General features: G+C 43.1%; 4 protein-coding genes and 1 pseudogene across 13 annotated transcripts; 3 read left to right on the forward strand and 2 right to left on the reverse strand.

Moving 5' to 3' along the window:
• The first annotated feature begins 15603 nt into the window (after positions 1–15603).
• LOC125417842 (small ribosomal subunit protein eS24 pseudogene) lies at positions 15604–16004 on the forward strand (annotated as a pseudogene).
• A 35121-nt stretch (positions 16005–51125) lies between these two features.
• Positions 51126–62481, forward strand: Araf (A-Raf proto-oncogene, serine/threonine kinase). Of its 6 annotated transcripts, none has more exons than XM_048461282.3 (17): positions 51126–51295; positions 52271–52421; positions 52553–52705; positions 52875–52978; positions 53887–53989; positions 54080–54234; positions 54341–54448; positions 55769–55925; positions 56027–56054; positions 56147–56286; positions 56383–56585; positions 59555–59731; positions 59822–59868; positions 60351–60469; positions 60680–60811; positions 61647–61781; positions 61952–62481. In XM_048461282.3, the coding sequence occupies exons 3-17, from the start codon at positions 52610–52612 to the stop codon at positions 62084–62086; spliced, it is 1839 nt and encodes a 612-aa protein (XP_048317239.1). In that variant the 5' UTR covers positions 51126–51295; positions 52271–52421; positions 52553–52609; the 3' UTR covers positions 62087–62481. The 6 variants fall into 6 exon arrangements, with proteins under 6 accessions (XP_048317239.1, XP_048317242.1, XP_048317240.1 ...); XM_048461285.3 differs by having other exon boundaries at positions 52332–52421; XM_085684502.2 differs by having other exon boundaries at positions 51129–51295; positions 52332–52421; positions 55784–55925.
• Positions 62473–105844, reverse strand: Syn1 (synapsin I). 2 transcript variants are annotated; one of them, XM_048461281.3, is made up of 13 exons: positions 105335–105844; positions 93983–94040; positions 93803–93894; positions 92615–92771; positions 91770–91859; positions 68325–68387; positions 67407–67549; positions 67251–67325; positions 67057–67159; positions 65784–65930; positions 65418–65505; positions 64728–65319; positions 62473–63531 (listed from the first exon to the last, which is right to left on the reverse strand). In XM_048461281.3, exons 1-13 carry the CDS (start codon positions 105709–105711, stop codon positions 63504–63506), a joined length of 2013 nt encoding a protein of 670 aa, XP_048317238.2. In that variant the 5' UTR covers positions 105712–105844; the 3' UTR covers positions 62473–63503. The 2 variants fall into 2 exon arrangements, with proteins under 2 accessions (XP_048317238.2, XP_048317237.2); XM_048461280.2 differs by having other exon boundaries at positions 62473–63569.
• Positions 72435–77734, forward strand: Timp1 (TIMP metallopeptidase inhibitor 1). The gene is made up of 6 exons (XM_048461289.3): positions 72435–72596; positions 73468–73596; positions 75996–76075; positions 76260–76386; positions 76633–76757; positions 77469–77734. The coding sequence occupies exons 2-6, from the start codon at positions 73476–73478 to the stop codon at positions 77628–77630; spliced, it is 615 nt and encodes a 204-aa protein (XP_048317246.1). The 5' UTR covers positions 72435–72596; positions 73468–73475; the 3' UTR covers positions 77631–77734.
• A 4366-nt stretch (positions 105845–110210) lies between the features above and the next one.
• Cfp (complement factor properdin) lies at positions 110211–115750 on the reverse strand. Of its 4 annotated transcripts, none has more exons than XM_048461464.2 (9): positions 115593–115750; positions 115363–115505; positions 113880–114055; positions 113303–113473; positions 112991–113182; positions 112600–112773; positions 112186–112377; positions 111934–112045; positions 110211–110437 (listed from the first exon to the last, which is right to left on the reverse strand). In XM_048461464.2, exons 2-9 carry the CDS (start codon positions 115473–115475, stop codon positions 110272–110274), a joined length of 1296 nt encoding a protein of 431 aa, XP_048317421.1. In that variant the 5' UTR covers positions 115476–115505; positions 115593–115750; the 3' UTR covers positions 110211–110271. The 4 variants fall into 4 exon arrangements, with proteins under 4 accessions (XP_048317421.1, XP_048317420.1, XP_048317418.1 ...); XM_048461463.2 differs by having other exon boundaries at positions 115355–115505; XM_048461461.2 differs by having other exon boundaries at positions 113880–114097; positions 115355–115505.
• Positions 115751–122374: the final 6624 nt, after the last annotated feature.

The raw sequence follows: 122374 nt of genomic DNA on the forward strand, positions 1-122374 counted from the left end.
GGGAAGGGAGCTGTTGTAGAGAGAATCCCAGATTACATGCCAGGAATGCAGACAAACAGCAGACGGTGAGAGAAGCAGGGAAGGGGATTGGGGAGGGGAGTGGGAGCACAGCATCCAGAAACCAAGGGCATATGGGAGGTTTGTTTATTAGTTTTTACGCTGGCAAAATTTTTAGACACCAAGATTTACGAAGTCAGATAGTCCAATTTAAAAAGATTTTGTAAAAGGCAGCCCAAGGGCATTTGGGAATCAGGCTCAAATTGTAGGTACTCATTTTGCAAGTCTATGCTAGGACCCATAGCCTAGCACAATGCACCCATTGTGGTAGACTTTGGATCAATAAAACAGAGTGGTATGAGAAATACCTAGAACAGGACGTCTCCTGAAAAAGGAATCCCACAGGGACAAGGCAGGCCCTTGATCTGGTCAGGTCAGGTGACTGGCGTGGCCACATTTTCTGCAGTGTAAAGTGTAGTGTCTGCACTATGGAATGGTACGCAAGCCAGAAACTAGGCTAGAGATTTAAAAATATACACGTGTGCACATGCATAGACAGAGACATGGGACACGAGTCATCCTTGAAACAAGAATGCCAACTTTATTGTGCTCCAGGGAAGCTTATATAGGAATCCTTAACTGATAGCCACACCCCAGCTCTTGGGGTTTTCATCTGTAAAACCCACCAGAAATCATTTCCCTGCTTTCAGGAACCCACGAAGGTCTTGTGCTCAGAGCAGCTGCAGGCACAGGAAAACAAGTTGTTTTGCTCAGTTCAGTTCAGCAGGCAAAGGGTCTGAGGCAGGCAAAGAAAGTCAAGGGGCCAGGAGTCTGCAGCCCCCAACACTGCAGGACAACCTGAAAAAAATCACAGGAGGCCCTGGGCCTCTAAGGCAATGACTTGGAACTCGAAACTTACCGTGAAGCAGATCTCAGCCTGGCGGAGAGCAAGTGTGAGGGAGGGTGTTTTCCAACATGTGGCCCTGGGCTGGTGAAAAAAACAGCCCCCTTGATGGGACCTCCAGATTAAAAGTTTCAGTGCCCCAATAAGACTCTCAGCTGATAGAATAATCCAAATCAGACAAAATCAAACCAAATTTTAAAAAAAGCCCAGGTTTAATGGTTATCAATGCTCCTGGGTGGCCTTCCAGCCCCCCAAGAGAGACAGGGAAGGAAGACCAGAAAACCACGTGCTTGTTATCTGGGGGGGGGGCAGTTTAAATACCCTGTGGGAGTGGTCTTGAGCATCTCTGGGAGGGGGTCATCATTTGGTGGGCTTTCTCGATGGTGGAGTCTGGATTGAGGCAACTCCCAGGGAAGGGGGCTTGGGATGAAAAGTTACCCAAATAGCTGGCTTTACAGAATAGCAAAGATTACTTGGTATTAACACATCCATTCACAGCCTTCTGAATGAAAAACAGGTATTGATTACTTCTGTTGGAGAAAAAAGCTTGTATGTTTAGCAATTCTGGTTTTTCAAGTGCTTTTATCTAAACTCATTAACTCTACAGTTGTATAGTGAGACTGTCTCAAAAACAAAGAAAACATTTCAAGTTTGCATTGCTTTCTTCTCCAGTTGGAAGGAAAACAGAAAAACCAATTTCCCTTACTAGAGCAAGGCTTGTGGTAAAGCAGAGGCTTAAAGGGTTAAAGAAAAAAAAAGCCAGGTGTAATGGTAAACATCTGTATTCTTTTAATCAGGCAAGAGGAATGCAAGTTTGAGACTGGTCTAAAATACAAAATGAGTACCAGACCTGCCTGGGCAATTTAGCAAGAGCCTATCTGGAAACAAGCAAACAGACAATAGACACCTAAGTCTCAGTAGTTTACCCTAAGGTAATATCTGATTCTAAGAAAGACCTCAAACTGAGACCACCCAGGCATCATCCAGAAACAGACCATCTAAAGGAAATTTCTAACATTCCAACCATTGTAGATAGGATCACCTGCCAGCACACACCCATCGCTTTTCACCAGGACACCCTAGACAAATGTAAGTTAACCAAGAGTCCTGAACCTTAGAAATCCCTCACCCCAACCTCTGCTATTATAAAAGCTCCACCCCAACTGAGCTCGGGGTTCTCTGATTGTGCCAATATGATGGACACTTGGAGAGTCAGAGTTTGCAAACTTGTGTAAGAATTAAGGATCTTGGGGCTGGAGAGATGGCTCAGAGGTTAAGAGCATTGCCTGCTCTTCCAAAGGTCCTGAGTTCAATTCCCAGCAACCACATGGTGGCTCACAACCATCTGTAATGGGGTCTGGTGCCCTCTTCTGGCCTGCAGGCATACACACGAACAGAATATTGTATACATAATAAATAAATATTTAAAAAAAAGAATTAAGGATCTTTGCTTTTATGTATAGGACTCGGTATCCTAGTTGTTTTTGGGGGGACTCTGTGACCTGGGCATAACAGTACCTACTCCCCATGGGACTCTTCTTGGAGATATCTCATCACTGTTGACTTGTGTTCTGTTTATAGATTAGTTACAGTTCATACTAAGGGACTAGTAGCCTCTCAACCCCTCTTTCCTGTGATGCACACATTCCTAAGGTGTGGTTATCAACAACAAGGGGTTGTATTGTACTTTTTAGGTTTCTCCCTGGGCAAATGATCAGGACAAAATGAATGAGAAATTTAAAAAAGCTATTGTAAAAAGAATCCAGGACTCATTCTGATCAATTCCTGTCTTGTTGGGTTCAGGGGGGGGTCGCACAGAGATGAGAACACCACCAAGTCTAATAAACCAGAAGCAAACTTTATTTCAGAAACCAGATCCTAGGAAAACCAGAAGCAAACTTAAAAATAAAAAATAAAAATAAAACACCGCGGGGCACAGAAGCTTATCAGCTAGCTGAGACCACAGCCAGAAATGGTGTTTGTTAGGCTGTGGCAAAAGGCCGGTTCTTGACCCCACCTTTTATAGTTAGGACACCAAGCATTAGGTCTGGGTAAAGGAATTTTTACAACCTTGCCCTGACCCTTGGGTTGGTCAGCGGAGACCCTAGGGAGGGGAGTGAGTGCTAATGTCTAGGAGGAATTTGGAATTAACTGGTTTCTGGGCTGAGAATTTAGGAGGAAAAACCTTTTACATTGTTTTCAGGTAAATCTTCAGATACTGACTGTCATACTTTATAATCTCCATTATCAGAGTTCATTAATTAAACCTTTTTTATTTATCCACTGTCTCCTGGTACCTCCGGGTGTAAACTGAGGTTATGCCTCTCCTCTGGTGGTGCCAGTTTCCCATAACAGAGACGGTCTCTGACCCAGAGGTCACATATCTCTGTCTCCTAAAGGTTAAACTCAGTTCACATCTACTGTTTATTAAGGATGGTCAGGACACTGCTCTTAATTTGTAGAGAGACACTCTGGCCTTGTAAATAAAACAGCCAGTTGTAAAATGACCTACGCTTTCCAAGCATCTGAGAAAATTGCTCATTGTGAATGAATGATCCTTGATCTACTGAGAAAGCTGCTGATAGTCTGTTCTTATTTTCCTAGACTTATAACTTTATATTTCTTTACTTTTACATTTTTATTTTCTTATGCCTGGACTCTTCAGTCTTACCATTAAATTGCCTAATGTTGTTTTCCTAGGAAAATATGTCTTGCCTCCTTGCATTCACCCTTTCAGGCCCATCTACTGTAAAAGTAAAATGATTGGGAAAGTGAGTGAAAGTGAGTGAGACTCACTGCTTTTGTAAGAATGGAATAAAAAGAGAAGTTCTGAGAGGCTTTGTTAGTATTCAGGCACATTTTGGCCCTGCCCCTTGGGAACCTGGCACAACCTGGCAAGTATTTCCCTGACTGTGTGCAGGTGCAAAGGCCCCTTTACAAGACAAGCCCTGCCTGTTCCTGCTTCCTATTCCCGCTGCTCTTCTGAAGAGGCAAGCAGGTCTTTCCCTCTCTCTTTCCTTTTTTTCTCTCTGTTTCTCTCTCTCTCTTTCCTCTCCTTTACCCTTCTATCAATTTACTCTGTACTCAGGCTCTGTTTCAACAGAAGTTCGAATGGCCAAAGGACATTTAAGGTCATTCTCAACCTCCTTAGTGATCAGGGAAATACAAATCAAAACAACTTTGAGAAACCATCTTACACCTGTCAGAATAACTAAAATCAAAAACACCAATGATAGCCTATGTGGAGTGAGGGGAACACTCATCCATTGTTGGCAGGAATGCAAACTTGTGCAGCTACTTTGGAAATCAGTGTGGCAGTTTCTCAGGAAACTGGGAGTCAACCTACCTCAGGACCCAGCAATTCCACTCTTGGTAATATACCCAAGAGATGCCATATCTTACTACAAAAGCATTTGTTCAACTATGTTCATAGCAGCACATCAAACCCCACACTCTAATAGTGGGTGATTTCAATACTCCTCTCTCACCAATGGACAGGTCAACCAGACAGAAACTTAATAGAGAAATAAGAGAACTAACAGATGTAATGAATCAAATGGACCTAACAGATATCTATAGAACATTCCACCCACACAGAAAAGAATATACCTTCTTCTCAGCATCTCATGGAACCTTCTCAAAAATTGATAACATAATTGGTAACAAAATAAACATCCATAGATATAAAGAAATTGAAATAATCACCTGTGTACTATCAGATCACCATGTAATAAAGTTAGAATTCAACAATTCTAACCCCAGAAAGCCTACAAACTCATGGAAACTGAACAGTCAACTACTGAACCATCCCTGGGTCAAGGAAGAAATAAAGAGAAAAATTAAAGTCTTCCTTGAATTCAACGAAAATAAAGACACAACATACTCAAACCTATGGGACACTATGAAAGCAGTGCTAAGAGGAAAGTTCATAGCACTAAATGCCCACATAAAGGAAACGGAGAAAGCACACATTAGAGACTTAACAGCACACCTGAAAGCTCTAGAAAAAAAAGAAGCAGACTCACCCAGGAGGAGTAGAAGACTGGAAATAATCAAACTGAGGGCTGAAATCAACAAAATTGAAACACAGAAAACAATCCAAAGAATCAATGAAACAAAAAGCTGGTTCCTGGAGAAAATCAACAAGATTGACAAACCCCTATCCAAACTAATCAAACGGTGGAGAGAGAACACGCAAATTAACAAGATCAGAAATGAAAAGGGGAACAAAACCACAGACACAGAGGAAATTCAGAGAATCATTAGATCTTACTACAAAAGCCTGTATGTCACAAAATTGGAAAATGTGAAAGAAATGGACACTTTTTTAGATAAATACCATGTACCAAAATTAAGTCAAGACCAGATGAGCAGTTTAAATAGACCTGTAAGTCGCGAGGAAATAGAAGCTGTCATCAGAAACCTCCCTACCAAAAAAAGCCCTGGCCCAGATGGTTTCAATGCAGAATTCTATCAGAACTTCCAAGGGGAGCTAATACCTATCCTTAATGTGTTTCACAAAATAGAAACAGAAGAGTCATTGCCAAACTCTTTTTATGAAGCTACAGTCACCCTAATACCAAAACCACACAATGACTTAACCAAGAAAGAGAATTACAGACCAATCTCACTCATGAACATTGAGCCTATAATTAGTGATTCTAGAGAAGCTAAATAAGAGGGTGAACCCAAAGAAAATCATATAGTTATCCTCCTGGATATTGGAAGTAGACAAGATTGCCAGGCAAAACTTGGGTGCACGGGGGTGTGGGGGTGGATTAAGGGGAGATGGGTAGAGAGAAGGGAGAAGGGGAGGATTCAGGAGAACTTGGGGGAATGGGATGGGTGGGATGGAGGAAGGGTGGATATGGGAGCAGGGAAGTAAATATCTTAATTAAAGGAGTCATTTTAGGGTTGGCAAGAGACTTGGTTCTAGAGGGGTTCCCAGGTCCAAGGAGAGGTCCCCAGATTGTTCCTTGGGCAGCAGAGGAGAGGGTGCCTGAACTGGTCTTGTCCCATAGTCACACTGATGAATATCTTGCATATCACCATAGAACCTTCATCTGGTGATGGATGGAGGTAGAGACAGAGACCCACATTGGAGCACAGGACAGAGCTCCCAAGGTCCTAATGAGGAGCAGAAGGAGGAAGAACATGAGCAGGAAAGTCAGGACCACGAGGGTGCGTCCACCCACTGAGACGGTGGGACTGATCTAATGGGAGCTCACCAAGGCCAGCTGGACTGGGAGTGATGGAGCATGTGATCAAAATGGACACTCTGAATGTGACTGGCAATGAAGGCTGACTGAGAAGCCAAGGACAATGGCACTGGGTTTTTATTCTACTGCATGGACTGACTTTGTGGGAGCTCGGTTTGTTTGGATACTCACTCACCTTTATAGACCTGTACAGAGGTGGGAGGACCTTGGACTTCCCACGGGGCAGGGGACCCTGACTGCTCTTAAGACTAAAGAGGGAGGAGGAGGTGGGGAGGGGGAGGGAAAAGGGAGGCGGGGAGGAGGTGGAAATTTTTAATAAATAAATAAATAAATAAATAAAATCTAAAAAAAATTATCTAAATGCTATATTCCCCAGATCTCTGAGCAGATGAGGGCTGTTTATCAAGTAAAAGTACAGTATAGAATCTGCCTGGAGAGTTGCGTCTGAGCTTGACCATACTGGCTCTCAAGTTAACAGGTAAGATTTACACTCGTAAAAAGACAGAAAAAGAAACTGCTTGTAATAGAAGGTTAATGGCAGAACTGACAATTGTAGAGAACAGCTTAATATATTTTAAATGAGGGTTGGATTAAATATAAAGTGTTTTTGTAAGAGACTTAAAAAGTACATACCAGTTTAAAACATGAGACTTATTGTTTTTGTAGTCTGAAATGACATGTAATGAACAATTATAACATTAAGCATAGGTACATTTAAGGTACATGTATGATTGATTATACACAGAGAGAGTGAACAGGAATTGGGCAAAGTGGATGCTCTTGGTGGGCCCTACCAAAGGCATGCCACTGTGCAAAACACATGCAACAGAGTCAACAAGAGGAATTTAGTGAAAGAAAAAAACATAAATAAACCAGTGAATAAGGCAAGGTATACTTCAGTAAAGCTGGGAGAACTTGGTCACCTGACCTGTCTCTCAGCCAAGATGGCGGTAAGGTCACCCATTTAACAGACTTAACACTGGGGAATCAGGCAGGAAACACCTCAGTAAAGATGGCGGAACTTGGGGCTGGAGAGATGGCTCAGAGGTTAAGAGCATTGACTGCTCTTCCAAAGATCTGAGTTCAATTCCCGGCAACCATATGGTGGCTCATAAGCATCTGTAATGAGGTCTGGTGCTTTCTTCTGGCCTCCAGGCATTCACGCAGAAAGAATATTGTATACATAATAAATAAATAAATAAATAAATAAATAAATAAATAAATTTTTAAAAAGATGGCGGAACTTGGTCACCTGACCTGGCTCTCACCCAAGATGGCAGCAGCCACATGTTGTATGGAAAAACCCCTCAGTTAAGATAGCGGTGAAGTCACCTGACTTTAGTTAAAATGGTGGTAACGTCACATGACCTCAGTCAAAATGGCAGCAGTCACATGTTGTATGAAAAAGTCCCAATTTTTGAGCTGGAGGGGTTTTAAGCTCAATAAAAGATGGAAAAACCACAATTTTTGAGCTGCAGGGATTTTAAGCTTAATAATAAGAGAGACCTAGAGGCGTGATCCGCCCTGTCGCTGAGCCACCATGCCACAAGCCACGGTGGGGAGCAAAAGGCTGGAACTGGAAAAAACAGCCTCGTGTATCGACCAATCTTGTTGACAGCAGTAACTATGGCAGGGTCCATTTGACTGTGCGCTGACAGTAGTTAGAAAGCTCCAATAAAAGTGTAGCTGGCGGGACACCGGCAGAGTGAGGGTAAGAGCTAAGGCCAAAGGTTTTGGGAACTCTATAAATCTTCCACCTCAGGGCGGACAGACCTGGATGACTTGCTACCCACAGCTGAAATTGTGAAAACCCACAAAACGGCGACACCACAAGGCCTATAACAGGATGTCTCCTCTTATAGGCTGGGCGCAAATCAGCGTGAACACTGCAGGACCCGGGATACGGGTGTTCCCCGACCCCGGGTTGGGTGCTATGTCCTAGCTGGATCCAGATGGGGTGACTCAGAAGTCAGAGAGGCCAGAGGCTGCTCTGAGCAGCCTTTTAAGGAGAGGGAAAAAGAAAAGAAATGAAAAAAGAGAGAGAGAGAAAGAAGGATCTGAGGGACCCTGGATTGGCCCCAGGCCATTTTAAACACAATTTAAGCTGAGGGCAGCAACCATAACAGAATAGGGAGACTCACCAATGGAATCCCATGGTGGGAGTAGGAAAAAAAACCTGGTTCAGGATCGCAGTCTCTGGAGAGGAACTGGAATGAAAGAGCCTGTCCGAGTCACGCACCAAATGTTATGGAAAAATTAAAAATGCTGCAGGATCCCCGGTGGCAGTAAGCAGCAGAAATGCTGTAGGTCCCCAAGCAGTGGCAGCGGGCCATATGGTGGAAGGCAGCAGGCCCTGAGAGCAGTCAGTCCCAGGCAGAGACGGCTGCCCATCCCCGAGCTGTGGCTGGTCCCAGGCAGGGAGACACATGGCGGGTGGGCAAGAGACAGAGACATGGATAGGCACAACATGCAGAGTGAGGTTGGATAATTATTCAAGCAGTTATGGAGGGGGAAGGGAGAAGGGTAGAAGAGGAGAAAGAGAGGAGAGAGAGAGAAGAGAGAGACAAGCGGGGGGGGGGGGGAGAAGTGGGGAGAGAGGCAGAAGCTGCCTCTCTGAGAGGAAGGCGGAAAAAGAGAGTGAGCTTAGGCCTGAAGCTGAAGATCAGCCTGCCTCAACAGATGGGGAGGGAGTGGGCTTGGCTTGTCTCTTAAAGAGATGGAACAATCATTACACTATCACCTCTGGCAAACTTTCCATGAGTGATGCTTTCAGGTCTAGTGCCCTAGCACTGTTCTCATTGAGCAGCGCCTTTGCTTCTCGGACCTACAGGTCCTTTTGGGCTATGGCCCTACTAAAACTTTGTGCCTTTGACTTTGTGCCTTAGCCATGTGGCCCTAATTTGGCTTCATGCTTTCAGCTTGGTGCCTTTTCAGACTGAGTCCTTTGGGTTTTGTGCCCTCAGACCCTGTTATTTTGTTGACGAATGAATTAACGACCTGTGCTAGCATCTTTCTGCCTCACCCATTGGAAACAAGCAACAAAACCATATCCCAAATTTTTACAGGACTTTTCTATCTTTTGCCAGCAGATGGGTAAATGGGAGGAGTTACTACATGTGAGTAGGTGCCATCTTGGCTAAGGACAAGTCAGATGTCTTAACTACATCTTTGCTAAGGGTAGCCACATGACTACTGCCCCTGAGCCACTCAGCCCCAGGTGCCAACTGGGACAGAGAGGAGTCACAGACTCCTGAAGTTCTGCCCCTAGACAAACAGCACTGGCAGCAGGCTGCCAACACAGCCAGAGCAGTTACATGATACCTTTATGTTTTATCTCGTCTCATCTTTTACTTAATGTCTCTGCCTCAATTTCCTGTTATGCTGACTCTGATGCATGTGGCATGCTTGTACATGGCCATGCTTTTAGGCAGGACCCACCACAGCATCCACTTCATGCAGGGACCCCGCTGCTATAGTGGATCTGGTCTCTCCCACCTACAACAAATCTGTTTTCTCATTCACTAGTGGCTTTGATTCTCCAATTTCTTTCATTCTCTCTCTCTCTCTCTCTCTCTCTCTCTCTCTCTCTCTCTCTCTCTAAATGCCATGCCTGTTTGTTACAAATTGTGAGTCAAAGATGAAAAGCCAGCTTCTTTTCACTCAGTATGCATGTGACTTTTGATTTAACCCTATCTCTGTAAATACAAGCTAGCTTTAACTCTCTATGTGTATCTATATATGCAACTTAAATTCAACTGTGCATATATGTTCATATAATTATTGTTTAAAAATGTTTTAAACAGTATCAATAAACTCTGTTCATTGTATCTCCTATACAAGGAAAACAAGTTTCAAATATTTTCAATTGGTATATACTTTTAAATGATGATAAACAATATAAAGTTAGATCTATTACAACATACTGTCTATGTGATTTAACCCTGCTTTAAAATATATTTTACATAGTAATAAAAAGTTAAGGTTATAAAGATCTATTTCAGATTAGCAAAAGCTAACCTAGAGATTTACACTACCTAGCTGTAGCACCTACATTACAGGACAGTTAGAGAATTGGGCAAGGGGCTGATTGAAAAATACACAGAGACACGGGTCACTCTTGAAACAAGAATGCCAATTTTATTGTGTTCCAGGGCAGCTTATATAGGGCTCTCCTTAACTAATGGCCACGCCCCAACTCTTGGGATTTTCAGCTGCAAACCCACCAGAAATCACTCCCCTGCCATCAGGAACTCATGAGGGTCTCCTGCTCAGAGCAGCTGCAAGCACAGGAAAACAAGTTGTTTACTCCGGCAGGCAAAGGGCCATAGAAAGTTCAGGGTCTGAGGGTCTGCAGTTCCCAACACTGGGAAATTAGTGTAATTGGGGTGCATGATGTGAAATTTCCAAAGAATCAATAAAATAGCTATAAAAATATTAAAATAAAAAGTACAAATGTCAACACATGATCAAAAACTCACTATGCAAAAGAGTATACTGATGCAAGTTTGAATCCTAAGGTCTAGGAGTACAGTCCATGGGGAATGGGTTCTAGGAGCCTCAAATCTCTTGTTATACAGAAAGTTATAATACTTGCTGTGGCCTACATGCATCCTATCACACACTTTAAATCATTTTTGCATTGTATGTGATACCTGATACAAGTACTGTCCAGTAACATGGAATGATAAGGGGGCAAAACTTGTACATATTCAGTGCAGACATTACATTTTTTTTGCTGGGCTAGGTGGAGCATGCCTGTATCTGAGCACTCAGGAGGCAGAGGCAGCCAGATTGCTGTGAGTTCAAGGCCAGCTTGGTGTACAGAGAAAGTTCTATAACAGCAGGAGCTACACAGTGAAACCCTATCTCATAAAACAGAAACAAAAAAAATTCACCCCATAGTTGGTTGAATCATGGATATGGAATCCATGGATGTGAAGGATCATGTTAAAAATGATAAAGAAACAGAGTGGGGAGGGTACAACAATGAAGATGCTAGATTCCGTCAATTAAATATATGGGTCTCAAATTGCTGTTTCTACGTTAACTTTGCTGATTAGAAAAATGTCATATGTTCTTGGTACATATGACCAAGTACTAAAGTACATATTTCTCATTCTAATGGATTCTGAATGAAATTCTAATAAACAGCATGGGTGAAATGAGAGAGAAATCATTCTGGATACTAGGGCAATGGGGCTGAGTGTCAGCATGACCTAGGACATACAGCAAAAATAGCAGCCACAGATAGTTTCAGGAAGTGGGGAAATGACAAATGTTAGTTCTTGGTTCCCTTGATGCCTCTTTCTAGACTCGTATCCTGTAGCTTGGGATACAAACAGGAAGAAATGTAGACTGGTCCACCCACTCCCTTCCATGACTGAGTCGCTTGCAGCTCCTGACTCATCCCTCCAGTGAGGCAAGTCATAGTGACAAGTTGGAAGAGAAAAGACATGCCCAGTGCAGAAAACAATAGAGGTCAGTGCTTTTCTAAGAAGAAGAGGGACAGGAATGAATCAGGGTGGCTACACTTCCTATTTCTACTTCTCCAGCATCTTGCTGACAGGTCCCCTCTGTCCCCAGGCCAACCAGGGTGGTAAGGATGGAGATAAGGACTAATTAATTCAGCAGCTTCAACAGACTTAGACCTCAGCCCAGCTGAAACCAGAGCTGTGTTTCAATTTCCTTGCACAGAGAGATCATTCCTCCTATAACCCATTCAGGTGAAAGGACCAAGACATAGTGCTCCTCCAGATTTGGATGAAAGATGCTTCTTCCACATGGTGTTGTCTGCTGAGGTTCTCCTTTCACACCTTTGTGGGGAGTGTCTGAAAGCAGATTCCTCCCTTGGTCCTATCCCCTCCCCATATAAAGCCAAGGGAAAAATTACCTTGACAGACTAACTTGGGGGATGCCTAAAAGTTATTGATGCTTACTTGGTTGGGAAGGGAGTGTTACATGTGCACATGTGTGAGATATGATCTCACAGTGTATCCCAGACTGGCCCTACTAACGCATCTTCCTGAGTAGTGAGTAGCCGGGACTCAGAGAGTGCCTCCACTTTTGTCTCAATGCCATTTTAACATCAATTGTTTCCACGATTATGTATTGAACACCAAATTGTACCTGGCACATATCAAATGTGTCTCTTCCATTTATCACGTGGAAGTCTCACTGCACAGGTGCTCTGAAGCTCTCCATTAGGAACCATGGCCTTCTCTGAGTACCATCAGCCAGGGGAAGAGTACTGGGGATCAGAAAGCTGTTTCATCTGTTTGATACATTCATGTGCTCCATGTGTGGGGAAAATTGAGAAATTCTTAACCATTTTCAGCAGAGAAATGTTAATAGGAGAGCAAGAGGCCTAGGACTTTCAGGTTTTCTGTGGGGGCTGAGAGGTGGGCATTGTTGGTTAAAAAGAAGGAATGCTTAGGTAGAAGCAAAACAGATGTGTTTTCCTGACAGCTGAGGTTTAATGAGAAAGCCTCATGCCCTCCTCAAGCCCTGCCCCACCACAACCTAATACACAGTTTGCATCTTTTTATTTGTAAACAAAGGGAGGTTCATACTTCATTTGAGTGTGGCTGTATCCACACTCTACCAATTTCAAAGAAATGGAAAAGTACTTTAGCACCTACAAAGCATCATTCATATCTGGGGAAAGTATGTTTTTGTCTTCCCTTTTTATTACTGTTTGATTTTTGAAACAGGGTCTCTGTAGCCCAGGTCAGCCTAGATCTCACTATATAGCCCAGGTTGGCCAGGAATTTGTGATCCTCCTGCCTTAGTCTCCCTAGGTAGAGGATTATAGGAGTGTGAAACTATATTAAGCTTGCCATCACTTTTCTTTGTGTAGATGACATTTTTATAAGGAGATCTGTGTGTACCCTGCATTCCCCCACTCTCTTTGGGGGCTGGGTTTCAAGACAAGGTTTCTCTGTGAAGTTGACCTCAGACCTTGAACTCCAGAGATTCGCTTGCCTCTGTCTCCTGAGTGCTAGAATTAAAGGGGTGTGCCACCACCACCCGACATTTTTTCCTGCTTTTATACTTTAATAGAATTTTAAAATAATCTTCCTGTGTTGTTACAAAGTGTTCGTAATATTTTTAATGGTTTCATAGCATTCTAGAGAGACTATGGGTTTCCTTAATTTCTTAGCCCAAATTTTTTCCACTCGATGCTTGAAATTCAAGTCTCCTCTTTTACAAATACAAGTATTTTTAAATACCTTTCAATTATCTATCACCAATTAAGATCTATCATCTATCTACCTATATTAATCAAGAATGGAAAATTAGGTGGAGAAGGTGTTAAGAGATGGGAAAGGGAACAGGTTACTCCGAGTAGCAAACGCAGATCCTGGTTGTGGTGCTTAGGCAGGCACAATTGTCGCCGCCACTGCAGGGCGAGTTGGGGAGGAAGCCCCTCCCTGGGACTGCAGACTGCTTGACCACGCCCTCGCCGCTGCGGAGTTTGGCCTCGGCCTAAAGCGGTCTCTGTCGCCCCCTGCCGTTCACGCCGCAACCTCAGTTTCTGGTCCCCCTCTCTCCGCCCCCTCCTCCATTTTGCGTCTCCGGAGCTTTCTCCTGTCCATTCCCCACCCTGACCCTTCGAGCCCTCTCGCGTGTTACTTTCAAAGTCCTCTCCCGTGGACATTTTTGCGGAACTAGGTGGTGTCACTAGGCCCAGAGGGAATGGACAGACCAAGAGAAGCCCGGAATGGCTGGCCCGCTGAGCCAAGGTTCCAGGCCCCTCTGGGTACTTCAGCAGTGGGAGAATCTGGAGCTGTCGCCTGGAAACCTCCGGACAGAAACCTCTGGGCTGAAGCAGCTTTCTCTACATTCTGGTTCTTAAAGGAGGTGCCAAGAAGAACCGAACATTTGGGGGTTTGATGATTGTGGCACTTGCAGGGTCATTGACTCCATTTCCCTATATGCGGGCAGAGGAATTGGGACTTGAGGGAAGGTCAAAACTCTCAGGTCTCTGAGCGCTGCGACTTGCCACTACTTGGTTCAGGTCCCATAAATGCCTAAATGGCATCTCAAGATGAGAAGATTCAGGAGCCAGCAGTGGGGGTTGTTGGTGCTAGGAAGCAGTCTCCTTCTCAAGTCCTTTTCACCAGTTAATACCCCTCCCTATTCCTTTTGCATCCGCTTTCTCCTTTTTCGCAAATCCAAGCTGATCTAGTCCCAGGGTCTACTTCACACGCACACACGCTCACACACTGCCACCAGTGCTGCACAAATCCGGTAGGAAATCACCCCAAGTGGGAACCAATTAGCTTTCCATCTCACCTAGAGTCGTCCTTCCCCATGCCTCTATTTGCTTGGACCAGACTATCTCTGTTGCCACCACAGGAATGGTTTTCAGGCAGAAGACATGAGCCTCAGCAGACAAATGTGAAGACTGGTGCCAGAAAGCACCACGCAGCTGCTCTAGAGACCCTGCAGACCTACAAAGTAGGGCCAGGTCACCTGTAGGGCTGCCTGGAGAGAAGGGAACCTACTAACACTGAGGCTATGGGTTCCAGCCAAGACACTTGATTCAGTGCTACTGGGGAAATTGGGGTTCCATTTGGATGCTTAGCCTCCTAAATAAAAGAATTTTAAAAGACTGAGAAGGAAGCTCAATGGCCATTTTATTAGAATTTAGAAGAAACACAAGGCAGGTGAGCGGCAATTTTGACAGCTACCAAGTGAAGGAAGAGTCAGGGTTCCAGAAAGTTGGCATGCTCATTGATGAAAGTTTGCATGGCAGATAAAAGGAATTTCAGAGAGCAAGCAAGAAAACCCAGTGTCAGTGAAAGATGCTTAGACTTTTGGCTAGTATCCAAAAAAGAACTAGAGAGGAGGGAAAATTATGCTTTTAAGCAAGGCAGGCTTAGTGGTGCATAGGAGAAGCTCTGTGAACAGCTACACCGGAGGACGGGCTTCTGGAAAATGTATGTACATTACTTCATTAAAGGAATAATTGTTCTTTCCATCTCCTTAACATGCCCTTTGGTAAATCAGCTTTCTTGAGGCATGGTCTCCTGGCCAGGTGATTGACAGGCTCAGGTGGATTAACTCTTAAGGGAGGAGACAATAATAGCATATAATATTATAATATTCTTATCTTTGGAGCAAACCAAAGTGTCTTGTCTCTGGGTCTCAGGATCAGAGGTAGAACTCAGATTCCATTCCTCTGACTAGGAGAAAATAACTTTCCCTAAATGAGCCTCAGTAAAACCCTGACACTCCCAACTTTTCATATGGTATTTTAAATCCTAAAGGGAAATTATGAAGCTTCCCTTTCTAGTGTTACCAGGGAAACAGGAAGTGTGACCAAAGCAGATCATAAGGGAGCAATTCATCTTCAGTAGCCTCCGAATCTAATTCTTATAACACCCACCCACACCAAGAATTGAGGTTCCTTGGCAGTTTTTAGCCCCCCCCCCACACCATCAAGAATGACACAGTGAGGATACGGACCAAGAAGTTCATGACTATCTAGTTCAGAGGCAACAAATGATCCCGGATGTCCACTATCCTGGGGAGGCAACAGTACCAAAGATAAGATAGAATTTTAGAAAAAGCTAGCCAAAGTGTACAAATCCACACCAGATGTCATCTTTGCATTTGGATTCAGAAATAATTTTGTCTTTGGCATGATTGGAGATCCTTTGGATTAGGCAAAAAAAAATGAGCTTAAACACAGACTTGCATGACATGACTTTTATGAGAGGAAAAAGGCCTCAGGAAAATAGTGGAAGTAACATGGGAACAGAATGAAGAAGGCCAGGAGGACTGCAAAGGCCAATGTTGGTGTTGGTAGAAAACAAAAGAAATATTCTGCTGTGACTTCATTAGCTGTAGTGGTGCAAATTTCTAAGCAGACAAACTAAAATTTTCAAGTGAAAAATTTTAAAAAGTTGAGGCTCTAAAATAACTTAGGAGATGAACTGAAACTGGGACATAGAAAGGTTTAGGGTCTCTACTCTTGTTAGCTGTCAGGCTTTCAAAGTGGAATCAAAGGGACCCATACAGATAGAGTAAGGATGCAGCAGATTGACTATAAACAAGAGGAGATAGCATTAAGACAGTAGTTAACAAAGTCCCAAGATTAATAGTGTCACTTCTAATATTATAATGTATGTAAGCTGTTTCTGAAAATCCAGAGATCAAATTCCAAAGTTGTTCACCAAAAAGGATGGTGACATCATCAAGTACAGCTTCCAGGCAACTATGCAAAAGAGGACACATAAGGAGAAACCATACCAGAAGCCAGAGCCCCCAAATACATTTGGAATGTCTGGCCTCTGCCCAGGACAGAACCAAGGCCTTGGCTTCTGGTCAAGGACAAAGACAAGAATGTTTGCCAAGACAGCCTAAAACTGCCCAACCAGTTTTTATCTCCTGTACTCATCAATGGCAGTCTTCAAATTCAAAGCCCAAAGTTCTCAGCAAAGTTCTCTTCTTCTCAAGGTCAGATTTGTATTTCATTCAACTGTATTTCAGGCAAACCGGTACTGATTCATCACAATACAGTCACGTTTAAAACATCGTTTTAAAAGTCTTCTTTTGAAACAAGTTGAACAAAGTAGGGTTTGCAAGAAGGGCAATAGGTAATGGGGTTTGTTGCCAAGCCTAGCAGTCTGAGTTCAAACCCCAAGACTCAAATGATAGAAGAAGTAAACTGACTCTCCAAAATTATCTTCTCATCCCCACATGCCTACCCCAACACATGTAATAATTAATTGAATGTAATTAAAAAAAAACTTTGTATTGATTTTTTTGTGGATTGTACGCCATGCATCCAGATCGCACTCATCTCCCCGTTCCCTTGCTTCTGCCCTCTGCCTTTGCAACCTGTCCCCCAAAACAAAATTTAAAAGTAAAGTCAAAAAACAAAACAAACCAACAATAACAACAAATTTCGGCATGGAAGCTTAGTGTGGTCCAATGAGTCACACAGTGTACCTTTTAGTTTTTACATCTTTATTTAAAAGTATTCATTACAATGAATCATTGGTCTGGTTCGAGGCCTCTGGATTTTGCTTACTGGGCCATCACTGGGACTACTCTTGGATATCCTAATGTTGCCCTGTGTCATGGAGATCCTGCACCTTTGGACTGTAGGTCTGGTCCCTCCATAGGCTCTACCAGTTCATAGATGAGGTAGACCTAGGCCTGTAGAAACTGCAGTGTCTGGTGTTTCTGTGCTATCTGATCAAGAGCCATCAGCTTCTCCCTGACTGTTTACGTAGGTTGCCTGGCTACCTGATTCTATGCATACTGGGAGAAAAAAAGTGACACGCTGATTTAAACAACCTGTGCCCTATTCATAATTTTACTGAAAGTAAACCCTTTAACCTTTTATCTACCTAAAAATGTAGCATAGCACACTAACCTTCCCATCTAGAATTCCCTGGTAATTTAATTAAGGAGTTCAGCCATTCCCACGAATCTCTCTCTTTCTTTCTCTCTCTCTCTCTCTCTCTCTCTCTCTCTCTCTCTCTCTCTCTCTGTGTGTGTGTGTGTGTGTGTGTGTGTGTGTGTGTGTGTGTGTGTGTGTGTGTGTGAAACCCTTATCTGATTGTCTGATTGTCTATGGAGCAAAAGAATTCTGGCCTGAAACCTGCTAGGGCTCAGGAATTGCTTATTTTAAGGGTATATATGGTTGGGAATGTTTGTAATGGGTAGAATGATGTAGAACTGAGAACAATGAATAACAAGGGAGAATAAAAAGGAACAATGAGAAATGATGGATTGAAGAGAGAAGAATAAAGAAACATGGATAGACAGAACCTGTTGTGAGTAGATTTCTTACCCCTCAGATCTTCACTCTCAGGTTTTTAGCCCACCTTTAGCTATTCATGACATCCTTAATTGAACCCTATTAGGTGGTTCCTCATAGTTCTGGTCCTGGCCCTGGGTGGTAGCTGGCTTGGTCAGCCTGCCAGCTTTCCCACATTGTCACCACCCAGGTGAGCTCTCCAGCACTGCCCTGGCAAGCCCACCCAATGGAGCAGACAGCAAGGAGCAGGGCCAGTTCTCTTGCTCTCACACACTTGGTCCAGCTCATCTGCACTCACAGCACCAGGGCCAGCTCTACTGTTTCGCTCAGGTGAGGTGCAGGGCCTGCTCTTTGGATTGCAGCACTTGCTGAGGAGAAGCTCTTCTGTTCTCATGTTCCTCAAGTCAGCTCTCCCACCTGTTGCAGGGGGCAAGGAGTTGGGGGGGGGAGGGCATATTTCCCTTATCCTTGCCATCCCATGACATAAGGGGAGGAGGCTGGGGCAGCTCTCCTGCTCTCATGCCTACAGGCCTTGCTCACCTGTGCCCCCACCAACAGGGTCAGCTCTAGTGTGCTGCTCAGGCAGTGTCAATGCCCACTCTCCCATGTACTGCAGCTGGTGAGGGGCAGGATTAATTCTCACACTCTCATGGCCCTGGGGTCAGCTCTCTTACCTGCCACGGGTGGCAAAGGGTGAGGTGAGGGAGAATATTTTTTCCTCACCCATGCCATCACATGGCAGACAAGTTGGGGGCAGGGTCAGTTGTTCCGCTATCATGTCCTCTGGGCCTACTCACTTGCACCCCTGTCAGCAGGGTCAACTCTATTGTGCTGCCCAAGAGAGGTGCAGGGCCTTTTCTCCTGAGTGCTGCTGCTGGTGGGGGAAAGTGCCAGTTCTCTAACTCCCAGGGCCAGCTCTCACACCCACCAAAGGCAGTAAACAGCGGGGGAGAGAGGAAGTCATCTCTCTCTTACCCGCTCCACCATATGACAGATGAAGGGTAGGGAGAGATCTCCCATGTACAGTCACTGCACTGGATCATCTGTACCTCTAATCACCTGCACCTCTGCCAATGGAGTCAGCTCTACTATGCTGCCCAGGCTAGGTGCAAAGCCGACTTTCCTGAGTGCTGCAGTCAGTGAGGGACAGGATCAGCTTTTTGACTCTCTTGACCCTGGGACCAGTTTTTCTGGCCTACAGAAGGTGGTGAGGGGCAAGGAGCAAGGGGGTATCTCTGCCTCATCCATGCCATCACATGACAGACCGTGGGACCAGCTCTCCCATTCTTATGTATTCAGGTCCAGCACACCCCCACCCCTGCCAGCAGGGACAGCTCTACTGTGCTGCCCTGGAGAGGTCCAGGGCCTGCTCTACAGACTGGTGCAATTGATGAGGGGACAAGGTCAGTTATCCCTAATGATGCCAGCAGTGAGGAGCAGAACATCACCGCTTTTGCTGCTGGTAACAGTAGCCATGGACATCAACACAGACTGTGGCTGTGGTGGGGTCAGGGACCCAGACATGGGCCCTGGCAGCAGCCCAGGCCAGGATGACACCATGGCCCTGGGTGGCAGCGTGGGCTATTCAGATCTGCATGGCTCTGGCAGAGGCTCAAACTTGAGCACTAACCTGGCCCTAGGTGGCAGCCCAGGCCCCTGATGTCCATGGTGCTAAGGATGTGGGCCATGAATATCACTATAGACACCAGTTGTGTTGGACCATGGACCCAGACATGGTCCTTGGCAGCAGCCTGAGTTCAGATTTCAGCATGGTCCCGGTTGGCAATGCAGGTAACTTAAGTTGGCATGAACCCAAGGGCAGTGTGATCCTTAAACCCCCACATGACCCTGGGTCTGGGCCCAGATCCCGGGCATCTGCAATGCCTTTGATGGTGACAGAAGTCTTGACCATTAGCACAGGTCCTGTTTGCAGCAGGGCCACAGCCCCAGAGTTGGTCCTGGCTACAGCTCAGGCCTATACAATGCCCTGGCCCTGAGTGGCAGCACATGTTACTCAGGTCTATATGAGCCTGGCAGCAGCACAACCCTTAGGCACCAAGATGGCCACAGGTGAAGGCGCAGATCCTGGGCATCACTGTGGCCTTTGGTGGCAATATGAGCCATAGTCATCATCAGTACAGACTCAGGCTGTGATAGTACCACAGACCCAGACACGGTTCTTGGCAACCCTTGGGATCAGTTGTCACCATGACCCTTGTTGGCACTGCAGATTGCCCAAATCAGCATGGCCCAAGTGGTGGCATGGCCTCTAAATGCCAATCAGATATCCCCTCAGCTTTTGATGGTAACAAGGTCCAGTCCACAGTCATTGACACAGACCCTGCCTGCAGTAGGGTCACAGACTCAGACAAGATTTACAGGCACAGTTCAGAACCAGATGACACCATGGCCTCGAGTGGCAGCATGGGCCACCCAGGCTTGTAAGGCCTTGGTGGCAGCTTGACCTTCTAAGACCAACATGATCTCAGGTGTTGGCCTGGTACAGATCTCTGCATAGCCCTCAATGGCAACAGGAGCCATGAATGTCAACTCAGAGCCCAGCTACAGAAGGGTTACAGACCCAGACCTGACCCCTGGCAGCAGTCTGGGCTGGATGTCACCATGGTACTGGTGGCAGCATAGGAATCCTGGATTGGCATAGCCCTGTAGGGTCTCATCCCTTAGACATCAACTTGGTCACAGGTAGTGACCCAGACTGCAGGTGTCCACAAGGTCCTCGGTAGTAACAGGAGCTACTGACATCAACACAGATCCCCACAGACGCACCAGAGTCATGAACCAAGTCATGGCCCTTGTCAGTAGTCCAAGCCCAGACATTACCGTGGCCTTGGGTGGCAAGCAGGGCATCTATGATCTCAACTTGTTACTTACCTCCCTTGTCTTTCAGATCAGCCTCTCTCTCCAGCACATGAATCATGCTGCCTTCTCTCTCTCTCTCTCTCTCTCTCTCTCTCTCTCTCCCATTTTGCCACCCTGTACTCACTCACTATAATGGTACCTGACTGCCCAGTGGGGCTGCCTCATGGGTAAAATTTCCTAGATCTGGGGCAGAGCTGTGCTTATCCTCTGGAGTCCACCAGGCCTAGCTTTTTTTTTAAGATTTATTTATTTATTATGTATACAACATTCTCTCCATGTATGCTTGTATGCCAGAAGAGGGCACCAGATCTCATTAGAGATGGCTGTGAGCCACCATATGGTTGCTGGGAATTGAACTCAGGACCTCTGGAAGAGTAGTCAGTGCTCTTAACCTCTGAGCCATCTCTCCAGCCCTCCAGGCCTAGCTTGAATGTAATTTTTGGAAACATTTAAAATAACAAACTAGTGGTTATGAAGGAGCCCAGAGCCCTCAAGGGTAAAGGAAATCAATGAAGCATGTCAGAACTTAACTCTTCACCTGACAACTGGTCTTTTAGTAGTAAAGCTTTTTATTGACCAAGAACAGAAATGATTAAACCTTTATTACACACCTTTGAGACACTTGGAGTTAGCACCTATGCCTAAAGACACTCAAACGTGTAAGAGATCTACCAATTTGTAGGTGTCAGAGACATCCTGTCTGTAGCAGGAGAGGTTTTTGAAACCTACTTGGCCATATTTTAGTTATGTGCCAACCACCAAATTGACACAGCAGGCACAATGAGATGCAGGATGGTGAGGAAATACAGGCTTCCAAACCAAACCAAAGTCCTAAAAGAAATGAAGAGAGGAAGAAAGGAAATGTGAGCCAGCAGTCTTGATGAGAAAGTACTGCATTTGTAAGGATGAGGGAGAGAGAGAGGGAGGGAGAAAGGAAAGAAGGAAAAAGAGAATTGGGTTTGTCTGAAAATGAACAACGTACTCATCACACCACCAGGCTGTGTATGTGCTAAGGAATCTAGAAACGAATCCATGCTACTAGATTTGGATGGGTTTCCCTCACTTGTTTCCACCATGGCTTCCAAACCAGTGATGACATTTGTCCTGCAGCACAGATGAGACTGGAAATTACTCTCTGCAGTGATGGTGGAATGGGATGTTCTGGGCCTGGTTGTCCCAGGCCTGGGTGTACAGGGTCTGAGTGTTCCAGGAATGGCCATTGCAAATCTGACTGATGCTAGTTAAGTTGTTTTGAAACTGGGTATTCTACATGGGAAGGTTTTCAGATGTGTTTGCCAAATTCTCAGGGGATAGTAATGCCAGACCTGGGGATTCTGGAGTTGCTGAGCTCCCAAGTCACCTGGCCACTTGCTTTCTTGCCATTTTTTTCATTTCCTTCTATGGTCTTGGGACCAGATCTTAACCTGTGTGTAGCAGAGGTTCAGAATCTTGGCAAGCTCTTGCGTCTGTTGGTGTCTGAGGTTCTTGCATCTCTGAACTCTACCACTGAGTGCATACGACTGTATCTGAGAGAGCACACTCTGCATCTTCTGCTTCTTGGCCTGGACCTTAGCAACCAGCCATCTTCACTGTGCTCACTAGGTGCAGGACTGGGACATTTGATTTTGGGACTGGTGAGAGAATCCAGGCTCTCTGGAAAAAACATTTCTGTGGAGAATGGAGAGGAGGATGCTCCTGTCTTGGCCTCTTGGCAGATGGAATTTGTAAGGATGAATAATATTTTCAGGACTGTCACTCACAGACGTTGGTGAGCAGTCCCTAAGATTAGCTAGTTCTAAATCAAGCAGACAAGCTGGAGTCACACACAAGTTTTTCTAAAGGAAGAGGAGTAGAAAAGGGCAAAAACTGCAAAAAAAAAATCTTTAAATTAAAGCTAATACCTTAAATTTTAAACGTGGAGGTTGAAGACTGTAACTTGAAGGCCTGCTAGTTGGGATTTTTGTCCTGCCCAGTTCCCACAGTCATTAGGTCCCAAAGAAAATCACACAGAGGGTCTACATTAATCGTAAACTGATTGGCCCATTAGCTGAGGCTTCTTATTAACTTTTATAACTTATATTAACCCATTATTCTTGTCTATGTTAGTCACATGGCTCACTTCCTTTCTCAACAAGGCAGGTCACATCCTGCTTCTTTGGTGTCTGGACAGGAATGCTGGAAGAGCTTCCTTCTCCCCAGAATACTCCTGTTCTCATTGTCTTGCCTATACTTTCTGTCTGGTTGTCCCGCCTATACTTCCTTCCTGGCTACTGGCCAATCAGCATTTATTTAAAACATAATTGACAGAATACAGAATTGTCTTACACCAGAAGACCTTAGAGAAAAATAAATGCTTTCATGGGTATAAATATCAAGAAGCCAGATTGGTCTTTTTCTCCTTGGTTACTCAATGAACATCACCATCATGAATGACATAGTTAACCACTGTCTGGACCAAGAAGTTCATGACCAGTCATCTACTTCAGAGGGAAAAGATGGTCACTGATGTCCTTCACCCTGGGAAGACAACAGTACAAAAGACAGAAATCTGGGAAAACTAGGCAAAATGTGCACGACCACACCAGATAGTTTGTGGGATATTTGTATGCTGTGAGAAGATGTGTTACTGTGATTGGCTTAATAATAAAGAGGTGAATTAGCTAGGCAGGAGAGATAGGCAGGATTTCCAGGGGAGAGAGGAAGAGGAATAATCTAGGCACGTGTATTACACCAGGGAGATGCCAGGAGGCTCTGAAGAAGTCAGACATATAGAACAGATAACAGGTAACCAAACCATGTGGCAGAATTTAGATTAATATAGACAGGCTAATTTAAGTAATAAGAGCTAGTGGAACAAGCCTAAGCTAATAGCCAAGCTTTCATAATTAATAAGTCTCTGTGTTATTATTTGTAAGCCAGCAGTCTTGATGAGAAAGTACTGCTACACCAAATGTCAGCTTTGTAGTTGGGAATCAGAACCCATTTTGTTGGTGGCAAGACAACTGACTTCAGGATCATTTATGACTCCTTGGATTATGTACAGATAATTAAGCCCAAACATGGACTTAAGAGAGACATGAACTGCAGAAGAATAAAAAAGGACAGCAAAAAGAATAAGAAAACAGCAAAAGGAAATACAAGAACAGAACAATGGAGGTCGGAGGATTAGCAAAGGCTGTAGTGCTGGCAAAAAGTGAGCTGGGGACTGGATAACAGGAAAAGAAGGAAAGATTCTGCAGTGACCTCATCTGCCATGATGGTACCAATTTCTGAAGAAAGGATCAATAAACTGCAAAAGCTTTCTTTAAAAGAATCGAGGCCGAACTACATTCCCTCCTTAGGAGGAAGCTATTGGATCAGTCAGACCAACCAGACTAATCTCCCATTGTCACCTGCCATGTTTGTGTGCTCCAGTTTCTGTGCATCCAGTATTGTCACTGTTCTTCATTTTAGATCTTCTAGCAGGAGTTTTAGCTTATTGTGACTGTTGTTTATATTTCCTTAATGTCAAATGACATTAACCATCTTTTTCATGTGCTTCTTTGCCATTTGAAGGTCCTGTTTGGCAAATGTCCTTTAATATCTTCTATGCTTCCTTTTGTCCACTATTTTCTGCAACTGTCTCTTTATCATTAATTTTGTTTGTTTGGCTTACTTTTATCAAATAGTTGCTATGTAGCCCAGGTTGGTTTGGAATTTACAGCTCCCCTGTCTCAACTACAAATGTGCACCACGACACTCAACTACTGCTATGTTTTGAGAACTCTTACTCTTTTAGACAGCTTTTGCTAATGTGTGGTTACAAACCCCCAGCCTATCTATAGCACTTCCTTTCATTCTGTTAGCAGCCTTTCATAAAGTAAGGGTTTCTAATTATCAAATTTTTAAGCTGTGTTTTAGGCATCCAGTCTAAATTCTCTATCCAGCTGTGTTCACAAGTCTTTCACAATTGCGACAAAATAACTTTTGGCTCCTGTTTCTAGAGTTTCCACAGTCACTTGTTCTTCTTACTTTGGTCCTATGACAATGCAATACATTATGGCAGGAGGGCTTGGTGGAGGAAGACTATTCACCAAACGGTTGCTGAGAAACAGAGAGAGAGGAAGCAGATAGTGAGGAAGGGACTGGAGTCTCAATATCCCTTTCAGGGCTACACTCTTTGGTGGCTTAGCTTCTTACCAGTAGGCTTCACCTTTTAAATGTGGCATCATTTCTCAATAGCAACACAGGCTGTCATCAGTTCATACCCCAACTTTTGGAAGATACTTATCCTACCACAGAAATGTTCCTAATTTCCAAGGTAGCTTCCTAAGTTCTTCTCTTTCCTGAAAAATTATTGTTTTATGCTTTACAATAAAGTCCACAGTACCTTTCAGTCAATTTTTGAATAAAGTGCTCATAGGGTCTATCTTTTCTATTTTGCTTTGTTTTCTTTGCTGATGGAATGTCCACCATAATTCTGTGAAAAAAAACTATTCTTCCATTGAATTGCTTTTGCACATTTGTCAAAAATCAGTTAGTCATGTTTGTATGGGGCAATTTCTGTGTTCTCGAGTCTTTTCCATTCATCTGTGTCCCTTTTTTCTCTGGTACACACTGTTTTGAAGCCTTGGGGACAGAAATTCTTTCTGTTTTTAGAGATTGTTTTAGTTATTCTAGAAATTAAAACTTTTGTATAATTTATATTTTGGGGTAGGGAGGGTTTGCTTTTCTAGACTATGTACTCACTATGTAGTCCAAGCTGATCTTGAGCTCACAGTAAACTTCTTGCCTCTCAGCCTTATGCGTTCTGGGATTACAGACATTCAAAGTCTTGTCAAGCTCTGTATATATTTTAGGATGGTATTATATACACAAAAATTGTCACTGATATTTTGCTAAGAGTTTCAATATGTAGAAGAACAGGATTGGAGATATCAGGTTAGTAGTTAAGAACACTTGCTACACTTGCAGAGGATTTGGGTCCAGTTCCCAGCATCCACGTGGAAGTTTACAACTGTCAGAACATGATGCATGGTGAACAATGCCTTGGAGTATCTAGTAAAAACTGCAGAGGGCCTTTTACCTCAAGTGCATCTTGTTCCCTGGATTGTTCTTGGACATGATTTCATGCCTCTGGAGACAAACATTTACATTCAATTCATAAGACATGTTTATTTTTACTGGATTTTGGAACACAGCTATAGAACGCAATCTAGTGAAATAATATGCTGAGTGCTCTCCTAAGGGTGTTCTGAATCAGGATATGGCCTTCTTCCTTGCTTTTGTGTTTTCCCAGATATAACCTATAGTATGTGCCAGATAATTGTATTTAAATTGGTCTGTCCTGAGAAAATTCTGGAAAAGGACAGCTCTGTTAATATTAACTACATGCTTACTGGCTTTTTCTTTTAGGTCACCAACCAGCTCCCAAATCATGACACAGATACTTAATATTAGTTTTGAATGCTCAGTCTAGCTTAGGTCTTTTCTAGATAACTCTCTTAACTTAAATTAGCCTTACCAGTTTAGAACTTTGGATGCTAAAATAGCATGCATTAAGATGCCATATTGTTGTGCCTTTTCTTTATTCAAGTAATGTCCTGAGACAGGTCTATTTTTGGTAATAATTAGGTCAATTGCTTGTTTTATAGTCTTTTGGGGGTCACCTTTCTACTTATAGAACAGAATCATTCTAAGAGTTTTGAAGATTTTCTTCCATTAAAAATTGTCACTAAGGTTGAAGACACATAGCTTAGTGGTAGAATTCTAGCTTGTCTAGAATTTCTGAGAGCCAAGGTTTCATTCCTCAGCATTTAGGCATGAAAACACTTTCCTACTATTTTCTTCCTTTGTTCTTCCCCTGAGAAATTCAAATAGCTTCCAAATGTTTCTAGGCTACTCTAGTAGTCGCTTGAAAAGAAAAAAAACAGGAAAATGTGTGTTATGTATCTTATTCATCCTCACACCAAAATAAAATTCCACAAGGATAAAAGCTTTAAATGAAAAACAAAACACAGAATGTGAAGAAAAATGCAACTTGGGTGTATGGAATTAAATTGAAAACAAGGGCAGAGCTGTTTATGGTGATGTAAATCTGTTCAACTTGCGTATGAAATATTTCTCAATGTATGTTCACCAAGCATTTATACATCGGTATCTTTTCAATATGTTTTTTTCTAAGAATTTTTTTATCTCTGTATCTTTTAGATTCAGGCTCTAAGATAATTTTTGAATGAAAATGAGATCAGTAAGTACTTATTGTTCTGCATGTTATTTTATTCACTTGGAAATAACACAACAGCATCTTTCCAAGTTAATGCATTTCTTTTAATGAATGTGTTTAATGAGCATATGGAAGTCAACACAGTTAAAAAGAGTAATAATTAAGGAATCACTGTGTTGGATCACACTAATAACAGATGTAAGGAGTGAAGAATCAGCCTTACACTGACACTAATAATATCTAAATATCTGTATCAAAGGGATTCAGACTCATAATCCAATTATTTCTATGACATCCTGGATCAAACTATGGCTGGAAACAAGGGGCTCTGAGAAGAAAACTATCAGGACATGTTATACACTACCCAAGTAGATTTGAAGTCTGATATTTAAAAAAACAAAAGAAAGCAAAACTATAAATGTTCGGAGTAGGAGATAGCTCAGTGGGTAAAGGTGCCTGATACCAAGCCTGATCACCTAGTGGAAGGGAACAGCTGATTCCATGGGGTTGTCCTCTGACCTCCACATATGCCCAATGGTGTGCATGTACACACACACACACACACACACACACACACACACACACTAAATAAATGAATAAATTTATTAAGCATCAAAATACATATGTTGTAACATGAGGGGGCCGGCTTGTTGGGGTTTCCGTCCCTCCCGGTACCCCACAGCTGGCAAGCCACAAAGAGAAATCACACACAGGACTCCATAAGGTTATAAACTGATTGGTGTATTAGGTCAGGCTTCTTGTTAACTCTTATAACTTATGTTACCCCATTATCCTTATCTACATTAGCACATGGCTCCGTACCTTTCTCAGCTGGGCAAGTTACATGCTGTCTCTTCAGTGGTCTGCGCAGGAGTGAAGGAATGGCTTCCTGCTTTCCAGAATACTCCTGTTCTCATTGCATCACCTCTACTTCCTGTCTGGTTTTCCCACCTATACTGCCTGCCTGGCCAATCAGCGTTTTATTAAAATATGATTGACAGAATACAGACAATTCTCCCGCATCATTTCCCTCTTTTTTTTTTTAAACAGAGGAAAGTACCCATAGTCCATTTGTTGGGAATGTGGGCGTAGTATTTCAGGCTACTTCCTGCTGGTTGGGGGTGCTGATGATCTTATGAGGACCTAAAGAAAATTTAGAGTTATAATCAAGTCCTGACTGGAGTATCTTGTGAGACCTGATCATCTCAGGCAGTGCCTTGAATCCGTTCTGTATGTAAAACTCAGACATCTGGGCCATCTGTTCCTACCGAAGATTGCTCAGGTGGTCTCCCTTGGCCAAAGATGATTTTTCTTAACTCTGAATAAATCCAGAGCCTCTCATTTTCTGTGGAAACACAAGCAAAATCTCTTCTCCAAAGTAACAAACCTTTTGACTTCAGTTTTGAAGCCAAGGTATTTTCAAAATACCTATCTCGGGTTAGTTCAGCAGTATTTATAAACAACAGTCCTTTAGCAGCTGTTGCTCCTTCCTCAGCATTCAAACAATTCAAAGAGAGCATAATAGCATACAGTATCAAGATTCTCTGTTTATTTTCCATCTTTATTTTAACCTCTATTTCTTTTATTTTTACTTTTACTTTTTGAGACAGGTTCTCTGTATATCTTTGTCCTGGAATAACTCTGTAGACCAGGCTGTCCTTGAACTCACAGAGATCTGCCTGCCTCTACCTCCCCAGTGCTGGGATTAAAGGTGTTTGCTACCACACCTTGAACTCACAGAGATCCACGTGTCTCTGCTTCCCCAGTGCTAGGATTAAAGGTGTGTGCTACCACACCTTGAACTCAGAGATCTATCTGTCTCTGCCTCCCAGGCATTGGGATTAAAGGTGTGTGCTACCACACCTTGAAGTCACAGAGGTCAACTACCTCTGCCCCTTAAAGTCCCAGAGGTCAATGTACCTCTGCCTCCCAGGCATTGGGATTAAAGGTGTGTACCACCACACCCTACATCTCCTTTTCTTTCTTTTTTATTTTTAATGACTTTAACCTTTTAGCCTGCATATATTTTTAACACATAGTAAACCATTTAGAGGTTTTCTTCCTATTTGAATCTCTCTTTACTGTAGATCTCTCTTTTTCTGACCACATGAATCTTTAAGGAGAGGACTAAAACTGTGGCTTTTACGGCTGGAATTAGCCCATTCCTTAGCTTTCCAACCTCGTGGCTGAGGTACCAGCCAGAGCTGTGTTCACTGCCACAACTCTATGGCATTTCAAGGTCCTTGCCAGCAAGCTGCAGCATTCTGCTCACAGACCACACTCAGTCGAACTGCCTGCCTGACAGAGTCAGAGTTTGCTCTGGCAGGACAGCCGGCATTTTACAACAGCACAGCTTTTTTCCTGCTACGGCTGAAAACCCGAAAAGCATGCGTTCAGCTTTTTACCAACACCGTTTAAGTGTTTCGTGGCAGGACCTCTTAAAGAGCTGCAAGGTTTTGCAGCTAAAGCTGAGTCAGGAAGCCTCTCTTAGATGGGAGTGTTTGCTTGCCTCTAGCAAGCAGAGCAGACCCGAGAAATTGCTGCTACCAACAAAACATGCTTTACTCTATTTCCCAAGCTTTCTCAAGCTTTCTGTGGATTCAGTTATCCACATCTGGGCACCATATGTAGCCCCACGTTGGGCGCCATTTGTAACATGGGGGGGCCGGCTTGTTGGGGTTTCCGTCCCGCCCGGTACCCCACAGCTGGCAAGCCACAAAGAGAAATCACACACAGGACTCCATAAGGTTATAACCATAAGGTTATAAGCATTAGGTCAGGCTTCCTGTTAACTCTTATAACTTATGTTACCCCATTATCCTTATCTACATTAGCACATGGCTCCGTACCTTTCTCAGCTGGGCAAGTTACATGCTGCCTCTTCAGTGGTCTGCGCAGGAGTGAAGGAATGGCTTCCTGCTTTCCAGAATACTCCTGTTCTCATTGCATCACCTCTACTTCCTGTCTGGTTTTCCCACCTATACTGCCTGCCTGGCCAATCAGCGTTTTATTAAAATATGATTGACAGAATACAGACAATTCTCCCGCATCATATGTTCATTGATATTCCGAAGATAAAAAAGTTAAGTGTGTTAAAAATCACCATTTTACTTTTCAGAATGATGTTTTTAATCACCATTTTAGTCATTTATTTTAAAAGACAAACTTACATTTAATACAACTAATGTGTTACTAACACAAAAGAGGAAGAGATTGAACTTTCTAATTTGATTATCCAAATAAATCTAAGCTGTTTCCAACTGGCATACAGATTCAGATAAATACTTGGTTCTTTTTCTTTGGCTCTGAGGAGCCCTTCACTATGGCTTATTTCTGTCCAGAAAATTCCCTAGAGAGAATTGTGTGCATAGCCCAGCAGAGGGCCCCATTTTCATTTTCTGAGTGACATCCCACATACACAAAAGTCACTGCAGACAACAATCAGCAAATCAGCAGTGAGGACTGCTGTCCTACCACATTCCACCCACAGGGCTGAGGCTGCTGGCTTCCATTTCCAGCTGCTGAGCTTGGGACAGATGGTGTCTGCACTTCCTTTCAGTCATGGAGGCAGAGATGGTGTGGTTTCTAAGAATAACTAGTGGCTTGGGAAGAGGAGTCCTATTATATTGAAAGCATGCAAGTCATTTTTGTTGCAGCTTTTATTCCTATTCTCATTTTAAAATATACTGAGAAGATATAGAGATACTGAAATGCTTAGAAAAACATATTTAAAAGATACAATGTATAAATGCTTAGTGAATGTACAATGAGAAACTCTTCATAAGTACATTGAATAGATTATAAACTAAGTTCACCACAGTTTGCTTTTATTTTTGTTTTGTTTTGTCTTGTTTTGAGATAAGGTCTCATTATGTATATCCCAGGCTGGCTTAGAACTCATGACCTTCTGCCTCAGTTTTCCAAGTACTGGGATAATAGGCATGTACCATCAACCCAGCTTAAGACTTTCCTCTCCTTAAGGCTCAGAAATGGGGGTGGGGGTGTGTATGCTCGCTCATTTGTGCATGTTTTTCAGTAATAGAAAACTGACTAATGCATAGCTGGAGCAGGAAGGACTCAGCCAGGTTTGTCCAGATTTTTTTTGTGTTCTCTCTCTATTTACTTAGTATTTCTTCTTTCCAGGTGTAGGACATCTCAGGAATGAGGGCCCATGAGCTATTAGACAAGGTAGATCCTTGAATTTATGGCCAGCTCCCATATAGAAAGACAGGAGAAAGTTAGGGTAATATTTCCAGGTTTTGTGCCTTGCATTGAAGTAAAGGAATTACTAGTTTTTATGGCTTGCCTTAGGAAACTAGAGCAAGAGAAAGGGCAGGGAAGAAGGTCAGAAAGGTCTTGCTTCAACTGAGAGTACAGAATACATCAACTCACCATATTTTGTGGCACTGTATTTGGAGCCTGGATCACTAAGGAATTTCTTTTTCAACAAAACCCAGCAGTACAAACATTAAATAAGAGATGACTCTAGTAGTGGCATGAACCTGTAATCTCTAAACTGAAAGGTGAAGCCAAGAAAATTGTGAGTTCTAAGCCAGTCAAGGCTGTACAGAGAGAGGGATTTTGTGTTTGCTTGTCTCAAAAGAAAAACGGGGTGGTTTATTTTACTATATTGATATTCTTCATTAAATTATACTGCCATTAGGATCAAGAGACAAAGCACAAAATTAAAGAAAATAAAAATTAAATAAAAATCCTCTTATTTACAGTGTAAAGTTGCAAACCAGTATATAAACAAGGAACTCAACAAGAAAGGGGCAACATAGACAACCCATAACTGAAGACATTTCAAAAATGACATATTGTTGTCATTTAGATGAAGTTTGTGTGTATCTCCCAAGGCTTCAAGTATTGAATTTTAATTTTCATCAAGAGAGTGAAAATTTAATCTAATGGCATTATTTAGAGTGAAGACTTTATTTTATTATTGAAAATAGATCTTATTTTCATTTATTATATCCTGTTTAATAAGATAAGACAAAAACCATCACATTGATGCTGGACCAGGTAACCCAACAGAAAGAAAAATGTCCAAAGATCAGGCATAAGAATCAGAGATCCACTCATTCACACACTTAGTAGTCCCATAAAAATAATTAACTAAAAGCTACAATATGTATGCAGAGGACCTGGTACAGACCCTTGTAGGCCCTGTGCTTGCTGCTTCAGTTTCTATGAGTTCATATGAACCTTGCTCAGTTTATTTTGAGAGCTTTGTTTTGATATCTTCCATTCTCTCTGATTTTTACACTCCTGCTTCCTCTTCAGAGGTGTTTCCTGAGCTCTGAGGGGAGGGATTTGATGTCTTTATAGGCATCTCTTTCTTTAGGTTAGAAAACGTCTATGATTTTGGTGAAAATATTTTCTGGACATTTGAACTGGGATTCTTCTCCTTCCTCCATCCTTATTTTTCTTAGGTTTGGTCTTTTCATGGTGCCCCAGATTTCCTGGATGTTTTGTGTCAGGAATTTTTTGACTTAACATTTTCTTTGACCGTTGATCCATTTCTTCTATCGTATCTTCAATACCTGAGACTCTCTCTTCCATCTTGTCTGTTCTGTTGGTGAAGCTTGCCTCTGCACTTTGTATTCAAATTCCTAAATTTTTCATTTCAAGAATTGCCTCAGGGGCTGGAGAGATGGCTCAGAGGGTAAGAACACTGATTGTTCTTCCAGAAGTCCTGAGTTCAATTCCCAGCAACCACATGGTGGCTCACAACCAGCTCTCTTCTGGCCTGCAGGCACACATGCAGACAGAACACTGTAAACTAAATAAATAAATACATCTTCTAAAAAAAAAAAAGAATTGCCTCAGTTTGGGTTTTCTTTGTTGATTCTATTTCCACTTTCAGGTCTTGAATAGTTTTATTCATTTCCTCCCACTGTATTTTCCTACATTTCTTTATTTCCTCATAAGTGTTTGTCTCTGTTTTCCTGAATTTCTTCATTTCCTCTTTAAGGACCTTTATTATCTTCATATTGTCAGTTTTAAGGTCTTTTTCTTGTGCTTCAGCTATGTTGGACCATTCAGGACCTGTTGTGGTCGGATAGCTGGGCTTTGGTTCAGACATTTCACCCTGGCTGCTATTGATTGTGTTTTTTCACTATTATCTAAGCATCTGAATTTTGGATGGTTATAGGTCTAGGTGCTGATTTGTGGGTTTGTCTTTGTTGGGTGAGTATTTTGTTCCCTGGTTTCTATTTATTTCTGAATTTTCAGAGAGTGTGATAGTTGTGAATTATCTGGTAGGAAATCCTCTTTGAACTTGAGAGCTGTGATCACTGGGGGTTACAGACAAAATGTGTTTCTGGATATTGGGAGCTGACACTTAGGAATGGGGATAGACTAGGGGTTTGAAGGGATTCACAGGAGGGAGGAGAGCAGGGTGTTCCACCTTGATCTGCTTATTTTGTGTCATTATAATGGAGGGTGACAATGAAGAGAGGTCAGCCCAGAAGATCTGCTGTATTGCTGGGGATGAGGTTGGGGGGGTTGGATCTAGAGGAACAGCAGGAGAGGGGACGATCTACAGACAGCCTACCCGCTTCCCTGGCAGGAGGTATCTGTGGGCTAGCAGAGAGTGCCTGTTGGAGTTGAGGGCTGGGACAAAGCAACAATTGGGAAGATGGGGGCAGTAAGGAGGGGAAGGTCTGTGCCACCCACAGGAGATGGGAACAGGGGGCAGGGAAGGCTGCCACAGGTGTTCTGCTTCAGAGTTTGGGATGGTCCTGGGGGGTTGGATCTGTGGAAACAGAGAGAGAAGATCTGCAAGCAGCCTAACTTGATTTGTAACAGGCATGGCCTGTGTGTAGCACGGGGTGCCAGCTGGAGTTGAGGCCTGGGATAAAGCAACAAGTGGGTGAAGGGAGGCCAGAAGGGGAAGATCCATGAGATCCACAGGAGATAGGAACAGGGCAGACAGGAAAGGTTGCAACTGATGTTCTGTTGCTGAGATAGGGATGAGACTGGGAAATGGACTTGGAGGGGAAGGGGGAGTGATGAAGGTTTTCAGTTGACTTACCTGTTTCCCTAGCCTGCTCAGCTGCTGTGTCTCCAGGGAATGCCTGCTGATGTTGGAGGCTGGGATGATGAGATGAGTTGGGGAAAGGAAAGTTAGGAGAGAAGATCCCTGTGACTCCTTGGGGATAGGGTCACAGAGGAAAGGGAGACCACAGCAGATTTTCTGACACAGCGTTGGAAATGAGACTGGGGGGTTTAGATCTAGAGGAACAGATGAAGAGGAAAAGATCTGAGCAGTAAAGATTTTAGAAGGTGATTAGAATTAAGATGTTAGGGTGGAGTCACTGTGACTGACTCCTGGTGACCTTGTAAAATACAGGAATATAGGCTAATGAGATGGCACAGCATGTCTGACAATCTGAGTTTGATCCCTGAAACCCACATTGGAAGAAGAGTACCAACTCCTGAAAGGTATCTTCTGTTCTCCACTCAAGTGCATATACCACACACACACACACACACACACACACACACACACACACACACGTGTACACACACTTAATTTAAAAAAAATAGGGAGGGGTTTGGAAAGATGATTCAGTGGTTAAGAGCGTTCACTGCTCTTTCAGAAAAAAAAATGGGTTTAATTACAAGTAACCCACATGACAACCATTTTTAATTCCAGTTCCAGGGGATCTGAGGCCATCTTTTCTGACCTTCATGGGAACCAGGTATCCACATGGCACACTCACATACATGCAGGCAAAACAGTCATACACATTAAATAAATAAATAAAGCAATCTTTTTAAAAAAAAACATGGAATGAGATGAGAAGACACACTTGCACATGTACATACATACACTGTGCATACACATTCTGACACTCACTTATTTACCAGTAAGTAAGCCATCATTATACTGGACCATTGGCTTGGGGTCAGAACTCTCTCTCTCTCTCTCTCTCTCCATCCATCTACCTACCTACCTATTTATATAATCTATCTTCTTTTCTTTTTTCTTTCCTGCTTTGTTTCTTCTCTATCTTCTTTCATTTCTCTTTTTCTTCCACCCTCTGTCTCTTTCATCCTTTCTTTCTGTTGTAAGAGGTGTGGTGGGCTGCATTCCTGGCACCGGGCTAGTTTACACCCGAAATAATTACACTGAAACTGTATTCATTTAAACACTACCTGGCCCATTATATCTAGCCTCTTATTGGCTAACTCTCACATATTAGTTTAACCCATCTCCATTAATGTGTATCACCACTTTACTGTGGCTTACCGGCATGAGTCTAACTAGCGTCGGTCTCGGAGAGGAGAGCCATGGCGTCTGCCTGACTCTGCTTTCTTCCCAGCATCCTGTCCTGTCTACTCTGCCTACCTAATTTTCTGCCCTATCAAAAGACCATGACATTGGTTTTATTCAACCAATGAAAGTAACACATAGAAAGAAGACCCTCCTACACCATTTTTTTGTTTTAGATTTTGAGATACAGTGGCCAACGGTGGCTTTAATCTAGCTATGTAATCCAGGTGGACCTCAAACTTGTGATCTTTCTGCTTCTGCTTCCCAAGTACTGAGAAAATCACATATCTCTTTTTGAAAATAAAGACACCCAGACAGTGATGTTCTGTGGTCAACAGTAAAAAGATTAATATATGTATAAATGAATATATGAAAAAATATCTGTCCAAATATGATAAAAATTCAAATTAAAGGAACAATGAAATATTACCAGACACTGAACAGACTGGCCAACCTTTAAGTCTGATGTAACTGGAAACAGGTGCACTATCACTCAAAATATCTTGCCATTGCACAAAAACTTTAAAAACAGGCCATCTCCATGAGGCAAGATGCAAATATGTGTGCACCTAAGCTCAAGGACCATCCATAAAGGCTAATGAAGGACTTCTCCAAATATTTCAGATGGTATCCATATTTGAACTTCAGTGGGAGCCACTTTCTAACATTCATGAGCAGATAACAAATAATAACTTTGTAAATGAAAAAAAATACTGAAAATACTCATATAAATTAGCAAAGCCTCTAAGTATTTGCTGATCAGAGAAAATGACAGATGAATAACCCAATAGCCTTTCAGAGTGAGGCTGTCTAAATGTGGTGGTTTGAAAGAAAATGAAAATTAAAAAAAAGATAAAAAAAAAGAAAACCCCATAGGCTTATAGAGAATCACACTATTAGGAGGTGTGGTCTTGTTGGAGGAAGTGTGTCACTAAGGGTGGGCTTTGAGGTTTCAGATGCTCAAGCCAGGCTCAGTGTCACTCTCTTCTTGAAGATCCAGACATAAAACTCCCAGCTACCTCTCCAGCACCATATCTGTCTGTGTGTCATCATGCTTCCTGCCATGCTGATAATGAACTAAGTCTCTGAGCTGTAAGACAGTCCTAGTTAAATGTTTTCCTTTATAACAGTTGCTGTGGTCATAGTGTCTCTTCACACCAACTAAAAGCCTAACTATGATACTAATCAAATGCTATGCCCCTGCTCATAGGGTGGGATCCTTTCTACTCATGTGTCAATTCAACTAACAAACACTCTAACCTGCTGCCAAGAGTCCCAAATTCAAGCTAGGACATGTTGCCCCAAACACTGTGAGTGATGTGAAGTTGCCTCAGTGACAAGCCTATCTGCTCAAGGGTATAACTTTTCTAGGGCATCAACATTCATTAGCAGATCAGTGAGAGTCTCATCTTTTTCCAAGCTCAGGAAATACATGATAGATAGGTCTAGCTAGCTCCAGAGCTTTCCTCTGGGATCAGGAAAAATTGATGTAGGGACCACACACACATAACACGTCAACTGGATTTTCTGCCCTACCCTACCCTCACCTCTCCATATGCATTGCTAGCAAAACAATAACCTAATAAAGTCTGCATGTTAAATGACGCTGCACAGCCTGCTGCTTACAGAAATCAACCTGCAATGCCAACTTTCAACCTTGCTGCTGAGGCTATCAGGCTTTGATGCAATAACAAGTCAGCCATTGCCATGCTTGCAGTCCCAGCACTCAGGAGCCTATGTCAGGAAGATTGTGAGTTCAAGGCCATTCTTCTGTACTTGCCTTCACATGGTCTTTTCTCTGTGTGCACTCTCTGTTGGCCATTCTTTTTCTTCTTTTCCTCCTTCCCTCCCTCATTTCCTTCCTTCTTTGAGACAGGGTCTCATTATGTAATTCTGGATGGCCTGAAATTTGTTATGTAGATTAGGCTGGCCTCAAACATACACAGATCTACCTGCCTCTGCCATCCTTTTTTCTTAAAAGGATTCTACCCAAGCCAGACATGTTGGTACATTCCTTTAATCCCAGCACTTGGGAGGCAGTGGCAGGTAGATCTCTGTGAGTTTGAGGCCAGCCTGGTCTACAGAGTGAGTTCCAGGATGGCTAGTTCTAGAGAAACCCCGTCTCAAAAAACACTAAAATAAATAAACAAATAAAAATAAAAAAATAAAATGGACACCACCCATATTGGATGAAGGACCCACTCTTGCGATCTCACTTAACTTTTGAAGGTTCTATCTCTTAGACTGGGAATAAAGATCAGTTGATACATGGTTTCCCTAGCATGTGTGTGGTGCGGGAGAATTATCTGTATCTGTCAATCATATTTTAATAAAACGCTGATTGGCCAGGCAGGAAGTATAGGCGGGTCAACCAGACAGGTAGTAGAGGCGGAGTAATGAGAATAGTATAAGGCTAGGGAGGAGAAAGGTTCCTCAGCCATTCCTACACAGATCACCGAGGAGGCAGCATGTAACCGGCCCTGCTGAACAAGGTACTGAGCCCGTGTGGCTAACATAGATCAGAATAATGGGTTAAGATAAGTCATAAGAACTAATAAGTAGCCTGACCTAATGGGCCAATCAGTTTATAACCTTATGGAGTCCTGTGTGTAATTTCTCTTTGGGATTTGCCGGCTGTTGGGGTACCGGGCGGGACGGAAACCCCAACAAGCCGGCCCTCATACTACAGATGGCGCCAACGTGGATAAATGAATTCACAGAAAGCCTGAGAAAGTTTGGGAAAGAATAGAATAAAGTATGTTTTCTTGGTAGCAGCAATTTTTCGGTTCTGCTCTGCTTGCTAGAGGCAAGCAAATGCTCTCATCTAAGAGAGGCTTCTTGACTCAGCCTTAGCCGCAAAACCTTGCAGCTCATTAAGAGGTCCTGCCACGAAACACTTAAATGCTGTTGGTGAAAAGCTGAACGCATGCTTTTCGGTTTTCAGTCGTAGCAGGAAAAAGCTATGCTGTTTTAAAATGCCGGCTTTCTGGGCTGTCCTGCCAGGACAAACTCTGACTCTTGCAGGCAGGCAGTCCGACTGATTGTGGTCTGTGAGCAGAATGATGCAGCTTGCTTGCTAGCAAGGACCTTGAAACACGACAGAGTTATGGCAATGAACACAGCTGTGGCTGGTATCTCAGCTATGAGTCTGGAAAGCTAAGGAATGAGCTGGATCTAGCTGTCAAAGCCACGGCTTTCCATATTGCTTTGTAAATTAAAGGCTCTTATGGTCAAAAAAGAGAGAGAGATACAATAAAGAGAGGTTCAAAGATGAAAAAAACCTCTAAAGAGTTTACAATGTGTTAAAAATATATGCAGGCTAAAGGTTAAAGTCATTAAAAATAAAAAAAAGGGAGAAATAGAGTGTGGTGGTACACACCTTTAATCCCAATGCCTGGGAGGCAGAGGCATATTGACCTCTGTGACTTCAAGGGGTAGAGGCAGATTGACCTCTGTGACCTCAAGGTGTGGTAGTACACGCCTTTAATCCCAATGCCTGGGAGGCAGAGACAGATCTCTGAGTTCAAGGTGTGGTAGCAAACACCTTTGAGCCCAGTACTGGGGAGGCAGAGACAGAAGAATCTTTGTGAGTTCAAGGACAGCCTGATCTACAGAGTTATTCCAGGACGAAGATATAAAGAGAACCTGTCTCAAAAAGTAAAAGTAAAAATATAAGAAATAGAGGTTAAAGTAAAGCCACATAAAGATGGAAAATACACAGAGAATCTTGATTCTGTATGCTATTATGCTCTCTTTAAATTGTTTGATTGCTGAGGAAGGAGCAACAACTGCTAAAAGACTTTTGTTTATAAATGCTGCTGAACTAACCCAAGATAGGAATTTTGAAAATACCTTGGCTTCAAAACTGAAGTCAAAAGGTATGTTACTTTGGAGAAGAGATTTTGCTTTTGTTTCCACAGAAAACAAGAGACTCTGGATTTATTCAGAGTTAAGAATAATCACCTTTGACCAAGGGAGGCCACCTGAAAAATCTCCGATAGGAACAGATGGCCCAGATGACAGAGGTCTACATCCAGAACTGATCCAAGACTGCTGCCTGAGATGATCGAGACTCACAGGATACTCCAGTCATGACTTGATTATAACTCTAAATTTTCTTTAGGTCCCCTTAAGACTATCAGCGCCCCCAACCAGCAGGAAGTAGCCTGAAATACTACGCCCACATTCCCAACAAATGGATTATGGGTATTTTCCTTTGTTTAAAAAAAAAAAAGAGAGGGAAATGGTGCGGGAGAATTATCTGTATCTGTCAATCATATTTTAATAAAACGCTGATTGGCCAGGCAGGAAGTATAGGCGGGTCAACCAGACAGGTAGTAGAGGCGGAGTAATGAGAATAGTATAAGGCTAGGGAGGAGAAAGGTTCCTCAGCCATTCCTACACAGATCACCGAGGAGGCAGCATGTAACCGGCCCTGCTGAACAAGGTACTGAGCCCGTGTGGCTAACATAGATCAGAATAATGGGTTAAGATAAGTCATAAGAACTAATAAGTAGCCTGACCTAATGGGCCAATCAGTTTATAATCTTATGGAGTCTTGTGCGTGATTTTCTTTGGGGCCTGCCTGCTGTGGGGTACTGGGCAGGACAGATACCCCAACAAGCCAGCCCCACATACTACATGTGTGAAACCCTGGTTCACTCCTCAGAATTTTATAAACTGAGTGTGATTTTCTAAATCTGTAATCTCAGCACACTCAGGAGCGAGAGACAAGAGAATCAAAAGTTTAAGGTTATTCTCAGCTAATAGTAGTTTTTAGGCTAGCCTGGGTTATATGAGATACTCTTTTAAAATGAAGTAGGGGGCTGGATAGATGGCTCAGAGGTTAAGAGCACTTGCTGCTTTTCCAGAGGTCCTGAGTTCAATTCCTAACAACCACATGGTGGTTCACAACCATCTATAATGAGATCTGGTGCCCTCTTCTGGTGTGCAGTCATACATACATACAGAACACTGTATCCATAATAAACAAATATTTAAAAAAGAAAGTAGGAGTTGAAGAGATGTCTCTGAGTTTAAGATCACTTACTGATCTTGCAGAGGACTGGAGTTTTGTTCCCAGCACCTACATCAGGTGACACAGAAACATCTGTAAATCAAGTTCTAATGAATATTATGTCCTTTTTTCTGGTCTTTATGGACACCTCCATGTATATAGTGCACATGCAGACAAACAGGCACACACAAATACATAAAATTTAGAAAAAAAATCTTTAAAATAAATTTTTTTTCCTGGAGTGGTGGCACATGCTTTTAAAGCAAGCACTAAGGAGACAGAGGCAGGTGGATCCCTGAGTTTGAGGCCAGCCAGGTCTACATAGTGAGTTTCAGGACAGTCAAGACTACACAGAGAAACCCCGTCTCAAAGTAAAACAAAAAAAAAATTAAAACTATTTCATTCCATGCAAACCCAGGCATTGGGGATTAGGGCCTTGGTGCATGATTTTAGAGAGGCACAAGTCCATCCATTACCAACACTGCTAACAAATCCGGGCTAAGTTGGATGCCTGAAAGCCACCAGAATTGCTAATGACTGTCTGAAATGCAATTAACCTTCATTTGGAATTCTTGGAGGATATTTGTTTGTTTAGAGACAGGTCATTCTCTCTATATGTAACTACTCTGGCTCTGGAACTAGCTCTGTAGACCAGGCTGGCCTCGAACTCACAAAGATCTACCTGCCTCTGCCTCCCAAGTACTGAGATTGAAGGCGTTCACTACCACACTCAGCTCTTAGCGGATATTTAATCCCTTGTAATTCCATCAGTGTCCTTGAACAGCAAATTCTGAAAGGGACATAAAATTTTGCTTTCTTTTAGGATGGCAGATCTTCTCTTTGATACCTTAGTAAGATCAGTGAGAAGGCTGGGGGCATAGCTCAGCCATAGAGTGCTTGCCTAGCATGTGTACAATCCCTGGCACCAAAAAACTAAAAGAAAAGAAAAGTGCATAGGCTAATGCACATCCCTGCAGTGAACGATGAGAGGCAAGGTCACCTGCAGGTGAGATGACTGTCCCCAGAGTTCTTTAGTAGGAATCATATTAGTGGTGATGATAATGCCAACAGGAATAGCTAACAATTACTGTATCAAGCAAGTGTAAAACTTGCTATAGATTTTTCTAAGGTGGAAAAAGGGTCTTTCACTTCCTGTTCTTCATAAAGAGTTGTGACTGACACACCTGCAAAAGACAGATTAACAAGGGAAAAGCAGAACTCTCTTCTCCTGGTTACAGAGCTCCCTCTAGAATAAAGATACTATGAACTACCTTCTGGGAGGAAGGTCAGAGAGCTGGACATGGTGGGACACACCTGTAATCTCAACATATGAGAGTTGGAGGCCATAGGATCATGAGTTCAAAATCATCTTCCAGTATATATGGAACTCAAGGCCACCCTGGACTGAATGAGACCCTGTCTTAATAAATAAAACACAAATCAAAATGAAGGAAAAAGAATAGGAAGATCATAAATTTTCTTTATGTCCAAATCTTACACAGATATCTCGGAGAAAATAGAATGACTTTTTTCCTACTCATCTGATCCTGAGTTTGGAAATTTAATGTATCTTTGCTCTACTTTTATTTAATGCTATTAAAATACGAAGGAGTGTTTCAGGAGGTGGTGGTGCACACGTTTAATCCCAGCACTTGGGGAGGCAGAGACATCCTGATCTCTGAGTTCGAGGCCAGCCTGGTCTACATGGTGAGTTCCAAGAAAATCAGAGCTACACAGAGAAACTCTGTATCAAAATACCAAAAATAAATAAATAAATAAATAAATAAAGGAGTACATATAATATATAACTTTTAAAGATTAAAGCAAAAGAACCCTGTCTGTTGGTTTAATGATGTGTTTTTCAACAATTTAGAAGATGGGGATAGAAATTCAAATTACTAGTTTAAAAGGTTTAATAAGGAAATTTAAAGTTTAAAAATTCTGATTAAATTCAGTAGCTTGTAAATGGCAATTTTGTATTTGTTTGGGGAGGGACAAGATATATGAACTTGTCAGTGAGAAACAAGCAAGCAATAGGATAAAAAAAAACCTTCCTCCTCCCATGTTCTTTTATGTGAGCAGTCACTAGAAGGTGTGAATCAGATTTAGGATTCATTTTCTCATCTCAAATAATCCAATCAAGACTATCCCTTTGGCCTGGAGAGATGGCTCAGAAGTTAAGAGCACTGGCTGCTCTTCCAGAGGTCCTGAGAGTCAAGATTAGCCCTTACAACCTGTTAGTTAGTTAAAATCTGATGATTAATTGATTGATTGAGATCAGATTGAGACTGTTGGACTGTTGTCCAGGCTGGCCTTTAGTTCATCTTCTTGATCAATTTTGAGTGTTCCCATCATGCCTGAGTTTTGGATTTGAATTTTTCCTTTAATATAGTTGGTCTCCAATTTAGATGGCTCAATTAAAGATTTTTTTTTCCATCTTTAGGACAGTGGGCTGGGGCAAACTATGAATAAGCCAAGCAGTGGTGGTACACTTCTTTATTCCCAGCACTCAGGAGGAAGAGGAAAGTGGATCTCTGACTTCAAGGCCAGCCTGGTCTACAGAGCCAGTTCCAGGATAGGAAGAGCTACACAGAGAAACCTTGTCTCAAACAACCAAACCAAACCAAACCAAACCAAACCAAACCAAAAAAAACTAATGGATAAGAAAATGTACTACTTTTACAGAGGACTTGAGTTTGGTTCCTAGCACCATATAATGGTGCCTCATAATAACTTCCTATAATCCCAGCTCCAGAGGAACCTAACTAATGCCTCTGTCCTCTAAGGGTACCTCTACTTTATGTGCACACTTGTGCATGTTCACGCACATGAACACACACACACATACACTATAAAATAAATAATAATTTAAAATAATAAAATAAATCTTAAAAAGCTATAAACCCAGAGGAAACCAAAATTTCAATTTTTAACTTCCCTCAAGGCAGCAATATATAGTTGGATCCTGTTTGTGCAGGTTGCTGTGGGTCAGACCTCTTCATTGTGAGGGCAAACAATGGAGACCTTGCAGTGATATAGTACTGTAGAAATTACATGAGATATTCTACACTTTATTAAAAATGTATGAAATTAATTTTCAACTTGTATTTTAAATTTACAGCAGGTTTATCTGGATATAATCTTCTATAAGTGAGGGTTGCGTCTGTATGCAATGCTTCTAAGGTTTGGTCTGAAACTCAGGTAAATCCTTCTGCCTCTGATTTCTGGGATTAAAAGTATGTACCACTACCCTTCTTACAAGAGTTTTAATATGACGATGATGACAGTGAAGATGATGGAGAAACTCAAATCATTTTAAATCATGTCTTACCTGATATTACGGAGTTCTTGGTTGTAGTCTTGCTAGTTGGGATGAATATGGAATGAGTCTTGGAGGGAAAGGATTGACTTTGAGGTCCCACTCTTCTACCCCACCTCTTCCTTCCCCACCTCCCATGCCCTAACACTGGAATTGCAGTGAATAGAATCTGGGATTGTGTTTGTCTTGCTTGTAGATGAAGCAATGTTACATTTTTATTCCTGAGGTTAAAGACTGGATTTTTTTTTTTGCTTTAGATATTTTGAGACAGGTTCTAATGTAGCTCAAGCTAGCCTCAAAGTCAATATGTAGCCAAGGTTGGTGTTGAACTTCTGATCCTCTTGCCTTAACCTCTCAAGTACTGGGATCACAAATGTGTATCACCATGCTCCCTGCTTGTTCTTTTAAAAGCAGATCTCCCATCATGATCCTGGTTTGCTTAAAACATTCAATCCTCCTGCCTCATTCTTCCCTGTCTTTTTGTAAATGTTGGGGAATGGGACCAGAAGTTTACCTTCAAATACTGCCTAGAAACCAAAGTTTGAGTCAATCATGGTGCTACACACCTATAATCCCAGAATTTAGGAGAATGATGCAGGAGGATTATGATTTTAAGGCCAGACTAAGCTAACATAGGGAGTTCCAGGCCAGTCTAAACTACAAAGTGAAAACCTGTCTCAATAAAAAAAGAAAATAAAGAAAGAAAGGAAGGAAGGAAGGAAAGAAGAAAGAAAGAAAGAAAGAAAGAAAGAAAGAAAGAAAGAAAGAAAGAAAGAAAACAAAAACAAGGTTCTGGGGTTGGAGAGATGTTCAGAGGTTAGCATTAAGTACAGTTCTTAAAGAAAACCAATGTTCCATTCCCAGCACACTAGAGAATCCAAGCCCTTCAGTTTTCTGTGTGCATTCACATGATTAGAAATAAAAATAAAATCTTAAAAATGTTTTTAAAACAAATTAAATCAAGGGGACTGGAGAAATGGCTCAGTGGTTCAGAGCACTGCCTGTTCTTTCAGAGAACCTGGTTCAATTCCCAGCACCCACATGGCAGTTCACACCTGTCTGTCTATAACTCCAGTTCCAGGTGATCTAATATGTTCACACCAATGCACATACAATAAAGTTAAAAAATTATTTGAAAGAACAAATTAAATCATATCTAAGTGAATTCAAATTTAAAAACACATTCCTTTCTCCCTCTCGCAAAGCATTTTGGAGCCTGTCACTAAGTTCCAGCAGCAGTTGCTCGTGACTTCACAGTGCAGTGGGACTGCACTGTGAGATGCAGATTTGAGGGTCCAGAAATTCAATTTCAGAAAAGAAGACTTTAAAAAATAATCCAATCCATAGTAATTTCTAAGAAATTAATATATTTAGGATTATGTCTTAAGCCATATTTTGCCATGCACATTTTGGTGGCACTGGGAATTGAGCACCAAGCCTTGCAATATGACAAATAATGCACTATTACCCCAGCCCAATATCCATTTTAGTTGGTGTATATTTGACATACATTAAAATGTATATCTATTTTCAGTATAGGATTTAACAAGTTTTGGAAAAAATCCATACAGAACATTCCAATTGTCTCCAAAAATTCCTTTATGTAGCATGAGGGGGCCGGCTTGTTGGGGTATCTGTCCCGCCCGGTACCCCTCAGCCGGCATGCCCCAAAGAGAAATCATACACAGGACTCCATAAGATTATAAACTGATTGGCCATTAGCTCTGGCTACTTTTTAGTTCTTATAACTTATGTTAACCCATTATTCTGATCTATGTTAGCCATATGGCTTGGTACCTTTTTCAGCTGGGCAGGTTACATGTTGCTTCTCTGGTGGTCTGCGCAGGAGTGGCAGAGGAACCTCCCTGCTTCCCAGAATTCTTCTGTTCTCATTGCATCACTCTACTTCCTGTCTGGTTTTCCCGCCTATACTGCCTGCCTGGCCAATCAGTGTTTTATTAAAATATGATTGACAGAATACAGACAATTCTCCCGCATCATTTCCCTCTTTTTTTTTTTTTTAAACAAAGGAAAATACCCATAGTCCATTTGTTGGGAATGTGAGCGTAGTATTTCAGGCTACTTCCTGCTGGTTGGGGGTGCTGATAATCTTATGGGGACCTAAAGAAAATTTAGAATTATCATCAAGTCCTGATTGAAGTATCCTGTGAGTTTTAATCATCTCAGGCAGCAGTCTTGAACCTGTTCTGGATGAAGAACTCAGATATCTGGGCCATCTGTTCCTATCGGAGATTTTTCAGGTGGCCTCCCTTGGTCAAAGGTGATTTTTCTTAACTCTGAATAAATCCAGAGCCTCTCGTTTTCTGTGGAAACAAAAGCAGAATCTCTTCTCCAAAGTAGCATACTTTTTGGCTTCAGTTTTGAAGCCAAGGTATTTTCAAAATACCTATCTTGGGTTAGTTTAGCAGTATTTATAAACAACAGTCCTTTAGCAGCTGTTGCTCCTTCCTCAGCATTCAAACAATTCAAAGAGAGCATAATAGCATACAGTATCAAGATTCTCTGTTTATTTTCCATCTTTATTTTAACCTCTATTTCTTTTATTTTTACTTTTACTTTTTGAGACAGGTTCTCTGTATATCTTTGTCCTGGAATAACACTGTAGACCAGGCTGTCCTTAAACTCACAGAGATCCTTCTGTCTCTGCCTCCCCAGTACTGGGCTCAAAGGTGTTTGCTACCACACCTTGAACTCACAGAGATCCACGTGTCTCTGCTTCCCCAGTGCTAGGATTAAAGGTGTGTGCTACCACACCTTGAACTCAGAGATCTATCTGTCTCTGCCTCCCAGGCATTGGGATTAAAGGTGTGTGCTACCACACCTTGAAGTCACAGAGGTCAACTACCTCTGCCCCTTAAAGTCCCAGAGGTCAATGTACCTCTGCCTCCCAGGCATTGGGATTAAAGGTGTGTACCACCACACCCTACATCTCCTTTTCTTTCTTTTTTATTTTTAATGACTTTAACCTTTTAGCCTGCATATATTTTTAACACATAGTAAACCATTTAGAGGTTTTCTTCGTCTTTGAACCTCTCTTTACAGTATCTCTCTCTCTTTTTTGACTAATCCTCTCCTTTAAAGCCGTGGCTTTGACGGCTAGATCCAGCTCATTCTTTAGCTTTCCAGCCTTGTGGCTGAGGTACCAGCCAGAGCTGTGTTCACTGCCACAACTCTATGGCTTTACAAGGTCCTTGCCAGCAAGCAAACTGAGACCACACTCAGTCGGACCGCCTGCCTGAAAGAGTCAGAATTTGCTCTGGCAGGACAGCCGGCATTTTACAACAGCACAGCTTTTTTCCTGCTACGGCTGAAAACCCGAAAAGCATGCGTTCAGCTTTTTACCAACACCATTTTAAGTGTTTTGTGGCAGGACCTCTTAAAGAGCTGCAAGGTTTTGCAGCTAAAGCTGAGTCAGGAAGCCTCCCTTAGATGGGAGTGTTTGCTTGCCTCTAGCAAGCAGAGCAGACCCGAGAAATTGCTGCTACCAACAAAACATGCTTTACTCTATTTCCCAAGCTTTCTCAAGCTTTCTGTGGATTCAGTTATCCATGTCTGGGCACCATATGTAGCATGAGGGGGCCGGTTTTTTGGGGTATCTGTCCCGCCCGGTACCCCTCAGCCGACATGCCCTAAAAAGAAATCATACACAGGACTCCATAAGATTATAAACTGATTGGCCATTAGCTCTGGCTACTTTTTAGTTCTTATAACTTATGTTAACCCATTATTCTGATCTATGTTAGCCATATGGCTTGGTACCTTTTTCAGCTGGGCAGGTTACATGTTGCTTCTCTGGTGGTCTGCGCAGGAGTGGCAGAGGAACCTCCCTGCTTCCCAGAATTCTTCTGTTCTCATTGCATCACTCTACTTCCTGTCTGGTTTTCCCGCCTATACTGCCTGCCTGGCCAATCAGCGTTTTATTAAAATATGATTGACAGAATACAGACAATTCTCCCGCATCACCTTTATGCCTGTTTCAGTCTAAAAAGAGGTTAATTTGGGCTTATAGTTCTAAAGGCTAGGAAGTCCAAGAGAATTGTATCTGAATCTGCTTGGCTTTTGATATGAGCCTCATAGTGGAAGTTCGAAGAAAAGAGGGTATATAGAAAAGAGAACAGTGGGGGCTGGAGAGATAACTCAGCAGTTAAGAGCACTTGATACTCTTCCAGTTTGGGTCCCAGCACCTATAGTGGGTATCTCACCTGTAATTCCAGTTCTATAGGATCCAATGTCATCTTCTATCCTCAGCAGATACCTGAACACAAGGAGCACATAAACATGCACATACATATACACACACATATGGGTGGAGTAAAGGAAATAAAATCTTTGTTTGTTTGTTTGTTTGTTTGTTTTTCAAGACAGGGTTTCTCTGTAGCTTTGGAGCCTGTCCTGGAACTAGCTCTTGTAGACAGGGCTGGCCTGGCCTTGAACTCATAGAGATCCACCTGCCTCTGCCTCCCGAGTGCTGGGATTAAAGGTGGGTGCCACCACTACCTGGCAAGAAGTAAAATCTCTTTAAAAAGAAGTGTAAGACACTTTATATAATTCATTCTAGGGCCTGGGGAAATGGCTCAGAAAAATACTTGCTATACAGTCATGAGGCCCTCAGGGTAAAAGTCAGTTGCAGTAGTGTCTATGATCCCAGTGCTGAGAAGGTAGAAATAGGCAGAACCCTGTAATTTACTGGCCAGCCAGTCTAGCAAAAAATGTTAGCTCCAGATTCAGTGAAAAACCCTGTCAAAAAAATAAAGTTAAGATGAACTGAGAGAGACACTGCAGGCCAATCTCTGGCTTCTACACATGAACTTGCATGCACATGTGTACATACCCACACAAACATGTATATAAGCATCCAACATTATCTTTTATATGTATGAGTTCATGAGTGTCCAGTTGTACATATGGGTGCATGTATATGAAAACAAGAGGTTAGCACCTGGTATCCTTTTTCATGTGTCATTCACTTTGTTTATAATTATTTTGTGAATGACTGATGGGGAGTGGTACACAAGTGCTATGGTATATATGTAGAGGTCAGAAGACACCTTTGTGGGGTCAATTTTTCCTTCTACTTTTTGTAGGTTCCAGAGATCAAACTCAGGTTACCCGGTTTGCAACACAAGCATCATTTTTTTGTTTGTTTGTTTGTTCATTTGGTTTTGGTTTTTCAGGACAGGGTTTCTTTGAGTAACAGTCTTGGCTGTCTCAGATACTCACTATGTAGACCAGACTGACCTCAAACTCAAAGAGATCTGCCTGCCTCTGCCTCCTTGGTGCTGGGATTAAAGGTGTACATTAACATGCCTTTTCCAACACAAGCACCTTTAACCACTGAACCACCCTTGCTAGACTTTACCTTGTTTGTTGAGATAGGGCTTTTTCATTGGCCTGGAGATCACTGGTTCTGCTAAACTTGCTGGCAGCTAGTCCCAGAGATTTTGCTGTCTCTTTTACTCACTGGGATTACAAACACAGATCACCACAATCTGTTTGTTTTTATTTGGGAAGTAAGTTCCTTAGTACTTCACTCATACTTGGGAAGCACTCACTTTGCCAACTTGAGCCATTCCCTTAGCATCCAATAACTCATTTTCAAGAGTAAGAACTAATCCATTGCTGCAATAAAGACATCAATCCCCCTAAAAGGTCCTATCTATCAGCATCCCTGCATTGGCAACCAAATTCCACCACGAAGATTGACAAGTACAGATCACACCCACACCATAGTAACAGCCTCTCTACTCTTCCCCAAGATGACAACTAGCTTGATTTCTTTCACTGTAGACTAGTTTTGCCTGACTTAGAAATCTATGGAATACTATAGTATTTCTCTTTTGTGTCTGACTTCTTTCCCTTAACCTTAGGTCCAGGAGATTCATCTATGCTGTTTTATAGTTCTTTGTGATCGCTGAGTGTCATTTTATTATGTGATCATTGTCATAGTTCTTGGTCAGTTCTTTTGTTGGATACCTAGACTGTTTCTAGTTTTCTTGCTTTTATTTTTATTTTTTGATAATATGAATAAAGCTATTCTGAACATTTATATACAAGTTTTAGTGTGGATATGTAGCATGCTGTGTCACCACAGCCAATTCTAGGCCTCTATTAACTCCGGTTCAGTGATGTCTTACTGGTAGTTTGAAATAGCCACTGCAGGAATCTTTATTCCACAACTAGCAAATGTTAAATTACAGCTGTTTTCTTCCCACAAAGCTAGTTAACATTTACCAGCATATCATTTGGGTATATGTTTTTATTTCTCTAGAGTAAATACTTAGAAATGATGCTGCTGGGCTCCATGACTGATTTTTAATTTTCAAATTATTTCTTGTTATGTTTCTGCAGGGAAGTCAAAGAAAGAAATCTTATTCTTTTATAAAACCAACAGACTAAACCCATTACACGCAAGTTCTCAAAATAGCCACTAACTTGTTTTGAAGTAAGAAAATATGACAGCACCATTTGGGACACAGGGTTCCTCCTAAATTCATCTAGTAGTCAGGTTGGCCATCTGTTACTTTATCCAAAGGAAAACCAAGTCTCATATCTTATGACAAGCAAGAAACAACTTTCAGTTGGGCACACAGAGGAAGTTCCCACCAGTCAGGGAGAGGGGATGTTGTTACATTTGAAAGAGGTAGTTTCAAGGCCCAAAAGGAAATTTTTCTGTGGTTATAAAACTGACAAGAAACCAACCTAATTTATTTTTAAAGGGTGCTGAGGATTTAACGCAGGGCTTTGTGGTTCATTCTACTGTTGGGCTACATCACCACAACCGAACTAGGCTTTTAAAAAAGATTTACATATATCTCAAATGAAGAGAGAAAATATGAGTTTTCTGAAGGAAATGTTCCAAGAAAAAGAGCGTGTGTGTCCCCATGTGTGTCCCTTTTCTGATTTTTATGCCAGGGAAAGTTCAATTTAAAAACTATATTCATTCTAAAATATGTCCACAAATGGCTGTCACAGTGTTGCATTCCAGCTCCACACTCCTTTTTTCATCTAGTTACCTGTGGACTGTCTTTCAAATTTCTCCTCAACCTTTTTCCTATAGGAAGCCTCCCTCCCCACAGCCAGACCTCCAGCACGGTTCCGCTACTTAGGAAACGTTATGACAGTTTCCTAGAGCTGGTAAACAGTGAACATCATTTAGCTTGAGTCCACCTCATTTTAAGATAGTCAAACTAAGACATATGAATGAAAGTTTAAAAATGTGCTTACAACACTGGCTCCAAATTGCATTTAAGGGTTTCTCTTGCTCGTATTCTTAAAACCATAAGATCAGCCACAAATGATCAGAAAATACAAAACTAAAATCGAGTCGTTCTCGGCACACTCACACCAGAAAAGGACAAGCTTCTTTATTCTGCAGCATTGTTAGGGTTAAAGTCCCTAACACTCAGTTGTCGTTCTGACTGCGCCTGCGCACCAATCAGGACAGGCAAATTTGCCCTAGAGACTACCATTTGGGTCCACCCCTCCTAATCCGGAACACGACCCACATTCCGCTGGTCCTGTCTTGATGGGCGTAATCGAACTCCAATAAGAACGGAGGGCTGAGTCCTGGAGAGCCAATAGCAAAAAGCCGAGGGACGGTGGCGGCGGATTGTGAGAGGAAACAAGAAGACAGGCCCAAGATGGAGACGGTGGTGGTGGTAGCGGTGTGACAGGTGAGGGTAGGCCCGGTAGGGTTTGGGTTTTGGAGCTGCCGCCGGATCCGGGCAGGAAGTCCGGACCGAAAGCTAAGCTCCAAGATGCTTCCATATGAATCTCAACACCCCCACCCGGAACCAATGGAGTGGTTTGACCCGGGGCGAGACCATCCTCTACCGCAGGAGTGGACAGGCTGCTGTGGTTTCGCCTGGTGCTAGTGGCAATGCGCCTGCGCAGAACCTGAAGCCCTTCTGGAGGGCGGGACCGGGCCAAATGGGGTGTGGGGTCTAGGACTTAGGTGCGAGATTCCAAGATGAACTCAAACCCCTCAAAGTGTCTGATATCCTCAACAAGTTAAGGAGAATCAGCTCTCTTCCATGGTTCCTTATTGTCCTTAATAGCCTACCCCTCTTAGGGAAATGTCTGAGGATCGCCGCAACCTCCTTCCATGATTTTCCAGTGCGTTTACACTAGTAATCTATTTCTGACCTTTCAGTAGTTATCAGGGAGAGCTTTTAGAGACCTCTTCCCCAACCTTACCTCCATTTGCCTTACCTGGTGTTCTTTTTCCTTTTCTTTTAACAGTGTTTTCTGATGAGCCATCATTGTCATTTGCATTTGGCTTAATGTGTAATTCGGTCTATATCCACCTGCCTTACATAGTCCCTAGTTACTCCTATTACATTTCTCTTCGGCATAGTGTTTGGTGTCCCTCTTTGTGAATTCGTCACAGAGTCTGGTGACCTATTAGCTGACAGTGCCTTTATTCTACCATCAGCCTTACTCCAGTGCTCTGGGATGCTCACAGTTCCTTTTAAGATCATGGTACAAGTCTCCATTTCCTCCAAACTAAAGACAAGATCTGATGATAGTTCATTTTTCCCTTCCCTGTCTGTAACTCCTTTCACTATACTATCTGATCACCCTGTTCTCCATTAAGAGCCAGGACAGCCTGTTCATTCCCATTATGTATCTGAACCTTTGTTCTCCAGTGCAGTACATACTGACTTCCCCATTAGTCTCCAGAAGAATTTTGTGTACTGTGCCCTCCAGGACAGTGTGTACTGCCTCCTCAATGCAGTGAGTCTGAGATCTTGGCACTCACCTATGAAATAAGCAATAGGAGATTCCAAGCAGAGAAGGGTAAGCATCAGGTGTTAGCATTATTGGGCTGCAGGGAGCAATGGGAGCTTGGAGATGGGATTTATTTGTCCTCTGCCATTCTGCTTTCAAGCTATCATTACCAGACCTCTGAATTTTCCTCGACCTTCTAGGAACCCTATGGAACCAGCCCAGTCCTACCTCAGCCCATCTTGACAAAAGCAGGTTCCATGGAACCACCACGAGGCCCTACTGCTAGTGGGGCTGAGCCAGCTCGGGCAGTTGGCACTGTCAAAGTGTACCTGCCTAACAAGCAACGCACAGTGGTGAGTCACTGAGACAAAACTGACATGGATTCCAGATGGTTCCAATTGTAAATCTGGGATCAGAAGGGTAACAAGGGGTAGGAAATGGCTACTGCAGAGGGATGGAATAATTTGATAGGGAAATTATTGGTTGCTGAAGACCCCAAACTGTGTACACATACACACATAGGTGACTGTCCGGGATGGCATGAGTGTCTATGACTCTTTGGACAAGGCCCTCAAGGTGCGGGGTCTCAATCAAGATTGCTGCGTGGTCTACAGACTCATCAAAGGGTAAGTATGGAAAACCTATACCATCCATTGGGTCCCTACACCTCCCTTCTTCAACATCATCTTAGTCCTTCTTTTCTATCTTGGAGTCTTCCACCAGTTGAAGTAACATCTTTTGTTTCACTTCATTCATTCATTGACTGGAAGTTCTGCAACTCATTATCTACTCAGCCCCCAAGTCCTCACCCTGTCGCCCCCAAGTCCTCACCCTGTCACCTTCCAGAGTTCATCTGTCTTGTTCTTTCACAATTTCCTGAACTCATCAGCTGTTTCTTTTCTCATTTTCCCCATGCACTGTGGAATTGATCTTCATTGGCTTTCTTTTTATTCCCGTGTTCTTTGGTTCCTTAACTTTTTGGATGTAGTTCTTATTTTGCATTTTATCTGTTGTTTCAATGTCTTATCAGCTCCTTTCTTAGGTCCTGGCTTAATACTTCTGAGATTTAGTTTTATTTGCCTCTTACCTCATGATTAAGATCACAGATTGAATTTGGGAGTGGTGGACATATCTGGGGTCCTAGCACTGGGCAAATCACTTTTTCCTTAAGCCTGTTTCCTAACTTATAAAGTAGGAATGAGAACATGACATTTCTTTTAGAAATTTTACCTTTTTTATGTGTATGAGTGTTTTGACTGCATGTGTCTATGTGCATGGTGTGTGTTCCTGATGCCTGTAGAGAACAGAAAGTTCTAGATCCCTGAGAACTGTGAGCTACTATGTGAGTACTGGGACATGAACCCAGGCTCTCTTTACTGCTGAGCCATCTCTCCAGACTAATAGTGACTAGCTTAGTGAGAATTAAACATGCCAGAGAGTAGTAGTTCATGGATGGGGTTACGAGGAACTTTTGGAACTTCCTTGTCTCCATGGCTCTAGTTCATCATCCTATTCATTCTTATATTCCTTGCAGAAGAAAGACAGTCACTGCCTGGGACACAGCCATTGCACCTCTGGATGGTGAAGAGCTCATTGTGGAGGTCCTAGAAGATGTGCCACTGACCATGCACAATTTTGTAAGTGCAACAGGGGTGGTGGGGGAGGCCACAGTGTTGACAGGAAGGGCCCTCAGTTAGGCCTGAACTTACCCTGCTTTGTGGCTGCAGGTACGGAAGACATTCTTCAGCTTGGCCTTTTGTGACTTCTGCCTTAAGTTTCTGTTCCATGGCTTCCGCTGCCAAACCTGTGGCTACAAGTTCCACCAGCATTGTTCCTCCAAGGTCCCCACAGTTTGTGTTGACATGAGTACCAACTGCCGACAGTAAGCCTAGCCTGGAGTAGCTTAAGGGAGGGAGGATAGAAGCCCAGGTACAAGGGCTTATAGACAGCAGACCTATACTCACAGCCTTTTTGTTTTATACCTTTATGTCCTTAAGGTTCTACCACAGCATCCAAGATTTGTCTGGAAGCTCCAGACAGCAAGAGGTTCCTTCAAATATTTCTGTAAATGAGCTGCTAACCCCCCAGGGTCCAAGGTAGGGATGTCTTATTTGAAAGGCTGGGGGCCAGTGAGAAAAGGATCAGAGGACCCTGATAGATCATACTTTTATTCATTTGTTTGCTTCATATTGAGCACTTACAAGTCTGAGTAAGGCATGGAACTATGGGACTATTGGTAAGGCACCCAGTCACATTGGGTTTCAGTTTTTTCAACTGCGAAGAGGGGAATGATACTTTACCACAGTGGGTTCTGAAGAGGATTAAGAGTTGACATATGTGCAATGCTTAGAGCAAGACCTGGTACAGAGTAAATAACAATTCTTATTAATTACAAATATATATATGTGTGTGTGTGTGTGTGTGTGTGTGTGTGTGTGTGTATACATCTAACTGGTTTGTTCATTTCTTCCAGTATAACCACATTCAAGTCTATTCTCTTTGAAATAAGTATTAATGTATCAGAAAGCACTTTTATTTCTCTTATGTTCGATAGACTGATACCCTATAGTTTTATATAATACATAAAAAGTAAGGTTAATGTACTATTATTATTATTATTATTATTTGTAGTCATGAGTATATGTGTGTTGATTACCCATAATCTCAGGATAGTGAAAGGAACAGAAAAGTGTTTTTGTATAAGGTGTGGTAATTCATGGGATATAGAGGCAAGAGAATAAATAGTTCAAGGCCATCCTCTACTGATTAGCAAGTTCAAGGCCAGCCTGAGTTACATGAGACTGTCTCAAAACAGCAAAAAAAATTTGTAGCATGAAATATGTGTATTCTTTATATTATATGTACAATATGCATTACATGATATAATATATATTTAAACATTGCCATTTTAATATAGGTAATGTATATTATTATAAAATAAATATTTGAAAAATACATGTCATTATGATATGTAATAAAAAAATCATATCTTACCCTTTCTCCAGCTATCTTTGTCCTTCATTGTTCCTCCTTTAGACCTTTTCCCCAATGTCATTCTTTCTGAGAACCCACTCCTGACTCCCTCAGGAACACTTTCTACTTCCTTACTTCATTTTGTTTTCTCCTTTGTCTATCACTATATATTATCACTATATATAAATATTACATATTTGTTTTTTTTTTTATTCTTGTACCTCTACTAGAATAACCCTACAAGAGCAAGAGCTTCTTCTTTATGGTATCCACAGTTTGATCTTCTCAGTTTAGAGTGGAAACTGGCCCATAGCAGGCACTCAGTAAATGTTTCTTGAACTGGTATGACCGATAGACATGTAAATGTATGAGCTAAATGCACATTCATGGTGGTACGGTTGGGTTTTCTTTGCTTTCTGCTTCCTTTTGCATTGATTTTACAGCTTTTTATCTATCAGCCCTTACACCCAGCCTTGTGACCTGGAGCACTTCTCCTTCCCTGCCCCTGCCAATCCCCCACTGCAGCGCATCCGCTCCACATCTACTCCTAACGTCCACATGGTCAGCACCACAGCTCCCATGGACTCCAGCCTCATGCAGGTGGGTGCCAAGGAGACAATGGTGGGGAGCAACAGAGCATTGCCCTGAGCCATAACTGTTGCCACATCCTCACTTTGACTACTGCTCCCACCTCTTTCCAGTTTACTGCTCAGAGCTTCAGCACCGATGGTGAGAGAACTCCCTACCCCTGCCTGTACCCTGAACTCTCTCTGCCTCACCACCCCACTTGCTTTCACTCATAATATTCTGTACAACCACAGCTGCTGGTAGAAGTGGTGATGGAGCTCCCCGGGGTAGCCCTAGCCCAGCTAGTGTGTCCTCGGGAAGGAAATCTCCACATTCCAAGTCACCTTCAGAGCAGCGAGAGCGGAAGTCCTTGGCAGATGAAAAGAAAAAAGTGGTATGCCATAGGAAATCCTTGGGGGCCACCACAGTCTAAGTGCCATGATTGAGGGTTGTGGGTAGGTCCCTCTGATGCTACCCGTCTGACCTACAGAAAAACCTGGGGTATCGGGACTCAGGCTATTACTGGGAGGTGCCACCCAGTGAGGTACAGCTGTTGAAGAGGATCGGGACAGGCTCTTTTGGCACTGTGTTTCGGGGTCGTTGGCATGGTGATGTAGCTGTGAAAGTGCTCAAGGTGGCTCAACCTACTGCTGAGCAGGCCCAGGCCTTCAAGAATGAGATGCAAGTGCTCAGGTGAGCTTGGTATGTGTGTGCGTGGGATGGGATAGTTGCAGGGGATGTTTAGTGTTTCTGTGGGGAAAAAGCCATACTGGGGTACTTTTTTCATGTCTGTACACTTGTGCGATATTGGTTTCTCTCTGAGCCGTTCCTCTCCCTTCTGAGCAATGGGCCTATTCAGATAACCTGTGGTGATAATGATGTTTCTTTGGATTAACATTGTTATTTACTGTCTATGAACTGGGGCTGACGATAGGCAATTTTTATGATCATTAATTCATGAAGAAGATTTTATGTAATTCTAGTTCCAAGAATGCTCACATCCTTCCTATCTTTTTGCTGAATCATTAATCCTAATTACTTTATTGTGTTGTGGGCTTGTTGTTAATTATAATAATGTTTTGATACAAAGAAAAATATTGTTAATTATAATCATAGTCATAGTCCAACTGTTTAGTTATTATAAATGCTGTAATTTAGGTATAATCAACACTATATATAATTTATCCACACTGAGGAACCCTTTTAGCCACTACAGTTATTAAGTAACATAGTACTGTGTGCCTCTATTTTACATAAGCAAGACTGAATAGTTGTTTTTTTTTTTCGTGTGTGTATGCGTGTGAGTATGTGTGTGTAGCTCAGGGCTTCCCCATACTAAACATAATGTTCTACTGGTGAGCTGTACTTCTTGCCATCATGAATGTATGCTTTCTGACAATCCTGAGGATGCTTAAATGGGCTTTCCCCCTCTATCAAATAGACACAAATGGATGCCACAATAAGAAAACTTACTTTCATCTCATCTTATCTCTGTAGATTTTGATGATTTGAATATGCAATAATTTGCACTCTATGTTTTATTCATTGACTTATCACTATTAAGAATCTTTGGGCTGGTAAGGACCAAGTTTGACAACCAGAGTTCAGTCCCTGGGACATATAAGGTAGAAGGAGAGAACTGACTCTTGGAAGCTGTCCTCTGACCTCCACACTGCACACTGTAGCAAACATGCTCTGTATACACAGATATAGACACGAAAAAAGGAATCTTCAGCTGGGGAGATGGCTCGGTCGGTAAAGTGCTTGCCATGTAAGCACTTGAGTTTGGATTCCAAACACTCACATAAAAAGTAAAAAGCTGGGTGCAGTAGTGGTGCACCCCTATAATCCTAGTACTTGGAAGGAAGAGACCAGAGGGGATCACTGGGGCTGCCAGTCTAGCCAATTACTGAAGTCTAGGTTCAATGAGCGATTCTGTCTCAAAAACTGAGATGGAGAGCAATCAAGGGAGACACCGCAAATCAGCCTCTCTCCTCTACACCCATGCACATGCACAGGTGAATGCACAATCATGTATGTATATCAATTACAAAACAATATGGAGAGTGATTGAGGAATATACCTGACCCCCCCCCCCCCCGCCACACACACACACACACGGGTTCCCATGTTAAACTGGGTAGGATGATGCATGCCTGGAATCTCAGCTCTTAGGAGGTTGAAGCAGGAGGATCAACCTGAGTTGATCCTGAGTTGGGGTAGTAACTCAGTAAAGTACTTATCATGTAAGCATCAAGACCTGAGTTTGAGCTCTAGCACACATGTAAAAGGCCGGGTATGGCAGCACAGGGTTACAGTCTCAGCAGTAGAGAAGCAGAAATGTGGGATCCCAGGGACTCATCAGCTAGCCAGTCTAGACTAATTGTCAAGCCCTAGGTCCCAGTGAAAAATCTCATCCTCATAAAGCAAGGTGATAAAATAAGTAAGCAAAGTGAACAGTTCCTGAAAATGACACCCTAGGTGTCCTCTGGCCTCCTCATGCATGTGCATACATATGCACTAACACATCCATATGTACCTGCATATACACAAATATACAGAATTTCAAACAGTTCCAAGATATGTGGTGAAACCTTGTCTCAAAAAAGTTGTGTTTTTGTTTTGTTTTTCCATCTGTTTAGCTGTGTGTTTTTGTGTGGTAGTACATGACCATACTTCTAGCACTTACTAGACTGAGTCATGAGCATCAAGAATTTGAAGCTAGCCTGAGATACATGAAACCCTGTTTCAAAACCCAAAAACAACCCTTATGTTGCAGAACTCAGTGGTAGAACATGTGCTTAGCATATGAAGGGCTCTGGGTTCCATCTCAGGTATTAAAACAAGAAGGGACTGTCCTGGTGCTCTATTGTCTTCTGTGATCTAAGTATCATTTCTGCTGTTTGCATTTGTGTATTCTAACAATGGTTAGTATTTATATAAAAGAATGTGGGTTTTCTCATAAACTGTGACAAAAGGATTTATACATGACAGTTTATGTGTGGTAGACTCAGGTACCCAGAAAAAAACGGTTAGAGGTCCTCTCCAAGGTTGGACAATGAATAACTGGTAAAGGTTGAAACTGAACTTGGGTTATAACATGGTTCCAGATTACAGATTCTTTACCTCTAAACCTCTCAAAGTGATTAATAGACCTATCATCCTCCCATATCACACATGCCTCCATGTCTTGACCCTGTATTTATCAGTATTAATTAAAGAAGGTCGGCCTCCCATTTTGTCATCTGTAAAACAGCCACTGCTGGGTGTGGTGGCTCATGCCCATGATCCCAGTGCTTGTGAGGTTGGGGCAGGAAGATTGCTGAGAGTTTGAGGCCTGCCCAGGCTACTTAGTGAGCTCCAGGCCAGCTGGTATACAGCATGAGACCCTGTTTCAAAAACAGAATAAAATAATAAAATAAAATAGAATTTTGTTGAGGAAGGTCAGGACATCCAAATCCTCCCAGCCCCCAGTAGAGAATCAGTCCACCAAGTCTCACAAACTAGGATCTGACAACATTCTGACCCTGAGCACCCTTAAAGACAAGGTAAAGTTAATGACAGAGAAAGCAACTGCCATTGCTTTTCCTGTTGCTGAGTAAATACATGACACTTGTTCTATTTCCTGACCCTTTTCCCCAACTTGTCCTCCCTGCCTACAGGAAGACACGACATGTCAACATTTTGCTGTTCATGGGTTTTATGACCCGGCCGGGGTTTGCTATCATCACTCAATGGTGTGAGGGTTCCAGCCTATACCACCACCTACATGTGGCTGACACGCGCTTTGACATGGTCCAGCTCATTGATGTGGCCCGGCAGACTGCCCAGGGCATGGAGTGAGCCTCACATCCTAAGAGGGTGGGGGAAGAGGGAGGAAGAGATGAAGTAGTCTCTAGCCGATTCATTACCCACTTCCATCTCCACAGCTACCTCCACGCCAAGAACATCATCCACCGAGATCTCAAGTCAAACAGTATCTACCTGTCCTGCCTGGGACTGGGGTGGGTATTAATCAGGGTGAAATAGTTTAGAGGGATAGTTATTGGAGTAAGATTCTGGAGGTGAAAAGGGAAGTACTTGTATCGCATGGTTTCTTGCCAGGTAGCAGAGATTATGGCTGGTGAAGGGCCTTTGAATGAGGGATCTTTGTTTGGGAGATGGTTGGTTTGCATACTGCTGGGTCAGGATATGAGATGTAGCAGTTATAGAGGACATTATAGGGAGCTCCTGGTCACTGTCCCAGGCATGACAGCTTTATGTGTTGTCCAAGGGGCTTCTTGGTCTTGACTCACAATGGGACTAAGTGGGGTCCCATTAATTGTGGGTAGTTAGTATGAAATGGTGTGGCTTCTGGTTAGAGACATGACTCACCAGCACAGGAGTTCTGAGAACCTCCCAGTCAAGGAGAGAGGCATAGCTATTGGGATTCCTTGTAATAGTCCTTGACCTTGCTGGATATCTTCCTACATGAGGGGCTCACAGTCAAGATTGGTGACTTCGGCCTGGCCACGGTGAAGACACGGTGGAGTGGGGCACAGCCCTTAGAGCAGCCCTCAGGGTCTGTGTTATGGATGGTAAGTTGGGCCAGGCTAGCTGGAGAACAATGGGAGATATGGTCTTCTGGTCTGGGACATGTGGGGCAAAGTGGGAATGCTTGTGCCACACATGGGTATCTGGACTGCCTATGCTGATATCCTCATATGATATGAGGATAGCTCTAAGCTGTCCTCAGTGTGACTAGCAGGATCTAGTACTTGACTTTCATGGTTCCCCTTCCCTGCCAGGCAGCTGAGGTGATCCGTATGCAAGACCCAAACCCCTACAGCTTCCAGTCAGATGTCTATGCCTACGGTGTTGTGCTTTATGAGCTTATGACCGGCTCACTGCCCTACAGCCACATTGGCAGCCGTGACCAGGTGAGCCCAACTTACCCTCAGTTCTCAGGGCTTCACACTCCAGGTCCCCTCCCTCCTTTGTACACACCAGTAATGTTAATAGTTTTCCCCCAAGCCTAGGGTTTTCTGGATTGAGAGCCCTAGAATCTCTCTCCTAGATGTCTCATCATAACTCCTGTCCTCCCTCCTGAGGACATGCACAATCTCCTGAACCAGAACCCTTAAAATCCAGGGTCCTTTGACTTTCTATCAGAATACCCCTAGACTCCCAAACATCCAGAAGCCCTCTGAACCTTCAGTATTTACAGTCTCCAACTGTGGATGCCCAAAATACCCCAAGTGCCCAACACTCAATTCTTTTGTGCTTCTCAAATACCCATAGTCACCCAGGGTTTGGGGTCCTAGCATCCGTAACACTCTAGGTCTTGGGTTCTCACGGTTCTCTAAATTCAAGGCCTAGAACTTTCCATGCTCTTAGATACCAGGATTCTCTAGGCTCCAGATACCAAGTATTTGAGCATTGAGTCTACATAGACTTATAGTCATTTATACCCCCAGATCCTTACAGAAATGGAAGTTTCCCCAAGAAACAATGCTCTGCATTTCTCTACGTTTCACTATTTTCCAGGCTCTTAAGCCCCTGTAAACTCTGGACTCATGTTGTTCCATTCCATACATACTTAGAATCTTTGGCACCCTGAATTTAAAGCCCTCAGTTCGAGCAGCAGAAAAATCTTCCCAAGTCCTCAGTGACCCAGACTCCTCCGGGCCCCTCAAAAATTAATCTCCCATGTCTCTTGAGATTCATAGTTCCTTGGGCCTCAAATCCAAAATCAACCCATTCCTCTCACACCAGATCATCTTTATGGTGGGCCGAGGCTATCTGTCTCCGGACCTCAGCAAAATCTTCAGTAATTGTCCCAAGGCCATGAAGCGCCTGCTGTCTGACTGCCTCAAGTTCCAGCGGGAGGAGCGACCCCTATTTCCCCAGGTGGGCTGGGTAGGAGGGTTGGATGCCTTGGGGAGATGTACTATGAGATAGAGGAGGATACAGAGGTAGAGGCAGATGTGAATATGAACCATGTTGAAGGCTTGGGATTGGGGATGTTGGGGTTGTCTCTGGGACTCTGGACACCCCTCCTCATCTTCACCTGCTCCCAGATCCTGGCCACGATCGAGCTACTGCAGCGGTCGTTCCCCAAGATTGAGCGGAGTGCCTCCGAACCCTCCTTGCATCGTACCCAGGCTGATGAGTTGCCTGCCTGCCTTCTCAGCGCAGCCCGCCTTGTGCCTTAGACCCCACTCCCAGCCAACAGGGAGCCAATTTCAGCCTGCCATGCCAAGGCATCCCTTCTTACTGGCCAGTCATTGTTCTGCCTCTGCCTTGATACTGCCTCAGGATTCCCTATCCCACACTCTGGAAAATTTGGGGGACCCCCCAAAATTGAGGTCCCCTGCTTCCTCCATAATTTGGTTTCCTCTTGGCTTTGGGGATTTTTCTGATTTGGAGAGCTGTTTCATCTCCAACGGCTGGAATTCATTCCACTCAGAACCTCTTTCTAAAGTTTATGCTTGATGTGTCTTCACTGGATTTTGGGGTTCCCAGCACCCCATGTGGATTTGGAAATTTCCTTTTTTCTCCCCCTATTCAAGGACTGTCCTCTTTACCAAGAAGCACAGAATTCTGCTGGGCCTTTGCTTGTTTATTTTGCTTCCCAACTCTTCTCTTGGGGTTCAGAGCCGCTAAGGGGTGGGGCAAGTCCAGGCAAGAAGTGGAGGTTGAAGGAAAGTGCAGACCACACAAACAGCGCCACTGTACACATTACCACAGGCGGCACGAACAAGGACCACATATGCCAAGCATGGCACAAGAGGAGGCCAAGTCAGTCACAGACACAGACAGACATTGGCAAAGGTGGGGGAGTGGGAGACCACTGGCCTTGTGCAAAGGATTCTGAGAGGATGGGTGGAGTTTGCATATTTAAAGACAGCTGTCAGAGGCAGGAAATTGGGCAGGGGGTTTCTGGAGAAGGGAACTGAGGGGTCCTAGAAGTGGGAAGAACTTCCAGTGTGTTGTATGGGGTTGAGGGAAACAGGTGAAGGAAGTCCTTGAGGGACCGGGTGGTGGATGGTAGGTGACATTTGAAGATGTGAATCTCCAGAGAGATGATCCATGGAAGGGGCTTAAAGGTAGGGGCTTCTTGAGGAATTAGAAACTTTTGAGCAAGGCGTGCTGGAGAGATTCAGGACTAAGAGTAGACTAGGGTTTTCCAGGTATTTTGGAGCTCCAGGAGAGGATTTGATGAATTAGGCCAGAAACGGTGTTCTGGTATTGAGGGACTTCCAGGGAGGAAATCTCCTTTTAGGGGTACCAGAAGCATAGGTCTTCAGGAATTTGGAGATTTTAAAACATCTGGAAGTGACTAGGAACAGGATTCTAAATGGCCTTGGGGGTTCCCACATGTGAGAACTGCATCTCAGACCAGGTTTCTGAAGGGACGCTGGCATCTTGAGGAATGAGAAGTGGGATGCTGGAGAGCCAGAAGAGGGGTTTTCGAGGGATTTGGAGATTCCAAAAGTGTGAAATGGACTCAGGACCCAGAGAGGGTTGTCTAGGGATTTAGGGGTTCTCAGAGTAGGGTGTCAGTCGGAGAAGAGGCTGGCGAAAGACTTCCTCAGGCTGCGGATGGTCTCAGCTTTCACCTCATCCTGGCTAAGGCTGGGCCTGGGCGGGGCTGGCTCTGGAAGGTTGAAGGCATTGGTCAGAGACTGGGATTTGCTAGAGAGAGACAAGGTGGAGGAGGCATGGGAGGGAGGGGGGAAGAGGAAAGAGAGGAAGGGAGAGAAACACAATGTTACCCCAGGCCCAGCCCCAGCCCTGCCCCTCTAATCCTGGGGCTGTGCCTGTGACCTTCCCACCCCCAAGCATGGGCCTGGACCCTGATAGTTTCTCAAGAGTGGAAGAACTCTGAGCCAGGCAGTGGTGGCACAAGCCTTTAATCCCAGCACTCAGGAGGCAGAGGCAGACAGATTTCTGTGAGTTCGAGGCTAGCCTGGACTACAAGAGCTAGTTCCAGGACAGGCTCCAAAGCTACAGAGAAACCCTGTCTCAAAACAAAGCAAAACAAACAAACAACACCAAAAAAAAAAAAAAGGCTGGGAGAACTCTAGGAACAGGTGAAGCTGGGACCAGGGATCTGGGATGTGGGGTCAGCTGGGAGGATTTAGGAACAAGGTAAAGTGGTATGGCTTTAATGGGAAGAGTCCTTGACCCAATTCTTGGCTAGTTTGATACAAAGGATGAGAGGGAAGTTTCTAGTCAAAAGGTAAGGAGTCTAGGAGGGGCCTCAGCCAAGGACAGGCTGGTAGGGGGCAAGCCTGAACAAATGAGTAGGGCAAGTAAAATTTTAGGGCAAGGGCTAAGGGGATAGAATGGACCAGAAGAAGCAGAAATGATGATCTGGGAGAATTTGAAGTGCCAGAAGGATTTGCGAATGAACCAGAAAGGAGCTTAGACTATTAGGTAAAGTTTGAGGAGATGCTGAAAAGAGTGAAATGATGCAAGGCTACAGATTTGCCTAAGGGACTTCAGAGATGGTTGGGACGAGGGTGATACTGGGAGATCAGCTGGGTCAGGAGGTACTGGAAGTGGGTCAGTCAGGCTACTGGGATGGGCCAAGGGCCTGGAATGGGGATTTTCCCAGGGCCTGTGTGGAGGAACCTGAACTGGAAGTTGAGATGTTGGGATTCTTCCCCCAACTGCTGGGATTGAGGCAAATGTGGGTGTGGGTGCTGGGGGGAGGGGGGGGGAGGCGGGGTGTCCCAGTCTGGCAAGAGTTCCCAGGCAGATGAGACCTGGTTTTCCTTAGGATCTGGGGATGACCTACTGGGGCCAGAACCCTCTGAACAGCCAAGGCTGCAATAGAGGTCCCCTTACTTGAGCTGGGGGTGCGGGGGTCCTCCGCCAGCAGCGGTGATGGGTGGTGGCACATCCTGGCTGGGTTTCTGGGCCAGCTGTGGCTTGGTGGGACGTCCAGCAGGACCTGGGCCACTGGACCGGGGCTGCTGCGTGGTGGGTGGCCCGGTGCGAGGTCCGGGACCTGCCTGGCTGGCCTGACGAGTAGGACCAGCAGGGCCTGGGGGTTTCTGGGGAGGGCCCTGGCGCTGCTGCCCTCCGGGTGGGGCTCCAGAACCCTTCGGTGGAGCTGGAGCAGAGATAGATGCCTGACGGGTAGCCTGTGGGGGCCCCGCCTGACGCTGTGGAGATGGGGAGGCAGGCGGGCGGGTGGCTGGAGGTGCCCCAGGGCCTCCTGCCACTGGCCGGGACTGGCGGCCTTGACCCTGGGTCATCGGTGTGGCCTGAGGCAGGGACTGTTGAGATGCGGCTGTGGGACTTGGTAGGCGCTGGGGCAGAGGGCTACCAGCTGGGGGTCCAAGCCCAGAAAGATGCTGCTGGCCCTGTGGGGGTGGACGCTGCTGCAGAGGAGGTCCCTGGCGCTGAGGTCCTGGGCCTGGCTGTGGAGGGCCCCCTAAGAAGAGAAAAAGAGAATAGCAAGTGAGAGTGATTGAGCAAGAGAGGTAAGGCTGCTTGGGAGGGTAGGGACCCAGCAGGCCTGCCCTCACTTACCCTGGGGTGGTGGTCGTTGCTGAGCAGGAGGTCCTGCAGGCTGCTGGGAGGTCTGGCGGCCCAAGGGTAGGGCTCCTGGGGATGGAGCCTGTGGCACAGTGGAGATTAAAAATAGTTACCAGCCAGTGGGAGCAGTAACCAATCAAAAATGACATGTATTTCCAGTGTGCTGGGTGTTACTCCATTTGTGGCCAGTTGAGGGGACCCCATACTTGTTCAGGAGACTCTTAAGGATGGCAAGGTCATAACAATTTATCGAGGCCACATGTGCATAAAGGTGACACTAGTCTACTGATACCTCCTTAATGGCACCAGCTTGATCAAAGGCTGGGCTCCTTCCCTCTAGCTCAATGCTAAGGGCCTGACCTGGCTGTGAGAGCCCCTGCCAGGGGAGGCATCTCGCTGCCGCTGCCGAGGCAGAGCCTGAGCCATCTTGTTGACCACAAGTTCCACGATGAGCTGCTTGTCTTCATCCTGATGATCACCAATGAGTGGCATGGAGGAGCCCACCACCTGGAGGAGGAAAAGAGATTCAGTGTGGAGAGAGGCAGGAAGTGCATGTGAGGCCACGGTGTCAACACACTTTGGCTTGGCAAAAAGCATGGTGACTGCAAAGAAGAGAGCTCTGTCTGGTTTCTAAAGGGCATTGATTGGACACTGTAAGGAAAGTCAGTCTACTCCAGAGCCCTGGACAACTTTAGGGGTAGCACATTAGAGGTGGCTCTGTATATCAGGGTCCGTGGGTCAAATCTGGCCTGCTATATGTTTCTGTATTGTTCATGAGCTAGTGTAGGTTCAATATCTTTTCCTTCTTTTTCAAAGAAGGCAGAACTGCAACTACACAGGAAAGCCTAAAATCCACCAGTCTAGCTCCAAAATCCCAGATGTGATCCTGCCTCACCCTCCCAAGTTGCCAGGATTACAGGCACGTACCACCAAGCCAGATCCTTTTTCATTTTTTTCTTTTTGAGTCAGTGTCTTACTGTGTAGTCCAGGTTACCCTCAAACTCTTCATCTTCTGCCTCAGCCTTCCAAGTGCTAGAATTATAGTTTCTCACTGCACTCAGCTCTGATGTCTTTCAGTGGGTGGGGGAATTTTTTTCACATATGCAAAAGATAGGAAATTGAAATTCAGTGTATTTAAAAGTTTTGGTTATAAACACATATGTTGTATCCATAAGCACAACTGCACTAACTTTTCGTCTTGCTTGTGGCTGTTTTTGTAGAACTGAGTCAGGGTAACTGCATGGCCCACAAAGCATAAAATATGTACTGCTGGTCCTTTACAGAAGATGCTCTCTGGTTCCAGCTTTATGGTTTACTGGGCACTTTTTCTTTTACAAAGTGCTTCACTGTGGTTCTAAGGACACTTTAAAGGCTAACTAAGTGCTTTGCCATTTACCAAGATATCTCTATTCACAGAGCACCTTATATCTTAGCAGATGTTACCATTCACCAAGGATGTCCAAGTTTTTAACATTGCCATTTGCTAGGGAAGTCCCACCAAGTTTACACAGTACTTTACAGTTTACGCCATCATTCACTAAGGACTTTGAGTCAAAATGCTTTACAGTTTAGATTGCTATTTCCATGCACACACTCGTCCTTCTGTGCCCCACCAATTCCTGGGTGTTCCCACCTCAATAATGTGGTCCCTTCCATCTTTGCCATGCAGCGCTTCCACTGCGCAGATGTCAAGTCCCCCAAAAATCTCTGAGCATGTGTCTACCCACAACTTGTACCTGCCAAGACAAGGGACAGGGCAGCTTGTCATTGCCATGCTCAGGGGATTCCATTATACCCTCCGTCCCACTCCTCAATTATATCTCTCACCTGTCAGACATGGCAATTTGCTCAAGCATGGCTGAGCCTGTGTTGGTCTTCCAGTTCCCTGACACTGATGTCCTCCTGTGGGGAAGGGGGAGAGGATTAGTGGGGCTGGAGATGCATGGGGCAGGGCCCCTCGAAGGCCCCTATCTCTCCACTCACATGTAGGCCTTGTAGTTCTGCCCAATCTTCTGGACACGCACATCATATTTGGCATCAATGAAGGGCTCAGCAGTGGCATACGTCTTAGTCAGTGCCACAACACTTGCAATGTCCTGGAAGTCATGTTGGTTGTCTACCTTGACCTGTGGGCATAGGTGTGAGATTAAGGGAGTATAAGGAGTGGATGTATCTGGAAGGATGTGTAGACAAATATAAAGTGGATATGCCAAGGTACTCATGCATAATTATGGGTATCCTGTTTCATACATGTGCACACAAACATAAAATTGCTTGTATACAACTCTGAATATGCTTGAAAACACTTCTTTTTGCAGTGCTGGGGACCAAACACAGGGCCTTTCACGTGCTAAGCAAGCACTCTACCACTGTGCTACATCCTCAACCCAAATTATTCACTTTAAACAGGGGAGCTGAATCAAGTGTGGAATTATATCTCAATAAAGCTTTAAAAAGAACTGTACATAGACAAACTCAGTTTTACATGTAATATACAAACACAGAAGCTAAGGCAACTCAAACTTACAAATTACAAATCTGCTTGCTACATACACACAGACAAATCAGCTGGATGGAAAGCATACCTGGACCCCAAGAGCCTGGAGTATAAAAGATGATGTGTGTTCATCACAGAAACATGCTTATATATACACAGCCAAATGCTTGGTACACTAGCACAGTAATGGAACATATAAAATTGGCTGATTGCATGAGAGAAATATAGGCTGAGAAAAATCAGCTGAATACGAAAACAGAAAATCCAATTAGATGAAGACATCCCAGAAAACATCATCAAACAGAATTATTGTTTTGCATTGAGTACACAGATGCACATTTAACTATATACAGTGCCAGAGCAGGCACTATACAGACATGCATGTGTGCCCTGCTGGGACTCACCTTGCCCATCCCAGAGTGTGCGTGACCCATCTTCACGACCACGGGGTATGTTGTGCTGCTGAGCTGATGAAGATGAAGGCAGAAGAGGCATGGTCAGAGCAGTAGTGCTGACCTCCAAGAGTTGGTGACCCATAGAGTGTAAGTCACACTGGTTGCCATTTTTTACCCCAGAAAAAGTTAGTCAGACAGGCGGAACTGCACTAAATAGTTTCACAGCAACTGTGAACCCAGAATTGGATACAGAGCCCTGCATGGCAGTCACTTACTCCACTCCCTAAGCCCTAGGCGTTTCCATATCTGCTTTCTCATGCAGAGGCTTTAGATGAGGGTGAGGGAATTTCCCAGAAAAGAGAAAGTTTGTTTTTATAATGCATAGATAGATATTGGAGTGACTGTATGTATGAAGGTATGGTAGTTAGCATGCAGCAATGTCTTCAGCCAAGCCTTGCATGCAAGCTTCACTTTTATGTACACATCACGAGCGCGCGCGCGCGCGCGCGCGCGCACACACACACACACACACACACACACACACACACACACCTTCAGAACTCAGATTAGTCAGCCAAAGCCAGAAGTGTCCACATCTATTGAGAAAGACAACCACAGGCTTAAATCACATTCAGTGCTGGGGCTTCACAGAGATCCAGTCAGGCAGCTCATGTGGTCATTTGCCAGCTAGGTGCTCTTAGCATGGGACAACTACCAACACTCCAAAGCAGCATATACTCCACACTCTTAAGACCCACAATCAGCACCTTGGAGCATACACATGAACTCCCTCCCCTTGCTTACACCTACATAACAGAAGGACACATAATGGAGTCACTCACTCAGTATAGAAACATGTACAACTCCAAAGGCACACAATAAATGGACATATGCAGCACTCCCTGGCATGTCCACAACGAACAGAAGGATCAATACAACATATAAAAGGTGTATGCACTTCTAAGCATTCCCATAACTAAATTCCTGTAACTTAGACCTGATCACATTCCTGGATTCATGAAAAACATATCTAGAGGCACAACTTATTTTTTCATATCTACAACACAAACATACAGAAAATCAGACACACAGACACCACTCCTGGCCATGAACACAAATTCAGGCAAGTATGTGTTAGGCAAAGATGCATGTTAAGTCTCCCTGTACCCTGGGCTAGGTAGAAGGGGCTAGATTGGAGGACCCTAGCCCCATCACACCCTATGTGTAATGCCAGAGCCCCTGCCTCCTACTGACAGATTAGAGATAGCATTCATAAAGGGGCTCCTTGGGCAATGGCAGTTCCCAACAGACACAGGAAGCACACAGTGTTAAGGATGACTGATTGACCTTTATGTCTCTCCCTCCCTCTACAACCTCTTCCTTCCTCATTTCCCAAATGAGTGTCGTCATGAGTGGCATGTTTTTGGAAAGGGGGATGGTGGTGAGGGTGTCATCCAGGCATCAGGCCAAGGAAACAATGCCAAGACATGTGTTGTGTGTGATGAGGGAGAGACCTTCCACTCAGGCATCTATTCATCACACAGAGAATATTTAGCAACCTTCAACTCTCAGAAGCAATACACTCAAATATATGTTTAACTCTCAGGAAGAGACATGGAATACTTTAAGGGACACATGCCACTCACAGAGGCACAGACACACCAGAGAGCTGTGCACACACAAGCATACCTACTTTTATCTACTGAACTTTCCAGATCCCTTTTAAAACCAGCTTTGCTTCTTCTGTTCCTGAGCTTGAACACAGTACTGTGTGTGCATGTGTGTATCTGTCATATGTGTACGTATATAGGGGGCTTGGGATTTCCTGGAGAGCTGTAGCCTGCTATCTTGATCTTTCTTCTTCCTAAGGCTATGTGAGATCCTAGATAGATATTGTCTTTCTGGGCCTTGGTTTCCTGATCTGTACAAAGCAAGACCAAGCACTTCATACTTTCTAGGGATCATCAGGTGTTTGCACATGCCATTAGATCCCTATGGGAACCTCACACCTGTCCAGTTCCACAGATAGTTGCAGGCCAAACACCCCTCTGTGATGTCCACCCGACTCCATTTCTGAATCCTCAAATGTAAACAGCTGGCAAAACCTGGCTGACTCAGGTTTCCTAGTTAAGGAGCTGGCGTCAGAAGCTGGGTCATGGAGGAGGAGAAACTGGACTTTCCCTGTCTTTACGTCTCCTCGGTCCCGCCACCTAGTTACTCAGTGCCCTGTCTCATCTACTTTCACTCCTCACTTTCACAATCAGATGGTTGAAAATTTTGGTTTCCTTCCCTTTCTCCCTTTCTTCGTATCCCTACTTCCCCACCACAGTAATTTCTTCACTATCATTCCTGAACAGGTCATTTGGCCCCTTCCTATCTCTATTTTCTCCTTAAATAGTGAAAATATGAAACATGTTGAGAAGGAACAAGTCAATCATCTCAGAGGAAAAAAATCTTAGTACACACATACAGTAAACCTGAATCTTTAAAGTGCTGGTTACTATTATTGTTATTGATTTAACACCTCTTCATTAATTAACATTAAAGAACAAGGAGGACAATAGCAAATTAAGAAACAAAAATCCTGGGCTGGCAATATGGTCCAGCAGATAAAGGTGCTTGCTGCCTCCGTGACAACCTGAGTTTGAGTCCCAGAACTCACAGGGAAGGAGAGGACTGGCTCCTGCAAGTTGTCCTCTGAACAATACAACCATGCCATGGTATGAGTACAGTTACACATGTGTGTATGTGCGTGCATGTGCGCGCGTGCGCACACACACACACACACAATAAATGTAAAAAAACTTTTAAAACAGTATTTTGTATACAGTGAGTAAGTACTCTGTTGAGTGCTGGTGGTAGGTTTTTGTATGCTGTGGTTATTGAGCTAATTTAAGTAAATGAAATTTAATTAGCATTTGAGACTAACCAGGTCAACAATAACTAGTTCCAGGACAGGCTCCAGAGCTAAAGAGAAGCACTGTCTCGGAACCCCCCCCCCCAAAAAAAATGTAATTAGCTAAAGTAAATTTACACAAAGATCTTAGTAATAGTATACAGTAAATGCTCAAAAAGTAGCTGCTGTCATCACTACCATCATCATTTTTTGTGTGTGACGGGGTCTCACTATGTATGTTCCAGGCTGTGCTGGAACTCACTGTGTAAAGTTGAGGCTGCTCTCAAACTCCCAGGATCTGCTTGCCTGCTGTGATTACAGCCATTGTCATTATTATTGGTCTATCCTCCCTGTATTAATTGAGGGTGTTAATCATCCCACAGAACCCTTCCACAAAACCCCAGGGGATATTCCTGCATCATCAGAAAGCTGATGGGAAGCAGTTGCCTCATCCCACTCCCACCAGGGATGTGGGCTGGTTGGTGGGGAAGGAGCCGGGCAGGATGGGGTGAGGATAGGTTTTCTACTGACTCACTGACTTCTTTCACCATCATCCACACCCTCATCCCCCAAGCTCACCACACCACTCCCTCCTTGCCAAAATTGTGCCCTGCCTGAGTTAAGGGTCAAGAAGCCCAGGTTTAAATCCCAGTTTTATCCTGTGACCCTGGCAAAGTTCTTCACCTCTGCTATTTGCCTGTTTGATTTTGTTTCTGTTTAAGACAGGGTTTCTAGTCTCACTGGTGTGTGCAACCACAAGCTTTTTGGGGAAGGATACCACCTAAGCTCTGTCTGCATGCCACTTCAGTTCCTCTCCCAGTTCTGAAACACTTAACTGTCATCTTGAATAACTCACAGACACTCTCAGTGTATCAATTTCCCCACTATGTATTTGTGCTTCTTCTCCCATTTTATGTCCCTCCACTGCTTTTCTAGTTTGTCTCCCTCACCAGAACGCCAGGTCCATTAGGAAAGCCCTTCTTGTTATATAATAGGTGTATAGTAAGGTGTGGGAATGAAGTCATTGGCTTCAACCATAGGAAGTTTAGGGGATGTGGGAAACTGGAGAGGCACAGGGCTCTAGGGGCTTGAACGGCCTTTCCTCTCTGCCCTTCAAGGCCGCCAGGGAGGAATGCGAGTGACGTGGAGCTGGGGGGAAGGGGTGTAGTGGGCTGGCTGGCAGTGCAGGGAGTATCTTTAGGCCGGCTAGTCCTACAGCCCGCCCCTAGGCTTCCATTCCTGCGGTGGGTGGATGAGTAATGTGTCCAGGAAGCCTGGAGGCTGTGATTTCCGCGCCAACTCCGCCCCTCGCATGGACATTTATTCTTTACCGCTCAGTCCCTGCCGCCATCGCCACAGATCCGGCTTCTAGAGAGACACCAGAGGTAAGTGGGAGCCGGGTGTCCTGGCAGGACTGGGGCTTGCCTGGAGCCTGTGTTGGCGCGGCCACCAGGCCCATCCAATTCCCTGCCAGACTAGCCACTCAACCTGGCTGGCAGTTATCAGGATCCCTATTTGGTCAAGGGAGAATATAAGGGAAGGATGTCTGGAATGAGTGTCCTAAACCAGACTCTCCAGACTCCGTCACACCCCTGGCATTCATCCCCAAGTGCTCTAAACCCACAAGCTTCTAATACCTTAAAGACCTCCCAACTTGCCAACTCCCCTGAATTTTTTCATTGTCTCCCCAAACCCCTACAGCTCCCTTAACTCCTCTTGCCCTCAAACTCTGCTATGCTTAGCTTCCAGAACTTCAAAAATTTTTCTGCCTTCAAATCCCCCAGCACTCCCATTATCTTAAGCTTGCAAATTCCTCCAGACCCCTAACCCCCAAATTTCCCCCAGCTTCCTAAAACCTCAAACCTCCTCTAAAATCCTCAATATCTCCAAATCCCCCTGCCCATAATATCTTAATAGCTCTCAAGTCCCAACCTCCCCCTTTCTTCTTCAGTGTCCTAAACTCCAAATTCTTCACTCCACAAATGCCAGTCCCCAGACTTCTTCAACTCCATTCAGTTCTCAGACTGCTCAGCGCTCTGATTCATCAACTGCCACAACTCACTGTCTCCTGAATCACTGGAACACAATAAAACTTGAAACTTTCCCAACTATTTAAGCCCCTAAACTCCAGGTTTCTCAACCCACTTAAGATTCCCAGGCTTCTCTATCCTGAAGAGTCCCCTAATCTCCCTGGGGTTAATGGGTAAACAGAACAGTTGGACTGGGGATCAGCTAACACCTTGTCTCTCCCAGCAGATACCACTATGGCTCCCTTTACATCTCTGGCCTCTGGCATCCTCTTGTTACTATCACTGATAGCCTCCAGTAAGGCCTGTAGCTGTGCCCCACCCCACCCACAGACAGCCTTCTGCAATTCGGACCTTGGTGAGTCTGGCCCCCTTTCTGTTTGTCTTAGTCCCATAGGGATCAGAATGGCAGTTCTCTCTAGAACAATTATTCTTGCGTAGATCTGCTTTGGTCATATTAACATCCTTAGGCCTAAGCCAACCTTTGTGTTGGCTGTTCCCTCCCAGGTAGATGCTTCCCTGTAGTTATCCACATAGGTGGCTACCTCAGAAGTCATCTTACTGAGGTGCTTGTCTACTTCATTTAAATTTTAATCCCTGCCACATACTATTTCTGATACCCTGTTAAATAATACCTCTTAGGGCACTTCTTAGGGCACAGAAAGGCAGATTTTATTCAGGACCATGGCAATCAGATTTTGCAGTCAAGGAGAGACATTGGGCTTAACTCTCAACATAACACATCATGGACAAGTGGAACTCTATGGCCGAGGAACAGTTTAAGGGTTGGTGAATGGTAAATCACTGAGAAATATAGGCAAGGAGTAAGAGGATTCAGGCTAAGCCCATTTAAAAAATATGTTTATTTATGTGTATGTGTATACATATGAATATATATATATATGTGTGTGTGTGTGTGTGTGTGTGTGTGTGTGTGTGTGTGTGTGATGTGAGTACCTGTGGAGTTCAGAAGGCATCAGATCCCCTGGAACTGGAGTTACATGTGGTTGTGAGATGGGAATCAAACTTGGATCCTCTAGAAGAGCAGCAAGTGCTCTTAACCACTAAGACATCTCTCCAACCCATAATCTCACTTTTTTGAGACCAGGTCTCACTATGTAACCCAGTCTGGCTTTGAACCCTTGATTCTCGTCTCTCAGCCTTGCAAGTGCTGAGATTACAGGCCTGTGCCACCACATCCAGTTCAGAACTCATGCTGAAAACTGGCCAGTGTAATCACCTGGAGGCCAGTGGAAGATGAGGAGCCCCATCACATATTGAGAAGAATCAGATGAGGATGATTTAGTAGACTTTCCTACAACTGTATTTTTCTTTTTCTTTTCTTTTCCTTTCTTTTCTTTCTTCCTTTCTTTCTCTTCCTTCCTTCCTTCCGTCCTTCCTTTTTCTTTTTCTTTTTTTTAACAGACTTGATTCACTTTTATTTTTCTTGTATAAAAACCCTTATGTGGTGGCCACAGCTGGAGCCTGGGTCCTTTGAACAGAGACTCTGGTGTGGGTTTTCACTAGATGGTCAGTGAATTCCTGGTAAGGAGACTTGGTGAACACAGTCTCTTTCCAGAGGTCGGGGGTCAGGTAGCTGTAGGTCTTAGAGATGGCATCAAAGGTGGCCTTGGCAAAGTTGCTCAGGGTGGCAGTGCAGCCCCTGACTGATGTGTAGCAGTTATCAATGCCAGCCATCATCAGTAGCTTCTTGGGCACAGGAGCGGAGACTATGCCAATGCCTCTGGGGGCAGGGATGAGACGCACCAGCACAGAGCCACAGCGGCCCGTGGCCTGTCACTTTGCAAGGCACATCTGTGGGGCTTGCCAATCTTGTTCCCCCAGTAGCCTCTCTGCACAGGGACAATGGAAAGCTTGGCCAAGATGATGGCCCCTTGGATGGCAGTGGCTACCTCCTTGGAGCACTTAACACTGAGACCTACGTGACCAGCAGGGTTTCTTTCTGTAGCCCTGGCTGTCTCGGAAATCACTCTGTAGACCAGGCTGGTTTCAAACTCACAGAGATTCACCTGCCCCTGCCTCCTGAGTGCTGGGATTAAAGGCGTGCACCACTACCTCCAGGCACCTACAACTGGATTTTTAAGAGGAAACTGCTATAAGCATGGAAGAAGGTTAATGAGCCTGAGGAAATTATGGTCAAGCAAATAATATTTGTCAACCTCCTCGCTACTCTAATTCTCCATCATACTTAATAGCTTCTAGCAATCCATGTACCTTTCCCTCTATACCGAGGGTTGAACCTTGGACCTCTCATATGCTAGGCATATAAGTGAGGTTCAAACCCAATCCTTTTATAACAGGGTCTCACTAAATTGTCTAGATTGGTCTTGAACTCACGCTGTAGTAATCCTCCTTCATCATCCTGACAGAGCTGGGGTTACAGGTCTGTGCCACCATGCCTAGCTACTTAATCTTAGTTGTCTCCTCCTGGCTTCAATGTGAGCACCAGAAAGAAATGGACTCCTGTGTTTGGGTCACTGTTGCGTCCCTAACACCCTGTATGGTGGCTGGCATAAATCAGGCACTCCAAAATATTTGTTAAGTAAGCCAACAGATGGATATATGAAAAGGGGTTGAAACAGTGCCTGTAAGAGTAGACAACATATAGATGAATCAACAGATGTGGAAGCCAGTAAGTGTGCTGTCTCTATTAAGAATTATGCTGTACATATGCATTGTTGTTGTGGGTTTATGCTATCCACTTGACTCCTTATTTTCCCCCTTCTTTTCCTCTAGTCATAAGGGCTAAATTCACGAGGTCCCCAGAAATCAACATGACCACCTTATTCCAGCGTTATGAGATTAAGATGACTAAGGTATTTCCCTTTCCTCCTTTCTTACCTAACCTCTTCCTCCCCCTCAAAATACAAGCATCTAGCCTTTGGTTGGTGTGGACGTTTCCCGTAATCTTGTGATTTAGATATATGACATCAGGTTAAGAGAGAGTGGAGTGGGAGGATTATATCAATAAAAGATACACTTTTTTCCACTCATGGGCAGATGCTCAAAGGATTCGAGGCTGTGGGGAATGCTGCAGATTTCCGGTTCGCCTACACTCCAGCCCAGGAGAGCCTCTGTGGATACGTCCACAAGTCCCAGAACCGCAGCGAGGAGTTTCTCATCGCGGGTGAGACCCCGCCCCTTCGCCTTGGTCCACACCCCTTCATCCTCAGACGCTTCCTGGCAATTGGGAGGAGCAAGGCTCTAAAAGGAAAGAGCCTGGTTGAAACGGTGGGGGGCGGAGAGGGGGGGAGCGGGTGTCCGATGGTGGGAGGACGGAAGGGAGCGGGAGGGTTTGTAACCTAATCCCCCCCCCCCCCCCCGTCATCACCCAACCAATCAAAAACCTGTTGGTTTCTCCGTTCCCTGACAGGACGCTTAAGGAACGGGAATTTGCACATCAGTGCCTGCAGCTTCTTGGTTCCCTGGCATAGCCTGAACGCTGCTCAGCAAAAGGCCTTCTCAAAGACCTATAGTGCTGGTTGTGGGGTGTGCACAGTAAGTTCCTGAATTCAGCTCTCCTCCTGGAGATAATTCTTGGAATGTTTCCATTTCCCTCTTACTATTCTTTGTAGCTGCTTCCCAAACCCAAGCACTGTCTTTGGTTTCTCTTGCCACTGTCCCAAACCTGGAACTGCTCTTTTGGAAATTCTGGTTGTTCTGTTATCTTGGGACTGCATGTTCCCAAGATATATCTCAATAACTTTTCGTTTGTGACTATTCTGGAATACCGCCATCTGTTTCTGACCTCCAATGATTGGGTTTGGCTTCCCAGACATGTTCTGCAAGAATTCAAAGTGCTGTTCTCCAAATCCACAGGAACATGTCAACCTGACTATTTCAAAACTGTTCCCTGTTGGGACCAAATATCCTCTGAACCCAGTCACAACCTGAGAGCCCTGCTGCCTACTCTTACGCTTAATCTCCCTGCATGCCAACTGTTCCCCACCACTATCAGTTCTCTCCCCTGTGGGACATTTCCTCAGGAGACTTGCCTGAGTGACTTCAAGTAATAGTTTCCTACCCTCCATTCCAGAACACTGGCTTTCTGTTCTCCAAATGGGAGAAGCTGTTCTTGGGTCTAAACACAGGCGGGGCAATACCTTCCCAGCAGTTCTGTATTGCTGCAGGGAGAGTAGAACACTCTACATAGAGAGGGAACAGGGGAAGGACAAGCCCTCAGAGATGGACCTTTCTCCCCTCTTTCAGGTGTTTCCCTGTTCGGCCATTCCTTGCAAACTGGAGAGTGACACTCATTGCTTGTGGACAGATCAGATTCTCATGGGCTCTGAGAAGGGCTCCCAGAGCCGTAACTTTGCTTGCCTGCCACGGAATCCAGGGTTGTGTACTTGGCAATCCCTGGGGGCCTAGATGACCCGAAGTCCACTCCCAGTGGAAGCTGAAGCCAGTACACTGTTCACCTACCCTCCATCTTTCCTTCTCTTAGATGGTGAATAAAGAACTACCACACAGCAGCACTATTTCTTTCTAGTGTCTGGGAACAAACTCAAGACACTGATAACTTGGTGGGAGTATCCATGGACCAATAAAAAGGAAAAGATTTGAAATTCAAGTTTGGAGGTTAGAAATGTAGCTTGGTAGAGCAGCTGCTTAGCATGTATAAAACCCCAGGTTTAATATCTAGCAAAAAAAGGAATAAAGGCCATCCAGGTCTACAGAGACAGTTCCAAGATAGTCAGAACTACACAGTAGAAACTCTGTCTCCAAAAACCAAAAGAGAAAAAAAAGAAAGGAAAAAAAGGTGTTGAGTTTTTATACTTTACAAAAAAAATGGTATATTGGTAATAATCTCAACATTGGCGTTAGCACTGGGAAGCTACAAAATCAGTCATGATAATTCACTTTGCATTATCAACTCCAATTTATTGAATATTTTCTCTACTCAATACTTTGAGACATCTTAGTGCAGTAATTATTATTATTATTTCCTTTTTATCTTTCTGTATGGGTTAATGTATACCAGTAAAGGCTTGTATATGCCATGACAGTCAAATGACAGACAGCCTTGAGTGTCTGACCTTTACTTTCTCTGAGACAGGGTCTCATTGTTCACTGCATACACCAGGCTAACTTTCCTGGGATTCTCCTTTCTCGGCCTCCCAGTTTACATATATATGCAAGTTACCACTGTGGATTTGGAGATTCAATCCCAGGCCCTCATACTTTCATAACTAGTGTTTTAGCCACTAAGACATCTCTCCAGCTCTATTTTGCCCCCTTTTTTTGAGACAGACTGGCCTCACACTTGCTGCAATCCTCCTGCCTTTGTTTCCTGATTGCTGGGACTATAGACATGTGCCACCACACCATGCCTACTACAAGCATTTCTAATTCCTACTTGCCCAAGCTTCTCTAGCTAATATATTATCCACAGTTGAAAATTCCCCTATTCACAAATATCATCCCATTGTTAAACTCATTGAAAACTACCCTATCAATTGGTAAACATCTCTCCTTGCCTCAGGCTGTAGTCTAATGAAGATGCCCCATTCAAGCCTTTATACTTCCTAAATCTGACTTAAGTGAAAGAAGGGGACCTGGAGACATTGCCACCTAGCCAGGGACTCTGGAAAATGGGATACACCTGGCCTTATACTTGGAAGTACAATAAAGAAAAGGGATGATGTTGATCTACTCTTGTTTCTTTCATTTTGGCCAACTCTGCAGGAAACACCGTACACAGACAAGAAATTAGGATTTAATGTATTAATTTCTTTTTTTCCTGTGTGGCACCAGGGATTGAACCTTAGTTCAATAAAAACCCTAGGGCTTTATGTATGCTACGCAAGTGGCAAACACTTTAAAATTAGGCTCTATCCCCTAGGCCCATGTAGGGTTTAAAATTAGGATCACCCAGGTCTTTGGACTGACTTTTGAATTTCTTGATCATCTTTCTCTGTAAAATTTGAGTGGGAAACATAACAAACCTCTCTCTAGGACTTCCAGTTCCCACAGATGGGCCTTGGTCTGTCTAACATCTTTCAGCCCCAGGGTCCTGACCCATACTACAAAGATTCTGACTCTGGAATAAGAATTTCAGATTGAGACACTCAACAGAACACTGAAATACTGTGTTGACATGCATTTGCTTGTACAAACAAATGAAAATACATACAAACAATTCCAATGTGTTTTCTTTGGTGAACAAAAGGACCATCAAATCCCCTCCCATCAAATGACCCCACTACTCCTATAAACAAGAACAGTTATGCATGGTGCCATGTTTGCAATCCTAGCAGTTGGATGGCTTAGTCAGGAAGATCTTAAGTTTAAAGCCAGCCTGGGCTACATAAGATGATCCTTTCACACACACACACACACACACACACACACACACACACACACACACACAGCAAAACAATAAACAAAGAAAAAGAATTAATACATGTCTTGGGTTGTTGGATTGGGGTGCAGTTCATTGTTCTAACTTTTAAAACGAAGCAAAATATCCAAGTTTGCATCTGCAGGGTACAAACTTCTAAGACACCACATGTGGCCCCCTGAATCTTCTGTGGTTCTGTCTTACAGTTTTTACATTGCTGGGAGGTTCTGCCATGCCCAAGTTATACTCTATATATCAGGATGGGCAGAATTTAAAAAAATTATTTTTTATGTGAATTGGTGTTTTTGTCTGCATGTATGTCTATGTGAGGGTGTCAGATCTTGGAGTTACAAACAGTTGTTAGTTGCCATGTGGGTACTGGGAACTGAACCTGGGTCCTCTGGAAGAGTAGTCAGTGCTCTTCACCGCTGAGCCATCTTTCTAGCCCCCAGAGTTTTTAAAAAGACAGTATCTCCTATTTTGCTCAGACTAGCCTGGAACTTGTTATGTAGCCTAAGCTGGCTTTGAACTCATGATTCTCTTACCTGAGCCCCCTTAACCCTGGGGATACAGGCAGTTATCATTATATCCAACCTAAAACAGGCAGATTTTGAGCACATGGAACTTGTTCACTCGAGTAGGAAATGTCTGCTGCAATGTCTGCATATAGACTGTGCTGATGGGTATAACTGCAAAGGAGACGTTGAGGGCCTGTTTTGGCCCTGGTAATTTGTTGACATTACTTAAGATGCCGGAAAGATTTTGGGAGCTTCTGTTCAGTCATCAGACTCTAGAACCAGCTCCTTGAACACCAGTGTGACTCCCTGACTTCAGGACCTGTTCCCTAGAGTTCTGAACATTTCAGTCCTTGGAAGGAAGCAGAAGGTAACAGGGGAAGGATGAAACTTCTTATCAAGAGCCATTCTTTCCCCAACCTGTCCACCATGCAGGTAGTACCTGTACCCAGACCTAGTGTGTAGGAAAAAATGCAGGCAGCCTTCCTGGCACACTGTGCTTCTAAGTAAGAAACATAGCACACTAGAACAGAATATTTCCAGAAGTCAGAACACTGAATTCTGAAGTAGCATGAGTAGCCAGTAGTTGGCCTGAGGACATGTCTGCATTCTTCATATCTCCTTTTATGTGCTTCTTCTGCATAGAGACCCTGATGGTATGAGTACTCACTATCCAATCCAAGGTAATGTGCTAACCAATCATAGTCAATAAGCTTCTGCTATATATGTGGTTGCTCACCTACAATAAAGCAGATGCTGTTCCCTGAAGCTGTCTCCAAAGTGGTTCATCTCTGCACGCTTTACCAACCCACGGGTTTTGTCGGACGATGCCCTGGTAACAATTGCAACAGCACCAGTGCAGCATGGATAGAGCTGTCAATTTCCAAGCCCTTGTAAATTCTTCCTTTGATTAGTTCCTCTCCTCATGGAGATAATCCTCTCTGTCACAAATACTTCACTAAGAAATAATCTTTTATTCCTATTTCTTAGACATCTCCCCATTAGAAAAAAAAAGGACAACTATCTCTATTTACCCAGCAGCAATCTACTGCCTGCTGACAGGCCCCAGCCACAGCCCCAAATATCTTTCTTCAAAATTGTTGACAAATATCCCTATTCACGACTATCTGTCTAACAGACAATCTTTGTTGGCAAATTTTCTCATTCACCAATTGTGACCTACTAGCATATCTCTCCATTTCAATTAGGAATGATAAACATCCCCGTTCATATCTTCCCCCTGTCCCCTCAATAAGCTTCCAATCTGGTCACTCACAAATATCACCAATGACACTTATAAGTAGTTTGGATAAAAATCCTTCCATTCATAAAAACCCATCTATCCATACATACTTCTCCTATTGATTGACCTCCCCCAACTGATACATTTCTGATCTTAGGCATGTCCAGATGGAAAATACCCTACTAGACTATCTCTCAACATATACCCCATATGGTGAACCAACTTTCCCCATTACCCAGTGGCTGATGAGGAAGTCAATTTGTGTGTATGATTTACTGGGGATTTAACCCAGGGCCTGGGACATGCTTCACAAGTGCTCTACATTGAGTTACATCACAAGCCTGGAGAAGTTGATTTATGTAAGTCGTCACAGCCTTTCCACTTTTTATAATAATGAAGCTCCACAAAAGATAAGGATTACAGCACAACTCTCTCTAGACAGGAGAGTGAAAAAAGAGTGTCTATGTAGCCAAGACTGGCCTCCAATTCTTTTTTTCTTTTCATTTTATTTAATTAACATTTTTTTCATTTATTTTACCTACTGACTACAGTTCCCCCCCCCCCCACACCTCTCATCTACCCGATTTTCCATCTACTTCTGTCTCCATTCAGAGAGGGGCAAGGCCTCCAATTCTTAATCCTTTTGTCTCCAGAGTGTTAAGCTTATAGGTATGTACCACCACATTCAATTTAAGTCTGAGATAGTTGTTTGTTTTGTTTTGTCTTATGGAGACAGGGTCTCATGCAGCCCAGGCTTGTCTGGAACTCCTGATCCTCTTGCCTTCATCTCCCAGGTGCTGTCATTAAAGGCACACACCACCATACCTGGTTTTTTGTTTTGTTCAAAGAAGATTGGGAGTTCAGGGGGTTAGGGAGATGGCTCAGTGGTTAAGAGCACTTACTGTACAGTCCTGAAGACTGTTGTTCAGATCCCAGCACCCACTAAACAAGCCAGGTATAATCATGCACATACACCAGGTATAATCATGCACATACCTGTAAGCCCAGCACCAGTGGAGGAGAGGCAGGAGGATTGTTGGAACTTGCTAACTGACAGCCTAGCTGAAAATCAGGATTTCCAGATTTTCTTCCAGAAATAAGGTAAAGAATAATAGAGGACAGTAGTCAATGCCCTTCTCTGGCCTCCATGTGCACCCTCTAAAGTATCCATATATCACATATACAAACACACATGAATGCACACTTGCAATAAAAATAAAAATAAAAGCAAATGCTTTTTAAGAAAAAAAGATTTGTAGTCAGTTAAGGTGACATGTACCTGTAATTCTAACAGTTAAGAGATTAAGGGGGTCGGAAAAATGGTTCCATGGTTAAGGGAATATACTGTTCTTCCAAGGAACCTGGGTTTTATTATCAGCACCCACATTAGGTGGCTCACAACTACCTCTAATTCCAGTTCCAGGAGGATCTTATTACTCTGGCTTCTGCAGGCACCTGCCCCAATGTATATATATATCCATTCGTAGACATGCACACACATACACATAATTGAAAATAACAAAAAAAGAAACTAAAAAAGAGACTAAAGTGATTTGGAGTTTCAGGTGAGCTTGGGCTACTTAGTGAGACCCTGTCTCAACAAATAATAGGGACGTAGTCCAAAATTCTAGTCACTATGGTTTGGGGGACAGAACTTGCTATTGTAAGCTAAAATTAGAAGCACAGTAACAACCTATGTTGATGATGGGAGTTGAAATGGAGACTTTTTGATCTGAGTTGGTACTGAGAGAGGCCTGAGGGTGGGGTCTCTAGAGTAAGGACAGATCAACTGACCAGCAAAGAGAAATAATTCCTAAGGAAGGCAGGATTCATGGCAGGGGCCTGGGGCTGAGTGTTTGGAAAGCATTTGAGAGCATTTGGTGTCAGAGAGGGGCTCCTATTTTGAGGTAGACACTTGAGAAGGGGTTCCATCTCCAACAGAAGTTGCTAGAGAGCTCCACAAAGAATTCATCAGGATACACAAGCTCAATAGAAGATAGGATAAGCTGTCCTTATCAGGGAGGTGCAGCCTAGGCATTGCTGCTTCCACTGGAACCAGGAACTAGTTTGTAGAGAATATCTGGAATGGAGCTTTAACCATACCTCACTGACTCTCAATCAATCTTCCTTTTTTCCCTATTGCTTTTTTTCCTTTTCTATTTTCCTTCTCTTTCTTTCTTTCTTTTTTGTGGTACCGGGTGTCAAACTCAGGGGCTTGTTCATGCTAGGCAAGTTATCTACCATTGGACTACATGAAGTAACCTTATCTTAACCAGTTATTTTTCTATGGTTCTATCTTCCCATTCCCAGCTTGCAAAGAGCAAATTTATAATCAATAATCTGTTTGCCTTTTGTTTCTGCTTTCTTTGGTTTTAATATCTATAAAATAATCTCCCTTGTTCAGCTCATCAGAATATTTATGATACTATATGGAATAAGGTATTGATTGGCTTTAGAATTGAATTTAAAGTCAATTAGAATCATTAAATTGGAGAGGTCTGCTTTTTTTCTGAAGGAAAAGGGAGGAGGAGTGGATCTGGAGGAGAGGGAAGATGGAGGAGGAACTGAAAGGAGTGAAGAAAGGGGAGATTGCAGTCAGGAGTTATTGTATGAGAGAATAAAAAAGAATCACTAAATTATTGCAATTTTGCCTTTGCACATTAGAACAACCACTAGATGAGATAGAACAGGGCTAGAATTCTCCAAAGTCCCATTCCTTGAAGCTCTACACAAACAGAAGTGAAGGTGTAAATAGCCTGCCAGAGCATTAAAGGCATGCCCCAACATGCACACCAAGCTCATCAACAAGGTGTTAATGTTTAAACATTATCTAGTCAGCTGTGGTGGCAAGTACCTGTAATCCCAGTATTTGGGAGGATGAGGCAGGAAAATTGTGTGAGTTCCAGGTCAATTTGGGGTTACACAAAAAGACTCTGTCTCAAAAGGAAAAAGAAAAGAAAATTTGTTCAACAAAGAGCTGATCATTAACAGAGTAGAGGTTTCTGTGCCTGTATATGATACATAACTTTAAAAGAATTAGTTCATGAAAGTCATTTAAAAAACAACAGAAATAAATTCATGGTAGGGGAAATAAAACATGATTTTTGAGTTCTTAATTATATATGATTAAGATGGACAGTTTCAACAAAAATTTGAGTTACACAAAGAAACAAGAAAATGTGGCATAACCACAGGGACAGTAACAGTCGTTTAACATGACTTTTAACTTAAACAGAGATATTGAACTTACTAGTCAAAGTCTATGCAGAAATGATTTTAAATATATACATGTATGTATTTTTGACATAGAAAGAAAACCAGGTTCTTGGCTGGGCAGTGGTGGCACACACCTTTAACCCCAGCACTCAGGAGGCAGAGGCAGGTGAATCTCTATGAGTTCGAGGCCAGCCTGGTCTACAGAGCGAGTTCCAGGACACCCAGGGCTACACAGAGAAACCCTGTCTCACAAAACCAATAAAGAAAAAAAACTTCAAATGAAATGACACTCTAGCAACTTGAATCTTCATAAAGAGATAAAGAACAACTGTAATGGTAACCACACAGGTGTTTTATGTATGCATAAATGCATGTAAACATTTTTTGAAATAGTATCCTGTAGCCCTTTGAACTCTATATAGCTGAGGCTGGCCTTGAACTCCTGACCCTACTACTTCTACCTCCAAATGTCTGAATTTCAGGCATGTTCTACCTGGCCTGTCTCTACAGGTAAATACAAATAATGATATGAATGCTTTGGCTTGATATACTTTTTCTTCCCTGACTGAAAAGGCAACTATATAAGATATAATTACATTTATAGTCTTTTGCACACAATTGGTAAAGAATGCTATTTGTATGCCAATAATAGCAAAAGGAACAGGAGAATAAAGCAATAAAACTATACAGAGGAAAAAATTGCTACTGAAATTAATTTCAATTAGAGATAAATCAATTATAATCTTTGGGGAATCTATGAAAATTTTATTATCTATCTATCTATCTATCTATCTATCTATCTATCTATCTATCTATCTATCTATGGATTGAACCCAGGGCCTTGTGCATGCTATACATAAAAGCAATACTTTTATTAATCAGGAAAGAAACAGGATAATTAAAGTGCTTTTCAAGACATTATTGAACATAAAATTATCAATGAATAACTTCATGTTTGAAAAAGAAAATATTGAAAAAAATCAAAATTGAAAACATAAGAATAAAAGAAGAGGTGGGTATGGTGCCATATACCTTTAATCCTAGCACTCGGGAGGCAGAGGCAGGCTGATCTCTGTGAGCTCCAGGCAAGCCTGGTTTACAGAGCAAGTAAGGACAGTCAGGGCTACACAGAGAAACCCTGCTTCATGAATACAACAACAACAACAAAAAAGAATAAAAGAAGGGGACAGGAGAATATTTCAGTGGTAAACATTGACATAGCATGCATAAGGCCATGGGTTTAAATCCTAGTACCTCCAAAAGTACCCAAATTTGGCTTGGCATGGTGAAATATACCTTTAATCCTAGGGGGCCAAGGCAAAAGCATTATATTTAAGACCTGTCTGAGCTACATTGTGAGATCAAGGCTATACTAGAGTATAAAGTGAGATACTGTCTTAAAGAAAAATAAAAGAAATAAGCTGGGCGGTGATGGCACACACCTTTAATTCAAGCATTCAGGGTGGTAGAGGCAGGAGGATCTCTGAGTTGAGGCCAGCCTGGTCTACAGAGCGAGTTCCAAGACAGCCAGAGATACACAGAGAAACCCTGTCTCAAAAAACAAAACAAAACAAAACAAAAAGAAAAGAAAAATGCAAACATATATTCTAACTTACTAGCAAGTACATTAAATGAAAATAAACACTCTATTTAAAAGGCAGAATGGGGATGGAGAGATGACTCAGCAGATAAGAGCACTTGCTGTTCTTGCAGAGAACTTAGGTTCAATTTCCAGCAAGCACATTACAGTCATCACACATCCAAGCTAATACTAATATGTTTAATATTTAAAAAATAAAATCTTTCTAAAAAGCATAATGGATGTAAAACATGACCTAATTGTATGCTGTCTACAAGAGACACGTTTTTTTCATCTATTTATTTATTTTTAATATTTTTTTTGTGTATGGACATTATTCTTGCTTTTTTTGTTTGTTTTCAGTATTTATTTATTTATTTTCTTGAGATAGGGTCTCTTTTTTCATGACTATCCTGGAGCTATGTTATTCAAGTTAGCCGAAAATTCACAAAGCTCCTCCTGCCCCTGCTTCCTGAGTGCTGGGACTAAAGGTATAAACCACCACATCCAGTTGGACAACATTCTTATAAAAAACCCCAATAATCCTTTATTATGTTTATTTATTGTGTGTGTGTATCTACATATGCACCTATGTTACAATGTGGAGATCATGGTACAGCTTGTGGGAGTTGGTTCTCTCCTTCTGCTATGTGGGTCCTGGCTGGCATTTTTTATATTTAAATACAAAAACAGAGAGAACATGGGTTGGTGGGAAAATTACCATGTAAATAATAACAAAAAGAGACCTGGAATGGCTCTACAAATATCAGATAGTACAGAATTTGAAACAAATTATTATTAGAGATAAGGGTATTTTATAATAAGATCAATTCATCAAGAAGATGTAACAACATAGATGCCAGTAACAGCATTATTTGTTTCCTTGATGATTAACATTATGATTAGGGTGGATGAAATCTCAATGTATTTTTAATTTGCATTTTTCTGATGTCTGGTAATGTTAATTTTTTTCAAGTTTATTGGTGTTTTTTACTTTATCTTTTGACAACTGTCTGCTTATTTCATTAATTTACCTACTGATCAGGTTATTTGAGTTTATGACATATTTAGATTACTGAGTTCCTTGTATATTGTGTATATCAATCCTTGGTCAGCTAATAAGAATTTTCTTCTATTCAGAAGATTGTGTCTTGATTAACTGTTTCCTCATGAAGTTCCATTTGTCAACTGCTGACATTAACTTCTTGAGTGACTAAAGTCCTATTTAGAAAGTGCATGTCTATGCCAATAACAAAGTATTTTTTTCTTCTTTTTCTATCAGTTTTAGAGTTTTGGGTCTTATGTTAAGGTCTCAGAAAATCAAAATAGACCTATCTCCAAGCAGACCTAGCTACATTATGCCTGGACGTTTATCCAAAAGTTATCACAGCATTTTTCACAATAGCTAAATTATGGTACCAACACAGGTATCCTTCAACAGAGGTATATAAAAATGTGGTTATACAGAAAACAAAAAATTTTTAGCTGTAAAGGAAAATGAAGTTATGTCATCTTCAGTAAAATGAATGCAACTGAAGACAGTCATCTTAATGAAACTAAGTCAGTTTCAGAAAGACAAGTATCATATGCTTTCTCTGTGGGCCCTAGATTATTTATAGATGCATAGACACACACACACACACACACACACACACACACACACACATCAATGACATGAAAGTAGAATCAAAATTGTCTGGGGAGATAATGGAAGGGGGAGAAAAGTAAAGGTGAGGGTAATCAGCTATGGGGTATATACTTGCATAAAAATGGCCTTATATAACCCAGTATAATAAAATAAAATACAGAAAAAAATGCCTTGCACAAGGTGTCTTCCTGATGAATGCCACTAAATATTTATTTAAAGAATAAATAATATCATTTCCCTCCAAAACAAAAGGCAATAGAATACTGTCAATATATACCAAAAATATATTAAAAAAGAAAATAATAGGTCAGTATCCCTTAAGAATGCAGATATCATAATCTTTAACAATGTTCTATCTGAATTCCACAATGGATTTACACTATTACCAAATGAGCTTTGCCCAGTAATGCAATTTTTTATACACAGACACATCATAAACACATTTATGAAATAATCAACTTACATGAAAAATCAATTAATGTAATATATCATATTCATGGAATAAAGAACAAAAGTCATATAATCATGTCAAGAAAACATCAAAAGCAATTGACAAGTCCAACACCCTTTCATGATAAAAATCTAGGAATAGAAAAAGAACTTCTACCAACACAATGAGCACTTAAGATACGCCAGGTTTAACTATTTTACATTTATTAAGCAATTTAATTAACACACCAACTCTATGATGCAAGAATATTATCACTCACATTTTACTGATGAATAAACTGAGGTGCATAACGTTTAAATAAAATCTCTTGTGTTAGTAGGTAATACATTGTAGTGCTAGGATTTCCACACAGAAATTCCAGCTATGGAGTTCAGGCTCATAATGGCATTTTACTGAACTGGTTTTCAAATAGATAATAATGGTGATAAACAAATTAGATTTTCTTAAAACTAATGGTTTGGACTGTCATTTCCCGTTGCCTGTGGATCCAGATGTGGAATTCTCAAATCCTTCTACAGAACCATGTCTGTTTGCATGCTGCCATGCTTTCTTCCATGGCAATAATGGAGTAATCCTCTAAACTGTAAGCCAACCCCAATGAAATGTTTTCCTTGTTATGAAAAAGCAAAACAAAACTAAAAGTTTGGCAGGGCATGGTAGTTCACATCTTTAGTCCCAACACTTGAGAGGCAGAGGCAGAGGCAGGCAGATCTCTGTGAGTTTGAGGTTAATCTGTAGTGTGGGACAATTCTGTATTCTGTCAATTATGTTTTAAATAAATGCTGATTGGCCAGTAGCCAGGCAGGAAGTATAGGCTGGACAACCAGACAGGAAGTAGAGACAGGGCAATGAGAACAGGAGTATTCTGGGAAGAAAGAAGCTTTTCCCCCAGTCCTTTCCAGACACCAAAGAAGGAAGATGTGACCTGCTCTGCTGAGAAAAGGTACCAAGCCATGTGGCTAACATAGACAAGAATAATGGGCTAATATAAGTTATAAGAGTTAATAAGAAGCTTGAGCTAATGGGCCAATCAGTTTTATAACTTATCTAGACCTTCTGTGTGATTCTTTGGGACCTAACAACTGTGGGAACCGGGCAGGACAGAAACCCCAACAAGCAGGCCCTCATGTTACAAATCTGATCTATAAAGAGAGTTCCAGGACAATCAGGACTGTTACACAGAGAAACCCTGTCTCAAAAACCAAACAACAACAACAACAACAAAAACCCAACAACAACAACAACAAAACAAACACCTAATGGTTTGATCTGTAAATAAACCTAATTCATATACTGTTAATTTTTATGAGCAACCATACTACTTGAAATATTAATAATATATTCAATAATGCTAGATTACCACTAATATTTAATTATAATTTGAGTCATAAAATTGGTAATGTTTATTTATGTAAGTAAATATAACTTGTAGCATTGGAAAATATTAGCAATTCATTCTAAACTTTGATTGAATTGCTAACAATTCAATTTCTATTTGTAACTAAAATTTGACTCATAACCACAGTATTTACAATTTATAGTAACCATAAGGTAAATATCAATAACTATAATAGCCACTGAAATATTAACAATTTGATTTATTTCCAACATAAATACTAACCATGCATATCGATAACCTTATTTTGTTACAATTGCAATAAATTATAATATTAGTTGCTATATCAGATATTAGTAATGATAGTTCCTATTGAATCTATTTCAAAACAGGCACTTCTTATTTGTAAGTGATACAGTAATATATACTCTTTGATGATGATTATTTGATTTCTATGTAGTCAGGCTGGCCTCAAACTTATAATTCTCCTGCCTCTGCCTCCTAAGTGCTGGGATTATAGACCCATACCACCACATCTGGCTGATTATTTGATTTCTAGTAAAAATTACAATTTAATTTATAATACTGGTACCCACAATGTATATAAATTACAGCAATTTGTACTATTCATAATCATTTGTATGAAGAGTGATTATGTTTTATGATAATAAACAATGACTCAATTTCTATTTGTAAGTAATTTATAATATTGCTACTGAAAATTTTTATTGGCAATTCTAGTTTAAATATGGGTAACATTTCTATCAGGAGGAATAGTTCACACTGTTAGTAATAACTATTTGATTTCTACATGGAATGCAATCTGATTCGTTATGTTAATTCTGCTAACTCACACTAGAAATACATATTTAATATGGTAAGAGTGAACAATATAAAAATAGGATTTAATAAATATTGGGATCAATAAATTAATATTTGTAACTTTTGGAATTTGTGGTTTCTGTTGAACATCCCTCATCAAAAATCTAAAATTTGAAATATTCTCAATTCTGAAATCTTTGAGTGCCACCATATGCTTCACAAGTGTCATGCTCTACATGTGACCTCATGTGATAAGTAGCAGTCAAAACTAAAAAATAAAGACTAAAACTAAACTTACTAAAATATTGTATAAGAGTGACTTTGAGTTATGTGATTAAGGTATATGTGAAACATTAATTTCATGTTTAGACTTGGGTCCCTAAGACCCAAAGTTAAAGTTAACCTGTAAGCCCCACCTGCTCAAGGACCAGGTGACTTCCTGGGATGCTGGGAGTTGTAGTTCTTGGAAAATAACAGTCAAGACACATGGGAAAATACGGTGGCCATATAGGTTTGTCCTTAAAGCCCTTACAACCTGTGTCTCATGGCCACTCAGCTGGGAATTCCAAAGGGTGATCCTGACCAAAGTTCATCCTTGGCTATTTAAATACAATTTAAATTAAATTTAAATGTTGCTTCAAATTTGGCTCAAAATTGAGAAACTGGTTTTTCTCTTGTGAATTCCAGGATTAACAGGTCCTAGGCTGGAGAGATAGATGACTCAAAGATTAGAGAGGACTGAGGTTCAGTTTCTAGCATCCACATGGCAGCTCATAACTGTTTGTAACTTCAATTTCAGGACAGTTGACACCCTTCTCTGACCTCTGTGGGCACTACATGAATGTGGTGCACAGACACACATACAGGCAAATCACACATATACATAAAATAAAAATAAATAAATTTTTTAGACTTGAGTCCCACATTCAAAATACCTTATACAGACACAAATATTTCACAATTCCTCCAAAATTTGAAATCTGAAGCATTTATGATTTCCAAGCATTATGGACAAAGGCTGCTCAACCTGTATAACAGACTTAATCACAAAACAACTTCATTCTTCTACACCAGAGGTTTTCAACCTTCCTAATCTGCAACCCTTTAATGACCCCCAACCATAAAATTATTTCATTGCTATTTCATAACTGTAACTTCGCTACTGCTATGAGTTGTAATGTAAACATATGATATGCAGGATATCTAATATGTGACTTCCAAAGGGTCACAACCCACAAGTTAAGACACACTGCTCTTCAGTTTCTACCTATAACACTGAGATATCATATTATCAATATATCCATTGGAAATATTGCAGTAATTCTGACTCTTTCCCACTCTGTTCTCCCAGGCTTACCATCTCTTTGTGATTGGGGTAGAAAGTCTGGTCAATCAGAGGGAATTCCTCTGTTCCAAGCTTCTTGTGTAGTCGAACCATCTGGGCAAACTATGAGAACCAGGAGACATAGATCAGCAAGTTTCTTACATCAGGGGAGTCTCTAAACTGGGACCCAAAGTGTTAGTTTGGATCTGGAATGTCCTCAATGTTCATGTGTTAAAACGTCATTGCCCAGAGTGGTACTGTTGTGGGGATTTGAAACTCTAAGAGGTGTGACCTAAGATGCTTTAGGTTATTGTTGGGGGTACTTTCAAGGGGGGATTATAACCCCATGGTTTCTTCCTCTTTCTCTCTTGTCTTTTACTTCTAGGCCGCAAGAAAGGTAGCTTTGTTGCACTGTGCACTTCTGTCGTGATGCTCTGTCTTGCTGCAAGCCCAAAGCAACAGGGCCAATATATCATGGATTGAAACCTTGAAAACTGAGCTAAAGGGACTGGAGAGATGGCTCAGAGGGTAAGAGCATTGACTGCTCTTCCAGAGGTCCTGAGTTCAATTCCCAGCAACCACATGATGGCTCACAGCCATCTGTAGTGAGATCTGGTGCCCTCTTCTGGTGTGCAGGTAGAACACTGTATACATAATCAATCAATCAACCAATCAATAAATCTTAAAAAAAGAAAACTGAGCTAAAATAAATCATATTTTTTGCAAGTTGATTATCTCAGGTATTTGTTACAATGATGTAAAGCTAACTCACATATTAAACTTTTAAATATGTTCACATTTCAAAAGAGCGTGGCTCCAGATTCCCACATGTACATACAAGCAATTCCATCTCCAGTGGCATTTTTCTTGTAACTTACCACCCAGGGTTTGTCACAGAAGTTGTAGACAGAATGCAAAGAGTTAACACTGGGGATTCCAGCATACTGCAGCCCAATGACCAAACTGCGGTAGTCTCCATTGCGTGCCATGCTGAAGGCATGCTGGCGGATCAGCACAAAGTCTGGCTTCAGAGACCTGGGTTAGGGACAGGGATAGGAAATATTGAGTGGGTAGGGACTCCCCTACAAGCCAGGACTCCCCTACTCTTCTAAATACTAAGTATCTGACTGCTCTTAGGCCTGGAGAAGGAGAGGGAGGGGGTGGGGGAGGGGAGGGAAGGGAAGTGGGAGGAGGGGAGGAGGTGGAAATTTTTAATAAAAAAATAAATAAAATACTAAGTATCCATAGCTTCTGGAAATTTCAAAGTGTATTCTTTCCTCTGCCCATTAGCACAAGCTGATCCTTCTGCCTAGAGTATTGTTCCCACCCTTTCCCCATCTGGTGATTGATTTCTTTTCAGACTTTTCTATTTGCTGAAGGTCAGCTTGCAACTCTACCCACTGAGCTCTGGCATCTCCCTGGTCACAGTCTCTGAGATTCCCAGTTGTCTTCCAAGTATGCTGCTCAGAATAGATTGTAGCCTCAGGGGATATGTGAGCTCTTTCCTTTGTCTACAATATTTTCCTCAGCATGCCTACAGGGATCTTTCCTTCACCTTCTTCCTGAAGTTCTCAACTGTTTCTTATGCTACCTGGCCACCCTATCCAAAATTCAAACCCCATTATCTTCCGAAAAACCTTACATCTGCTTTACTGTTCTGGGCTTTGTTTGTGATATTACATTTTCTTATTATCTGTTTACAGGACAAGTTAAGGGCAGAAGGGTTTTATATTTTGTGGGGTGTTTTGTTTTGTTCACCACTAGGTCACTCAGCATGTAAGAAGAGCTCTTGGCATACAGTAGGTGCTAAATAAATATCTGTTGGGTGTCAAGTGCTGAGGACAGTACTTAGCATGAAGTAGATACTAATAAACATTTGTTGAATGAATAATTGAAAAGTTTCCTTGTGGCCTGCTATTTCCTTGGCTATTTAGACCCTACCACCACATGCTGTGTCCAAGATTTTGCTCACTGAAGATGCATAGGGAGTTAGTGACTCTCCCACAGTTATAAGGGAGTCCTTTATACCTTTTACCATAATACCAGTGTGTCTTTTTCATACTCACCTCACAACTTTGACCCCATTCCGAAGAACTTCCATGTCCACAGAGAATCCACCATTGGCATGAGCCACAAGATTGAGATCAGAGAATTCAGCCTGGAAAAGACACAAAAATCAGTGATTCACCCTCATCATGTAAGTGAGGCACAGACAATGGAGTTCCAAGCCCATCTGCTCAACTTACTTGCTCTACTTTAATGTCAATTTCTCCATGGATCTTCTTCCCTTTAAAGTATTTTGCCCTGGAGAGAAATATAGAAGGGTACATCTATCAAGTTTGAATCTCAGACATAAAGACCATATCTAGGCTGGTCCCTCGAATCCTTTTCCCTTCAGTGATGGTACAGAAAACACATAATACTTTAAAATTGTAATAGTTTGCAAAAGTAACTGACAGTACTTTGTGAACAATAAAGTCTATTGTAATCTTTGTGAAAGCATGTAAAAGATGTTGGGAACTGTGTTCTTTTTTGGGGGAGGAGCTGTGTTCTTATAAACTATAGAGAGCAGGCATGTCCCAAAATATGATTATAATGTCTCATGACATTACTATTGTAAATGTTCCAGTAAAAGCTTTGGAAAATGAACAGTGTTGTGTCATTTGTAACAGACTTTGAACTGCATGGAGGTCTTTAAATGATCAAAAATCTCAGAGAGCATAAATACATGATATTTGCCCGTGGTGTGTTATGTTTCATTTCCTGTGTGTGTCTTGGTGCTTGTGTCTTCAGGGACCTAAAGTGTCTCTCTGTTCTCTCCTTTACTATGAAACAGCACCTTGATCATGAGTGTCATCTACTGTGGGGGACCCAACAGCTATGGGTGAACAGTTGCATCTGAACAGGAGCAGCCAATTGAGAGGTGCAGGCTGCAGCTGGTTGTAAAGAAGCTGTAGCCAGCAATGATGGGGAAGGGAGGAATGTGACTGTGGATGAGTAGGAGCAGCAGCAGTAGGCACATCACAAGTTGCTTTGTCATTGTCTCTAGCCCCACCCCAGCTAAGCTCAACTTCCAGCAGACTCCTCTCCCAGGCTCAGGATTCCTACCAGACAGGCTTCTGGTTTCTTCTTTTTTTCATTTTTTTTTTTGACACAGGGTTTCTCTGTGTAGCCCTGGCTGTTCAGGAACTCACTCTGTAGACCTGGCTGGCCTCACACTCATAGAGATCCGCTGACCTCTGCTGGAATTAAAGGCATGCACTACCACTGCCTGACCCAAATAGGCTTCTTCACAGAAGCTCCAGTCAGGATTTTCATGGAAGGCTGATGAAAGGAAGTGCCATTCGTAGGGACACTGATCACTAGCATGCACACAATCAACAACTCTGACACCTATACACTGCACAAATGGGTCCTGTTGGCACCACTGGTGTGAAGGACTCAAGAACAGTTTCCTTTTTTTCTGTATACTTTCTCACTCTTTTGATCTCTCTGTCCCCCTCCATCTGTGTCTTTGTCTCCCTCTGTCTCTTTCTGTGTCCGTATCAGGGTATTTCTTTCTTTCTTTTTTTTTGACAATAAGTATAGGGGTTACTGTAGTGTTCTGCTCAGCCTCCTCTTTGGAGCCAACAAATCTTGATCCTTTTAATAGCACATGGCTTTGTCTCCATTGAAAATTATCTTATGTTGCAGTGTTGCAGGCAACTGCCTTGGCCAAAATGACACCCAGTTTCCTTCCTTCCTTCCTTCCTTCCTTCCTTCCTTCCTTCCTTCCTTCCTTCCTTCCTCCCTCCCTCCCTCCCTCCCTCCCCCCTTCCTCCTTCCCTCTGTCTCCCAAGTGCTTGGATTAAAGGCATGAGTCACTATGCCCAGCAGCACTGAATTTCTTGAGCTTAACCTGACCTATTTCTGGTCTCAAAGTGGGTATGAAGGTGTGCTGGCTAATTTTATGCCAACTTGACACAAGCTAAAGCCATTATAGAGGAGGGAGTTTCAATTGAGAAAATGTCTCCATAAGATTGGGCTGTAAGCAAACTTGTAGGGCATTTTCTTAATTGGTGATTGGTATAGGATGGTCCAGTCCACTGTTGATAGTGCTACCACTGGGCTAGTGGTCCTGGGTTCTCTAAGAAAACAGGCTAGTTTTTGTGTACTCTGGTTCTGCCACTTTTTTCTTTTTCTTTTTTTCTTTTTTCTTTTCTTTTCTTTCTTTTTTTTTTTTTTTTTTGAGTATGGTCAGCAGTGCTGAGAGCCTGTTCCTATGCCTTGGAAAACTGAGGAATTCAAGAACTTTCTGCTCACATCCCAGCAAAAGGATGAAAAAAAATCATCAACATCAAGAAGAACAAGGAGGCCTGGCAGTGGTGGCACAGGTCTTTAATCCCAGCACTCGGGAGGCAGAGGCAGGTGGATCTCTGTGAGTTTGAGGCCAACATGGTCTACAAAGTGAGTTCCAGGACAGCCAGGGCTGTTACACAGAGATATCCTGTCTCAAAAACCAAACAAACAAACAAGAAGGAGGAGGAGAATGTGAAGTTTGAGGTTTACAGTAGCAGATACTTTTATACCCTGATCATCACAGACAAGAAGGCAGAGAAGCTTGAACTGGTATTGCAGTAAAGGAGCTGAAATGAACTAGACCACTGCATTTGACTATTAAAAAACACTTAAAAGTTTAAAAAATAGAAAGAAAGAATTAATTAATTAAAGAAAGAAAGAAAGAAGGAAGGGAGCGAGGGAAGGAGGGAGGGAGGAAGGAAGAAGACCAAACAAGCTTCAGGGAGCAAGTCAGTAAGCAGCATTCCTCCATGGTCTGCCCTCTTTGAATTCTTGCCATGACTTCTTTCAGTGATGGACTACAATATGGAAATGTAAGCCAAATAAACTCCCTCCTTCCTAATTTGCCATGGTGTTTCATCATAGCAATGATAATCCCAACTAAGACAGAAGACTAGTCTCTTTGCTTCATTCTAGGCTGACTCTGTAGGGACATCTCAGCTACAGAGCACCCCCTAGGAATATCTCTGACCTGATGATGGTCTAAGATAGGTAGGAGTCAAACTAGAAGAAAACTTTTTTTGATTTGTTTATTACGTATACGGTGTTCTGCCTGCATGTATGCCTGTATGCCAGAAGAGGGCACCAGATCTTATTATAGGTACCTGGGAGGCACCATGTGGTTGCTGGGAATTGAACTCAGGACCTCTGAGCCATCTCACCAGTCCAAGACTTTTTTTTTTCCAAGAAGGGGTTTCTCTATGTAGCAACTCTGGCTGTCCTGGAACTAACTTTGTAGACCAGGCTGGCCTTGAATTGCCTACCTCTACCTCCCAAGTGCTGGTATTAAAGGCATGCACCACCATGCTTGGCCAGAAGAAGACTCTTAACAGGATTCTATAGCTGGGTCATTCAGCATTCTGTTGGAAGTAAACATCCTTAGTTAGGAGATGTAGTACAGATAGGCCATAATATACTGTGGTCATACAATTTCCATTTTAGCAAGCCCAGTTTGTACTGCAAGGAGGATTCTGTATTATCTGGCAGGTCCTATGACATTGGAGGTGTCACAATGGCAAAAGATTAAAAATGTTATTTTTTTCTTGAGTGATGAAGAGTGACACAATGGACTCCTGGTGTATGGGAGCAGCAGTGACTTTTCCCGATGGTGGACTGCAATGGGAATCTGGGGAAGGAAAGTGAAGCAGCTGGTGAAATATCCTTGACACCTGACAGATGTGAGGAAAATGGTAATCATATTGGGGTAACTGTTTGTTAAATGGCACTGGTTAACTGCAGACAGATCTGATACAGTGAGTAACTGCCAATTCAAGGCAAAATATGAAAGGCAGAGGATGCCCCCTGACTCTTTTAAAAGAAACCGTAATCTGCAGCCAGAGAGCAGACAGAAGGGAGGACCCGGCTCAGAATTTAGGTATAGTAGATAGGACAGGAGTGGTACCCTAAGACTTGGGATAAGGGTTCATGGATAGATTCAGTTAAATATCCTGAGCTTACAGACCTGCCTGAATCCACTATACTGGCAGAAGCCATCTACTCACTCTTACTACATAGAGACCTTCCCTCTGATGTGGACGATACACAAAGCCTTGAATGAAGTAGATACCTTAGTCAATGCCTACCCTGCTCAAGATCTACCCCCAATTACTACCCTGGAAAACTGACTAATAACTAGATCCTGCTCACAATAAGTCCCCTGGATCCAGAGACTTCTTATTGTTCATTTCCATGACTGAACCCAGTAGGATAACAGATATTTCAGAGAAGTCCAAATAGAGGTCTTTAATATGGCACCTACCAAAGCTGTAAATCAGGGCTGGGTTTATAGCTCAGTGGCAGAACACTTGCCTAATATGCAAGTCCTGAGTTTCAACCCTAGCACTGGAAAAAAAAAACCAACAGAAAAACAACAGTAAATTGAAAGCAATGCTGTATACATTCTGGAGGAGGAGATGGTAGAAAATGTGGCCAGTCAGAAAGATCTGGAGAGGATGCAAGGGTACTTGTCTCATCATATCTCTATTGAGTTAACCAGTTGTGTCTCTGAGGAGACTGAACAAAATTCTTGTAGACTGCTGAAAATGTCACCAATTTGTACCTCTGTTTGCAGTTACCATACCGGACATGTTATTATCATTATAGATTAATAAGGTATTAGGTGTTGGGCAGTGATGGTGCACACCTTTAAACCCAGCACTTGGGAGGCAGAGGCGGACGGATCTCTGTGAGTTCAAGGCTAGCCTGGTCTACGAGAACTAATTACAGGACAGGTTCCAAAGCTACAGAGAAACCCTGGTGTGGGAAGTCCTTCTGTATATTGTTTTATTGGTTAATAAAGAAGCTGCTTTTGGCCAATAGCTTAACAGAATATATCCAGGCTGGTATATATATATATATATATATATAGAGAGAGAGAGAGAGAGAGAGAGAGAGAAGGCAGAGTCAGGGAGAAACTTTGGAGCTACCAGAGGAGAAAGACGCAAACCACTAGCCTGAACTTTGCTGGTAGACCACGTCCCTTGACCCTTGTGGTAAAATATAAAATAATAAAGATGGGTTAATTTAAGCTATAAGAGTGAGCTAGAAATATGCATAAGCTTATTTCATAAGCAGTGTTGTAATTGATACAGTTTCTGTGTGAATATTTTGGGTCAGGGCAACCGGAAATGGACGAGTGACCTCCAATAACAAAACCCTGTCTTGAAAAGATGTAAGAAAAAAATAAGGTATCAGGTATGACGGGCAGCCATCAATTTGTCAAATGTACTTCTTTAATTCTGATTAGAAAAGAGGACCAGAGATAGTTCATGTGGTTCTGACAGTATTTGTCGATGTTTTTTCAAGAGGGCTATTTTATTTCTCTCCAACTACGCTATAATATAGTCCAAAGAAGTCTGGACCATCTGGACATCCCACAGAATATCACACTGGACTATTATATCAGTTACATCATACTGATTATGCAAGATGAATATGAGATGGTTAGCATATTGCTTTGATAAGACACATGTGATCTGAATTAGGGATGGTAGCACAGCAGTCAGAGGCCTAAAGTAGGAGGATCATGAATTCAAGGCCAGCCTAGCTTACCTAGTGAGTTCCAGGTTGTTCTAGGTTACATAGAGGGCAAGAGAGAAACCATTCAAAGACCCAGGGACCTATCATATTAGTAATAGTTTTAGGGACTCAGTGACCAAAAGTATGCCAGGACAACACTTCCACAGAATAAAGCAAAGCTTTGCATTTCATGCCCTCTACTGTGAAAATAGACAACAGGCAGACTTCTTTCAAGTTCTGGAAACATCATATTCTACATGTGGACTCATATTTCAGGTGACATGTAAAGTTGTCAGCTCTGAGTAGGGATAAGAGCATAAGAGGGCTCTGTGGCAGATCTAGGATATGGTACAAACAGTCCTGCCACTTAAGCCATTTGACCTGGCAAGTACTCTGATACCAGGAGTGTTAGTAGTGGAGATGGATGCATTGTGGAGCCTATGGGAAGCCTGAGTATGAGACTCTCAGGGTTCTTCTGGAGTTAGGCATGCCATCTGTAGTAGAGGCTTAGATACCTTTGTAGTTGTTGTATTTGAGATAGGCTACTATATAGCCCCATTTGTTTTTAGACTTGCTATGTAGCCCAGGCTGGTATCAAACTACTGATCCTTTCACCTTAGCCTTCTAATCTCAGATTGCAGGAAAGTGCCACCCATCATGCCTGGCTAAATTATATTCTGAGGAACAGATTCTACTGCAGTATTTCTCTCTGACAGAGATAGAATGCTTGACCACAGGACACCAAGTGACTGTGTACCCAAAACAGCTCATGATGAGCTGAGTGAGGCCACACCCACCAAGTTATAAAGTCAGATATTTATGGACAATGTTGAGTAGCTTGTCTTGTTGTTCAGGGGAAAGGAAGGAAAATAACTGGAAGATCTTGACAAGGAGATCTGAGGTATAGAACTGTGTGTGAACATATGGGAGTGGTCAAAAAGGGAGGAATGAAGATCTTTGTACTGTGTGCTAACACCCACTAAGCTTCAATCCACCATAGCAGTGGTACTAGGCAACCAAGTAGAAAGGATGAGTCAGCCAGATGATGTCAGCCAACCTTTAATGAACCATCCCAGTGCTAGCAGCTGGGTGCACAAATGAAATGGCAGCAGCAGCAGCAGCAGCAGCAGCAGCATCAGAGATAAAAGCTATATATGGAGCTTCCAGTCTTCCAGCAAGAGAGATCAACATTGAATCTTTGATATGACACCATACCTCAAGACTAATCAGCCACTTGGTACAAGCTAACTGCATTGGGCTTCTTATATGTTGGTAAGAATAGTAATCTGTTTTGATTAGTAATTTTCATGTGTAGTTTGCCATTTCATTTTCTGACTAAGTCTAGCAAGCACCGCTGTCCAAGGGTTTAAACAATACTTGGGATCCTATATAACATTGCAGCAAATCAAAGTACATATGTCATAACAAAGTAAAGGAAGGCAAAGAGGTGCAAAAGTGGCTTATGTCTATGGAATCAACCAGTGAGATTCCATTAACACACCATTCAGAAGCTGCTGGCCTGAGAGAATGAAGCCAGAGGTATGACCTCATTTTGGAGATGACACCATGTCAGAATGTGCATTACCTTCCTAAAGGCAGTGCAAACCCTCAGTCCATGACCCTTCTTTATGCTATTCTTCTAATAGGTAGAGCACATGAGTCTGGGAAGTCAGAAGTCACAATGGGAAATAGCCCAGCTTACCATCAATCCCAGTGATCCACTTTTGGAATCTGTGCTTCCTGTTCCTTCAGGGTTCTGCAAGGTTAGAGGTCCTGGTTCTCCAAAGGGGGCGGGAAACACTATTACCAGGGGACATAGTAAGAATCCCATTAAACTCTAAGCTATGATCACCACCTGGGCACTTCAGGTATCTTTTGATAAGTAAAGAGAAGCCACTAGCAGAAGAATGTAACATTGATTGCTAGGAAGGAGGAGATAGGGCTGTTGTACACATTGGGGGAAATAAGGAGTAGAGTTGGCACACCAGGCCATCCGCTTTGGCATCTGTTGGAACTCCTTGTTCAGTTTTCATGGTAAGTAGACAAGAAAGTAGCCAGAGTCTGAGTCAGGTGTGGGGACACAGGCTCAGGGATCCTTCAAAGATGAAGGAATGGATCACCCACCAAGTAAGCCACTGAGCCCAACAGAGGTGCTAGCTGAAGGTGAAGGGTGTGTCTCCAGGGAAGTCTATCTAAGAAAAGAAGTCATAATAAGAAACATAGCTTACATAACCCACTATATACATATTTACATAACTCATGCTATATATACACACATATATATTATATAAGACCCATATGTTTTATGACAAACAGGGTTCAGATATGCCTTATATAATATATAGCACATAAAATATATATCATACATGTCTCTATGATGTATAGTAGAATATACATAAGCATACATATATAATTAAAATTAAAGTTTCAACTGGTCATAGTCCTATACATTAAAAATTCATTACTTGGGAGATGAAGACAGGAGGACCATGAGTCTGAAGCCAGCCTGGGTTGTTACATAACAAGGTTCTCAAAAAAAGTTTTGGCAAATAATCACTATATGCAATGTAATTTTGTATTTCTTGTTCTATTTCATTGCATTTTGTGAAGAAAATCCTATACTTGTAGATGTATTATACAGTATAAAGTCATTTGGTAGCAATGCAATATGTAATCTATGTCACATATAATATATAGTATATATATGTGTGTGTGTGTGTGTGTGTGTAATAGTCTTATTTGATAATTGCTTACTCTGTTCTCTATTTTCATTTATCTTGCTTTGTTAAGAAAGTAGAATGCTGGTCATGGGCAGTAGGTGACCCACAGATGGAAAAACACTGGACCAAATTATCTCTAAAAAGGAGAGATGGGACAGATGCCTGTAAAACCTAGCTCTTATGAGGCAGAGGCAGCAGAATCACAAGTTTAAGGCCAGTCTGAGCTACATAGGGAGGCCATGCCTCAAAACATTAAAAAATTAAATCCTCTCATCTTGGAGGATGCAACTTCAAAGCATGGAGGCTCGGGAAGAAAGAAGAGTGGTGAAGAAAGACTGGAGAGATGGCACCAGGCTATACATAGGTATGCATTTATCACAAAATTGTCAAACTCCTCTTTTATTCCTACCTCAAGTCCTCAAAGCTCTTATGGCTCTGCCAGTCTGAAATTCCTCTATTCCTAAATTGAGCCTGGTATACCTAGGCTCTCCCCTTTTATCAATGTCACTACATACCTAGCAGACACTAAATGAATATTTGTCAAATTGCCTAGAGGAAAAAGACTGAAGGAGTTGTTGGATTAAATGAGGGATTCTGGGATGCTAAAGGGAAGGGAACTAGTCTTTTGCTGAGTTCAGTAAGTACTCAATAAATGTTTACTGGAGATTAGAAGAAAAATAGAAGATACTAGATTGCAATTATAGAAAGGGGAATGGACAGCAACATTCAATTGAAAAAACTTGGGGAAAAGCAGTTAAATAACCTGTCTGTAGGGTTGGAGCAGAGAAGGAACATCTACCAGTATGGAGTACAGGCCTCATTAATGTTTGCTGAGTTCAGTAAAGCAAATGGAGCCAAAATGACAGACAATACCTAGGGGAACATCATGAACTGTGCTCAATACACAGTTAAGGGTTGCTGGGGAAAAAGTGGAACAGCCTGCCGCACCCGTGAGAATGTGGTTACCTGAACAGAATGCAGCAAGAAATTAATAAATGCTTTCTGGATTGATGGGTGAGGGGAAGGACTGCTGGGAAGGTGCCCATATAATGTGTGTCAGGGGCTGGATCTAGTCAGAATAATGGGGGAAATTGGGTTTCAAGCTGGGGAAATGTGTTTTTCAAAGTATACAATATGTGCTCATTAAATGCTTATGGGATAAGTAGGGAAAGTTATAGAAAATTAAGCTAGTGTTTGGGATTAGAAGAAAGGGGAACCAAGGGAGGGTTCTTCCTAGTATAGAGAAGTGCCTAACAAATGCATCCCACATTCTGTTGCATAGAGAGTATACAATATATATCTGTAGAATGGATTAAAGGGCCTTAAAAAACAATGGTATGATAAAGGTTTATGAGGGAGGGGTGATCAAATTAGTAAACAGATGGTACTCAGTAAATTTTGACTGAAACAGAGCTCTGGAGACTGAGCTCTTAAGGCAGTGGCAATAACTTGCAGAGATCTTGAAAGAGGAGACTGGGGATGACTCATACAGTTGGTTCTCAGTAAGTGTTGACTGGCTTAGATAGATTAACGGTCTTTTGGTGTATGAGCTAAAGGTTGGGAGAGAGAATTCTATGGGGTACTAAAGTGAATGGGAAAGGGTTAATCCTTATATACTGGGTTCTGGGTATATAATAAGAAAACTTGGAGGACAGGCTTTGTGGTTGAGGGCAGGTTCTTCTAGGGGTAATGAAAGGAAATGTACTCCATATACACAACAGGTACTGCATAGGTGCCGACTGCATTCGCTGCTGGTAAGGTAGCTGAGGAGCAGGCATAAACACACAGAAGATCTCCATAAATGCTCCTAGGAGCCACTGGAGGAAAGAGTCTTGGAGGAAGGTCGTCAGACTGGAGCTCAGAGAGGACAAGAAATCAGTGTTCACTGACTATTCACAAATGATCTTTGGTGAGGAAGGCTAGGGATGAATGCAGAATTATTTGATAAATATGCACCAGATCCTTAGATAAAAAGCCCCATGGAAAGGGAAAGGGGGTGCAGAAACTTGATCTAGGCAAGCAGTTCTCCTTTCATGCAAGGAAAATTTTTATGGAGGTGAAGAGCAGGTGCTCAACGAATGACCTAAGGAAGGATGAAAAGAAAAAGCCTTTGGCAAAAGTGACCCAAATTGTGCCCACAGCAACTTCTAGATATTTGAGTACTGGATTAACTCTTGTCATAGAATTTTTTGGAAAGATTTTTGGCTCGTTCATGCAAAAGGTGCTCAGTACATGCTCATGAAAGCCCCTGAAGAAAAATACATTGGATAAAGGTTTGAGAGTGGGATATATAGCTGTCATTCAACAGATGCTTGCTGAATATACTAAAGGAAAGAACCTTTAGACAAGGCTCACATTTTAGGGAACTGATCAGTACTGAATGGATTCACCAAATGCCTTTGAAAAAGTGTCTGGAAAACAGGAGATACAGGAAGCATTCGATATATGTCTTTCTTATAGGTTCATGATAGGAAAAGGTCATTGAGGAGAGACTGGCAGTGAATCACACACAGAAGCTTGAAAATGCTCACGGAATTCACACTTGAAAAATGATTCATTTAGGTATGGTACACGCCAAGCATTTAATGTCCCTTAGAGCCTTCAGAGAACGCACCCTTCAGAGCTTAGACCATTCGGAGAATGACCCTTGAGAGCGTGCACCTGGACTTGGAATGCATAGGAAGCATTCAGTCAAGGTTCACAGGATCCTTTAGAGGCAATGCTTGTGATGAGAAACTGGGGTGAAATACACAACAGGCACTGTTTCTAGACGGTTTGAAAGATCTTTGGAGGAACCTTCTGGAATGGGACACAGTATCAACTGAATATATTTCCACAACATCCATTTAGAAGAGAAGGCCGTGAGGACAACATGGAGTGAATCATGCTCTCAAAACATGCTCATGGAAGTCATTAAAGGCAAAGACCCCAAGGGAAGGGTTCTTCAGTGACTATACTGCAGGTATTGAATAAATGTTTATAAGACTCAGTAGGGAAGAGGACTTCCAGGCAAGAGTTGGGCAGAGGTAGGGCACATTTGACCTTTGATGGCTTTCTGCATATATTGAAGCCAAAGGTTTTTGAGAATGAGGATTGGGGAAGAGGTTTAGGCTCCTTGTACCCATTTTTAGCTTGGGGGTGGTAAAAGCAGAGCATAAAGGAAGGGTTGAGCATAAATCATTAAAAGGAAGTAATTGGGTGAGGGGCCAGATACGAGGCGCACAAGTGACGCTCTATAATTGCTCATTCACTGTAGAAACATCTGGGGACCCAGGCCCTCGAGGAGGCGCTACAGCGGCTTACCAGTCGGTGTGCGGCTCGTCGATGACTAGCAGCACCCTAGCGGCGGCACCCCCGCGGCCTGCGCCCCCAGAGCCGCCGCCCACCTGCTCGCTGAAGGTGGCGGCTGCAGCTGCTGTGGTCTGTTTGACCGCGTTGGACAGTGACGAGAAGAAGCCACCGCCCCCCGAGGACCCGGGACTAGGGGCTGCTGGAGAGGCCACTGGTGCGGCCGTGGAGGTCCTCTCGGCAGTGGCGGTCATGGAACCGGGTGTGGCCCCGGGGCTGGCGGCCGAGGGAGGTGGCGGAGGAGGCTGCGGGCGCTGCAGGTCTGTCATGTACCCATTCGGCAGATTGGCCATGAAGTTGCTGTCCGACAGGCGGCGCCGCAGGTAGTTCATGGCGGCGTCTTGGGGCAGGGGTTCCAAGGGGCAGTGGGTCCGTGGGCCGCGGAAGCGGAGCGCGAGGGGCCCAGAAGCACGGCGCTCTCAGGCACGACGCGACTTCTCTGCTGCTCGCAGCAGACTGAGGCAGCGCCGAGGCTCCGCCGCCGCAGCGCGTATGGTCGCGCCCGCAACCCCCTATCTCGCGCCTCTCGTGGTGCGGTCCAACTAGACCCACGGTGGCACGGACGCGACCAAGGCGGTGGGGAAGGGGAGTTTGGGGAGGGCTGGCAAGTGACGTCAGCCCGCCCTCGGTGCTGGGGAGGTGTTGGCGCTCGCCGGCGGCGGGGGCGAAGCCTCTGTCCGCGGTGCTGAATCCTACAGTGCGCACGCGCCACACTGCATTCTCTACCCCTCCCCCTCGGATAGGCGATGCGCAATTTGGGGAGTGGGGGTGGGGTTCTTGTCCGGAGGGTCGGGACTCACAGTAAGGAAGCTCCCTTCCCACAACCCCAATCCATTTAGCTGTTTCTTTCTGATCCTTAGGCTCTCTCACTTTCCTACACTGTTACCCTCCCCAAATATTCGGTTGCCGTGTTGATTTTCACTGGTGAAGGCATTTGGGGGTGAGGGTGGGGGTAGAGGCACACTCAGAAGGGACAATAAAAGTAGAAATTCTCCTTACTGCAGTGTTCCCGGCGAGACCTGTTTCCTGAATCCACAGTGTCTCGCAAAGAAAAGAGCATGGGAATGGCGTAAACATCACCAGACAAACAGAGGCAGACGCTTGAGTAGTGTACATATCCTTGCCCTTGGTGGTGATAGCCTGAAGAAACATAGGAAATAACACACACAGAAAAATTAAGGAAAGTCACAGAGTATATGTACATCATAGAACACACAGACATCCAGTTATACTTACGGACACACAAGCCCAGTGTAACATACATGAGCATATTGACCACACATTATACACACAGGCAGCACATTGACACACAAAGGCCCAGAGGGTCTCAACAAGTATACACATCTAGAGAAACCACATGCTCTCAGATGAGCATGAAAATCCTGGGTATACAATGCAAAAACATTCCCTGCAGTGCTAGCTAGCCCTGATGTGTATCCAGCCTCCTTCCCAATTACACATTTAGTCTACATGCCTTCATGCCTCTGTTCTGGACTTAGCCCAAACCCAGTGTCATCAGTGTCCATGGCTCTACATATAAGAACTTTGCAGAGAGGAAGCCAAACAATATTTTCATGTGAGAGAGTAAGGTTATTATGGTGGTCTGAATAAAAATAAGCCCCCATAGGCTCATATATTTGAATGTTTAGTCACCAGGGAGTGACACCATTTGAAAGAATTAAAGGGATTGGGAGGTGCAGCTTTGTTGGAGGAAGAGTGTCACTGGGGGTGGGCTTTGAGTGTTCAAGAACCCATGCCAAGCCCAGAGTCTCTTTCTCTGTCTGTTGCCTGTGGGTCAGTATGTAGCTCTCAGCTACTTCTCTAGCATCAAGTCTGTGTACCTGTCACCATGCTCCAAAACATGATCATAATGGACACACCTCTGAACCTGCAAACCCCCAATTAAATGTTTTTTATTATGAGAATTGTCTTGGTCATGGTACCTCTTTACAGCAACAGAACATTGACTAAGACAGCAATCCACATAGTGGTAGAACAGAAACCATTGTGCCAGCTTGTAAGATCCTGGCTACAACAAAATTTTAAATTCATAGTTATTTGTTTATGTGTACACTGGCATATCCCACCCTCAAACACTACTATGCTAAGAAAATATAATTTCTACTTTGCAAATGAGGGGATTCCACAAACTTCAAATCACTTTCAAAGAAGCACGTTTACTGTGATCAGTCTATGTGTCAGGAAAATGGAACAACTAGTTCCAGTGTGTTCATAACAAAGTGGAGTTGGATTGTAGTAAGGGATAGGGCCAGAATGATTGAATACATCATTGACCCTAGTGAGCAATGAGTGAGCAATGATGGTGAACTAGATAGCCTGGCAGGAGATATGCAAGTAGATTTGGGGTCTCTTGCCTGAAAGACTTCTTAAGCTGCCAGATCTGTTATCTAGCTTAGACTGGCCTGATAGTATATAGCCCAGATTGGCCACAACCTCTCCAGTAAGGAAACTTCTGGTACGCAATACCATGCTGGGCTATTTGTTTATTTCTTATTCATTAAGTCAATGGTTTGTATGGGACCTGGAGTTACATATATGGGTTCAAGATCAGCCTTCGTCATATGGTTGGGAAAGTGATTTAATCTTTATGAGAGTTGGTTTCTTCATCTGTAAAAGGAGTAAGCAGAGGAGAGGCAAAACCGTTGTCCCTTTGCAAGTGCTGTAGTCCCATCAAAAATGCCTTTCTATTCAGTACTCAAAACCTGGCCCGTCACCATCTCACTTCTAGAAACCATGTTTCCACCTAACTTTTTTCAGCCCTTTCCCACTAAGTTCCTACAGCTCCCAAGTCCAACATTCCCAAGCCATCATTTTACCCCTCTTCCATCCTAGTCAGCTTTAGTCTGTGCTCTAGGTCTTTGTTTGGCTAATCCCTTTTCCTCCTCTGCAGGATGCTCTCTGGCAATTCAAATGAGGAACTCCCTGCATACTAGGTATTTCTAATGTTCTAAAATGTGTAATTCTATTGCTAATTTAAGAAAAATCATGGTATGTGGTGACTTCTCTGGTGACTCAGCAGTTGCAGGTCTTCTGACTGTTTTGGCTACTCTGGGTCTGAATCAGGGCTCCGCACAACCACCTTGACTATAGCTCTTCCTGGAAAACGCAGACTCTTAGTACTTGTAGCTTCCTAGTGCCATCCAGAAATTAAAACAATTAAGAGACAATCTTTTGTAGGTTGTCTTTTAGAGAAATTTGCCTCCCACTCCTCCTGGGGTGTCTTAACTCAAGGCAGAGGGAAATCTCCACACCATTTTCTCCAACTGGAGTAGGCATACAGAAAAGTCTAAGAATCATTTCTTGTGTGTTGATGAGCAACAGCTTAAGCACACACTGCTGATACATGTTCATTTTGACCATAGCACATAGCCATGCCACCCTAGTGTAAGTACACACCCTTCTCATGGCTTTGGTGCAGGTATAACCTCTTAAACCACATACCCAATACAGCTCTAAAAGTCTACATTATAGAGATGTGTATCCCACAGTGCATACATTCACAGCCAAACTTCCACTTTCTTGCAAGGACCTATCTCTTACACTCTGTAGTAGCAACAAGAAACTCTAACTCAGTCTTCTCAAGATGACTATGTTCTCATGGACTTTTATTTACCTCTACCCACCAACTGGATCATGCTACTGACAAGATTCTGGGTCTCACCAATCTCCTACACAAAAAGATCCCCTTCACCTACTGCACAAAGTTGCAAACTCTGCTCCTAATACTTAACACTGTGTCGCATGTGCGGCACTTCAAAAACATTCTGTTTATTACCTTTCTGGGCTAGTTTCTCCTTTGTAGAGTGGGGATAATATTGACCCTTGTGGTTTCATTGTGGATTACATGAATCCACACTATGGCAAGCCTTGAGATACTATTTGGCTCCCAGTAAGTTGCTTTCTAAGTGTTAGCTATTACCCCTATTATGATTCCTTCATAATTCTATCATGAGGTGGCTTAGCATTCACTGAATGGTAAATGAATGATCAAATTCCACAAATACTCATCTGGGTGTGTTACCTTTACTGTGGAGACACGGGCAGTTGATTCCTTTTGTCCCTTGTGTCCCCATGCCCAGCACTACTGTTAATATATAGGAGGCACTAAGCACTGAATACATGTTTGAATAAAAGGAATGCTTATTCTGAGTGTGCTCACTGGCTTGCAAATGTCCTCGCTTTCTACCAGTCCTCTTTCAGCCCAGACGCTTAGACTTATCTCCAGCATACAGTAGACACTAAAGTGTTAAATGAACAGATACAAAAAGATGCATCTGGCTTTGCCTTGGGAGTTCCTCTAGGCTGATGCTAATCTAGCTTCTCTTTGCCCCTGCCTTAGCTCAAAGTGCATCATAGCCACCTCCTCAGTGTTCCGTCCCCAGCTATTTGTTATTGGTAATTGTGGTGTCAGAGCTAGGCTATTTTCAGTGGGTGGGTGCAGGTGCTTCCTCAGCTGGGTGCCAACTCTGGTCACATCCTACCCAGTTCACTACTTTGGCAGATCTGCCAGCTGAGAGGCTCTGATGAGTGGGTGGGAACCTAGGGAACTTCATAAAGAGACAGCAACTAAATAGCACATGGGCTAATCAAAAAGTTCCTGCCAAGGTGAGCAGCCAATGACAAAACCCACCTTCTTGACAGTCTCCCAGCCCACCCCCTTATAGTTATGGCAAAGACAGGCTGGGGCTGCAAGTACAATAGAACAGAATATTTCACAACAGGCCACTACTACTTTGCTCAGAAAATTCTGTTGCCCCACTAACAGGAAAGGGGGTATGTTAGCCCCCTTCTTTAAGGAATCTTAGAAGAGTTTAGAAAGACTGTTTATTGAAGTCTGGAAGATAAGGGGGTTAGAATGGAAGCAAGAGATTTTAGGGCTTCTCCTCCTCTGGGTCTTTGCAGGCAGGCACATGTAGACATGGGCGTTTCTCTTCCACCATCAGCTTCTGCCCCTGTAGCTCCTCACACAGTGATCGTGGGGTTCCCCAGAAGGTAACATTCTTCTCACCCTGACCTTCGACCACGGAAACTGTAGGCCTGGGATGTTGGGGAAGCAATGGAGAAGAGAAGCTCAGGAACATCAAGAATGCATTGAAAAACTTATTTTTTTTTTGAGAGTCGAATCTCAAAGTCAATGATCCTACTGACTCAGCCCCAAAATATAGGAATTACAAGCATGTCTCATAAGCAGAATCATTTTTTGTGGTAGTAGAGATTATACTTGCTAGGCAAATGCCCTACATACCCCATAGCATAGCATTCTTTTTCTTCTTCTTTTAGGCTCTACTGACCTGTCCCGTCTCTATTTTTTTTTTAACTTGGAGAGTCTCACTGTATCACCCAGGCTAGCCTTGAACTCATTCTGTAGCCTAGGAAAGTGTTGAATGTGTGGTTCTTTTGGCTCTAGCCTTTCAAGTAGTTAGGATTACAGGTTTGCATTACCACATCTTGATTAGCAACTTACTGTGTACCTAATACTACATTTATCTGTGATACTGGGCTATTTCTGATAAAAAAAGAAAAACTTCCTGTGCCTGTTTCCCTTATCTAAAAACTGGCAGGATTAGCAATACTCTCTTACCTCCAAACCCTTTCTCTGTCCTCATACTCACCTTAAATCCCTACCCCAAGCCATTCTTTCTCCTTCTCCTCCTTCTGCCCATTTCTCTTCTCTACCTCTCCCCACTTTATCCGAATGGAACCTTATATATCCAGGAATGTTTTTGCCAGGATTCTTTCTCCTAGTAGGCAAGCCCTTCATTCATTTTCACCCAGATTCTCTCAACTGGTCCTTCTCTACATAACCTTTAACTCTTCTTGAGGAACCAATTTGACATCCACAGCTGAGAGATCCCAACGACAGGCCTCTCACTAGCTGGGAAATGGGCACTGAATCTTGACCTCTGTGGTACAAGGAAGGGATGGCTAGCTTAACCTTTTCTAATCCCTGGTCCACTGTGGTGTCCAGTAAACACTTAGGGTGGCTCATCAGCTCTCTCCACGACCCTGCTCACAATTTGGATGTCAGGAATGTTTCTTCCAATCCTCATCTGCACAATTACCTTTGGGCCTGATTAGCTTTCTAGGCCTAGAGGACAGTGATAGTCTCATTGCCACTTACCTGTCATTTTTATATGAATTGTATCATAGCTCATCTCACCTGGGTCCCTTCTGTCCATAGATGTGGGTTCTTTTATCAGCAACTGTTGCTGAAAAGGCCTTGAAATGTGGAGTGGATGAATGGAGGCATTGGTGACTTAGTAAGCCAAAGTGTGCTAAGAGTTCAATGGGGAAGGCCACATGAAAGACTGTGTGCTTGGAAGCATTAGTAACCAAGGAGCACAGAGACCATAAAGTCATCATCCCTAATTGCCTCTCCTATTCTTTTTCTCCTCTTCTCTAAACTGGAAGATGGTACTGGCAAGACAGGCACTTTTGATGCAGTGGTGAAGCTTATGTTCAGTGTAACCAACTCCCTTCTCATTATTCAGCATCATGACCCCCTCCTAGGAACAAAATGTCCCCCAACTCACGAGAACTTGGGGAGCAAAGGTGTGCAGAGACGCTGGCGGACACGGGTGGGGTTGGGTCCACATGGTGGTGTGCACAGACTCCAGGTACTCCACTGTGACCATGAACCTTTCACTGCAATGGGGGAGGCGGGTAGAATGTCACAGTCAAAACTGGAGGTCTCAACAGGAAAAGGAGGCTGTAGGGACACAGGATCCCTAGCATTGCTACTGCATAGCTGTCCACCCTTACGATATTGTCTGTGGGTTACTCACAGACACAATTATGGATGTCATAGCAGTGTCGAATATCCTGGTGGTTCCCAGAACATCTCTTTCCATCAAACTTGCGGCCTCCACAGGTCCTTGTGCGTGACTGCTGGCCTGGGATTTCCTCACAGCTGATAGATTTCATGTTCACACGGCTACAGTGACTCCATTTCCCCCAGGCTTCCCACTCCCCATTTACTGTAGAGACAAGGGACAAAGAGGTTTGGAGCGAGTAAAGGGTCTCAGGGGAAGGAATGAAGACTCTGGAAAGGAGTGGGAATGACAGAGTAGAGGTGAACCAAGGCAAGAGGGCAGGAAGAGGAGAATCAGAGGCAGGAACAAGGCTTTGTGAACAGGAAGTAGGCAGCAGTGATGGGCAATGGGCTTAGGCATGGGAATAGTGCCTCCTAAGTTGCTAACCAGGGCAATGTATGGCTGTGTTACAGATGTGGGTTCGAGTAGCATCACCAGCACAGAAGAGGCCCCCATGACGGGGTACAGGATGATCACATGTCCGTCGTTCTAGGGTCTGGCCTAGGCCACAGGTCACAGAGCATGGGCTCACAGGGCCCCATGGCCCCCAGCCACCAGCAACTGTTGGAGTGGGAAAGAAAGTGAAATGACAGACCACAATAATCATGTATACTCCTCAGCTTCCTTCCCTGCCATCTCTAGACACGAGGCAAATTGTCTTTAAATGATGGGCTTCTAGTCCACGGTACTAGAACTCTATTCCCTCAAATACCACAGTATCTTTACCAGAAATCCAAAGATCCACTAGCTATGTGCCATTGACCTTATCCCTACATACCTGGACAGGGTGGTAGGCCAGTGCAGCCCCGATGCTCATTGGCTGGTCCTGAGCAGGGTTTCCCAGGGGGCTGGTGGGAAGGTGCTGGTGCAGAACACGTGCGGCTTCGTGTTTCCTTAGGTTCTTGAGCTCCACCCAGGCAGGATCCTGAGCAGGGGCTCCAGGGGCCCCAGGCTGCCCAAGCACCATGTGCTGTGGTAGGAATGGAGGAATGAACTGTGGTCAAGCATGCTCAAGTCTTTTCTCTTTGGCAGTTTTCTGCTCTAACCCAACAGATCCATCCTGGGCACCCCTTCGACTGCCCTTACTCACTGGGGCAGAGCTTCTGAGTGTCACAGGCCTGTGATTGCTGGGCCTCTCCTGGGCAGTGGCCCCCACACTTAGGAGCAGGGTGATCACATACTCGTTGACGGGTCTGGGTTCCTTTGGAGCAGGTGACAGAGCAAGGCCCCCAGGGTGCCCACTCAGACCAACCACCCATTTCTGTGGGAGAAAAAGAGATGGGAGGTGGGGGTGGTACTTAGGATTCCTTCCTTTCATGTGTGTACCGCAGATGCTAACTCTGTCCTCCTATCTCTTGTTCCTATTTCTGGCCTACCAGTATTGCTTATCTGGATTATGACTGTGGCCTTCATACTCATCCTTCTGTTTCAGATATGGCCTATCCCCTTCCCAACTCAAGTCAAAGTGAATTTCTCCCCTTCCCATCCAAATCTCTTAGACTAAGGTCAATGTAATCACTTCTAAGCATTCTCCTCCAGCAATCCCAACCTCCTCAGTTCCCCTTAAAGCCACACACAGGTCTGTCCTCAGGGCCTCTGCACTGATATTTCTGGCCCTGGGGGCTGGGTAGTAAGAAGGGCATGTCCAAATTTCTTATCTTCCTTACCTGGACAGCATGGCTGGTCCTCACAGGCCTGTAGCTGCCACTCAAGGATCCTAGGAGCCACCTTCTCAAAGCACTGCCCACCCCTGCCCACACAGCGCCTGTGTCGCAGTTGGGACCCCTCAGAGCATGTAACTGAGCAGGGGGCCCATGAGGACCATGGTGACCATCGTGGGGACCTACAGAGAGGAGCCCATGTTTCATCCTGGTTTGAACTGACTCTAAAGAGTATAGGTTGGCACAGGAGAGATTCTGGGTAAATATACAAGATGAATCAATGAGAACCTATTTACCAACTAGGGATGGTGGGGAATTGAATAAGAAGAGGTAAGTATACAGTAAGTGTATGATGAATTTCATTTCCCTTTATGACAAAGGCCCTGGAAATCCCCTAGGGGCAAAGCCATACACAATAAGCAAATATAAGGACTAAAAGCCCGGAACTTCTGCCAGGAACCCAATAGGTCACCACACTGTACAGCTGCAGGAAGACAGGAAGTGCTTAGTAAACAGGAGCTCAGAGGTCCCTTCAGAAACATCCTAGAGCTACTCTTAGCCTCCTACACAGGACTGGGTATGCATGCTATTGCTAAAGAGACACAAACTGTTAGCATGATGGGGGTGGGAGGAGAACTGCTTTCCAAGATCTCCAAACCCATCATATTTACAGTGTTACCTTGAGTACACAGTAGGCAGTCATAAAACATATCTAAAATACAGAAAGAGTCAACTTATGTAAACTGTAAGTCATGAACTGAGGTGCTTTCTGAGATCTAACTGCCACAGAGGAATCACACAATGAATGTGGCACTACAATGAAAGGTTTGGGCTTTGTCCTCAGAATTTACCCAAAGTTTTCCAGGCCTCTGAGGGATCTATGTACGATACGCACTTAAGTATGATCACCAAAAATAACCAAGTTGCAACCCACCTGCAATATTTACAGGAAGCCCTGACAGTGAAAAAAGTATTTCAACGAGGGCTGATTTTGTTTCCACTAGGAGACATTTGGCAGTTTCTAGAGTCAGTTATAGTTGTCTTTTTTTATTCTTCTCTCATACAATACATTCTGACTAGTTTCCCCTTCCCTCAGATCTACTTCTTCATTTCTCTTCAGAAAGGAGCAGGCCTCTCAGGGATATCAAGTGAACACAGTATAACAAGATTAGGCACAAAACCTCTTATCAGGGTTGGACGAGGCAATCCAATAGGAGGAAAAGGATCCCAAGAGCAGGTGAAGAGTCAGAGATACCCCAATTCCTGTTAAATACTTAGGGGAAGGTCAGGTGTGTTATAAAATACCCAATAATGCTCAGAACTCATACCCCCAACAAAGAGCTCCAAATGGCAATAGTGCCAAGGTTTTGAAACTCTGAGCTATGGTCATGAGGAAGACTTGGGTGGGGGACACTTTTAGAAGCCCAATGGAAAGAGAGTACAGTTCTAGATTACAGGGCTTAGCCTAGGTTCCCCCAAACCTGCATGCCTGACAGGGACCACCACCATGCTCCTGGAAGGCATAGGCAGCATTGAGACAGCAGTTTTCCACACTGACATCTCCTCCAAGCAGGCCTGCGCATTTGCCAGAGGACTCCTCATACTGGGTGAAGCAGAGCACAGGGTCTGAACCTGTAAGATCAGGAGAGGGGAAAGGACAATCAGGATGTGGTTGACCTGGGCATTCCTGGGAGGACATCTGAGCCCTCACCCACTTACCTGTGGCTGGCAGGATAAGCAGTAGCAGCAGGAGCAACTGAAGGGCTTGCATTGTAGCAAGCATTTTGAGCACTATGTCTTTGTACTTTTATAGAGAAGAGGCCTTACTTAATCTGGGCTGATCTGGTCAGGAAAGAGGAACCCCGGGTAGGAGGAACTGGGAGGGTGTGACCTTTTTAGCTCTGACCTTTCCCTTGTGAACTCTGCCTCCTCCTCTTCTCTCCCCTCTCCATTTCCTGTGTTACCCTTGGTCCTGTTCTGACACCCAATCTTTGTCACCCCATTCTACCCAGAAACCTCTTAGTTTTCAACTAATGCATGAGATAAATTCTCACAGAAGGGCATTGGAGCCTGCAAGTCTGAAGTAAGAACCACCTAGGTATGTGACCTTCGACAAGTCACTTTAAATTCTCAGCCTTAGTTTTTCCTATTTTTTTTTTTTGAGACAAGGTTCTATAATATAGTCATACCAGGCCTGAAACTTGCTTTTTAGACCAGGCCTGCCTTGAACAGGGATGTCACACCATGGCTGGCTCATTTTCTTAGCTGTAAAATACATAATCTTGACTATAGTGAGAGGATCAACTTCAGTGGGGTACTGAAGAAGGGTGAAATGAGGGTAGCCCTCCTCTAGTAGTCTGTCCAGGAGAAGGCATCAGAACAACTGCTTCATCTTCCTTCTTGAAAACCCACCTCTTTCCTAAAAGTGAGGTTCCTGTGGACAACATGTATGTATGGGAGGTCAATGCAAGGGAAGTGAGAAAGGGAAGTGGCATTGTGCGGGAAGTGATTCAGAAGTGGGTGGGGGTAGGGGGTGTTTCAGGCGTACCCATTGCCCAAGGGGAGCATCTGAAGAAATCCTTAGGGTCTACAGGAAGAGAGAAACATCTGGGCTGTGTTCTATGAGTACCTAGGGTAGATAACATTTGCCTCTAAGCCTGTTTCCTTTTCTGTAAAAGGTGCACACAAACAGGGCCTTAGGAGGTACAGGCCTGTAATCTTAGCTACTTTGGAGGTTAAAACAAGCAGAATGAAAGTTCAAGGCTTGCCTAGGTTACAGTGTGGGTTCAAGGCTACCCTGACTAATTCAGTGAGATTCTGTCTCCAAAAATAAAACTTACAGAAGGGCAGGGTAGAGGTGAGATTGCTCAGTGTGTGACGGTGCTTGCTGCAAAACCTGATACCCTGAGTTTAATTCCTAGAGCTCACATGATAAAAAGAGACAACTGACTCCCTTAAATTGTCCTTTGACCTCCACAGGTGCATTGTGGCACCTGTGTGTTATGTCCTCCCAATAAATAGATGCAGTAAAATGTTTAAAGACTGGGGGTAGCTAGAGATGTAGCTCAGTTGGCAGAGTGCTAACCTAGCATTGATAAAGCCCTCAATTTGTTACTTAGCATCATATAAATTGAGCACAATGATACCTGTAGTCTTGGGAGGTAGAGGCAAGAAGATAGGTACATGAGATCCAGTTTAAAAAACAAATAAGCAAGCTGGGTGGTGGTGGTGCACGTCTTTAAACCCAGCACTCGGGAGGCAGAGGCAGGTGGTTCTCTGTGAGTTCGAGGCTAGTCTGGTCTACAGAGTGAGTTCCAGAACAGTTAGGACCATTGCTCAGGGAAACCTTGTCTCAAAAAACCAAAACCAAAACATACAAGCAAGCAAAGGAATGGCTGGGAGTTTAGCTCAGTAGTAGGCCATTTGCCCAGCATGTGAGCAGCTTTGGGTTTGATCCCCAGTACTGAAAAAATAAAGCACATTTACAGCACCTGACATAGATCTGTTACTGCCTGAGAATTAAAATACCTAGCTAGAATAGTTCCTGGCTGTGTTTATTAAATTGTTCAACATTTATTGAGGGTCAGAGTGGTTCTCAGCATTAGATGGAATAGAGAATAGGACAAATAAAAATTACTACCTCTGAAGAACTCAAACTCTACAAGTATAAAGTAGCAATAAATACCTTTCACAAGTCTTTTCCTGTGACCCTTCTTGGATGGCATCACTTTCTAGCCTTAGGACATACCAGAATCACTCACAGGGCTTCTTGACCCAACTGAAAATTGCTAGGTCCCACCTATTTTTCACTCAGCAGGTGTGGCATGGGGCTCCACTAATGCATTTCTGAGAAGCTCTCAGGAGACACTGATACTGGTTTAAAGAACTTTGAGAAACACTATTTTGGTCCTTGATCCCACTTTAGTTTTCTTGGTGGGTCATATCTCGAGAAAAAATTTTTACAGGTGCCTTGTTTTACTGTTAATGCTGATTCATCTTCAGCCCATTTTCCCCAAAGGAAAATCTGAGCTCCACAGATCGGCTCTTTATTTTCTAGTTTTTTTTTTTTTTAAACAAGCCTTAACGAGTAAAATTCTAGAACCTGCTTTTAAAAAAGCACTCTTGTGCCCTGGCAATGTAGTTTAGTAGTAGACTGCCTAATTAGCATGAGCTGGACCTTGGGTTTGATTCCCGGCATCACAAAAATAAAGAAATATATAAAAATAATCTTTATAATCCACAAAAGGGAGCTTGAGAAAGAAGACACTCTAGTTTTCCCAGTCACAGATAAGTAACATTCTAAAGATTGAATCAAGATTAAAATAAGTCGATCAGGGGTTGAAATAGAAGTCCCTCAAGAATCTGCTTTTGATTTGGGGGTTGTACTAGCTGGTTTTATGTATCAACTTGGTACAAGCTAGAGTCACCGAGAAGAAGGAACCTCAGTTGAGGAAATGCCTCCATGAGATCCAGTTGTAAGGCATTTTCTTAATTAATGATCAATGCGGGAGAACCTAGCCCATTGTGGGTAGTGCCATCCCCAGGTTGGTGGTCCTGTGTTGTCAGAAACCAGGATGAGCAAGCCATGTGAAGCAAGCAAGTAAGTAGCACCCCGCCATGGCTTTTACATCAGGTCCTGTCTCCAGGTTCCTGCCCTGTTTGAGTTCCTGTCTTGACTTCCTTCAGTGGTGAACAGCAATGTGGAGGTGTAAGCCAAATAAACCCTTTCTGCTCCAACTTGCTTTTTGGTCATGGTGTTTCATCACAGCAATAGAAACCCTAATTAAGACGGGGTGACAAAATTTTTGGTAATATTTGTATCCATCATAGAAGTGCCCTATTTTCTGAGAACATGTTTGTCTCTAACTGTGTGCCTTGAACAAAAGGATCTTGTTAAGATTTCAAGACTTCAGCTGTCAGTGCTATTATCTTGTAAAAGCAAACCTGCCTGGCTCCATTATTCAATCATCTTTTACTCTGGTAATAATGTTATAATCTGTATTTCCTTTGTTCCTACATGGCATAACATAAATACTCATAGGATTCCCTGTGGATGAAGGTTGTCAGCACTTTTTTCCCACACACTTTTAAGGTATCCAAATGATTTAACAGATTCCTTATTTAAACAAAGAATGAGAATCTGGTATTATTTATTACTGCCTGATAAAATTCACTTATCTTTCTTGTCAGTTTCTCTGAGTATCAGCCCCATAAAGAAAGTTATTTTTAGGGGGAGGCAAATAAGACAGGGTCTAGTCTTGAATTCATGGCAGCCCACCTGCATACTGGGATTATAGGCTTTAGTCACAGACATCTCCATGCTACTGTCATGGCAATCCTGCTGCCTCAGAATCCTGAGTGTTGAGAAGGACAGAAACTTTTGTCTAATTTGTTAGCTGTTAGGTCTTCAGAACACCAGACAGGTATGAGCTAACAGTAGATGAGCAACAAACATCTACAGGCAATCAATAAATGTTGAATTTCTAGTAAGTACTAACAGGACATTAAAGCAAAGCAGGCATCACCTTCCAGCATCTATTTGAAATGCTAGGACCAGATAAGAATATCTGGAGATTGTATGAGGAAGGAGTTCTGGGTAAAGTCCAGGTGATTTAATCTCAGCATTTCAAGTTTGAGGAACTGGAGGCTTACTTAGGAGACTGAGTAGGAGAGGCCTGTGGAGGAAGAGGACAGAGGAGGCCCTGGTACATGCATTCTGTGATCTCTTAGATATGGCCTCATTTGATATCAATCACTTTCTCTTATTTTTTCACTTACATACTAGAGTAGAGACTAGAGATTTCTAGTCTCTACTAGAGCCTCCTAGGAACAGGTTCATATATATATATATATATATATATATATATATATATATATATATATATCTTTATGGTGTTTGTGTGTGTGTGTGTGTGTGTGTGTGTGTAGGTTAGAAGACAACTTCTAGGAATTGGTTTTTTCCTTCTATCATTGAGTCCCAAGGACTCAGGTTGTCAGATTTGATGATAAGTGCATTTACCCACAGAGCCATCTTGCTGGCCCATTTTATTTTACTAGGTCAGTGAATGACTTTTGAGAGTCAATTCTCTCCTCCCAATATGTGGGTTCTGGGGATGGAAAACAGGTTACTATGCTTTGGGGCTAGTTTACTTAACTGCTGAACTATCTCGTCTGACCTACATGTAATTTTGTGTTCATTTTTTAAGATGATAGGGTTATGTAGCCTGCAGTGCTCTTGAATTGAATAGCCAATGGTGATGTTGAACACCTGATACTCTTGCTTCTACCTCCTGTGTGCTAGGATTACAGGCATGCACCACATTTGGCTTACATAATATTTATATGTACTTGATTATATAACTTTTCAGACACTATCATTCACTCAAGGTGTCATTGTCTCTGTTACTGACCCCCTGCCTCATTAGTCTTCTACTAACACACACACACACACACACACACACACACACACACACACACAGAGAGAGAGAGAGAGAGAGAGAGAGAGAGAGAGAGAGAGAGAGAGAGAGAGAAAGAATCATGTCTGTCTCATTTGGTTACTATCACCAGTACTTTCTCTCACCAGATCAATTTTACCACATGTATAAGCACAGTTCTACCATCACAGGAACTATTTATTTCTCTTGGCCTAATATTTTCTTACATGCACAATTACTAATGTATAGTCACCACTAAATAAGTCTCATGAAGTTACTTACACATATAAAAATCACAATTTCTCGAACCCTACTTCTCTCTTAAAGCCACTTAAGTTACATCCCCAAGAATTCCCTATTTATAGCCTGTTACAGAGTTCCAGTCTCCTCTGAACACACAAAGGCACAGTACTTCAGACACCTCATCTTCCTTACGAAGTAATAAAATTCTTCTCAATCATCTTTCACCATGTTGAACCCTTTATTGACAAGGTAGTGTTTTGTTTTGAGACAGGGTTTCACTCTACAGCCTAGGCTGGCTTCAAACTGACTATATAGCTAGGCTAGTCTTGAACTCATGGTGATACTCCTACCTCAGCCTCTTGAGTGCCAGAACTGGAGGTGTGAGCCACCATGCCCAGCAAAGAATTTCACATATATATACATATAGCTTCTTAGACACCTGGTCCATTCAGCCATCCAGTCTCACCATCATTTTCCCTCAGTCCTTTCTGATATACAAGGTCACTAATTCACAATTGTGATGAGTTTCCCGTGTCCTGGTCAAACACACCATTGTTTTCCTCATACAGTCAGCTATCATGGATATATCTGTACATTGAATAGCCTCCAAGTTTCTCACATATCCTGACTGTGGTTATACAGTAGTTCACTGGCTCAGTCTCATTTTGTTTTCTATACATAAGGTTTCATTCAGTTTTATAAAATGTTTCAGACTTACATACTTTTCAGACACCATTTGGTTGTCAAGTTTGTCTCACAACTGCTGACTATGAGTCCTTGCTACTGATGGTCCCATGGTCCCTTTCTCCTCCCACAGACAGGTTTGTGTATCAGCTCCTCAACCTCATCAGAACTGTGGGGAAGCTGCAATTGTTAATTGCAAACCAGTCTGCACTCACTAGACTCAGGATCACATATTCTCTCTCTCTCTCTCTCTCTCTCTCTCACACACACACACACACACACACACACACACACACACATACGCTAGCCTTTTAGACTTTAGCAGCTACAGCCAATCCGTTTCACAGACTTTCTCATCGTTTCTCGGAAACATTTCATACACACAGTCTCATACCTTTTGTCTTATCAGTCACTTTTTGGGTCTAGTGGTCATTATCTTTCACAACCAATTGCTTACGTATATACTTCCATGACTTAATTTCACACACAAACCACTCTCAAATGCTGAGGACTGCTTGCTACTAAACAGTGAGATTTCTCATCTACAAATGGTGGTCCTTGACAACTTCCACCAGTTCCACCATACTTTCACCTATGGTTTTGGTCAATTTATCCATGCTACCAGTCTGTCAAATAATGATTAATTTGCAGTCCCCATTCCCTACTATAAACAATATGTATAAATCACTGCAGGTTTTTGTTTTGAGACAGGATCTTGCTATGTAGCCTAGACTGTTCTTAAATTCAAAAGACTTTTGTCCCAGTTTCTGCTAGGACTATATGTATATGATAACACACCTAGCTCTTCTTACATAGTATCTAATCATTCATTCAGTTTTGGTTGAGTTTCTGAAATACAGCCACAATATCTCACATAGACAAAGTCAATTGAAGTTGGGACTGGAGGAATGACCTAGTCAGTGAGACATTTGCTTTGCAGGCATGAGAACATACATTGGATCCTCAGAATGCAGGCAAAAATTCCAGGCATAGAAAATCATAAGCTTGCAATCCCAGAATTCGGAGGTGGAGACAGGTGGATCCTTGAGGCTTGATGGCCAGCCACTGTATTCCAACTGGTAAAGTCCAAGCCAATGTGAGACCCTGTCTCAAAGGAGGGGGACAGTGTTCCAGAGGACA

The sequence above is a fragment of the Myodes glareolus genome, chromosome X (genome assembly GCF_982192425.1).
Source record: "Myodes glareolus chromosome X, mMyoGla1.1, whole genome shotgun sequence".
Taxonomy (NCBI): domain Eukaryota; kingdom Metazoa; phylum Chordata; class Mammalia; order Rodentia; family Cricetidae; genus Myodes; species Myodes glareolus.

What these genes read in the sequence shown, in the direction of transcription:
- Araf (XM_048461282.3), top strand. Translation starts at nt 52,610, where the DNA reads ATGGAACCACCACGAGGCCCTACTGCTAGTGGGGCTGAGCCAGCTCGG. An exon ending in CTAACCCCCCAGGGTCCAAG is followed by an intron (nt 54,449 to 55,768) that starts GTAGGGATGTCT and finishes TTGATTTTACAG; the next exon opens with CTTTTTATCTATCAGCCCTT. An exon ending in AATGAGATGCAAGTGCTCAG is followed by an intron (nt 56,586 to 59,554) that starts GTGAGCTTGGTA and finishes CCCTGCCTACAG; the next exon opens with GAAGACACGACATGTCAACA.
- Timp1 (XM_048461289.3), top strand. Translation starts at nt 73,476, where the DNA reads ATGGCTCCCTTTACATCTCTGGCCTCTGGCATCCTCTTGTTACTATCA. An exon ending in ATGAGATTAAGATGACTAAG is followed by an intron (nt 76,076 to 76,259) that starts GTATTTCCCTTT and finishes ACTCATGGGCAG; the next exon opens with ATGCTCAAAGGATTCGAGGC. An exon ending in CGAGGAGTTTCTCATCGCGG is followed by an intron (nt 76,387 to 76,632) that starts GTGAGACCCCGC and finishes GTTCCCTGACAG; the next exon opens with GACGCTTAAGGAACGGGAAT.
- Syn1 (XM_048461280.2), bottom strand. Translation starts at nt 105,711, where the DNA reads ATGAACTACCTGCGGCGCCGCCTGTCGGACAGCAACTTCATGGCCAAT. An exon ending in CACACTCTGGGATGGGCAAG is followed by an intron (nt 67,550 to 68,324) that starts GTGAGTCCCAGC and finishes CTATGCCCACAG; the next exon opens with GTCAAGGTAGACAACCAACA. An exon ending in CAAATTGCCATGTCTGACAG is followed by an intron (nt 67,160 to 67,250) that starts GTGAGAGATATA and finishes TTGTCTTGGCAG; the next exon opens with GTACAAGTTGTGGGTAGACA.
- Cfp (XM_048461461.2), bottom strand. Translation starts at nt 115,656, where the DNA reads ATGCTTGCTACAATGCAAGCCCTTCAGTTGCTCCTGCTGCTACTGCTT. An exon ending in GCTTATCCTGCCAGCCACAG is followed by an intron (nt 115,506 to 115,592) that starts GTAAGTGGGTGA and finishes CTGATCTTACAG; the next exon opens with GTTCAGACCCTGTGCTCTGC. An exon ending in CCTTTGCTCCCCAAGTTCTC is followed by an intron (nt 110,438 to 111,933) that starts GTGAGTTGGGGG and finishes CCAACATCCCAG; the next exon opens with GCCTACAGTTTCCGTGGTCG.